We start from the raw sequence: 144,179 nt of genomic DNA, 5'->3' as shown, positions 1-144,179 counted from the left end.
TGCGCAACTCTGGCTCCCGTAGGGGAGCCAGAGTTGCGTATTCCTATACAGGAACTCTAGCCCGGGCAGTAGAGACCGGCGACCGTCGAGGTCAGAGAGGAACGAACTCACACACGCGCGTGGTCCGGGTGGAACCTAACGAGTAACTTCCTCTACCTCTTTACTCCCTCATATATATACAACCTAATGGTAGCGACACCTACCACAACATCCCCCTTTCTCAGAGAGATCGCTCGTGGATGAACAAATCAAAATGCACGACCTCACTACAAGTTCAGTTTCTTTGGAGCGACTGCCAGATCTCCTGCATCGAGGAGTGTGGTTCCACACATTCGCTGGTGCCTGACTTGCACCAGCTCTCGAACTTGCCCTTGGCTCTGCGGGAGTTTCCTACGCAAAAGGCTGCGGAGAGGGAGGTCTCTACACGGTCCACGGACTGTTGGCCGTCGACCGAGATTTTGTTCGCCCGGCCTCCGCCACTAACGACAGGGGCCAACGGCCGGCGCGGCGCACGAGCAATTGAGTCAAAAAAATGGCCCTGATTTCTCACCGACTCCCAAGCGGGAACAACGTTCGAATATTCCAAACTTATTTTGTGAACACCATATTTGCTCATGTTGTTGCGCGTTGGTAGTGCACTCGGGTTTCCAGCGTTTGCAAGTGCGTCCTTTGTGTGCAGATGAAATCGCTGGCCATGACATCATCTATACGGAACGCAAGTTTGTCTACTTCTTGTGCAGGAGTTGTGGTGACGTCAGAACACCGAGCTCTGAAGGGCTCTTATAGAAAGATAGTGGGTAGACCTCAAAGGTCTACCCACTATCTTTCAAGCTGCCTTGACGTCTACACACTATCCTTCAATCAGGGCCAATCGGAGCTCGGCGTTCTGACGTCGTCACAACCCCAGCAAAGGAAGCAGACGAACTTCCGATCCACGTTGGCTTTCCCGGCGTTAATCGCTTGTTCGTCGCATGAAATTTTGTTTCCGACGAATACGTAACGGTGTGTTGCGATCGACTTTTGCAGCGCGAATTTCGCTGTAATCTTTGCTACACCGAGTTCAGTTTGTAGATGCGAGCCTGTAATTAGTTGCGTCAGATTATAAGCACGAGTCACGGTTGTAGGTTGAAAAGAGCTTCTGACCGTATAGTGCTATTTTCAGCGCTTTACGTACGGCGCGCGGTTTGCTCGTTTTCACAATAAACGAACATGTGCGTGCTGAGCTGTGACATATAATCTTCTCTGCTCTCAAAGCCTAGCGGTTCGACGACGGAGCCGTAGAGTGCACGGTCGCCAATTTGGAGCGCGAGGATCTGGCAGCACAGAGCATCAAAGAGTCATTTCTCGGAGAACCTGGACGTCAGCGCACAGCTTTTTTCATCGGCGAGGACCCGAAACACACTTGTTCGCTCGGAAGAAGTGTGTTTCGGCGTCTCGCCGCAGCGGGGCGCCAGTCACGTGACTCTCTTCTCATCCGTTGTCTGCCGCTTCACCTTTCCATTTCGGCGGCCGCTTCACGTGGCGATCTTCCAGGCTTTGTCAGTATATAGGAGGCTATGGCTGTGAAGATCGCATGCTTAGCAGTGTAATCTTCAAAGTCCAGCATTTTAGAAACAGTTTCTGGCCGGTGCGATCCTCAGCGTTCGTGCGTATAGGGGCGCTTGGCCCACTTTTCGAACCAACGAAAAATCCTAGCAGTCTGGGCTGTGATTTTGTAAACGTAGAAACGGTGTATAAACATCCTTCAGCATTTACTCACCGGTGCTAATAACGCGTAAAAAACGGAATACACCACATTTAGCTCTTATCACAACACTAACAATGGTTTTCTTTCGGCTTTTTTGTAACTTATTATTATTTCACATGTATTGTTTGCGTGCAACTTGAGCTAGCGTCCGAGGTGAGGGGCATTTCTGTAGAAGTAAAGAGTGCGCGTGTACAGCCTTGAGCAATGTTCAAAGCTATTTGACTGTACGGCCGCCTATTGGGGAGGAGATCGAACAGTCACGCCTCTGGCGGCACGCTTCAGCTGCGGGGACAACAAACCAAATTTTCTGGTTTGTTTTTGATCAGCGATATGGATGGTGACGATTCGAATGGCCACACCTCGTGTAAACAAAGCACTGGTAAGAGTGAAGCGCTCGTGTCCAGTCCGTGCATGGCGAGGTTCAATTTCTTTGTTATTCTGTGTTAGTAAACACCGGGCTGTGGGGACAACTTTAGGGACAACAAGCTCGATAAGGCTCCCCCAATTGGCGACGCGCGCGACCCGAAAGCGTCGCTGTGGTTGGCCTTCCACGATTGGCCGAACGCTGACTATGACGTCAGAAAAGGATTTACCATCGACGGAAATAAGAGGAATGAAAGAACATTAATTTTGACGGTGTTGACGGTGTTCCTTTGAGAGCGCAATGATATCAAGCTTCCACCATGCTATTTACAAACACCATCAAACTCGTTGTTTGCAAGGTTATGACGTCACAAGGGGGAACCATAGGAGGGCGCCACTAAAACATCTTACGCTAATAGGGGGTATTCACTGGACGCCATATTTGAGGGCGATATTTAAGGCACATGCTTAGAACGAGCTTACATTAATAGGTTGCTAAGACCGGCAATCTTAATGATGTGGAATGCACGTTGCAAAAGAACTGTGGAAGCTCGTCGTCAGCACGCGCTCGGCAACCACGCACACAGATATGGCCGCAAGTTCGATCTCCTGCCTGGCTATGAAGCATTGGCTTCATAGTCAGGGAAAGTTGCGGTACATCTGTGACAATCAGATGGTGCACAGCACGCTCCCTATATCTTGGCACCGGGCGCGGGTGAGATCGGTTTTTCCGGATAACTGCAAGATTCTCTTGCGGTAAAGGAAATGGGACTGAATGACACCCCCCCCCCCCCCCCTCTCGCCTAAAATAATCAAAGCATGTGCATTAGAATTGTAATGTCATCATAATGAGATCGAGCGTAGACACAAACTGGACACGAGCGCAGCGTGAACGTTCGGTTAGAAGTCATGTCCAGTCAACGCGTCGAAAGACGCTCAATGTCTGGCTCGGGCCGTATTAGTGAGTTGGCACGATTCGAGTGCGATGACCGTTGAACACGAGTGTGATGAGCGAAGAAGACGGCGGCTAGTAAGCTAAGCTCATATTTCAACCCGAAGAATATACTAATATCGCTTTGGTGGGACATATAGTAAGTAATATAATACATAAACCGCTCGTCAAAATGACTTCCCGATTGCTACTAACATCTGAATTGAAATACGAGTATCAGCTGCTGAGTGGGGCGCCGGCGGGTAAACATGCTCCTTGGCTCAAGCAACGCTTGCTTAATTTTCGTAACTTTTCTGCAGCCTGCGGTGTTGACCGAGCAGACGACTGGAGCTGTTTCTTAAACGCGGATACGCACAAAAGCTCGATTTCGCGGACAGACGCGTCGCATGGTCGAGGCATGCGAGTTAACTGAAAATTACTCTCGGTGGAACAATTCTGTAGTCATCGCCGCTTTCCTTGGATGATCAAAACTGATTAGAGTCTATTACCGTCTCTTCGGGGCCCATAGTTTCGGTTTTGAACGAAATCTCCGAAAGTTTGACATGAAAAGAACAAAAAGCATCGGGAAAACAAAACTATGCTCTGCAAGTTTATGTACACCGGCTACACTCCAAGCGTCTCAGTTCAAATACTTATAAAATTGGGCATTAAACAAAAGAAAATCTGTTAAACTGAATGCGCCACCTGCTCAGGCGGCCCGGCCGAGCCGACGCGACCTGGACTCAGCTGCCATGTTTGTTTGGTGGTGGCGCCCCCTATAGGTCGCTGGAGTCGCTAATTGCTGATGGCTTCGACGGAGGTATAATATAAATATTGGAGGCGCGATAGATCATAATGCCGTGACGGCTTCTAACTTTGCGAGACGCGTCCCCCGCCTTTTGAAAGCTGATAATTTCCTTCATTAATCATATGCAGCAAGCAGGTTTTCCTAAATCAAGTAATTGCGAGATCAGCCCAACTCCTTCAGTGTGGCCCAGAGGCTTTTTCGGCGAAAAGCAGCCAAGATGAATAGCCAACGCACCGACCGGCGTGGGTGGTTCAAACTTGAAGCTAATCAAACACAACCAAACTCAAGGAAGGCAGCTATTGAACATTCCCATTCACTTGACTGCAACATTGGTGTTCCCCCCAGTCTGTCATCCTCAGTTCACTGTTCTACATCCTTATAAAGAAACCACTTATCAGCTACCAAGTAGGCGTCACTTCGAATGTGATTCAAGACAGACAAGAAATCAAAACGTTTTTCCCTGATTCCTCCCCATCCAAGAAATCGAAAGCACGCGACCGTGTGTTGTGAAGTATACGGGCTTTCAAACACGTGATGGAAGGAAACAATCTACTGAGGCTTCACCACACTAATGAACACTCAGGCAAACTTAATGAATATTTGAACCTTCGTCAAATTACATTGTTCGCCACCTCGCCGACAACACGTGTCCGCGAAAGCCACCAGAGACGCGGAGGGGCGCGGAGCGACCTGGTCCGGCTGGTTCCCGGTTTTTCCGCTTGGTGGCGTCCGTTTTGCTGGAGTCGCGAATAGACCATTCCATTTAGCGCTCTCTGGGCGGCACCATTTTGTTCGACAGCTGCGCCATCTCCATACATCCGGGAAATTCAGCAGGTTCGGCGGGGTAAAACGAGAGAGACGGCACGCGCCCGACTCCGCTAGCAGACGACAAAACGGGAGGTTGCCATTCTCCATCTTTGGGCTGTATCGGCGGGCTGTACGGAACATCGAACTCTCGCTCGTGGCTGCCGTTGTGAAGTGGTTCGCGTTCTTAGAATAGTTATGACTACTTCAAAATCAGCCTAGAGCTCTCTGTTGTTCTACTTCGGTAAATGATCAACTGATATATCTTTTTTTCCGTTACTTAAATAGCAGTTCAGTCAGCCGGCAGTACTACCCTCAACTACTGCGTGTATTGGCAGGAGAGCACGTTTTTATTTATTATTTCAGACATCCACTCATGGTCGCTAAAGGCCTACAGAAGTACGAACTTTGTATAGTAAAAACGGTACAGCCACCGGATTCACTTTTCGCCGGAGAGACCAACCAGTCTGACACAGTTTTCCCTATTTTTTTTTTTTATTTGCACGCAGATAGCAGCGCAATTAGACTCTGTCAGTCTTTTTTATCTAGCATAGTAATACACGATAACTGGCATACCAAAATCTGCGCATTTGCGCTTGAAATTCCCAAAATGATGCGATTTTAAACAGAGTTTGTACGCCAGCCAGATGCTAGGTACTGCCCACACGGCGGAGCAGACCACAAGCGGAGGAGAGGGGGAGGGCATTTTTTTTTCTCTTTTTACCAACGAGGTAGAGGGGCTTAGAGTGATAAACCGGAAGTTCGAAAGTGGCACCCCCCCCGGTTGCCGCCGTGTTTTACGCAAATGTGACCACTCGTCACGTGACCTTCCAAGAGCCCTGACGTCGCAGATAAGATGGCAGCGCCCAGAGCTGGCGGATGCGGGTTTTTTCGGTGCGCGGCAGCCGTGATGTGCAGCTGCTTTTCGACGATTTCGGGCTTTTTCGTGCTCGCTGACGCAAGTATAATGTGAAAATATGAAGGAATGAGACTTTATACCCTTTTTGCGCAAGATCGCTCTGGATCATCTGGATATTAACACCTGTGAGACAGCATCAGCCGTATCGCCGTAGCTGTGCTCGGATTCGGGATCTGTCCGAGGATCGATAGAACTTTGAGTGGTTTTCGAATAAAATTTTCGCATTCTCTTAGCTTTGTTTGAACGTTGGAATGTATGAGAATCGACGCGAAAGGTATACGTCGCGTTAGGGCCTAGGAGAAGTTGTTTGAGGCCTGCGTCATTGAATAACCATAGCAACTTTTAGCGAGGAAGCTGCTGCGATCTTTAACCCTTTCTGCTAATCGACGATTCTACATTCGATCGCTTTTCTTCCTTTTTTGGTGAGTGCGAAGGGCACACTTATTTTCAGCTACGAGGATGACGTTTTATTGAGTGTGGGGATGAATAAATCGTTGCAGGCACCTGCTTCAAAAACTATTCGACTTGCATAGATTAACTGCACCTTTTTCTCTTTCGTAGGATTTATTGCAGCAATACTTTTTTTCGTCAAGAGTGCATTGTATTAGTCCGTCAATTATTTACTTGTTCTAATTACCTGGATAAGATGATTTATATTTGTGTTCATCCCTTGCCTGAAGAGCAGTCTTGTTGAAAAATGTTGACCATTCCTTTCGGTATCTTCAACAGACTTTTTTTTTTTTAAAGTGTGGGTTGCCATTACTTCGTACTATTGTAACCTGGAAAAGGGCAACCGCCACAGCCCCCTCGAGCCAATCAGAGAGACAGAGTGAAGGTGTGTGACAAATCTGTGCAGACGAGCACTCTGAATGACATGTCATGTGCCCCTCTCCAACGTGCATATTGGCTCACCGAGCCAATATGCACGTTGCTGTTTGCCAAATTGTGATGAAACAAATTACAGTAGCTACTACTCCAATTACCCCAGGCTTTCATACTTTGGTCATTTGTTCGAAAAGAATGTTATGTCCGCCATCACTGTGAACTCGGCTCAGCGCTTATTTGACTCTAATGCTGCATTAGCATTCGACGTGAACTGGGGCCCATTTGTGTGCTTTACGCCGAAAAAAAAAATGGTAACAGTTGTGTTGCTTGATGGGGTTCTGCAATGGGGCTATTGTGTCATACGTATAGGAAGTGTCCTGCTATATAACAATGCATCAACACATACAATTAAAGTATATGCTCAGAGGCGTGTTGTTTTTGCAATTAACAAGTTACAGCAGTGTGCTTTAATGTTATTATCATGTGTGTAGTTTTAAGTATCCTCTCTGCAGTGCTTACGAAGGCCCCTGGAGGGAATAAACTAATAAATAACATTTTCACATCACTGGAGTTGGTTTTCGGATGTGCCACATGATCAGGAGAAGTCGAATGAGTATAGCCCAATGCAACAAGTCTGCCAGTCTGGTATGTCCCATTAATTAATATCGAAGGGTCAGAGATGCGAGTGTCCTCAAAAGGACCTGCGCGTGCGGTGAACACAATTCTTGGTGTATAAACTCTCAAGGCGTAAAGGCAAGCGGAAATAGGTTTATCTGGTTAGCGTATCAAATATGCTTATTTCCACTGGATTACATAATTATTGATTCTTAGTTAATGGTTCTAGAACGAGTTCTTTCTGCGACAGTCTCCTGTCAGGCGTTCAGTCGTAATACCTGTGGACCTTGTTGTGGGATGACGCTCCTGGCATGTCGGTGTTCAGTTCGGTCGAGTAGCAACTTTGACCGACTGATACCGTCTTGTAATCATACGTCATGTGCGCCCAGTGACATCTGATGCACTGAAGCTGCAGGGCTGGCTTCTAATCCGCAAAATTTTCCTGGTAGTTTTCTGCATCAATGCAGCAAGCTCGGGCATATGTATTGGTTATGTGGCTGTGCCTTTTGCTGTACCGTTGACTTGATAGCTGGGAACAATGTTTGTTTGCTATTCAAGCCATTTCACTTCCATTTCGTAATGAAGATTTATTCTGCATCCCACGACCACTGCAACTTGTGCGAGTCTTGTGTGGCAAAGTGAAGTCTCGTGATGCTTGCAGTCCACTTTTGAGAGGAACCAACCATTCTATTTCTTAAGGTCACTGAGCGGCATCCTCCATCAAAGTTGGAAATTGTGTGCTTCGTGGCGTGGACACGGATAATTAGTGTCAGCAAATTATTAGGTATTGTCCTTGGACTACAACCGACACCAGATCAACTCTCCTTGCATTGCCGCTCACCTGCTTTGTCTTGCTTACCTCCCGTCCAGATGAAGTAGATCACGAGCTTCGGGGTAATGTCGGCACCAGGGGCAAAGACCGCCGAAAATAATCCTCAATCTTCCCCGACGCTCGTCGAGACGTGGTCGAGGGTCGTTCGGCACGAACCCTTGCAGGCCAATTCATTGGTACGGGCACCTCCAGTAGACATGGTCGGCCTCATGCAGTGGTAGCAGAGTGGTTTTCGGTCGGCCGTTCGCGGTACCTCCGTTTTCCTCGGTGTACTTTGTTCAGCGCGGACCTACACTGGTTCTCCCCGATGTCGGGAATGCTTCGGCGTTGGGGTGTCTCGTTGAATTGGCATTGAATAGTAACAGGTAGCCGGTGGTGGTCGTCGTGACTTTGTGGCATAAGTCGCCCTCGGTTCGTCAGATGCCGCTTCGCTCGAAGAAGTCTCCAGTTGCAGTGCCTGTCGAACTTCTTCTGAAACAATCTCGGCGATCAAAATAAAAGCCATGCAACTGATGGCAGGAACTAGCTTCCTTATCTCCTCCTGGGGTGCTATGTTGCGCTTTTTGCACTCCCAGGAGACTTGGAAGAAGGAAGTGACGTCAACGACCAGAGCAAACGCAGATTGGATGTTGACAGAAGAAAACAAAATCAACATCCAATCTGCATTTGCTACATTGTTGACGTCACTTCCTTCTCCCTAGTCTCCTGGGAGTGCAAAAAGCGCAACATAGCCCCCTGGACACCGTTGTGGATGATGTCATGGATGCCTGGGGGGCTGGCGTCGAAGTTGCAGCTGGACGACTCAGTGTCGAGACGCTGAGGAATTGTTGATAGTGACAGGCTCGAGCCTGCAGTGTACTAGGGAGTTTTAGTAGACCGTGTTTCCCGCTCCGCTAGCCCTCCGCTACGAAGAAACCGCCACTGCGCTTGCGCGCCGATGGCCTTGGCTGTAGAGTTCCGGGTAGCGGACGGGCTTAGCGGAGCAGGAAACACGGTCTACTAAAACTCGCTACTATCTTGATCACAGTTAGCGGGAACGCCGGAGCGCGTGGCAGCGGGCACTATCAGAGCGCTCTACCGGACTTGCGCGCAACTGCTGCGCGTGCGCATCGCGCGTCCGGCGAGATTATATTCTCGTCGCGCGCATCACGCACGTCATCTGAGCGCTCGTCTGTCGTCTGCTACGCGCGTCGTCTGCTACGTGTATCGTCTGCTACGCCTGTCGTCTGCTACGTGTGTCGTCTGCTACGCCTGTCGTCTGCTACGCGCCTCGCCTGTTACGTGTGCTGTCTGCTACGTGTGTTGTCCGCTACGTATGTTGTCTGCTACGGCTGTTGTCTACCATGCGAATGCTACTGGTGATAGGAAAAACTTTGGCATACCCGAAAGGTGGTGAACCCTAAAACAAAAGCTCCTTCAATGTGCTCATCTGCTTTCCTGGTTTAGTTTCAGTATTTGTTAAAGCAAATAAACATTGTGAGTTTTTTTCTTCTCGCGTCAGTCTGCGCCAGCTTCGCCGACCCCGCTTCCTGTGAAGTCTAGAGCTATCTCGGGCGCGGTGATCATAGACTAATTGTCGGCCAACGCGTCTGCATCATTAATTAACGTGGTCCTGACTTTGATAACTGCATTTATAGCTTGTGGTTCTTGTCTTCCTTATTGTTATTGCCTTTTGGCCTGTGATAGATGTGTGTTGGTGACCGTGGGGTGCAGACGTCTAAGATTTCTGCCCATAAGATTTGCTGCAGCCAATTACTGTAACGACGACGTTGTGTCAGTAGTGTCGGGTAAGAAATGTGCAAACTTTATTGCTGAAGTAAAATTGAATGGCTGCTACCTGCAGTCAAAGGAAAATCAAGTCAACTAAAACAGGCTCAGTAACGGGTCATATCCCCGTTTAGCTCGACTACAGCCGCCATCCTTGGCGTCAGCGAGTCGTTAAGACTGGACACGAAAGACGCGCGTCTCCTTTCAAACGTTCCCAATCTGCTTGGACTGCGTCCCACAGCTGGTCTTTTGTGGCGGAATAAATAGGAGTCCGCACCATGGCCGCCTTCATTCGGCCCCACACGTTCTCAATGATGTTGAGGCCCGCGCCCTTCGGAACCCATAACAACTCCTCTATGCCGCACTGCCTCAAGTGGTCCTTCACGGTGCGCGCAGTGTGGATGGGCGCGAGATCTTGATGAAAAAGGAAGTTCCCGTCGGGGAAGAGACCACTCCGAACGAAGGGTATAAGGACGGTGTCCACCACGTCGCAGTAACTGGTCGATGTCAGCCTTCCGACTATGTGGTGCAGAAGACCGAGGCCATGTTTTGGGATGGTACCCCAAACGTTCACGGACGTCCTGCCGCTGGAAGCAACGCGCTGCACGTAGGCAGGATCGTTCCTGCAGGAGCTCATCGACCCTAGTTGAGCGGTGTGATTTTTCAGTTAAGCTATCGAATTGTATACACAGAAATTACGCAGGTAAAGAGGAGAAAGGAACAAAGACTGTCACGACTACCCATATGAGCCAACGATAATAAAAAACAAATAAACAACGTAATTAGCTTTAACTAACAATGGATACATTACGAATAACATAGCAGAAAATTCAACTGTTAAGGGACCCCAGCCTTTTATCAAACGGAATTGCAGTAAATCACGAGTGTGGAGCGAGAACGTAAACGAACGACGAAATATTTCCGCAACGAAAACAATTATCAAGATCTACGTAGAATAGCTAAGCAGGCCTTACCGTGCGCCGCGGGGTCACCACACACGCACGCATTCGTCTTGCCTGGTGTAGAACGTCGATTCGTCTGAAAAGACGGCCCGGCCCCAGTCATCCGCCGTCCACGACGCATGTCCCATCGCAAAGCAGAGCCTCGCTTCCTTGTTTGAAGGAGATAGCAGGGGCTTCTGCGCTGCCATGGCGCTATGCAGGCCGGCGCTTGCCAACCTCCGACGAATTGTCACGTCCGAAACGTCCAATTCCAGCTCCTCTCGGATTTCCCTGGCCGAAAGAAAGCGGTCCTCGACGACAGCGGCAATAATGTAACGGTCCTCATCCTCGGTCGTCGCTCTTGGGGGAGTCCCTCGAGGTGCGTCGTGGATCCGGCCTACATAACGGAAAGCTTGAACGATCCTATTAACCGTCTTTAGAGGCTTTTTTACAAGGCCCCGATGGCCCGCTGCGAGTGCCCTTTTTGGGAGAGCTCGATGATCAATCCCCTGTCCGCCTCTGGAACTCTGGCTATGACAAGGTGCAGCAATCGTTCTGACAGCAATGCAAAGGCGCCTAAATTTATCAAGCACACCGCATGCGGGGGAGGGGGCCTCGAATATTTTTTTAATAAAGTATAAGAAACAAAAAAGGTGTGATACTGTATCATGAATCAAAATATTCGCATGCTTGTCGCATGCCCGTGGGCTGATAAGTTCATCTACACGCATTTTAACCCCTGCGCTTCCATGCGATATGCTTCGCGTAGAAGGCGACGCCCGTAGCAGACGACGCGCGAGCGCTCCGATGACGCGATCCGCGCGATGAGAGCATATTCCCTCAGCAGGCGCGATGCGCATGCGCTGGAACTTGCGCGCCGGGCCGTTAGGCTGCTCTGATAGTGGGGAATTGTAGTAGACCGTTTCCGCAGCCCGCTAAGCACCCGGATAGCGCTCCGTAATCCCCCACAAGACCTTGAACTATGCAGATAAGGCTGGGGGCGCGCCTGCGCAGCTGCGTCGTTTTCTTCAGGGATACCGTAGCGGAGGAGAAAAACGGTCTACTACAATTCCCTAGTACCCGCTGCCACGCGCTCCGGCGTTCCCGCTAACTGTGATCAAGGTAGTACATTCAATGTTGGAAGCCTCATTGATATTGCCGCGCGCGCAGCTGGCCAAGTAGGCAGCGCGCGCGTGGCCTAACGATTATCGCGCTTGCTTTCCACGCTGAAAGCCAGGGTTCGATTCCTGGCCGCGGAGGCGCATTTTTGTTGACACTGTAGTGTGATGTTCTGGTGAATTCGAGAACCGTCTTGGCTGATTCGAGGTTAGAATGTTCCACGCGCCGAACCTTCTACGCCGAACGATCCAGAAAGCCACGAAGGTACTGTCGTGAGCAAAAGTCTGGATAACACGGGAGCGCCGACCGAATTGCATCGCCGCGCTCCCTGACGGCGCAGCGCCTGGTGCCGAGACCCGCGCAATGCGCACGCGCGTCCTTTCCTATCTGCTGGCCCACTCGTTCGCTCGCTTGAACGCGATGCGCTCCTGAGCGATTAAATGGGCGCTAGGTGCCGCCCCGGGAACCAAGATTCCGAGAGCCTCGCTCACCGCTCGGGACGAGCTCGCGTGCTCCGCGGCACGCGCCGTTCGCGCATATCTTTCCCGCGACTCGGCGACGCGTTAAAAACTGTCGCTTCCCTCCATTCGTTATTTTTAAGCTTCCCCCTATATTTGCCCCGGCTACAATGCAAACAGCTGCTGCTCGATTTATTATACACACGTTGTAAAGGGTCAAGAAGTCAAGGAAACAACGAGAAAAAAAAACATGGTACTGGCCACAAATTGTCAGCATGGTTGTTCGCGAAGGGACCTTAAAATGTTCAGTTTGACATCAGCTGTATGACTTGTACCGGAAGTCATAAAATAAAGCGGCTGTGCAACGACTTCCGGACAATGGCCAAATAATTATAGGAGTTGTTCGACACTTCTAAAGTAAAGAACAGAAAAGCGATTTAGTCTGTATGCCCTAATTATAATTTTATAATTTTAAACAATAGCAAAGATTCAAGTTTCCGGCACCCCTCAACTCTCCGAATGACGTGCTCAGTGACGTCGACGTGAGGATCCACCGGTTTCCGTGCGCTCTCCCTCAAGGCCAGGGGCGCCGGAACAGGGGGTGCAGGGGGAGCGACGGCTCCCCCTTAATTACAAATGAGGTAGCACGGCTCCCCCAATCTACCTCGGTCAAAGTTTTTTTTTTTTTTTTTGCGCTTATTGATTTTGGTTTTTACAGAGCATTTGGCGCCTGTTGTTTTGTGGCTGCCTCTCCGTTTTCGTTCGGTCAGATTTTCGAGCTATCGCCACAAAAGCCGATCATTTGGGGCCTAGCCCCAAGGATAAGCCCCCGGCGTAAACCTGGCCGTGGAGAAAAAGACCCTGGAAAAATAGCGATTTTGACGTTCGCCGTCTTCAGCAGATAAATTGCTGTAAATGACCCTCGTAGGAAGAATTCGTCAAGCTGGCCTCCCGTCCAAGTACGCGGTCTTCGGGGTCTTCAAAAAGCTGGAAGCCGTTTCACTGTCAAAAGAAGTCTTCGGGAGCTTGAATTAACTTAAAATGCCCTTCCAATTCACTGAGTGACCTTCAGACTGTGAATGACCCTCAGACTGTACATAGATAAAAAAAAAAATAGACACCACTCGACCTGGCCGCCTGCAACAAGTGCGCGACCTTCAGAAGCTTCAAAAATCTCAATGCCTAGGGGAAGCGCCAAGATAATTTGTGAAGACCGCGTACCGCGTCTTCTGTTTGTTTTGCCTCCAAAGAGTTTTCGGGAGCCAGTCTAGCGCCCTTGGGGGCTTCTAGCGTTAGCCGCACTATTCCTGTGAGTGACTTTCTTAACTAGCCGGAAGCATCTCTCGACCTGCCAACCCCCTCTCTCCTGGAAGTGGGGACATTCAACTACTTCAAAAAGGTCCAGTGCCGCGGTGTCGGCGAATGGAAGAGCTGAGACTAGGAAGCAGGAAGAAGGCGACTCGCTTTCCTTTGGCCGGTAGATGATTCTTCGGAAGCTTGGGGATAAGCGGAAAGGTCTGTGGCGACGGGGGATTACTGGATCCTGACAAGGTCAGGCAGCCTTGCTTGGCTTAGACGGGGTCGACGCCAGCAGGCGACGTCCTTTTGTTGGCTGGTGCGGTGGAGGGAGATGGGACGGAGCAGAGGAAAAAAATACTGCTGCTGGAGAGTCTGTCCTCTCTGTCCATGACGCGACTGTGGAGAAGTAAACATATAGAGCTTCGCCTGTCTCGAATATTTCTGGAGTCTTTTTCAACTATTTAATCCCCTGCCCGAGCTGAACTCTCGCCTCCATATGGCCTCAATTTTTCAAAGTTTTTGAGCAAAGCCCTTATGGTCAACAAGCTCCTCGTTCTGCGACGATCCACGAGCAGCAGTCTCAGCGTTCTCGACACCCCTACTGGTAAGCCCTCAGTTTTATTGTTTGATGTATTTATATTATTAGCAATTTTCTTGATTTTCCCTACAATTTCTGGATGCAAAGCAGCAGTACTGGTCACAACGTCAGCTTTTTACACCACAATATCAATCATTACTCTAATTTTATAAGAACTAGAGTCCCCATGCACAAGATGATGATGATGATAATAATAATAATAATAATACTTTATTTTCCATTTAAAAAAAAATGGCGGAGGCCGAGAAAAAAAGCCGTGTTTAAACGGCTTGACGAGCCCTCGGCCTCCTCGAAAGTTCGCCACGATGCCCTGAGAATGGATTTTTTTGAGCTGGTCGATACTCTGACGGCGGAAATTCAAAGGAGATTCATGCAGCCTGGACTCGACGAGCTTGTTCGTCTAGAAGAAATTGTGACTGATGCCGCCAAGAGAAAGCCTCCCTCTGCCGCAGTCTTGGAAGAGGAACTGGGGCTCCGCACTTCTGATTTCGACGTCTCCCGGCTTGCTGCACAATTGATAATGCTGCCGTCACTTGGAAGCAGCAAGTGCGACACCATCCAAGATGTTCATGCATTGCTGAAGGATCAAGCTCCAAACGTGGAACTAATTTTTGAGGAAGTTTTCAAACTTGTGCTTCTCGTTCTCACGGTCCCCGCGTCGTCGGCATCATCCGAACGATCCTTCAGTGCCCTGCGACGTATGAAAACTTGCTTTCGAAGCACAATGTCACAGGAAATAAGGTTGACTCATATACTCTTATTGCACGTGCACGGCGCGCTGACGACCACTTTGAGCTTAGATTCCGTAATTCAAACCTTTGTCGCACGAACCGCGGAAAGGAAGGCCACGTTTGGCACAGCATGACTGTGAAATGTAAAAATGCCTAAGTCTGTTTGTGCGAATTTTGACCAGTTCTAACATCACTCAGGAGGGTATATTTAAACTCTATATTTATTACGAGTTATTGTTATTAGCACCGAGAAGTTTCAGTGGCTCCTTTTGGCGGTCTGCCAGTGAGTCAAGGAGACAATATTTCAGCCGAGTCAACTTGCGAACAGTTGGGTATCGGCTGCTGATAACTGGGAAGATCTTTTTTGCTTTATTTTTCGATAGCGTGATTGTGTTTTGATTCGTGCGATCATAATCTCACGAGAAAAATCTCTGTTCTCCCCATGACGTCACGGTGGAAACTGTAGCGACGCTTCTGTTCGTTTTTACGGCCAATATCGTTCGTTTATTTTTCTTTGTTTATAAAGTATGCACAACATATCTAAATTATGTTTATAATTGCGTTGACATCATTTTCTCGCTGACAATGTAAAGGCACATTACTCTTGCAATGTTACTTTAGGTCTACGATGCTGCGCATGTTGTAATTTTTCCTGGAGCACGTTTACAACATTTGCTTGTTCGTTTCTCTCAGCTGACGGTATCTCACGCGGAATCTTTTTTTATGTGTCATAATATCCTATTGTATGTCTGGAGTTTCGAATAGTGAAAATCTGTGGTACCGCTGACCAACCTTCCTTTTTTCTATCTACATATATACCGGGACACGTGGGCTGGCTTGTGTGTACGTGTGTAGCTTTTATAACTTTGGTGTCGCTTCCAAGGCTGCCTCAGCGACAGGGCTACCGTGTCACCGATTTATAGATTTCTCAATGTTACCTCTGTTACGTTTAACTCGACCACTAGTTCTTCCTGAAATTCCTTTCCTAGATTTTCTAAGCAACTGGCACTGCTTTGAATTAGAGTTAATTTGCGCCATCAATACGCATATATCTTTCATATATCGCATTTATTGCCCTATTCCTTCTAATTACAGTCTCCTCTTTGGTATTTGGTTTCTCCATAATTACGTTAATCATTTATGAACACAGGAGAAACGTCATCGTGTCAAATAATGCATGTACATAAACAGTCAGTGTGGTCAAATAGAATATCGGTAACAAAAACTTGAGAAAACGTCACACAAAGGATACATTTTTGGTTCTAGCTTTTTAATTATCTGTCACAGTTAGTGCGCTCACTTGTAGCGTGTTTATATCATGGTCTTATGACGGTGTGTCAACTGTGTTTATTTATTCATGTAATTATATGCACGACCCCTGTATAGTGCCTGAATGAGCCCTCAAAGAAAATAAATGATGATGATGATGATGTTTATGGTAATATTTTTTTTTTTTGCTCCCCCAGGGAAAAAATAGTTCCGACGCCACTGCTCAAGGCTGTTTACTTTTTCTCCCTCTAATGCTCTTCGTGAGGCATTGAGCTGCATCGATCCCCGCGTCACCGTCACGGCGCGTTTCCCATGGCCGCCGCGCATGGCTGCAGAGGGGGAAATATTTCCATTTCTGCTTTGCGATTACACAACAGAATTGCAACATTTTGCAGAAAGGTGATGCTTTTTCGATTATTTCTGACGCTATCAACAATATAAAAATTACAAGTCACCCAAACTGAAGCAGCGCCTCTTTTTCCTTCCGTTTTCTTTCTTGTTTTTTTCTTGGGAGGGGGATTGAATAAATATTTCTTTCTTATTTGGCGTTTTCTTTTTGCTTGTCATTCACCACTTTACCGTGCGTGCATGATCACTCGGAAGGAAGCCCAAGGCTGCCCCGAGTACGCGAATACAAGTTCTGCAATTCATTGCGGCTGCATCAACATAACCGACAGTTTTTAACGCGTCGCCGAGTCGCGGGAAAGATATGCGCGAACGGCGCGTGCCGCCGAGCACGCGAGCTCGTCCAGGGCGGTGAGCGAGGCTTTCGGAATCTTGGTTCCCGGGGTGGCACCTAGCGCCCATTTAGTCGCTCAAGAGCGCATCGCGTTGAAGCGAGCGAACGAGTGGGCCAGCAGATAAGAAAGGACGCGCGTGCGCATTGTGCGGGTCTCGGCACCAGGCGCCCCGCCGTCAGGGAGCGCGGCGATGCAATTCGGTCGGCGCTCCCGTGTTATCCAGACTTTTGCTCACGACAGTACATAAGGGATTCCGCAAGGCGAGCGGAGTCAGTTTCGCCCCAGCGTTCGACTATGCTGCTACGCCGACTTCGACGCCCGCGACGCTCTGTTCGTATCTTTTGTACCCTTTTATTTTTGGCACAAGTTCGCCACATTGAACGTTTATTTCTTTCTGTTTATTTATTGTTTTTGGTCACCACCCGTGACAATATGAACCCTTCGACTGTTGGCGTGGGGTTGCGGACAGGGCTGCCGAAGGTGTCGTCCCTCACATGAGGGACATGGTATTCTTAGCCTCTTGTCTTCTGTAGCATCAGGGTTGGCATGGGTGCTCCATCAGAAGCAAAACATCCTCCCCGAAGGTGGTGACGCTCTCATCGGGGCCGTGTCCTGGACAGAATCAGGAATTCGGCTCTCTTTTGTCAATTTTGGCTGATGAACTTGCACTTCAGCTCGATCTTGCAAACTTCCCACGACGTTAAGGAGGATTCGTGGTTCTCAAACCAGTGCCTCGCAGTTTCTTCCACGAGAAGTATAGGTTCTGCAGGAGCTGGTTGTCCATCTACCCACTGTGGTGGGCGACACGGTCATATTGTTCAATCCAGCCCTCGACGTCTTATGCACCTTGCGTGAAAAGGCATCAGAGTGCGAGGTTCGACGGGCATGCAAACGGTGGTGGGAGCGGACGTGGTTTGCTGCTACACGTTTGTCATTGTTGGCTTAGTCAGCTTCGGTTTTTCTGGCAAAAGACCTTATTCCGGTGGTTCTTGCTGGTAGCAGCGACTGGCTTAGATTTCTAGTTCTTCGTGGTGTATTTCCGAGTTTTGTCCTTGTGGTACTCGCTCGTCTTGCGGTTTTTCTGCCAGGCTCAAGATAGGGCTTGGTTCAAGGCTCGCCGGGGGTTTAAGCCTCGGGATAATGTGCCACCCGTGTCTTGTTATCGGGCAACTCGGCTGAGGAGCCGCCAGGGTCCACACAGAGTGAAGGGCTATGGGTAAAGTGCGCAGCACCTCCGCCAGAACATACAATGACAGCTGAGCATGGCCTGGAACTTTCCAGAATGGAAAATATTGATAGAAAGTAGGACTGGAGCAAGCATCCGTGACAATATAACAAAACAGACAGAAAAGAGTCTATCCTGACTGTTACAAGACATGTCGCTAGATGGCGCCACCCTCCTGTGTATTTTGGCGCCATCCACCTCCGGGCCAAAGGCAGAGGCATATCAGACGCGGGGCGCGAAGTACGCACCACAATGTAACTCGTCATTAAGCATTCAATAAACAGTTCTTAAAGGTTAAACGTGTCCGCAACCAACGACATTGAAACATGGTGTCAGAAGTGGTAGAAGTCAACGCGCTCGTCCACTAGTGCAGCCACTGAAGACGACATGGAAAGGATCCCGCCGCCGCCGAAGTTCGAGAACGACAGCAACGCTGACGAACAATGGCGCACCTTCAAGCAAGCCCTCACGCTCTACATGAAAGCTACGGATGTCAGTGGAACATCCTCCGAAAGGCAAGTTGCTCTCCTTTTGACAATCGGTGGACAAAGCCTACTGGACATCTATAATACGCTAAACTTTGGAAGCGCAACGCAAGAAAGACCTCACCCCGAGTATGATTTTGAGCACGTGGTGAGGCTTATGGATGCACACTTCTTACCGAAGCAAAACGAAGTATACTCCCGCTACATCTTTCGCACTCGAGTACAACTCCCCGACGAGAGGTTCGACACGTTTTTAACCGATCTCAAATTGAAGACTCGGGACTGCAACTTCGGACCTGAAAGGGAGAAGATGATTCGAGACCAGATTGTCTGCGGAGTGAATGACGAGAAAGCGCGAGCGGACATTCTAAGACTTGATGAACCGTCGCTTGAAAAGGTTGTCAAGGTATGTCTAGCGCATGAGTCAACGAAGCTGCAACTTAAAGTCTTCAAGGAAGGCAGACCAGCAACTGAGGAAGTTCATGCAGTGAAAGACAGACGCCGTCGTCTACCACCTGTTGACCGAGCAAAAGATAAAAAGACAAGTTCGAATCAAGCAGTACAGCATTGTAAGTACCGTAGGAGCCATCATGCACGTGCTAGAAATGCTTGTCCAGCATGGAACAAAACATGCAACAAATGCAAAAAACAGAACCATTTTGCAGTTGTGTGTAAAAACAGCAAGACTGTTGCCAGTTTGGAGCCAGAAGACGACACAGATGAAATACTGATGGTGCAAAGCGGCAAACCAAGTCCACTGTTTGCGACTTTAAATCTGAACCAAAAAGGAATAAGGTTCCAGGTTGACAGCGGGGCTGCTGTAAATGTCATCACTAAGAGAAATGTGTCGCCTGATCAGATAATGCCGACGTCTACAACGCTGAGAATGTGGAATGGTACCAAGGTAGTGCCATACGGCAAGGCGAGGTTGAATGTAACCACTGCTAATGGACACAAGCACATTGTTGACTTTGTCGTGGTGCGTGATGACCTCAGACCCCTTATCGGACGAAAGACAGCCGAGCAGATGGGACTGATCACAGTGAATTACAGTCTGGTTGCCAGCATCAGTGCTGCAGGTGCACAGGGTGCACTGGAACAGATCATGGAAAGACACTCCGACGTCTTCGGACAGTCTTTAGGCTCATTACCTGGACTTGTACACCTGGTGACTAAACCTGCTGCAAGCCCAAAGGCGGTGACAGGCTGTCGGGTGCCAGTGAGTGTTAAACCGCAGCTAGAAAAGACAATCAGAAACCTAGAACAAAGGGGAATCATCAAAAGTGTCACCGAACCAACCCCGTGGGTGAGCCGAATGGTTGTTGCCACGAAGAAAAATGGTGATATGAGAATCTGCATTGATCCTCAAGCTCTTAATGAAGTTTTGGAGCGAGAGCGACACTTCTTGCCAATCTTGGACGACATTCTGCCCGAAGTTGCTAAAGCCAAGGTCTTCTCGAAGCAGGACCTGCGTGACGGCTATTGGCAGTGCACTTTGGACGAAGAGTCAAGTGTACTCACCACCTTCCAGACACCAATGGGACGTTACCGCTGGCTACGCCTTCCATTTGGACTTGCTGTCAGTAGTGAAATTTTTCAAAAAAGACTGCAGTCAGCGCTGGATGGACTAGATGGTGTATTGTGTGTCGCAGACGACATCCTTGTGTTTGGAGTTGGAGAAGCTAAAAGTGAAGCTCGCCAAGATCATGACAAAAAGCTTGAAAGCCTACTACAAAGGTGTGAGAAGATTGGCGTGCGACTCAACAGAGACAAAACTGAGCTTCATTGTTCAAGTATGACTTTTCTAGGACACCTATTGACGAGAGAAGGACTGCGAGTCGACCCTGAAAAGGTCAGGGCCATTCAAGAGATGCCCCCACCTACGGACGTCAATGCTGTTCAGCGCTTTTGTGGGATGGTCAACTACCTTGCACGTTTTCTACCAAAGATCTCCCATGTTACAGAACCACTAAGAAAGTTGGTCATCAAGGATGCACCATGGGTATGGGAGAGGGAGCAAGTTGAAGCTTTTGAAGAAGCAAAAAACTTGGTAGTAAAGGCACCGGTGTTGGCATACTACAACCCACAGAAACCACTTGTGATACAGTGCGACGCCAGTGAGCGTGGTCTAGGAGCTGCACTTCTTCAGGAGGGACAGCCGATATCTTTTGCAAGCAGAGCTCTCACCCCAACTGAAGTACGTTACGCACAAATTGAAAAGGAAATGCTTGCAATAGTCTTCTCGTTGAACAAGTTTCACCAGTACACTTTTGGAAGACTCACTACTGTGATCACAGATCACAAGCCTCTGCAAGCCATCATGAAGAAGCAGCTGGATCAGGTCCCGAGAAGATTGCAGGGAATGATATTGCAGACCCAACGGTACAATATCGACATTCAATACCGACCAGGGAAAGAACTTCTTTTGGCCGACACAATGTCACGAGCATTTCTGCAGGACGGTGGCTGTGAGCAGCAACTGGAAGACATCAACATGATCAACCACTTACCTGTGCGAAAAGAAACTGCAGAACAGATCCGCAAGGCAACGTTGAAGGATGATAATTTGCAGAAACTGGTAATGGTGATCCTGGCAGGATGGCCGCAGGACAGGAACAACATTCCACCAGAAATCAGAATGTACTTCCCATTCCGAGATGAGCTCGTGGTGGAAGACGGTATAGTGTACAAAGGACAACGGCTGGTTGTACCAAAAGCACTACGTCGAGAGATGAAAGAAAAGCTGCACTCATCACACATGGGTGTTGAAAGCACTCTGCGACGTGCACGGGACAGCATCTTTTGGCCCAGCATGAATGCAGAGATAAAGGACCACATCTCAGCTTGTGAGATTTGCCAGAAGCATACACCAGCACAGCAGCGAGAGACACTAAAGCCTCACCCAGAACCCAACTTCCCCTGGGAGCGTGTTGGATGTGATATACTGGAGCACAAAGGCAAACACCTGCTAGTCACAGTGGACTATTACAGCAACTTCTGGGAGGTCGACCAACTCAACTCGCTAACATCAGCTCATGTAATACGAAGACTGAAAGCACACTTCGCAAGGCATGGCATCCCAAGAGTCCTTGTCACGGACAACGGCCCACAATTTGCCTGTGAAGCATTCCACAAGTTTTCAGTAGAATGGAACTTTGAGCACACAACGTCAAGCCCTGCATACCCAAGATCAAACGGCATGGCAGAGTTCGCAGTGAAGACCGTCAAAATGCTTTTGAAGAAGGCTGGCGACAGCAATAGTGACCCACAAATGGCGTTCCTGGATTATCGCAACACGCCGTTGCAACACATGAAGGCAAGCCCAGCTCAACTCCTCATGGGCCGACGTACACGAACGTCGCTGCCAACGACAACGAAGCTGTTGCAGCCACGGGTTGTCAATGCCAGTAAGCGATTACAAGAGAAGAAACGAAGAATGATTTTTTACCACGACAGACAAGCCAAAGACCTTCATCCGTTAAAGAAAGGACAGAAAGTAACATTTCGCCCAACCAAAGATGGGATGTGGACAAAAGCAACCGTGACTGAACAATGTGGTGATAGATCATACAAGGTGCAAGTTGGTGACAGCGTACTGCGGCGCAACAGAGTGCACATTAGAGGCATATCAGACGCGGGGCGCGAAGTACGCACCACAATGTAACTCGTCATTAAGCATTCAATAAACAGTTCTTAAAGGTTAAACGTGTCCGCAACCAACGACATTGAAACACTGACCACTAAAGAAGCTGCATTGCTTTAGTGGCATTCTGTCCGAATAAATCCTCTCCTTCGGGGTCTGGCGACTGCCGTCGACGAGCTGAACTGAAATCGATGTGAAACCACTTTTCTGGTAATGAGCCGCTGCAGACCGCCGTCACAAAGCGGCGTGAACGGGTGGACTGGGTAGGTAACACGCGCGATGAAATGTCCTTACAGCTTGCAATTCGCGTAACGAGTGTTGATGAAACTTTGGTGTCGACGAAACGTGCGACAGACCAGCGGAATCAATACCAACTGCAACAACTGTGCTCCGTGAAAGTGCACGTCTACGCCAGAACAATTTAGTAGGCAGCACAGCATCACCTAAAGCACGGCACAGGAACTACCAGCTGGAAGGCAGCTCTTCGGCGCGCCGCACACTTGTGCCCCATGAAAGTGCACGTCTACGCCGGAACAATTTGGGAAGCAGCACAGTATCATTTAGCACGGCGCGGGAACTACAAGCGGCAAGGCAGCTCTGCGGTGCACCGCACAACCAAAGTGAGCGTTCGGTCATTTGAACGAAGCGGCACCACGATTGCACACTGCCAAGCACGACTCACGCAATTTCCGTCGCTAAACTGTGTCTCCAAATATATTGCACACGCTTTACTGCAGATCTCGAAGGTTCCGATGGTCAAGAAGAGCACAAAAACGTCGCCTTAAAATTTATCCTAGCGGTGTCCAAACCAATCCCAGGTCCGAGCAACGTAAAGCCGATTGTCTCCTTCGTGGCAATATCCCCGTCGGTCACTAGCGAAGTACACACCGTTCCTCCATATTTTTACGTTATACATACGTCAGACACCACGCTAAACTCTGAAGTCGCTTTCGACCGGCCTCATACAACCTTATATGACGGCTTCCACCTCTAAAATCAACTCGCCGAAACGAACGACAACGAACAAAGCATTCGACAAGCTCCGGCCAATGCTCGGGCCCAGCTGGGGCCAGCCGCTGCATGGGCGCTGCCATCTTTCCTGTGACGTCACGTCTTTGGTTTGGTCATGTGACGAGTGGTCAAATTTACGTGCAATGGCAGCCGCCTTATGGGGGTCACTTTCGAGTGCAGACCGGAACCCCGGTTTATCGCTCTAAGCCCCTCTACCTCGTTGCTTTTTACTCCCTCTGCTATGACCCTAATGGAACGGTATAAGACCATTCCATTTAGCGCTGTCTGGGCGGCACCATTTTGTTCGACCGCAGCGCCCTCTCCACACTTCCGGAAAGTTCAGCGGGTTCGGCGGGGTAAAACGAGAGAGAGGGCACGCGCCCGACTCCGCTAGCAGACGACAAACCGGGAGGTTGCCGTTCTCCATCTTTGGGCTGTACCGGCGGGCTCTACCGAACATCGAACTCTCGCTCGTGGCTGCCGTTGTGAAGTGGTTCGCGTTCTTAGAATAGTTGTGGCTACTCCAAAATCAGCCTAGAGCTCTCTGTTGTTCTATTTTGTTAAATGATCAACTAGCATATTTTTTCCGTTACATAAATAGTAGTTGAGTCAGCCGGCAGTACTACCCTCAACTACTGCGTGTATTGCGGCAGGAGAGCACGTTTTATTTATTAGTTCAGACTTCCACTCATGGTCGCTAGAGGCCTACACCAGTACAAACTTTGTATAGTAAAAAAGGTACAGCAACCGGATTTACTTTTCGCCAAAGAGACCGGCCAATCTGACACAATTTTCCCTATTTTTTTTTTTTATTTGCACGCAGGTAACAGCGCAATTGGACCCTGTGGGTCTTTTTATCTAGCATAATATTACACGACAACTGGCATACCAAAATCTGCGCATCTGCGTTTGAAAGGTTTAAAATGACGCGATTTTAAACAGAGTTTGCACGCCAGCCGGACGCTAGCTACAGCCCACTCGGCGGAGCGGACGACATCCGGGGTGAGAGGGGGAGTGCATTTTTTTCTCTTTTACCCTCTCTGCTATGACCCTAATGGAACGGTCTGTACGCTCCCCTTAGTACCCTTTTCTCCTCCTTCTCAAGAGTTGCGCTCGAATAGACTACTTCCATAAAGTCCTGCATGCAACACGGCACGCGTTGCACTCCGGGAACTAGTTGGCCAGGGAGGAGAATGGCATGGTTTCGGTTTCGATCGACAGGTCGACTAGAGGTCACACACAGAGCGTGGACTATTAGCGGCCGTTATCTCATGCTTTCTGGTCTCGAGAGCGTCATTTGTGGTCTCTAAACTAACTTAAATGGCCATACCTTGAAGCTTTAGCACAAGCCCTAGACGCACAGCTTGTCTTAATGCATGTTTGTTGTATTTTTGTACTTGAGCCTTTCTGTTAGCGTTTCGAGGTATGTGGACGAGCCAGTGCTGGGAATTTCGGCGCTGGGAATTTCGGCGCTGCGAAGCTCGGGGATCTTCCTCGTGTGCGAATCAGCAAGCTGTAGCAACCAATAAGTATGCATACATCGAGCTCAAGCCTTTACATTAGTATTGTTAATCAGGAAGTTTGTTTCGTGCGTCCATAGACGAAATATAACTTTTTGCGATTACTGGTTTTCTTAATACGCCTGAGTACGCGAGCTAAAGCTCGGAGGCGCCATTTTCATCTCTTCTCATCTCTCATCTGTACTGCACACTTCTCATCTCTCATCTGTACTGCCCCGCAGCACTGCAGGAAGTGAAGTTTCCACCCGCTTGCATTCCACTATTATTCAACATCGCGTATGCGCATAAAGTTATCCCGCAACCATGGGCACATTCGCACATACACACCGTTTTAAGACAGCAAAAGTCGAGCACTTTTGTGAAGAATGCCGCACCGTTTGCCGGAAGTGGCGCCGGACGGGCATGAACCCCTATGGGTGCACCAAACGAACGAAATTATTCAAAGCGCATTTGACGGTTGCTAATGACTATAATATTTGTTATGTGTGTGCTTTCTTCCTGATTGAGTATGCCGAGATAATTTCGGACACACCGTTCAGGCACAGATCTTGGGCGTCAGGAAAAGCTCATCCAAAAAGGCTTACCGAGGAGTAGGGGACGCTTGTTAGGGCCTCCGTCGTGGCTAGCCGATCTCAGTGTTTGCGAAAGCTTTATCTTCTATCAGCATAAAATTTGAGTGTGAGATATGTGACGACACGAAGAAGACATCATAGTAACTTTTGTGCATTAGTGAGGTCGAATTTATTGCGTTTCCTTAAAAGTCCATGCGCCAACGTTGGGCTCAACTTTGATAATCCTGCGAAGATGCGGCTTGCTTTTGCCCAACGAAGTAACAAGAAGCGGACGTTTGGCAAACAAAATACGTGTAGGGCTCAAGGTGACCAAATTTCAGTTTTAGTCCACTGGTACTAGGCGGAATTACTGACATTGAGCTCAAAGATGCACTCGCGGGGTGAGGTGACTCAGCCACGTCTTACACGTTTGCATACGCTTGCACAATATCCGGTGCTTCGGGAACCGAGGAAAGTGTCCCGGTCTTCGTTCTCTATCGCTCAAGAATGAGTGTATTGTACATTCGTAAAAAGTCAGATAATCAACAGCCCAACCCTGTCGAAAACGCAATCAGCGCGTTCGGTCGCGGCGTGATAGAATGAGATGAACCTGCTCACTCGAAACCGAAACTGAGTTGCCAACTAGTTTCCAGAGTGCACTGCGTGATATTTCGCCGCGATGGGGCGCGTCGGTTTCGGAAGAAGTCTATTCGGTGTTACAGGGAGTTATAAACGGCTTTCTTTTTTTTCTGCTTATTTTTCTTTTGTCTTTCGTATTTCGCTTCGTCGAAGAAAAGGGGGTGAGGAGTAGACGTAAAATAACATAAAAGATAAAAACTGTATTGCTGTTATTGTTTTGTGTTTGTCGAAACAGTCATTTAAAACAAACAAAAAATATTCCGTGTTGATTTGTTTTCTTTGTTGTATTTTTTTACATGTAATCGCGAGAAAGAAACGACGGTTTTGTTGGGCCACTTATATTGAGGATTTTAAGCGGCAAAAACATAAAGCTCTTTTTTTTTATTTAGTCGGTATTTTACTTAGAGGTTTGAAGGCGACCTCCTAATTTTGTTGGTTTCAGAATCACACAAACGAAAGCTCGTGTGCCGCTCAGCTCGCCCCGAAGTGGCAACCAATGACGTAACGGGAGCCGGAGTGTTGTGCTGTCCGATGTCGCGATCCTGGCGGTCGGTCGTAGAAATGCTGGCAAAACAAAACAAAAAAGCACGAATGAAAGCGAGTGTCGCTATCGTCGCGGCGTCCCAACTCCCGGCTGCCGAGGCTTCCGTGTACTGGCGAACTGCAGTAGAACAGGCGCCGGCCACATCCACCGGCGCTGCTGGGAGACCTCCAGCATCGCAACCGGCAGCTGCATGGCACTTCTACGACGTCACCAGGCAGAGGTCGAGGGACCGCTTTTTGGGACACGACCGCGACTGCCCAGAGCCGACTGGCAAGATGGGCAAGGCGCCAAAACATTTGTGAATGGATAGTAATTGTTATGTACTTTGTGACGGACGGTACCTTGCGCCACCTAACCACGGCGCCAGACGGTCATGCTGTTTTTCGCGTTTTTGACTACAAACGCACTGTCAATGAGCCATGACGATCCAATAAAACAACAATATTTGCAGGAAAAACGCGAATAAGCCCAAAAAAACGCGACAAGCGACTGGAAAAATTTACCAGCGACTCGGTGAAAAAAGAAGCCGAAATCCGCTTATAATAAGCGGAACTGGCCACCCTAATCATAAAAATGATTTTTTTTTTTCTTTTTTTAAGCGCAGCTTTTAGGCGCTTGTTTTTGGGTTGAGCGGTATTCCCGTCGGCGTGATCGCGTTAAATTTAAAGGGAAAATTGACGTCACGTGACCTCAATGCCAATTCGATTCACCGCTAAATTTAGCGGGGAAAATGACGTCACATTACTTGTTGTCACGTAGCCCGTGAACAAATTCAGTTTCTCCGCTAGATTTAGCGGGAAAAATTGCCATTTCATGAGGAGGAAGGGGGAAGATGGGAGAAGAGGAGGATGAGTAGGGAGGAGGGGGAGTATGGAAGGAGGGGAGAGGAGGAGGAAAGGGGGAAAACGGGAACCCGTGAAGGAGAAAAGGAGAAGTGGCATACCCTCTCCTCCTCAAGAACTGCCCTCATTTCGCGTTAAAAATTTGTAAGCATCTTTCTTTTCTTTTTTTCAGATACGTCATTGGCTTGTTAATATTTATTGACAAAAAGGACTGGGCGTGCAGTTCGGCCGAAAAAAAATCGTGCATGCATTTATTCTACATCTTTTCCGAATTTGAAAGAGCGACAACCTACCGCTTCAGTGAGGAAGTAATGTGTGTTGTAGTAGCGCATTTTTACTATCCAGCCAGCTAGTCATTCCAACGCCAAGCAAGCCCGATGATTCCAGGCCCTGAACTAGCGCCACCAAAAAGCAAACAGTCGCGAGCCTTTTTTTTTTTTTTTTTCACGTCAGTTTTCTTGGGGGGTGGGGGGGGGGGGGGGGGGGGGCAAGGGGGTGCGTATAGAACCGCCGGATGAGAGTGTTGCGCAATGAGACTTTTGGAGGCCATGAGTTCTACAAGCCCGATCAGTTCTATAAAACATCCGTGTTAAAATCCCCTAGAAAAGACACGCATGCATCACGACTAGGCGTCCTTTGTAAAAGAATCCGTCAGTTCAACGACTCGAGTTTCCTGATGACAGGCCTGAGCGGCCTCACTGGACTGTCCTGGATCCAAATTACGTCGACATGCTTGTCCACCGGAGCCCAGCGTCCGTTCCCGAAGACCTGCACCGCGTCGCAATTCATGGGCACTTTCCGCAGCAACTCCAGCGTGAAGGGGTCCATGCGGAGTCCTTGCACGTCCACGTCTGCGTCGCAGACGGGGCATCGCCACGAGGGCCGAACAGTGGCTTCGTTCAGCCTCAAGTAGGCCAAGGCGTCAAAGCACTGTTTGTGCCGACAGTCGGCGCCGCGGCAGGGTGCGAAGAGCCTCGCCCTTTTTAGCGGACAGATCAGCGACACCGTATCGCACTCCACTGTGGCGTCTGGGTCCTCCTTGACATTCGCGACGGCGAACTGAGTCTTGGCGGCAGACACGTCATCGATGCCGCAGCCACTGTCAGCTATAGAAGCGAGCAGGCCGGGTTCTTGGGTCCTGTCTACCACGATGACTTCAAGGCGCAGGTCCTCGGGAATGGCATGGCTTATGATGATGAAGAAGTTGATGGCCGCCTTCACGTACCGGCTTACGTTGATGGTCTTGAGCGGTACGTCGAAGAACGTATCCGTGTTGACCGTCAGAGTTATCTTGAACGGCGTTGCGGGCTTGGCGGACGAGATGAAACGCAGGAGCACTCGTCTCCTGTCGCTGTCGCCGTCCAAGTCTCGCTGCTCAAGTTGGCAACTGAAGGACATGCTGCCGTAAACGGTCGCGACCCACCGTACCTCGCGGCTGCTTAAAACTTGGTAAAACGGCTTAAGAATCTGAGCGTCTTCATAATTCGTGTTGAGCATAGCCGAGCTGTACTGCTCCCTGTCGCTTCTAAACTGACTATGTGTTATCGCTGGAAAAATTTCGCGCGAGAACCAGGGGCGTGCCGGACTGACAAATTACCGGCCGGCACAAGATCCCTTCGCGGGCTTTTGAGGGAAAGTGGAATGATATACATCGTTTCACCTTCAGTTCAGGCGCAGCCGAGCTTATATGAACAATCGGACATCGTGAAAAGTACAGCATCATGGTGTTCATCACGTTTCTGTACGTGTTCTATCATCGCTGAAGAAATCATAAACAGAAAAGGACTAATGACTCGCGCTTTTCACACTGCTTGATTTGACCATTACCTCGTAGCGTCGGCTGCGTGAGTTAAGCTGAAACGAAGTATACTGCGTTTGAATTTTACAAACTGCATATAGCGCAGTGGGACACGAGAGAACTCGCCGATGAGGGTAAGAAGGAACGCGGTTTTCGTCGTGGAAATCCCAAAATAAAGGCGGACTAATTTTCTGTTATTTCCTCGCGAAAGCTTTTTTATACAATTGTGATCCACTCGGGGAAAAAACGGCTCCGACCGCGTCGTAGCTGAACACTCCTCACTCATTAGCTACGAGCAAGCGTTATGTTCCTGTCGGTTTAAGAATTGATAACCGTCAGCGAATATTCGAGTTTGCGTTCGCCGTACGTCATGCTTTGACATTTTCTTGCTCGTTCATTGTCTAGAAAGCAGACTCTGACCACCGCGCTTGTTGCGAATATGTGCTCACAGCGCTTTGAACATCATTCAACAAAATGATGAGTTGGGCCAGTTGGTTCATTTCATTTTTCATTACACACTAAACGCGCCAAAAATACGAGGACACAAAAGAAAGACTGTCGTCAACGCAAGGCGCTTTGTGTTGTCGTCAATCTTTATTTTGTGCCCCTGTCCTTTTGGCGCTTTTAGTTTGTAGTGAACATTATTCACCCAGTAGATCCTATGCAGATCGGTGGCCCGAACCAACAACACCTACAACGCGCCGAGAAAGTGAAGGAGACGAGAGCGCGTGGGGTCACCAGAACGCCGAGCTCTGATTGGAACGATTAGTGGGTAGACCCGAAGCTAGCAGCCTTTGTCTCCACCACGCGCATCATAGAACGCGGAACGCGGGCGTCCGGCTTTTGGCTCTCGCATTCGAACGCGTTCGACGACTGCAGTGGAGACAGACATCTAGCTTTAGATCTACCCACTAATCGTAATTGAGAGTTTGAATACATAAAACCTCAAAGTCAAAAGAAAAGAAAATCTAATTTTGTCTATTGAGAAATTATAGATAAGCCTTTTTTTTTTCCTCAAAATTAAAAAAAAAATCGTTTTGGGCTATTCTGGCGTTTATCACGACTGAAATATCGGTGAAATGTAAAGATATAATTGGCTTACCAATTCTTCACTTCATTCGGTCCAAATAAGCGCACAGTGACACAAAATATTGTTTAAAGGGATACTTCAACGAAATTTGAAATGTTCCCGTCGTGTTCAAAAATAGGTTGAATATGATCCACAATATCCGTAAATGACAATCGCACGTTTTTATTTTGATCCTGGTGACTGTATTTTTCGTTATAAACGGCCCACTCTGGCAAGCGCTCGGAGAAGGCCCAGCTTAGAGCACGTGACATCCAACGCAATCGTGACGTAGGTCGTCTCAAGACGAGCAAAGCTACGGCGAGGCTGACGTCGAGAGGATGGCCTAGTCGTTCCAGCCACCGAAGCGGCTGCTTTTGTACGAATTTTGAGTGACGGGTTAATCTTCTATAATCTTCTAGGGGGACAATAGCGACTTCTGCGACACACAAAAGGGATTCTCGGGAAGAGGGGAGTTCCTCCTTCCCCCCTTCTCTCGTCGTGGCCGGAGGCGAGACAACCTCCGTCACTAGCTGTCAAGGTTCCTAGACGAGCATTACAAACGAGGCGTTAGCGACATCCACCAGGTGCTCTTTGCTAATCGTTTAATTCATACTAAAATTCCTTTTCGAGACTTTTTTAACAAGATATTGGTATGTTCCATGTGATACTGCTCTTTTGAACACATATAGACCAAAAAATGAGCGCCGAAATTTCGTTGTAGTATCCCTTTAAAGGGCAACTCCGGTCCATACTTTCGATTTTGGGATTATGGCTGTTTATAGTGCAGTTAGCGCCCCTGAGTTGCAAGGTGTAATCTTTTCTCGTTATTGTGCGTAGTTTTAAAGATATCGACGTCTCAAAGTTCTGTATGGGGCGCGGCCGACAAAACCGAAACTAGCCGCTCGAGGTTCCGGCAACACTGGAAATCAGCCGCTATGTGGACGTGACGCCAAGATCGTTCTCGTTCAGCCAACCGGCGGACACTTCGAGCGACTTCCGTTTAGCTATTTGAGCGCCATCTCTTATCCGTTGGTATTCTATTAAGTTTTTCCGGTTTACGCCGGAAAGTTTATTTAATAGGATGAGATACATATTATTGTTGCTGATTACAGATTTCAAAAATTATCCTGGTAAGATGAAACAAATGTTTTGGTTAGCTAAAGTTTCGCCCTCATACTTTGCTCTCATTGGCCGGTTGTTTTTTGTATTTTGACCGTTGAGAACAGTTGCGCGTCGGCTGCCGCGCTCGCGGATGCGTCGGCTGCTCGACGGCGCCTGTGCCAACGGTGCGGTGGTGGTTTTCGTTTGCGGCAGCGGGCAGTGGCGTTGACCTATTGGTTATCGGTCTATTTCTTCTACCAAAACACGGAGGAAACGAAACCTTGTCTATTGCTCGACTCAGTGGTGCTCTAATTCCAGTGGCAACATCTCTGCCAAGTTCTTTGGGTTCCCGGTCGAGTGACGAAAGGTAAAGACGGGCTGCTATACTTTTGGTTATACAGTTTCGGATTGCCGAAAACTTGCTGGTGCATGTTTCTTTATGGTAGAGTTATTGTAGAAGGTCACAAGGGACAGCGCATGTATCTTAAAATGAGCGGTGCGGGCGGTATCGGTGTTAGAGCACCGCAGCTCGTGCGTGGAGCAGCTCGCTGCAGAAGGAACCTGCTAGAGACCGTGGTGATCGAATCACTGTCGCTAACTACCGCAAAGTTAAATGTGTTATTGCAGGTCTGTGAATACTTGAATAGTAGTTTCGTGTAGATTTTGTTACTTTGTTGTGCCGTGCAGTAAACGTTTTTTTTTTTTTTTTTTTTTTTTTTTTTTCTTTCTGTATAAAGAGCGTGCCTAATAAAAAGAGAACTTGCAAAAGAAGTTTGGACTTGTGCTCAGACTGGCGATGTGCGCCCATCTTAAGCCGCTAAACAGCAGCGGCTGGGCGTACTTTGCATTCATTGAGTGACCATTTTATGAGAACTGGCTGTCACTGAACATGCACTGTTGCCAAGCTGATATCAATCGAGCGACGCAAAGTCAAGTGCAATCGTTTCGGAGCGTCGGACATTCGCAAAAAAAACGTAAACACATTGTATTGTAGAAGAACGAGACGGCGGCAATGGGAGCAGTTCCCTCTTCTCTCAATATCAGCGACAATAGGATGCAAATTCGTTCGGAGTTCGGAGGCTGCTCCGAACTCCGAACGAACTCGCATCCTTTTGTCGCCGAGGGTGAGAGAGAGGGAGAGGAGGGACCACACTTCTCACACCCTCTCCCATAACCAAGCGGTTGCCATGACGACGGCGCGCGTATTGTTTTGTCTATTTTTTATTACTTTTGGAGAAACCCAACGCCCGTTAGGGGAGATTTGGCGCTGCACAAGCGTCGCTGCGGTCGCCGCGCCCTGATTGGGTGAGGCGTACCGTGACGTCAGGCCGATGACTCCGCTCCCCGACCTCGCATCGGCTCGCTTCCCAGCACCGGTTTCTTGGTTTGGCGTTGTGTGCCGCGAGCTCTTCGAGGAGCTGGACTACGTTTACCCGGTGTACAAGACGTTGAGCTAGGCCGATATTGACGTGCTTCCGTACATTTTATAAGCCTGCTTGTGTTTTTTACCTTGAAAATTGGGTTACAAATCCCGAAAGCTATCGGCGGAGGCAATTCCTCCGATGAACCTCCCCGCCCGTTCACACGACACAAGGCAATTTAGCGAAGGATCGGTGGAGCGTTGGCGCAAGTGTTTCAGACGCTGGAATTCTGTTCCTCGCATGTTCATGATTTAGGAGAATATTACATTCCGCTTTGCAGGCATTTGAAATTGCATTCATATCAAGAGCTTTTGGGTGGTCGGCAAATTAGCTCGGGATTCCGACTTTGCGCTGCCCTCTGCATACGCAGGTTTGCAGATGTTTTAAAGGCCCTGTGTCTGATTATCTTTGAAGTGCTCATGGAATAGGGCTGTTTTACATAAATGTAGCTTCTTCGCAAATTAATTATATAGTTTATACACGTATGCAGGCATATTTCATAGAAGATGCAGAATTACTGGAAATTAATTTGTATGCAAAAACGGCCGAATTGCCCGCAGTTGCCTGTATGATATGTATTGGACTGCCCAAAATATGCACAGCAAATGTGTCGTAATTTGGAATGTTTATACTTTTTCCTGACACTTTTATTCCAGCTTTGGTTATTCGGAAAATACACCGTTTAGTTTGAATTGTCATTTCCAATTAAAAGAGACACTGCCGCAGATCTCCAAAAGCTTCCTCAGCCTCCAAACTTCCTACAGCTGTACTCTCTGACAACAGAGGAAAGCAGGAGTAAAAGCAAGCATTCGAACTCCGGTCCAGTGGTAGTTGCAGCACTAGTAGCACAAAATGTGGAACCCGTGAAGGGCGACATTCTGCGTGAGAAAAGGTTCTGGTATTTTAGCTTCAGGACGATTCGATTTAAGTAAAATCTCAATTTTAGAGCTTAACGGACTAATAACGAGCTAGACACCTTCGCTTACGTTTGTTATACATTACTTGAGGGTTGATATAAACAAGTCCACAGATATCACCCGTGTAGTCCACTGAAATACTATCCGAATCCAGCAAAGGTCAAATGCGAGCAATGTATGCAATAAATGTTCCTTGTTTTTTTACTTTGCGCCTGCACTTGGGCTGTCTTACCTGCGATTCTCTCCCCATGGCCCAGACCGTATTTAGCATGTTGCCCGAGCAGCATGCAGCTTTTCTGCTTCGGCGATCTTGTTTAAAAACTTAGATACAAAAAAAAATAGTAAACATAACCTGCCAATCAGCAGCATTTATTGTGCGAGATGTAAATCTATAGTGATGCTCCTGCAATTGTGGCCATATTTCTTTATTTTCATATACCAGCTCCGATTCATGCGTTGCCTGCCCTGTCAACCATGCTTAAAATGTTGGTTGAAGTTTCGCCTGAAGCTGCAGGCCATACCTCAATAAAGGCACATAAACAAAAAATTACACTTCCTTCGAAAAACACGCCAAAAAAAAAATTAAATAGGAACGAGCGCGCCGACTGCTAGCGCCGTCACAGCCTCCACAGGGCGAGCGGGGCGAGCCAAGGAAAAATTCTCTCCTCGCCGTGACGTCACCCCGGTTCGCCGTAAGGGGGCGCCACGCAAACTTCTCAGGGCTAATAGGAAGAGTCCGCCGGTTGGTTCAGCGAGTACGCACTCCAAGCGGCACCTACCTCTGTTGCGCTAGCCGTCTAAAGATAAAATGTAAGCTGATTTTGTTTTAATTCTGTATACCTGGTAGTTATCCAGCATATGTAGCAAGAGTTAGTGCGTATACCCAAAAGCTAGCGACTGGAAAACCCTTCAACTCGTTCGGTGGCGTACTCGGCGGCCGCCGTCGCGCGTGCGCTATGCCGTGCCGTACTCGTTGCTTGTATACCTAAAAGCTAGCGACTAGAAAACGAGTGAACTAGTTCGGTGCCGTACTCGGCAGCTGTCGGCGTGCGTGCGGTCTCCCGCACTCGTCGCTAGGCCTAAATTGTCATCGGGGCTCCGTGGATAAAGCGGCGTTGCTCTACGCCGCGCTGCCAGTGACGTACAGTGCTGGCGCTTTCGCGCGGCGGGTCAGTCCCAGACAGGAAGCTTTGAGGCTCTCCACGGCGCGTTCCGCGACAACCGAACAGACGTGTGTCAAGCTGTAGACGTCTGTTTTTTCGTTATTTTTTCCTCAGGCGCGTAAAAGCCGAATTTGTAAGCTACGACACTAATTCACCACATAAGTTCGACCAGGTAGTGAATCTTCGTACAAATAAAAAAAAAAAAAAAAAAAACTTGCAGCACTAAAAAAAAATTTCTTTGGGCAGTCATTTTTTTCTCAAAGCTAGCAAAAGTTTTTGTGGGTGATAAAGGAAAACAGAGAACGTTAGCAAGGTGAGAACAATTTCTTTCCCTTCCGCATTCCCACCCTCACCCACAACAATTTTTTTTTATTAGAATACATAGGATTTTAAGTTTTCCTTCGTAACTTTTAACTAAGGCAAGTGTTTTTTTGTTGTTTTTTTTTGCATTTTTAAATATTATATTTACCTCCAGCCGAACTCGGGCAAACTAGAAAGTTGTAACTTACAAATCCGAACTTTCGCGATTTCTTTAAAGTCCCTTGTGGTATTCACAAGCGCAATGTTAATTAATACTGCTGCGTAGCGGGTTGGAAAGATTGGAAGGCGATTGTTTATATCGCATGAGCTTCACGCGCCGGCTGTTCGCTAGTAGTCGTTGCGGACCTGAATAAACAAGCAGTAACGCAAAGCAGAACATTGTTTTCGTTTTCATTACAAACTTCAGTGTTTGGAGCTAGTTAGTGGTTGTACTCTACATGCCCACCATTCCCCATTCAACAGACATTCAATGGAGCGTGAATGCTCAATCTTCAACACTGCACTTGACAATGACTGTTTTATTCATTGATCAGGATACTTTTATCATGTTTACCTTTTCTGTACATGTACGATGGGCAAAGAGCGACGGCACGGCAGGGACACTGACAGGGTATTTATGCTTGCCGAGGTTTTTAGTTGTACGTGACATATGAGAGCTCAACTACCCAGAACAGAATTTGCGGCTCGAAATTCGGTTTCTTTCCGCCCGAAAACCGCCGATCAAGAACTGGCCGGTTCGAGTCTCGCTCACTCTCTTTTCCGCGGTCACGGGCCGTTTTCTAAGGTATCGATGCGACCACCAAATTTAATCAAAGTCGTGGGTCACTGAAGGCACACACTCAATATTAAAAATAGAAAAAAATATGAAATCCATTTTTTGTGGCTTCTAAAAAGCTGTAAATACGTTGATTGAAAAAAAAAGTTCCACAGACAACCGGAAGCATTCTGTGCGTTCGTCGTTTCGCGTATCGTGGGACTCGCGGGGACGGCGATGGCAGCGGACGATGGGCGTGGGACCTCTATTTCAGAACTGTCGTTCGCGGTACCGGCGAATTCTGTTTACCGTTAAAAGAGAAATTTGGGACTGATCAAAAGAATTGGTATTCATCCCGTACGACACGCCCGGCCACCAAGCCGATTTGCACGAAGACGTCGCCGAGCCGTCGCTCCCTTCTCGTGGCTGAAGACAACGCTCGCGCAAACGTCAAGCACGACGTGTCTACTTCGAGTTGAATATGCACGCGTACGATTTCTTTACTAGGTGCGAATGCCCCCAAAGCGGGGTGCTTCCCGACTTCGACCCGGGAGTGCTTTTGCTAGAGAAAAATCGACAGCAAACTTTCCAACTTACAGTTTACCGGCTGAATTATTACTAAGGAAAGAGAGCCACCAGAAAAGAGATGCTCCAGTAGCTCAGTGGGAAGGACGTCCGCTTCGCACGCGGTAGGACCGAATTCGATCCCCCGTGAAACTTTTTTTTTTTTTTCAAACATTTTCCGATATTTACATATTTTTTTCTTTTTTTTACAATCATCACTGAAGAAAAACAAAAAAATAACAAACAAATGTTGTGGACGATACTTCGCAGAATTGAATGGTATGGGATTCCCGTTTTGACACGTGCGAACTCAATGTAATCACTTTCCACAAAATGCAAGGAGCATATAAATCAGGTAGCGTCCGCTTTTCGAGGTGCCCGTAAATGTTCTACAGGAATTGCGGCCAGCCATTGGTCCCGATCCCGTTGATCTTTCGGAAACTCTGTCGCACAATGCCACTTTTTTTCGGATGCAGGACATGTGAGCCAGCTCTTCACGCAACATGTTGGGTGTATTCTTTTCGGAGCCGATTATGGAAATTCACCACGGGCACTCACTACTCATCTCCAATTCCTCAATGTACAAAACAACTCATCTTGGAGTACAGAACAACGAACGGAACAAACATAACTGCAAAATAATCGCACGGCGAGCAGTTCCCGCACGCCGCATCGCACGCCGCATGTCGTGTCGTCTGCTACCGGAGAGGAGAAAAAAAAAAAACGCACGGTCGGGTGTAGCCACGTGACTTCCGCCACTCACTCTCTTCTCTCCACTTCTCCGACCTCCGTCGGGTTTCGGTTTCGGTTTTGAGCAGTTGCGTCTTTTGGCTTTATTAAAAAAATACGCTACTCTGTTGCAAAATATTAATTGGGTAGTCCTCCGACACCATAATAAAGCGCCTGGCAAAAAATAAAAAAAAATTTTGGAGGGTGTCAGTGTCCCTTTAAGCCTCGACCCCTTCGCTGACAAGCCACAGGCAACCAACACCCGTAAGCTTCGTTCGTAACTCTCCGGCGAAAAATGATCGGAGCAGAGCTTCGATCTGGGGGTCGACGTCCAAGGCTTTCCAAAGTCCACTCGTCGAACAGCGTTCACCCACACCTTCTCCAATTTCCGATCCGTTGGAAACTTGTGAAAAAGCACCTCCGGGTTGCGCAGCGGCTTGTTTGAGCAGCCCACAGCGCTTTAAGTTCTACTCGGCATCTTTCGAGGAACAGCTGGGCAGTCTTGGGCGCACCGAGTTGCTCGCTAAAACGAGTCTAGGAGTCCTCACAAGCAAATAAACAAAAGGCTATACCGAAGCTACACGGGCTACAGTTAAAAGCAACGGCTAAACACACAATTACAAGCCGAAGTAGCGGTGATAGCGGCACAAAGAAGCGCGCGCGACGGCTGCGCTAGCTGCGCCGTGCGCCCGTCCGGAACGGAGGAAAAAAGGAGAACGATGTTGACATCACGGCCCAATGTTGCTTTAGCGATCGGCAACCCGCTGGCCGCCCGCTAAGGAGCAGCGGCTCGCGGCGGGTCGCGTTTTTATTATCGGCATTAGTTGAGAATGCGGCGTCCCACGGACGTGAAATTTTGGCTGGGGTCGTATTTTGTGTCACCAAAGCGATACCAGTAATTTAATTCATTTTGAGTTTTGGCCGGAGTTGCCCTTTAAAGGGACACTGACAGGGTATTTATGCTCGCCAAGATTTTTATTTGTACACGACATATAAGAGCCAAACTACTTAGAAAACAATTTGCGGCTCGATCTACGGTTTAGAACAGGGGTGACCAAGCTGCGGCTCGCGAACTGCATGCGGCTCTTCGCGTGTTAAAGTCCGGCTCGCGGCTCGCGGCTCCCTCCCCTCCCTCCCTCCCCCCCCCCCCCCCCCCCCTTCCCGCACTTCCCCAAAAAGAGAAATGGAACGGGTTTGAAATCCAAAGATAGGTTGCGATTTGGTAGTCTCGTGCTACTGCTACCTTACGTACAGTTGGACTGTTTTTGACTCGGATAGGTTGAAAATGGTTCGAGTTTCGTATATTGTTCTAGACAAATGTTGCCCGGTTTTAGGCCGGGTCAGCCTGGCCACCCCTGGTTTAGAGTCTAGACATAACCACCAAAGATAATCAAAAGTAGCGGGTCATCGAAGGCACACGCACAATATTCAAAATAGAAAAGAAATTTGATATCCATTTGTTGTGGCTTTTAAAATACTCCAAATACCTTGATTTGGGAGAAGAAAAAAAAAGCAACGCATTCACGTGCCTTCTGCTAACTCTCTCCTCCTCTGCAGGTCTTCTTCCTCCCCAGTCCAGTTTCGGTTTCGAGCAGTTGCATTTTTTTACTTCATTAAAAATAGACGTGACGCTGTAGCAAAAAATTGATTGGGTAGTCTTCTGACACCATGATAAATCACCTGGCGAAAAATAACAAATAAAATTTGACGGTGTCAGTGTCCCTTTAAAGGGATACTACTACAACGAAATTTTGGCGCTCATTAAAGGAGCAGCATCACAACGAACATACCAATATCTTGTAAAAAAAAGTCACGAAAAGGAATTTTAAAACGAATTAAACGATCAGCAAAGATCACCTGGCGGATGTCGCTAACGCCTCGCTTGTAATGCCCGTCTAGGAACCTTGACAGCTAGTGACGGAGGTTGTCTCGTCTCCGGCCACGACGAGAGAAGAGGGGGAGGAACTTCCCTTTTCCCGAGAATGCCTTTTGTGTGTCGCAGAAGTCGCCATTGTCCCCCTACAAGATTATAGATTAACCCGTCACCCAAATTCGTATAAAAGCAGCCGCTTCGGTGGCTGGAACGACTAGGCCATCCTCTCGACGTCAGCCTCGCCGTAGCTTTGCTCGTCTTGAGACGACCTACGTCACGATTGCGTTGGATGTCACGTGCTCTCCGCTGGGCCTTCTCCGAGTGCTTGCCAGAGTGGGCCGTTTATAACGAAAAATACAGCCACCAGGCTCGAAATACAAACATGCGATTGTCAATTACGGATATTGTGGATCATATTCAACCTATTTTTGAACACGACGGGAATATCTCAAATTTTGTTGAAGTATCCCTTTAAGTGTACATGCAAAGTGAGAGAAAGCAGTTTTCGATTTTTCGTGATTTACGCTTCAACCACCTTGAGACATTTCTGTAGTGAATCCTAGCACGATACGTTAACCCGATTTATGCGGACCGTTTGAAGTGGGACCGAAGCTTTAGTGTCCACGCTGTATTTTGGAGTTGACTGATCGGGAGGACTCCAACGCATGAAATGTTCTCCTCTAAACATACTCAGCTGGCCTTTGAGAAGCGTCATCCGTTCTTTTGCCGTACACACACAAAAAAAAAAATAATAATAATAATAAAAAAAGCGGAGAATTATTATGGTTAATCACCCTGCCGTAACCCATATATTGTGGCGTGCGGCGATAGCATTCCCGCCCGCTGTGATTACCTATTTATAGGCCTAGACTGTCGGCCTTTAACCGAAAAACATCCGCCGGTGGTAAAAATATCAAATTGGACAAAACGGAGTTAACAGATTTCTGGGAATCTTTGATCGGAGAGGACAAACACATGTAGGGTGACGTGCACCTTCCTGTTAGCGAAATGCGGGACGTCCGTGGCCGGCGGTGGCGGGGTGGGGAGGGGGGGGGGGGGGGGGGGCGGGGGGGGGGGGGGGTAGAGGAAATTTATAAACACGTACACAACGAGCCGAGGCTCTGCTAACGTATTTATTATCCTGTACTGCTTATAGACCTGCTAATTGTATTGCAGCAATTAAACTCAAATAATTTCCACTACCAGTGATATTTTTAATGCCAAACATGTAATAAATGCGTCAAAGTTTAGGACATAAAAATTTACTGTATCATAACTCACTGCGTCAAATGTAAATAAACAGTAAATGTTTTTCGGGTCATTGTTCCCAGTCAACGCTTGCTTTTACCAACATGGTCCTACAGAATTTTTTTCCCCATTATGTTCTTTTCCGATCGTTGTGAGTGTGGCTGTTTTTACTAAAAACAAATCCACAACAACCCTTCCACATTGACATAGCAATAAGAAAATAATTATAATATTTTGTATTTAAACTTTTGGAGAGATATTTTTCTTACAATATTTTCCACCAAAAGGAGAGAGACACAACGGTGCCTGCGCGTCGGTTCTCCTGCAAGAACCACGGTCGATCCCCGCAATGCTTGGATAGGAAATGGCATACCACTGCAATTCACATGATTACCAGTGACCTCGACGCTTCCCTCTGCCCCGTTGATCCGCAGTACCATGAGTTGCAGAGTAACTTTTACGACAGCGTGAAATGCGGGACATTTTGAAGATTTCGAAATTTCTCGCGGGACGCAGGACACGAGCTCTCAATGCGGGACGGTCCCGCGAATCGCGGGACGCGTGGTCACCCTAAACACATGACCACAAACACTGGTGCAGACTAGAGCCACTAAATGAGCTACGCTTAGAGTATCGGCACTCCGTTCCCCGATATTGTTGTGGGCGCCGCCATTTTGGCTCGTATGCAGAGCAGACGCAACTGCCGATCGTCATGATTCAAAAGTGCGACGTCCTCGGCATTCGGTTCGGTGTTAGAAAGGTTATGTAACATTGCTTTGCTCTGCCGCGAACTGTTTGAACATTTGTGGAGGGCGGAAAACATACCTCGGCAAATTCATTCATGAACTCGCTCATTCACCTTCATTCACATTCACGGCGTGAATCTGAATGGCCTTGAATGAATTCTTGAAATTGAAAAAAAATCATGATGTGATGGTGAATGACTTCGTGAATTTGAATTAATTCATGATGTGATGGTGAATGACTTCGTGAATTTGAATGAATTCGTGATGTGATGGTGAATGAGGTCATGATGTGATGGTGAATGACTTCGTGAATTTGAATGAATTCGTGATGTGGTGTTGAATGAAGTCGTGATGTGATGGTGAATGACTTCGTGAATTTGAATGAACTCATGATGAGTTGTGATTGTGAAGGACTTCGTGAAGTGAAGGATTCATTGTGATGTGAATGACTCAATGAATTCGTGACCTGATGGTGAATGGCTGGTGAACACGATGAGTTTGTGATGTGAGTGGCTCGTGAACTTGATAAGTTTGTGATGGGAAGTACTTAATTCTCGACGTGATATTGAGTACGGTTATGAATTCAGAATAGGCGGAAAGCATGTTACGCAGGTGCTTGCTTGCGTGCTGGTTGTTTTCATCCTTCACTGCAAATGACAGGGACCCATTTGACTTTAGCGGTTTGGGCATCAGCTTCGCTGCGTAGCCGTGCGCGCCTCAGCGCGGTGGCCCTTTGCCGAGTCAGGCCCTGGTTTTAAGTGGCTGACACAAAAAGGCGCTACAGTCCTATACGTGGCTTGCACATGACGTCATTTCTGATGCCCTCCAGAGAAAAGGAGAAGAAGGAGCTCCCCTCTTATCAGGGTCCTCCTTTGTGCCTCCCGGATTTGCAGAGACGCCGCTATTCTCCTCCCTGAAGATTATAGAAGATTAACCTGTCATTCCAAATTCTTACAAAAGCAGCTTCCCGCTCCTCCTTTTACTTGGTGTTCAAAAGTATGCGATGTGACGTCAGTGCCAGGAGCCTATTCCGCAAGAACTGCGAACTCGTGAAGGGCTACCAGCCGTGGAGTCGAATTTAGTAAGGATGAACCTTCGTGAGTCATGCGGAATTCATGATGTGATGGTGAATTCCGGTGAATTCGTGTTGACCGTGATGGTGAATAACTTCGTGAAGTGATGGTGAATTCAGATGACTTCGTGAAGTGATGGTGAATTCGGATTAATTCATGATGTGATGGTGAATTCCAATGAATTCGGGGTGATGGTGAATGACTTCGTGAATTGGTGATGTGATGGTGAATGATTCCGTGAACTTGGAGGCGGCGGTGATGTGATGGGGATGAATTCTTGGCGCGGTTGAACAACATGATGTGAAGGGGATGAATTCTCGGCAGGGTTTGAAAGCCGTGATGTGAAGGGGATGAAGTTTTGGCGCGGTTGAACGCCGCGATGTGAAGGGCTCAGAATTTGGGAGGTCGGAGTACCTTGTGACGTGAATGCGAATGAATTCGGAGACGTGATTTTGTTCGTGATGTGATGGTGAATGAAGGGGCTCTAAAATGCCGACCTATGGCGGAAAAGTGCTTCCTGTGATTTCAGATAAAGCTTCAGATAACTGGCAACCATGATTTTAAGACACAATATGGCCAAGTGACGTTACTCTGAAGCGTAGCTTATTTAGTGGCACTAGTGCAGACACCGCCTGCAAAACCAACGCGGCGATGTTAGCCAAAGCTGGACGCGCCGGTGCGATGGTGACGCTGAAAGCGGGAAGCGGTCGCGAACCCGTGGTTCAAGCTCAGGCCCATGATTATAAATTTTTTTTCACAAGCGTAGCGGAGCGAAACGGAGGGTGTCCACGCGTAGCGTGGTCTGTTTGAAAGCCCAGCTTGAAACTCTAGAAGAGGCGCCTTCGAGCTCTTACTCTGTCGTCGGTTAGCAGACGATATTTGGGAAATCGAGTCAGCTGGTGCTGGATGCAGACACTGCATTCGTGTACAGTATACATATATCCAGGAGACTGTTTGTTGCCATGGTCAGTGCTGCGATTGGCCCGAGTCACTTAGGAGCACGTTTTGGAGCAGCAAGGATACCTTTTTGAGCAGACACACACTTTATTTCCATTCCTACCGGCTAACTAAATGATGTTGACTACTTTGCCTTCCGACTAACATGCAACCTTTTATTAGCATCCATTGCACGGCAGGTTTGATTCCCTCAAAAAGATAACTAGCTATCTTGTTTCAGAAAGAAACCCCGGCCACAGCAACAAGACGCTGACTGACAAGAACTGTCTGAACTGCAGTGGATTGTTGCTTCAGGTATGGAGTCAATGGTAAACCAAACATTTTCTATGGAAGTGAGAACAGAACAATATTAAGCACCTGAATCAACATTTCATTAAGTTCTAAGGTCGCAATAAAACTGCAATTCTTAAAAAGAACAAAGATTTGTTGTTTGATTATAAACACTAGTGCCATTTCATATGTAGAACTTTGTGAGAACAAAAATCTGCTTGTGAACGATAAATAGGTTGAAAATAACCCCTGGAGAAGGGAAACAAGGGGGACAAAGGACAAAAACAAATCTTCAAACACTGCTAGGTGACTGGTGTGCGACCGAAAGAATTCGCCAGGTCCTGGTATCGAACCTGGGACCTCTCCCATTTCCAGTGAAGCACTCTACCAACTGAGCTAACCAAGAGTTAGACGTCAGTAGAGCAAACGGGTTCTATCAGCCACCTTTGCATTAACTGCATTATCATGACCTTAAAATGCAGGCCGGTTCAATCCTGTTGGTGTTATGACTGGTAGCAGCTGATAAAACCCATTTGCTCTACTGACGTCCAACTCTTGTTTAGCTCAGTTGGTAGAGCGCTTCACTGGAAATGGGAGAGGTCCTAGGTTCGATACCAGGACCTGGCGAATTCTTTCGGTCGCACACCAGTCACCTAGCAGTGTTTGGAGATTTGTGTTTGTCCTTTGCTCCCCTCGTTTCCCTTCTCCAGGGGTTATTTTCGTCATTCTTGTCCAGCTTGCTTGCACGTTTGCAGTATTTGCATTATCGTGATGAATATGTATCCTTACGATGCAGCCAAACTCTATTAAAGTTATTAAAGTTTCTACCCACTGCCCCAGCTCATTTAATTTTCTCCATTCACTGTGTCATCACACAGGTGAAACCTGCATAAAGTTGGTAGCTATACAAGAGCAGACATAAAAATAAACGTAAAGAACAGTCCCTATAAACATCCTCACAATACCCAATCCTCCCTATACCCATAGTTCTAGGATCACCCCAAAAAATTTCTAGAGGAAGCTTGTGCTTTCTGTAAGCTCACCATTTCACCATCTTCAGCTTTTATTTGCATATACGACTACTTGGGACCAACACCTGCTGTTATAAGATTCAAAACACTAACACACTGGCAGTTTTAAATAAAATGAGAACAAGCGCACCGCCTTTGCCCTGTAGCACAATTCACTAGGCTCAACAGGCCTAGAAACAAATATCTCTCAATACGGTAGTTTTTGGCTTTCCTGCCGATTTTTATAGCAGTGTTATTAGAAAATACCCGTGTTATAGAGGTATTGTCTTACAGCTGGAAGCCCGAGCTCGTAGCCTTATTGTTGGCAGTTGCTCCTATTGAGCAAGTGTTTGTGCAGCCGAGGCACTCCCCTTGAGCATAAAGATAGCACTTGTAGCCTAGAAGTGCTATTTTCATTCCATCCGATTTACATGAGAAAGGGCCGAGAACCAATTATTCGGACAAACTAATACTTCGTCAAAAAAAAAAAAAGCAGAATAGTGCAAAATGCGCAAGCACAATATACGAGCCAAGTTCCTTTTCTAGCGAAAATGAATCAACGTTATAAAGTTATTTATGGCGGATGTGGTGCTCAAGGCACAGGATGCTTGCGGGCAGTGTTTTAGAGTCACAAGCCGCATGTTCAAAACACCGGCCTACCCCCCCCCCCCCCCTCCCTTCTCTTGCCCAGTATCAAACTGCCCAGTAAAAACTTACTCCAGCATGCACAGGACTTTAAACAATTTAAGGAACTTAAAAAATAAATGGTGTAATACCTAGGACCAGCATTTCATTATTACCTTAAAACCCAGCACCAGAATAAAACTCTTCATACAAGGGATCAAAAATGTCATTTTATTTAACATTCATCTCATTTGAAAACAACTCCTTGATATCACAGGAATTTCTAGATGAAATGGTTGAAAAACTGGCACACCTGTTTCTCAAATACACAACTTGAAACATGAATGAGTGTGACTTGTGATGAGAGTGCTCAGATGCAGAGCATCAATAAAAACTTCTATTGACTGTTGCTTGCAGCTTTAGAGAAGACTCCTACATGGATCCTCTTCCAATACCTGTAAAAGCAAAACATTGAGTCTAAAATTGCTATTCGTTAAGAACAAAAAATTAGGACTCTTGTGAAACTGGAAAGAAAGAAAGAAATGCCTTTCTTACATGTTGCTTTTACACTTAATGTGCCATTCAAATTGTTTGCCACCCCATTTGTAATTAGTGTTATTCAATATTATATCCAAGCAAACAAATTTTGGCATGTTCAATTACCTTTTTCTTTTAATTGCACCATTTTTTTTTACAGCTAAAAAGAGTTTTACACAAAAGTGGCTTTTGTGGTTCAAAGTTTGTGCAGCCTCCTAAAGGTCTATTCACACGATGCATCTTGTTGGCGAATCTTGTGTCGCGAAACTAGATTTCGGGAAACAGATTCCCCGTCTGAATGTGACCGAAAAAGTGGCATGCCTCAGAAAAAAGTGGCGCGTGTTCCTCGCTACTGGAGCAATTTTTAGCTGAAACCTCAGCGAGGCCTGTCAATCAGCCGAAGGAGAAACGCGGATGCTGCCAAAGGCCGCTCGACTTCGCAATGACGTCTGACCTTTGAGGAGGAGTGAGCTTTTGGAGGAGTCAGATTTTTGGCCGATTCCGTATCAGAGCCAAAGCCGAAAGAAAACAAACCAACATGGCGAGCGACAAGTGGAGAAGCGGTGCGTGCGGGCGATGAGTCTCGGTCCTAATCGGTTGCACGTGTGTGAACGGCACTTTAGCAGTACGGGTTGGTGGCGCGGTGCAGATCCATGAGCAGTCATGACGAGTGCAAGCACCGCATATAAACATGATGGCTGGGGATAACTTTATTAGCAGTGCAAACATGTCCGAAATGCTTCGAGATCATCCACCTGCTCTTTGACGTTCGCGGTCTTTCCCGGGTTTGGCAGGACTAGTGAACCCAGTGAGCCGAATCTGACGAAGTTGATTGCGTGGTATTAATAAAACAAACTGTCTCTTCACACTGTGCGTACTTCATATCATTTTTGATGCAAAACGCTTGGTATTCCCGGTGCATATGACAAGGCTTGGCGGAATTCTCGTGAGTCAATACGTCACAGGCTTCACGTTCACACGTGAAACTTCATGTGTGAACATGCAGATTTCACGAAATCTCGGTTTCAGGAAACTGTGGCGCGTTGAAAAGATGCATCGTTTGAATAAGCCTTAAGTTTGTATGCTTAATCTACCCAGCCAATTACAATGAAGTAGCACGAATATGAGTATTAAAAATAGACTCTTTAAGCAAACACAAGCTTGAGCATCATTTTCAAGTACTTCAGTTATGTTTCAGGCGTGAGCCTTGAAACTAGGATTTCTGGAGTTAGATCACACCAAAAGCGAAATAGGAGTATGCCTCATATAATGTCCTTGAATGAGAAAATCAACCTGTTAGACCATGGTTTCTTTTATGCTGCTAAGTGTGTTCCGGCATCTCGCCGCAGCGGGGCGCCTGTCACCTGGCTCTCCTCTCATCCGCTGTCTACCTCTCTACCTTTTCACATTTGGCGATTGCGTCTCGTGGCGATGTGCCAGGATTTGTCAGCATAGAGGAGGCTTTGTCCCAGCTCACGTCTCCAGCAAATGTGGTCAGAACAAAACGAGCAAATCGTTTTGAGCTAATGGCGAGGCACATACACAACAAAATAATCGACGCGTGTAAAAATATAGGACTGCTTGTGCATAATTAATACACCGGGGATTTCGGAAGTCAATTCCAGATATTTCAATGTGATCAAATTTATATGACGGGCCGGCCCTTTTGTTGTGCCTGTGTTTGGCTCTTCATAGATTCCCAGAAAAACGGGATGACGTGGTAAATGCGGGTTTCCAAAACCTTATTTTGAAGAATTAAATACCACACAAATTAAAACAAATAAACTATTAATTTTTTTTGCTCAGGTGTCCCATTTAGGCAACTTTGTTTATTTTGACCAAAACCATATGAAATTAGAAAAAAAAAATTTACACTCAGGTGTAGATATTGAGTTTGGTAAACCCAAAGTAGGACTGGTGCGGGAGTCTTACACTTAATAAAGTAATACCAAGGTTAAAATTCACTCGCAGCATTATATGATAAGAATTAATTTTAATACAAGTACAGTGATAAATTCAGTGACTGGCCAGGCAAAGATTCTGGGTCTGTGAATAGCTTTTGCACAGGGTGTGGATAGCCACCTCCTCTCAGAGACAATCTTATTTTGTACGAATACAAGAAAGTGTTTTGCAAAGGTAAGGTCCAGTTTGTTGTATGCACATGTTTTCCTACTTCATATAAATATTTCATTGGAAACAAAAGAAATAGGCATGACAGCTTTACGACCGTCCTTATCTAAACACACCCTATAATAGAAATGCCGATGATGTCCTCACTGTTGAGTAATACATAGGAACAAAAACCCAACTCCCATGCAGTGGTGCTAGACCCCGACAAATAATGACAAAAGAATATTGTGCAAAGAAGCAGTCGGCAAATGCTGAGTACTGATCTACTGGAGGCCCTGCATTTATCCCAACAGATTTTGTTGACCTTCCACTCCTCATTGAAAAAGGAGGGACAATGGATGGTTTATTTTGAGGTTGATCAGAAACTCTAATGCACTACAAAGCATGACGCAATGGGCACCGTTGAGCGCACTTCTCACCAAGCACCGGTGCACTATGCAGAAGCAACATCCCGGACACTCGCTTTCGTGGTTGTTGCTTGTCCACAGCGTACCGGAGCTCAGCGAGAAGCACGCTCTACAGAGCTAACGTGCCGCGATCGACGCTCAGAAAAACATGAACATTTTAGTTTATCTCGAAGTGAATATCGAATAACTAGGATTCCGTGTATTCGGAGTTTATTTCTCAAGAAATTTGGTGGGGGTTTTTTAGAGTTCCTTTTTCGATAAAACCTCTGTCTTTATCGGAGTTTATTCTTGTTAAATTGCTGATTCTCAGGAATTCTGAGTTCATTTTACTGCGTTCCCAGTTTAAAAAAGAAAAAAAAATTGAGACCGGGTGTATGACTGGTTGTGTACTGAAGGAACCTCGACAGGCTGAGTTTTCACAAGAAACTGAAGTGGCGTCTTTTCAGGACCCCTCACCCTGGGCTCTTATGAAGTTTATTTGTATTTATTTCGTCGTTCTGACCTTGAAATTCCGAGTTTTTCTGGATAAGTTTGAATTTATGAAACATTTACCGGTGAGCGTTTTATAAATTCGCCCGAAAACACAAAACCCTACAAATAACAAATTAATCAGAACTACTATTCAGAAATCTGCACAGTCCTAAACGGTTGCTCATAGCACTGTTAAAGGACCCCAAAAAAGATTAGTTTTTTTTTTGTAAAAAATTGACGTTATCATTTCCTTCATTCATGCTCAATAAGCTTCAATGGGGATGTGATGACATCATTTTTGTTGCGTGCGCTCGTGCACACTGGCGGTTGTTCACTCGTGGAAAGATAGTGCACCACTTATTATAGACACTGAAATGTTTGGTTCAGCATCCCTTTAAAGGGGCCCTGCATTGACTTTTTGACTGGTTCTTAATTTGCACTGAACTTGAGCGTACTGATCGTAGTAACTTAATCCAACTTTTATTTTCTCAAATTTCGCTTTATTTTAAAAGTTATAGGCAAATTAAAATTACAAAAACAAGCAAAAAATAACCTCCTTCATGACGTCGTAGGTCCTGCCTTGAGCGGCCTTGAACTAGAGGAGGAGTAGTGAGCTCATCGAGCGCATACGGCTGCCGCACTCCGTGTCGACGGCTCGAGAGGGCGCCACTAAAGCACGTGTTGGATAAACTGTATGAAGCGGGCGGGCAGGGCAGCTCGTATCGCATTTGCAGCGCGACTAAACTCTAATTCGGCATAACATTTCATTGGCCACAGACGACAGCAAACACGGGGTAAAGATCAGTTCAGAACGGGAGCCACTTCGCGCTGACGCACCGCCAAATGGCCAAATCGCCAACAGGGCCCGCGCCGAAGGCCTTCGGAACGCTCGGAACCGGTTGGAATCTTGAGCCGGTATACGACCACAGCGCCGCCGCGTACATCCGGGACCTTTCTACTCTCCTCGTTTGTCGTAGCCTCATCCCACTAGCCTTTTCTAGTATGCGCCGTTTTTTTCCACCGCTTGGTGGCGGTATGTCGACGGGTCATTTCTCGTTTCCGTACTTTATAAACTGCATTTGTTTCTTTTCTGGTCTAAAATAGTGAACAAAAACTACCTTCATACATAATTGAAACGGTTCGCGACACTTCTATTTTGTATCTCGACTAACAAAAAGCTCTTGGCGGCTTTGACCAGTGACAAGCCCAGGACCAAAGACGTCACATTTTGCGCGCTTTTGGTACCGCGGGTCGCCCTCGTCGGTGGAGGAGGTTTCCGCGTCGTCCGGTTAAAATATGACGCACTGATATTTAGTTACTCTCTCCGTGCCCGCTGGCTTGCCCCAACCCCAAGAGACGTGGAAACCGCAAAAAAGGTAGACGCTAAAATATGATTGCAGGGCCCCTTTAAGGGAGGACACTACCCAAAAGGGACACCTTTTGAACCTTTGGCTTAACATAAATGAAATTTACAGTATATACTCGCAGGTGAGAGGCAGAATACAGTGCAAAGTTTCATATCTGTACGTGAATTGTGAAAAAAATTAGTGGTTTTTGTCAGAACCACACCGACATGGTTTAGGGTAAAACATTTATGCAATACCCAACATTTTTCTATTAGATATGCAGCAGAATGCCCAGTAGGTGCAGCTGTTAAAACAAAATTTTCAGAAAGCAACTTATTTTATGCTAACATCACGCTGAAAAATCAAATAAAATTTCTTGCCTATTATGCTGTCAACAAAATCTTAAGATCTTCTATAAAAGACATCTACAAGTAAAACAATCAATGCTACAGCTGCATTGCCCATTAAATTCCACTCAAGAAAAATTATGAGCGAGCCTTTCCTTTTATCCCGTTACGAAACGATAGTTCTCCCAAAGAGAAATTTATGCCAAAAAGCGGAATGAAGAAAACGTGTTCAAAGTGCTCAAACCTCTACCTTTTCTTTAGCGTCGGCGGACCGAAAATAATTTAAAATTAAAAAATAACCACAAGGTGATAACAAATGAAACTTTCCGAGAATACTCTTAGATGTTGGTCGATGTAAATATAACATTTTTAGAAATCAACTTTTTTGCAAAAGTTCTTTTTTTTTTTAAAGGGGAACTGAAGTCATTTTTGAAAAAGGTCGTTTTTGATCTTATATTGTTTAAATGTGTTAGTTCCCACATATGCCAAGTCCTATATTACAAAACCGCCTATTTGTCTCAGGGCAATAGAAAAACATGTAGACACGTTTTGCTCGGGGACTACATTGTGTGGACCAAATACAATATGGGCAGATTCCGAGTGATTTTATTATAACTGGTTCTGAAGAGAGTCTGATAGGTACACATTCGGATAAGACTCCTCTTTTTCTGCGCAAGCAAGCCATCACTGGACACTCGCCGACATGCGCCCCTCGTCGACCACTTCACTCGGAAGAAAATTCTTCCCAAAAAGGGTGTGATGCGATCTTTGAATGCACTTTTAACGAGGAAATAAGTTACACACTGTTGTCGTTTCAGGTTTGTTGCAATGCTTAGAGCGTCTAGACTAAGTTGTCAACACAAAAGGACAATCTCAGAATTGACTTCAGTGCCCCTTTAGAAGTATTTCCAACCCACATTCAAAGAATGATGCGAGAAAATTAGGACATCAATGCAGAATGTTCCGGATTACCCAGCAGACGGCGCGAGCCCGGTTTCTCGTCGTAAGCATCCGCCAGCGGTTGCGGCACACCCGTTCGCACTTAGATAGGCGAGGCGGCACTCCGCCCATCTGGACTCACCGCCCCTGCCTGCCAGGAGGCTCATTGGGGGCTCCCTGGGCCGCTGCACGTTGGGCTGCGTTCTGGGAAGGCGCGGCATCTGGACCCCCCGCTGCTCCTGCTCGGGCACGCCCAGGTCGGTGCCCCTGCCCAGGCCTGGGGTGCGGCCGGAAGGCGCCAGGAACTGCGCTGCCAGGCGGGGCTGCTGGGGTGGCCTCGAGGGGCGCCCGTCTGTGGGGAGTACGCGGCGAGGCGGTTTGAAGTTTGAAGGCTTCGCGTGCAGAACCGACAAAGGGCATCTGGCACACCCTGGCGAAGGACCGAAGGTGCATTTAGACCACCAGGGACCATTTCGACGTGCAGCCGAGATCTCGGCTCCGGCCTCTGAGCCACCGAGGCGAAGCAACCCACAAACAGAGGCAGACGGGTCGGGAGGTGGATCAGGACTACTGCAGGGAGTTTCTTTTCAAGGCGCTACAAAAGCGTTCTTATAAAGCTGCAAAAAATACACTAATGCGGCCCATGACGGTGTGTCATACGGCCAGGGGCATAATTGTCACAATAAGTGGGGTGAATTAACTAAAACTTATTGATTAACCTTTTATTAAAGATAAAGATGGTTCCGATCAGAAACTTTCTGAGAGTCACCGAAACCACGAAATAAGTAAATTTGAGAAAGACTTGTGGCACGCGAACTACTGTGGTAAGCTAAAGTTATTGCTCATGCAACGGATGCGAGGCCAGCGGCACAGAAATGCTCCTGCATGGTTTTTACGTCTCTTATCGTGAGTGTTTTTGCACGGCCAGCATTGCAGCCGTTGCTCGAGTGGCTAATTTAGTGCACCGCTGCTCTCTACACACACCCCTAAGGGTCCTAAAATTTACTTTCATTGGTTTTTAATGACGCTCAAGAAGTTTCTGATTAGAAGAATAACTCATTCATTCAGTACTCACAGCACCTTCCGGCATTATAGCACAAAAAAAAAACACATAAAATAAGCAAATGAACAGGTAATTATTTTTAAAATTTTGAAACCTCGCGAGATTAAAAGTATTTAGACGCACCTCGCGGCATGCACAGCACCCTTCAAACTTTGCGTCACTCAAACGCACTTCATCACACTCCGCGACATAGAAAAAACTAAACAATACACAAAACCCTATCCCCCCAAGCGCACCAAGGTGTGCAGCAGCTACAGTGCAACTCGCTTATAACAATACCACATATAACGATGTACCGCTTATAAAGAACAGTTTCTGGATTTGCTAGACTGGAAATGATCAGTTCCTAGTCCAGATACAACGATAATTGGTTATAAAGATTGAAATTTCGGGTTATCTCATCATCGTAGTAAGTGGGTTGCATCGTATACATAAGAATAATTATAATATACATTGTGAACTTTTGCCTGGGTTTTATAGTTTATGCAATCATATCAGTCAAATGAGCCCACCGTTTCTAAAACAATATAAAAGGCATCGTTTCATAAAACTAAGACTACAGTAGAAGGTAATTTGTTCCACTGGCACTCTGGTTATGGGAAAAATGAACTCCTAAAATTCGCAGTCTTGCACCTGTATTCACAAACTTTATGAATGTGATCCACACGTGCGGATAGCTATATGAGAGAAACAGGTAGGTTTCATGTGAGATGCCAGTCTGGGGGGAAATCTACAGTGGAAAAACTTTAAACGAAGCCTTGCTCTGCAGCATTCCATTGTATTCCATTTCAACATTTGTCTGGAGCGCATTGCACTAAGCACTCTATCTTTTAAAGATTTTCCTAAAGCATACCTAACAGTGGCGCAAAACTATTGATAGTACTATCGATAGTTGATTATCGAAAAACTATCGATTGCACAATCGATAGTGGACTATCGAAAAACTGTCAATAGTACTATTGATAGTACTATCGATAGTCGACGATCGATAGTTCTGCAGCATTATCGATAGTTTTTGAAAAACAATCGATAGTATCGATAGTCAATTTATTGAGAGATTTGCATCACTAATACCTAGCTGTTTGATTTTGAACTTTTTCTCATTTATTTTTTTATACACTAGTTGGGGGAGTTCCACAAAGTGCAGGTATATTCTAGTACAGGTATCCCGTTTGTTTTATACAGCAGTTCCCGCGTAACCTGTGGAAAGTTACGAGTGTTTCAAAGCAAGAAACACAAAGATTGTAAAGCTTTTGCTACGGTATAACCTACATGCCGATACCAGCTCAAGGAGGATGTGAGGCAAACACCTAAATATTTGTAATCTGAAACTGTTTTAAACGAGTGTTGTTGATATCGTAACAAGAACTGGCGGTTGTTTGTTTTCTAGAAAAAGTCATGCACACGATTTTATGTAGGTTCAACTTCATCCGCCATTTTTCGCTTTGTGTATTTATAGTGTAACAATGAAATTGTCACTATAATGTGTTACTTCTCTATATAATATGCAATCACTTGCAAACAGTCTCATGCATAAAGTGACAACCTCATTAATACATAAATCAAAAATAATAACGGTCCTAAAACCAACCCCTGTGGGACTCCGGGTGTTACTTGGGCAATTCTTGATTTACTTCCATTTACTACAACAAACTGACATCTTTCGTGCAAATATTAAAAAATCCAGGAGATACCTTGATAATTAATATCATAATGCAATAACTTTTCTAGCAACAACTTATCAAACGCTTTACTGAAGTCCAAGAAAATACAGTCGACAGTTTTAAGGTTATATCCATTGCCTCAGACAAATTGTGAGTAAACATGGTTAACTGCGTAACGCAAGACAACCCCCCCCCCCTCCCACAAGCCATGTTGTTTCGGATTCAACAATGAATGAGCATCCATATATTCAACGATAGACGTGTATAAGATATGTTCTAGAATTTTACAAGAAACAAAAGTCAATGAAAAAAAGCAACCGCATCTCCACGTGGTGAATGATGTTGATTTGGGCGAAGCTCTGGTGGTGCTTGTCTGCGTAGACAGACGCTGAGCCGCAGCATGCCGAGCCTTTCATTCGTTTTCATTCATGTCACGCTGCGGTCAAATGCTCAAATGCGTATATAACCACGTTCCATACCACACATTCTCTTTCTGACATGAATGAAAACGAACGAAAGGCTCAGCATGCTGCGGCTCACCGTCTACGCAGACAAGCACCACCAGAGCTTCACCCCAATCAACATCATTCACCACGTAAAAATTTTTTTTTTTTTTTTTTTTTCTACACGAGCACGGGAGCACGCGCTCTCGTGCTCGTGAGCACGAGCACCCAACGTCGGACAGACATACGGACATGGCTAGCCCCTAAGGAGCTTCGCCCCTAATACTACAGTAATTTAACATCTTGTTATAAGGCCCAGATTTCTTGACTGGTATGACAGAGGCCAACTTCCAATCATCTGGTAGAGAGCAATCATTCAGTGACTTTTCAAAAATAATTTTCAGGTATGAGGACACAGAACGAGCACAAGATTTTAGCAATACTGTCGGCAGGCAATCAGGAGCGCTCTAATACAACTGTTATCCCATTTATATTGAACAATATAATTTCCATCTATATGCCTGATGAAACCACAGAACTAAAGTAAGAGTTAAAACATCCCGCCTTTTGAGAAGCGTCAGTGATTACAACGTCATTTTTCACAAGAAACAAAATAGATGCATTATCTTGTTTTTTTGTTTTTTTTCTTTTTACATATTTCCAGAGTTTTTTAGGAGTCTCTGGTTTTAGAGTCCAACAAGTCAAAGAAGAAAGGTTTTGCGTACGCTATCTCAATGTTTTGCTCACTGGTTATCACTCTCAGTTTTCCGATATTTTCAGTTGATGGATTGTTTTTAAAAGTGCACTAGATTCCTCCTTTTCCTGTATCAACTTTCGTAGTTGTTTTGTAAACCATGGCTTACTTTTATTACACCTTTTGGTCAAAATCCACAAAGGGAAAAAAGATTCTGCAATTCCAAAACCTTTCTCTTAAAAAGTACCTAGAGTATAGTTAAAGGATAGGATTCTGCAAATGTTTCAAAAAGAACAAACTATGCATCCAGTGCAACACTGATTTCAGGAATGTTAGCTTTTTTGTAATAAAATATACGTCAACTTGCCCTATCACACATTTTCACATGCTTTAAATTCATTTCACAATGACAGCACTGTGATCACTTATTCCCGGCATTACTAAAGTAGACTTTACCAGATCTGGCTCGCTTCAAAAAGGAAAAGGTGAAGAACGTGGCCCCCTCTAGTGGGTTCTAGCACAGTTCGAGTCAGCGAGAACCAATTCACAAAATTTGCCATTACTGCAGTTAGCTAACTGCAGTAATGGCAACCCATGGACTAGTCCACGGGTCGCCCTAGAAGATAATTTTTACTGGTGCCAGTTTAGACAGGGCAGATTGAAATCACCTCCTATAGCAATCATACTATCACATTTAATTGTTTAGGCCATCACTGTGAATTTTGATAATAAAACAACAGAACTTGCAGGCAGCTGGTAAAAAAAACACACCGACAGGGTTTTACTATTGGGAAGTCTCAACTGGCACCATACTGCTTCGCACGAGCCCTCGTCGGCTTCAATTTTACTCGAAGAAATGCGCTGGTCTACATGGATAAACACACATCCACCACGACTATTTTTGTCTTTCCTGGATCAGGAAACACCTCACGATCTGTCACCACTTCAGCTAGCCACGATTCTGTGCCGACCATAACCGATGGTTTAACTGTATTCATGAGGCTAGAAAAATCATCAACCTCGCTTTTAATGCTATGACTATAAATTACAAGAAAAGTGACGGTGGTAGGCGAGTCACGGCATGGTCACTGGAACTCCACTAACTGGTTGATGTCGTCATCATAAAGGTACTTTAAGTCATTAAGATAAAAAGCAACGTTCCTAAGGTATCATCATTCCTATGACTCTAAAGAAAATCCCACAAATGATGTTTTTTGTTGCATTTCACTTCAGAGAAATATTCAGATATCCTGATGCCGGACCGTCTCCATTTCTTGCCGTTCCCTAGGACGGTCCATTTCTCTTTAAATGAAGTAAAGCTTGCAATTGGGGGTCGATTTCTGTCTGGCCAACTTTTCCCTATCTTATGAGCTCTCTCAATTGTTGTCGGTGTTGCGCCAAGCTTCGTTTCACACAGTTCCTGAACAAGCGATTCTGATACCAACCAAGATTCGCAAGTGTTTACATCCGTTATACCGTAAAATAAAAGATTACACTGCTGCAATTCTCGAGGTCATCAATCTTTGAAACGAGGGACTGCATGACATTTTGTTGGTTTCCGCAGCTCTTTTTTCACTCTGTCACAACTGCCTTTAAATTTGTAAGAGTTCCCTCCCGAGTTTCTAAGGATAAAGGTCGCGTCTTTAGGTCGTGTAGACTCTAGAGTGACGCGTTACTACTGTTACCACCTCGTAACGGTAGAATCGGGCAATGGACATTGTTCTGTTCATAGAAGTGGGTTGTGTTGAACAACATAGCTCTAAGTTTTTTGTTTTTTTTTTACTTATTGTAATGTTTTTAGACTAATTAGAGGGGTAAATTGCATTAAAAAGTCATTCTTGCCCCACGCCAAAAATTTTGCAGATTTTAGAAGTTTCTTAGATTCCTGTCGCGGTTTTTTTTTTATTTTTGAGTTGGCAACACTAGCCTTTAACCCTTTACTGCCGGTTGTCGCTAATTCGACACATACCAGCAGAACGCTCCCAGCGCCGCAGCGAAGTGTTGGCACGCCCAAATGCCGGTTGTCGCCTATTCGCCACAAACCCAGTTTTTCGCCACGGATGCGTAGCGCCATCTAGCGGCAGTGGTATAAAGTTATAACCAGATTCGTCCGCCGCTTTACGAAAGAAGCAGAACACGTGCTACGGACCTTATTTCTTCAATCTTTTCTGGAAAACAAAGGTGAGTTCAGGTCTAAAACAAATTGCTTTTCTTCGCTTACATCCTAGAGATTACCCACAGCATATTGTGAGTTCACGACACGTGTTTCTTTTTCTATGATGGCCGGTTACATGGTCTGTCGCGAATTCGTGACATTCGGCATTTGATCCAGTGATAGTGTCATGATACAATAAGCGGTGATTATTCATTTTACGAATTCTCTTCTTGTTTGATGGCAGATAATGAATCCTGGCGCCTTCTATGGACAGAAAATGCTTCGGACGCGCCTTCCACCTGAGGATAAAAGTGACGACAGTTGTCTTAGTGACAGTGATGAAGACGATCCAGACTACAACCCACCCACGCAAGGTGTTTCCCTAATGGCGTCAGAATCTATAGTAGCGACGAAGATGACGAGTGTGGCACAGTGGCTGCGCGGGCTGCGCGCATCACAACTAACAAACAATCTGTTAAGTGGACAAAAACCAACTGTCAAGAAGAGCACCAGATTCCATCGTGGAATGGTTCTTTGCCTCAAAGTGAGAGCGTTCGAACCCCGATTGAATATTTCAAGGAGTTCTTTGATGATGCGCTTTTCGAATACATCGTGGAGCAGAGCAACCTCTTTGCCATCCAGAAAAATCCTAACAAACCACTGGGTTTGACTCGTGCAGAGCTGGAGCAGTTCCTGGGCACAGTCACATTCATGTCCTTCTCCCCCGAACCCGCCTGTACTGGGCTGCTGAGAGCAGAATACCAACCATTGCTGACACAATGTCCCGTGACCGCTGGGAAGCAATTAAATCAAATTTACATTTCAGCAACAACGATGAGATGTCCTCACCCAATGACCTGCGAAAGGATTGTCTCTTCAAGGTTCGGCCACTCCTTGATTCTCTCCTCCCGAAGTTTGAAGCTATTCCAAAAAACCAAGCTCTGTGCGTGGACGAACAAATGGTGCCGTTTAAGGGCCGCTCAAGCCTCAAACAATATATTCCCAGCAAACCACACAAATGGGGTTGTAAGATATTTCTGCTCTGCGATTCGCAAGGAATCGAACACTCCTATGACATTTACACTGGGAAGATCGACGCTGTTCCTGGCGAACCAGACTTGGGTGCATCTGGTAACGTGGTTCTCAAGCTGTGCAAGTTGATTCAGCCTGGCCTGAATCATCATCTATATTGTGACAACTGGTTCACATCTCTCAAGCTTTTCACTGCCCTGGCCAAGAAGGATGTTCACTGCCTTGGAACTGCGCGTGCAAGCCGTCTTCAAGGCTGTCCTTTGCCAAGCGATGCGGATCTCAAAAAGAAAGGCCGAGGCACCTTCGAAGAATTTGAGACGGTCATTGATGGCCAAAAAATCATAATTGTCAGGTGGTATGACAACCGCGCCGTGACAACAGCAAGCACCTTTGCAGGTGTTCAGCCAGTGGCATCTGTTGACAGGTGGGAACGCACGCAAAAACGGATTGTACAAGTCGACTGCCCAAGCTCGGTGCGTACATATAACAAGCACATGGGTGGTGTGGACCAAAATGATGCCCTCATTGCCTTCTACAGAATACACATCAGGTCCAAGAAATTTTACCTCAAGATTTTTTTTCATTCCATCGACATGGTGATTGTCGTGCCGTGGCTGCTTTACAGGCGCGACTGCGACTCACTAGCCATTCCAGCCCAACGGCAACTCGACCTCCTGAAGTTCAAGTTTTATATTGCCATATGTCTGCTGAAGCAGGGCAAGGACACCACCCCAAAGCGAAGAGGACGGCCGTCAACATCACTGGAAACTCAGTTGGAGACGAAGAAGAAGAGAGGCCCGATGAAGCCCGTGCCAGTAGCGAGCATCCGCACGGACAACACAGCCCACTGGCCAGCTGTAGACAGCGTGCGCCAGAGGTGCAAGCGACCTGGATGCAAAGGCCAGACAGTTGTCATGTGCACGAAATGCCAAGTGCACCTCTGTCTGAACAAGAATGTCAAATGCTTTCTTGATTTTCACCAACCTTAGGACGCTGTAAGAGAAGTGTTGCAGTGTCTCTTGAAAACCAAACATTTTCCTATGCTTTTGAGGAGTTCTGGCACTCGAAATTACTCAAGAAATAAACTATTTACTTGCGACTACGGCATATAATATTTCCAGCTTAAGTGCCCATTGTCGCGAATTCGCGACATACCGAAAATTTCGCCCAAGAGTGTTTTTCTGCGCGAAACATGTATTGAATTCGATTACACGGACTAAACGAAGCCAAAATGTTTCGCAAGAATTTTTTCTGGGGCGCCCTTGATAATTCAGGCATTAAAGGGTTAAGCAGAAGTCTTTGCAAAATCTGTGCTTTTTTTGGCTGTCCGGCAACATCGGGAGCCGTGACACCCATTGGAAAGGTGATTTTACATTCCCTCAATTCAGAAGCAAGATGACCGAGTTTAGTTTCTCCTTACAAACACTTTGTTGGAGCAAAGCGGCATTTAAAAAGTTGGTTCTGGAGGTTTTTTATACGCTATCTTATACGAATATTGAACAGGGAATCGAAAATACTTTACTGGAAATTTCGTTGAAGCGGCATTCGCCACAGCAGGATTCGGCTGCAGCGCCGACTGAGGCCAACAAACAGAGACCGGCCCAACTCACCGGAGTCTACCAGAGCCGCTGGAGCGTTTGTCGGGCCGCCTTTCGGCCTGCACCCGGCGTCGCCGACCCTGTTGGGCTTGCCACAGGCAGGAGTCCGCATGGAATCCCCCAGGGCGGGAAAGTCCTCCTCTCCCATGGAGCACACTTGTCCACCCACCAAAGCTGCATTTGACGGAACAGCCAATCATAATTCGATACTTCTGGAGTATGATACAGTAAACTTTCGTTAATTCGACCTCGACGGGACCTTAAACTTTTGGTTGAATTATCCGAATGATCGAATTAAAAAGAGGTCAGAAAAACGGTCAAAATTAAACTTCCTTTTATTGTCCAAAGTACTCACGGATGGTCTGCTGTCGAAACGCATCTCCAAAAGCATGCTCCAAAGAGCAACAAAAATAAAAGTCACGTCACCAGAAAATCGCACACAACAAAGAGAAAAAAAAGGAAAAGACGAAAAAAGAAAGCTTTACAAGCCGACTTTGAGGCCGAGCAGCCAGACCATCGGCGACAGAGAAAAATAACAAAAAAAAAGGAAAAGAGAACCCGCGCTTTCCGGGTGCAAGATGGACCGCACACGATGCTACAGAAAAGCGCTTTGAGAGCGCGCACTGAGAAAGCTTTACGAGCAGACTTTGGCGCCAAGCAGCCAGACCGTCAAAAAAAAAAAAGTAAAAAGAAAACTTGAGTTTTCTGGCGCGCAAAGTGAACCGCACACGATGCTACCAAAAAAAAAGCGCTTTGAGAGCGCGCACGCTGTCTCCCTGCCCGACCACGTGCTATGTTCTCTGCGCTACTCCACGCCAGATTGGTTGCGCTGGCTTGTGTCATTCGCTACGGTCCATCTCAATGGCGTAAAAGAGCAGGCGCATATTTGCGCACGTTCGGCTTTGCAGCAAAGGGCCTGTGTTTCACCGTACGTTGGTGGTTTTTCTGCCGGGGTGCCGTGGAATGTGAGCCCGTGAGCATTCGCTCGGGACAAATTATCCGATGCAGAGTCTTCTTGAGTTCGATCTATCAAACTTTTCCTCCAATAGAAATGTATGGGCGCTCGCCAGGACTTTTGAACACAATCGATTTAAACGAAAAGTCGAATTAACCGAGGTCGAACTAACGAAAGTTTACTGTACTATATTCTCGGCAAAGCGTCACACCTGTTTATCTACTTTGCCAGAAAGCGTGAGATCCGGTCACTATGATTTACGGAAGAGAGACCTAAAAAGACAAGGGGCTCGTTCTATGGCACTAAAAAAGATAAGGTGGGCCTTGTCTTTACCCTGCCAAACTCATGTCAGAGAAGCAGCGAGTTGGTTACTATACACAAACTCATCTCTGTGACGTCACGGCGCGGTGGTGGCGCGTCGGTCGCACTTCCGGTCTAGGGCTGTGGGCAGAAGTCCCCATGCCAAACGTGTATTCCTGTGTTGTTTTGAAAGGAACCAGACAAAAACCTGTCTTCTTGTCAAAACGCCGCGACTGGGGCCGTACCAAAAGTGTCGAGAAAGGTTTGAAGGTCAGTTTTCACGTGCTCGGTACGTCCGAGAATCTGGATATGTGCCGTGAAAAGAGAAAAGCAGACGCCGTCGGACAACGATTGCTTGGGCGAGAAGCATTTTGGGTCGAATTCACGGATACTTGTGGTCATCAGATTTATTTGTTTTGTTTCAACATGAACGCCAGAAAACTGTCAAGTTGTGCGGACCACCTGTGGACTACGTTCAGTGTGTCTTCAAGTTCAAACGGCCACCTGATCGTTCGAACTGTCGTCTGCTCTTTCAAACGTTTCTGCTTGTCGTCTGCTCTCTTAGACGCGCCAATCCGTAGACCAAATGTTGGCCCGGTACTTGCAATAAGAAGTGAGTGCTGGCCTCAAAAGACTTAAATTTGAAGGTTGGTGAGCAGGCTCGATGTAAACAGTAGATACAAAGAGATGCTGGTCATTGTTACCAGTGACCAACACCGACTTGTTATGCCTAATTCAGTTGGTCCGATTCTGCTTGCGATTTTCAGTATCGTCGTCGACCATCTCAGCTACGGTTCACGCTTTTGAGCCCGAGCGGCGTCGAAACTGAAAATTTTGAGCGAAATCTCATCATGCGAATCATGCTTTAGCGTACAATCTGCGGCATCCATGCGGAATGAATCGCCACATGTCACATTATTCACGCGAAGGTTTGCGGTGTAACGAGCCTCGGTAATTTCGCTGACGCCGCTCGAGATAGTCAGACATCGCCAGGAAGACGTAGAACCAACAATTCGAACGCGAAAAAGGGCAGGGGGACTCACACCGACGCCGACAACATCGAATTTCAATGGTTTGTTTATGGGCGACGGCGAGCTTTTTGCCCACACCCCCATCGCGCATGCGCGGCGCCGGTGGCGTTTGCTAGGGGCGCTCCGGGCGCTAGCTCATCATAATCAGCTAGCTCATAATCATGAAGGTACCACCATAAAAAGACGATGCAACGAGATTATTACGAGAAATATGGCCCACGAAATTAAGTTAAGAGATGCCCATTCAATCTCTATAAAATTTATAGGGTATGACAAGGGGTATATCCCAAAATTCCCGGGATTTAGATGAACAGTGTTGCTAGATTACCACCACTTTTGGAGTTCTTTGTCTCTTTCCAACCACCAGATAGCCCACGTAAAATTGACGGAAAATGTAGTAAAACTAAGGACTGGGCCAACTTCACTGTGCAATAAAAAAACCTTGGAAAAAAAAAAATGCTCTTTTTAGATCATGTGATTTGCCAAACTTATCTCAGCAAGAGCAATGAAGGAAACATGACTGCACTTCCCAGTCTGCAATGTTCGCCTATCTCGCGCCGTGGCTAACTAACCCCATTTTCACCGATGTCACCATTGGCTAGGACACTACATCGACTAGAAATGGACCATCTTTCTGCATTTAAAAATAAAAAAGAAAATTGTGCCAAAAACAAGCGTGGGTCACCTTTTGAGGGCGGGGCATCTCTCGGTACATTACAATAATACCGTCGGAAGTTTATACGGCAACCCCGAACCTTTCCCCTCCTTTAGAAGTACCTTAAAATCTCTGGTTTAGCCATACTGCTTAGCACCTCACGCATTTTTCCCTTGACCTTGCCCACTGCAAGTGCATCTTTATTGTGGAGAACAAGAGGTTACAGGGCACTAAGTTGGTGAAATATCAGGGGTGGAGGTTCACTGCCAGGATATTTTAAGTCAAACAACCCACAAGTGGTGTGTGGGCTCGCACGCCAGTCTTGAGTGCGCCGCCTCATTAGAAATGTGGGCTTTGGACACACAAGGACCTCAGTGCAATAATGCTGGTTCATCACTGCAGCCCTAGGAGTGCCCTACCCACAAACAATCCCTTTCGTATCAAACAGGCCAATCAATGTGCTCTCGCATCTAGAAATGAAAGATGTAAAAAGCGATGTCTGCATGCAAAACAAAACAAGCTGATTGAAATTGTATATGGTGCAGCACTGCTTTTTCGACTGCTTGCGAGACTTTTGAAAAGAATAGAAGCATCTGAAGACCTCTAAATACTAAATAGTGAGAAATAAATAGAGCCACAGTAAAAACGGGAAGGTAAGAGAAGCCAACGACGCTTAGCATAGACTGAACAGAAACAACTGCACTCACTTGTCTTGTAGCTTCCAATATTACGTACAACAGCGGGCCCCTGAAAAGAGAGGTTAAAAGAGTTTCACCACCCACCAACATCCAATAACACCACAAAAGTCGACACTGGTGAGGCGCGAGGGCAGTAAACGGGAGCACTTGACAGCGCAAGGAACAACCATAATGTCCAGGGCAGGACAATCACTGTAAGCAGGTACATAGCGCGACTCCACCGTGACGCAAACCGTGTTTGTCGCACTAATGGATTTGTTGCATGAAAGCTTAAAGAGCAGGGAGCTAGTTTGTCCCAGGGAGCACCTGTACATTATAAAAACCACAAGAACAGAAGCAGGCTGGTTCCCACAATGATGTTCACCATAATGGTCGAGAGAATGTCATTATATTACTCAGCCACAGTATAAAGCGCAAAGCAGACTGCACAATGCAAACTGCAAGGTGAAAAGCCGCAACCCCCAACAATGCACAGGTTGCAATCAAGTCGCATGACGCTTAGTGTCCCCAGGTCTTGCTAAAAAGTCACAAATCTCTGTACTATTAAGCGAGTCTTTGTTAGGAGAGTTTTTGTTACGTGTACTGTTGCAACCAACCTCGCAGAAATTATTTTGCCTTTCTTGAAAAGCACAGGCATCCCGCAATTCGCAACTTGTTGTTTGCTCCAATGCAATCCTGACACGGAAGCTCCGTGAGGCATCCCGACAAAAATTATCAGTCTACCCCGGATGTTAGACGTGTTACGTCGGCCAGATGCAGAATGTAGCAATACCCAGCGGTGGTCTTGTCAGTCACAGGATCGAAAACAACTTTTGGAGCCCATTTGTATTGAAAAAAAAAAAAAAATTTCCCATTTTGAAACAGCTCTGAAGCAGCATGAAAATAATTCTTGCAGCAGTTCAGAGTGGTTTCCTAATGACGGTAGCGGCATGCGGTCGCCTAATCACTACTTCACGATATGCTTTCGCAGTCATACTGCACAGTTCATATAACCCCGCTACAACTGTTAAAAAAATGCCACAATAAATAGCATGCTTATCTCACAAAGCTGGTGAATTCTTATGAGAATATTATTTTCTGTTTGTTCCCGTTAGTACTAGTGAACAAAAGTGAGTAGGCTTCACGTAAGGCCGACATTAGGAAGTCTTCGCTGCAGTGAAGAAGCTGCCACCGGGCACGCACGCTGCCAGCTTCGTCTGCAAAAATGACGTAGTGCAGTGGTTCTCAAACGGAGTTCCGCAGACCCGCCGGGGTCCGCGAAGCCTTCACCTCAAATCTACCTGGTCAGGTCACGGGGTAAATTTCATTAAAAAGTGTGGCAGATACGCGAGACTGTTTAGGCGTGGCTGATGCCAGATGTTATCAGTTTGCTTTCTTTGTTCTCTTCCCTTCATCCTTTTGTGCTTATTTCTTCTTTTGCAGAGCAGTAGAATTTCCGTTGTAAGTCAGCCCCCTGTATGTGCGTTTTTTTGTCCTGGTCCTACGTCTTTAAGCACTGTTCCCACCAAAGAAGAGAGCAACACCAAGACCAAAGAAGCATTAAGACAGAGGGAGGGCGGGGGCAGGACGGGTTTTTAAGGGAAGATACAGTTGAGAATAAATAAAAGCCGCTGATCCGGGTCCTGTCCCTTGGTTGTGGCCAGTTTATCTTTATTAATTATTATCGTTACTTAAGAAATTCACATTAAACAACTGTCCCGTTAATTTTTTTTTTTTTTTTTTAATCTGCTTTAAGTTTGTTATGCTCATGCGGGAGCGGACAGGGGAACAGTTATTTTAGAGCGCAGCTGTTAGGCGCCCGCATCCGGGTTGAGTAACGTCAGCGTCGGTGTAACCACGTGTTGCATAGTGGGACGTTTCCCATAATGACGTAACGTGACGTCGCGAAGGTAAAATTGGGTCACGAGGGTACTCACATGACGACACGTGATGTCACGAGGGTAAAATTTTTCCGCTAAATTTGGTGGGAAAATGTTTCACTAAATTTAGCGGGGAATTTTTGTCACTAAATGAAGTGAAAAAATTTTCCGCCAAATTTAGCGGAAACATTTTCCGGCAAATTCAGTGAAAACTTTTTATGCAAAATATAGATGGAAAGTTTTGCCTTCGTGCCATCACGTGTAACGTCACGACGGTAAAATTTTCCCGCTACATTTGGTAGAATTTTTTGCTAAATTTAGCGGAAAAATTTACCAGAAATTTTTTCTTTAAATTTAGCTGGGAAACTGACGTTATGTGACCTCAACGCAAATTCAGTTTCCCCGCTAAACTTAGCAGGAAAGTTTTCGCTAAATTTAGCGGGAAAATTATTGCTTAATTTAGCAAATTTCCCAAAAATGGGAGGGGGAGAGGGTGAGGGGAGGGTATGGAGGGAAAGGAGGGGCATACCCTCCCCTCCTCCTCAAGAGCTGCACTTCGTAATTCGGCATTCCAGAGAATTGCAAACGTCTTTCATTTTTTTCAGTCTTTTATGTGTAATCCCCTCACCAAAATCTGTCTATAACAGAAGAGGAAGCCCTTTTCACAAGTTGCCTTATTTTATACCCTCCCCCCTTTCCCACCCCCTTCCCCCCAGCTGGCATGGAGTCCCCCATCACTTTGGCGGGCACCCAAGGGGTCCAAACACATCCATGCTTGAGAACCACTGGCGTAGCAGGGCGCGGCGAGCGTTGCTGAATAGTGGAAACAAAAACTTGGAGGATGCTTGAGCTTCGCCTTTAAGAGCGGAATGCGATAGCATTTTTGGGCCCCGTTCGCATCACCTTCCCATTCGCCTCTCACGCTCTTCCTGCCAGTGAGCAGGAAGTGTGGCGGACATGGCCGAGTCAGTAGCGCGTCTGGCTCGCAACCGAAGAGTCGTGGGTTTGAATCTCGCCCAAAATTCTTCGAATTTTTCATTAAGGCAAATGAATTGCTTTATAAAGTGAAATCATTTGAGACATGTGGCGACCTTTAATATGCATTACATGTCACGTTTTTTAATCACTTTCATTCCACGCGCGACGTCACGTGAGCGTTGTTGGTCGTTTGAAATTCCTGCGCGATGTCGTGTGGCTGCGACGTCGTGACCCTATCGACCAATTAAGGTTTTCGCGTCCGCGATTTTATCGTTCCGCAACCGGCGCCAGCTTTTCTGCAAGACTAGTTCCTTAACGCTATCGCGTTGATGTGGTACGAACTGCCTATTATCAATGAGATATCAGTGTGCGGTGCCAATCAAACTCCTACCCTATACTGGAGTCAAACCAGTGTTACCACTACTCAGACACACCAACCTTTCGCTGGCCAAACATTCGCAATGTCCAATTTCCTTTGCCTTCGGGCGGTGTTGAAGTCTGTCTTCCAGTGGCACAATATACAGACAGGAAAACCTACCAGTCATGCCTCTGGACTAAAAGTGATGCACTCTTCCCCTTTGCATTCCACCGACTCTTTCCAAGGCTCAAAAACGCCTTTGTAGTTGTCCTTGAAACAGCGAGGAAGCAGCTCATACCGGCCCCGTAATCTAAAACCCTGGGGCCGCAATAAACCCCGAGAACCTTCCAAGAGGCTCTGCTGTCGCCACACTCTTCTACGCTTTTCATAACTGTGATGTATCGTGAGTAAGACCCAGTAGCAGCCGTTAGTCACTCGACTCGTTCGTTTTAATCATGGCTCCCGACTGACCGAGACCCGTGCTCTTTCAAACCGCGCGCTCTCAGCACGCGGGGACCGCGCGCTTCCCAACATGTCCCGCCATCTGCTATAGCATAAGCAGATACATCACATCTTCCCCTCACTTGGCTGTGATCCCGTATCTTGTGGGCGGTCTTCGCTCCCGCGTTCCTGCCCGGATGGGCATGGCCACAGGTTCGGACAGTTCGTGGCCTTCTGCACTTATCGCGTCAGCTGGTACCTCTTCGGCCTGAACGTCCAAGCCCCAGGCTGCTGAGGGTGTATCACTCGACCGACGCGCAGCTAATAGCCTTGGTCGTATGTGGTCCATGTGCCGTCGAACTAGTCCGTCTTCTGTCTGGATTATCCATGACCGCGAACCCAGGCGCTCTGTGATGACCCCCGACATCCAAGTTCGTCCACTTGGGAACTTCAGAACCCATACGGATTGTCCAACCATAAACTGGCGTGGATTTTCGGTTGTCGCTTATACCTCGTCCTTGGGTACGCGTATCAGTCTCTCAAGTGGCGATGGCAACTCTCGTCCAAACATCATCCACGCTGGTGTCTTGCCTGTCGCCGTGTGCACTGTGGTATGTTGCTTGTAGAGGAACCGTGGTAGAAAACACTTCAATTCCTCCCTTTCTCTTTTAGCAAGTGCCTGCTTCAGCTGCTGCACCATCCGTTCCGCTTGACCGTTTGTTGCGGGGTGGTACGGCGCACTTGTGACCGGCAAAACTCCATTTAAGCGGTAAAATGTCTTTATCTCATTGGAAACAAAAGCCGACCCATTATCCAATACGACTTTTCGTGGTACACCAAACGTCGCAAAAAGTAACTCGCAGATAACGGATGCTGAGGTCATACTCGAAATAGCACGTACTTCAAGCCATTTAGTGAACGCATCCACAATGACCAGGAACACTTTTCCGTCCACCGGTCCCGCAAAGTCTACATGAAGGGTGTCCCACGGAGTCGACAGACTTTCCCATGTTGGGCTGCTTCCTTTGGGTATCACCTTCTGGTGTCGCTGACACGTGTCGCACTTGGCCACACAAGACTCAATCTCCTTGTCGATCCCCGGCCACCAGAGGTAACTTCGGGCGCAAGCCTTCATGGCGACCACTCCCCTGTGTCCTGCATGTACCAAGGCTAATGCCTCTGGTCTCATAGAGGTGGGAATTACGATGCGCGATCCCCAGATTAGGCAACCTCGGTGTATTGATAGTTCAGTGGACTTCATCTTGTAGGCTGTGAAACGCTCGCCAGCTAGCTTCTTGACCTCTCCACTCTTGACTGCTTGTAGAACTTCAGAAAGCGTGGGGTCCACAGCAGTCTGGTCTGCAAGGTCTTTAGCTGTCATGGGAGGCTTAGTCAGTGCTTCCAGCATAAGAACGTCCCCTGTTGGTCGCAGTTCATCTTCACTTTCTGTTAATGGTAGTCTGCTCAACGCGTCTGCGTTTTGGTTGTGCTTTCCTGCTCTGTAGACGAGTTCGTAGTCGTATGCAGCTAATTTGACACACCATCGTGTCATGCGCGGTGACAGAACCGCTGGCACTGGAGCTTTCGGACCCATAATCCCAAGCAAAGGCTGATGGTCGGTGGTTACTGTCACGTGACGTCCGGCAAGATATTGGTGGAAACGTTGCTTTATTCAAGTAACACTGAAAGGTAAGTGGGCTGGTATACCCGCATTGTAGAAAATTTTCTCATGTCTTTCTGAGTTTTCTTTTGACAAGCAGTTTTCATCTGCCCTGCACCAGTTGTGTTTCTACAGGTAAAAGAAAGGATTGTGGCTAGCCAATCTTTTCGGCAGTACCCAAGAAATTGTTCAAGATTTATCTATCTGTCTGTGCGTCGATGCTCGTGTTGTTTCCGAGACTTGGCCTAGGCTGGGCCTAGTGGTCCAAAGCTTGCTTCACAAGTGTCTGGCACGTTAAACTTTTGTTCGCTCAGCATGTGTACTATCGAATAAAGCAGACTACCTTCTCATTTTGCATGTTTTACGTCCTTTTGCCGCGAAACACTCGATTGCCCTCGCCAGGCAGTGCCGTGCTATGGGCATTTCTCACGAGCTGAAACATCAAAGTTGTTGCGCAACAAACGGTACATGCGAACTAGCCGATTGCGGGAAACTCTGATTTCACAATACCGATGTGCGTAAAAAGAAAAAATTCATCGCATGAACCATGCAAAGCAGTGCGACTGATACAAAAGTGTGACTTATATGCCAACTTTTCTGCAATAATGGCTCAATATAAGAAAGTGCAACTTATACAAGGGTGCGACTTATAGTCTGGAAGACACAGTACCGTAAAAACCCGCGTATAATACAAAGCATAATTTGAGGAACGCAAAAAAAAAAAAAAAAGTTTTATCCGCGTATAATCCAAAACGATTTAAGGACTGCGAAAATTTTACGCGTAAAATGCAACCCAGGTAGTCTTAAGAAAAACGTATATTTGCGTCGTAATCAAACCTTAATCACTGTCACCACTTCCATCGGACTCCTCCCTTGTCCGACGCCTCCTCCCAAAGGCAGTCGTCGTCAGTGCCGTCGAGCACATTTGAAATCCCACACTCCTTGAAAGAGCGAGCGACGGGCGTGAGCAGACGCAGTGAAAGCCCGCCAAAGTTCTCTCGTCTTCTCTTGCAGCAGCTCGATGTTTACGGCGAGGTGCTGTTCACGTTGCTCTTGTACAAAGTCGCCAAGACTTGCCTCGACGTCGGCGAACACGCCAGTCTTTGGGCCTCTAAGCTTCTCCTTGTTCCGTTGCATGCGAACAGAGCTTGTTTTATTCGTCTCCATCCGCGGATGCTGCTTTCATTTACGGCGAATCGTCGTCCGGCAGCATGGTTGCCAATGTCTTCCGCAACCAAAACTATAGACCTTTCCAGCGGCAGTCTCGAACGAAGCCATTTACAGCGCGCGTCCCTCATTTCGAGTGTACGCCAGTGTTGCCCGACTGCGCTGAGCTGTGGGTTTTCTAGTCAGTAAGCTATGGCAGCCTGCATATGCGCAGTTTCGGACGCTAGTGGTGGCTAAATAGCCGAGTTTTAATTTTTCTTTTGTGTTCAATGGTGATTCAAATTCCTCCTGGTTTTTAAAAAAAGCATTCTACTATTTTTGGGAACAAAAACAAAGAAACAAAAGCTGTTTCGGTGAGTCGGTGCATGACAGAACAAATGCAACTTGGATGTCTGTTTCATATTATGTTGATCTTTCTACTGCACCATACACTCAGCCGTGTCAATCTACGAAGGTCTTAACCATCAAAACTATTTGACCACACAGGATATCCAACTGCATGGATATTCCCAGCTCGCAGCATGAAATTCAATGAGTGTCATCAATCGAACAACATATATTGTACGTACCCCACGGTGCCACATTATCCAAAGGTCTCAAATAACACAGCATATCCAATATACAGTGTCGACGATAGTCACTTCACGACGATCGGACGGAATCCGGCGTGTTTTGGGGCACGTTTTAAAGAGAGCTGCCTTTTTGCACAGCTTGAAAGCAAATGAACGGACGTGTCTATTCTGTCCCCAATCCCTGTAACCGACCCTATCAGCTATCTTTCGTGAAACCCGGAACATAGCCAGGAAGGCTTTTTGGAGATTATCTTAACGAAAATAATCCTCCAAGAACGTTGAACTGCCTGCGCCGCGTGCTGCTTGTTGTTCGCTCTCTTCATTCGTTTCCTGCGAAGGCCGTTCAGGCAACAAGCCCTAGTATTCCCAGGTTCTCACAGTGAAAGATAACACACAAAGGGTAAGCATACTAAACAGGCAAATAAAGTAAAAACTTCCAAGAAAAGCCGGCAAACTCCGAATGCACAATGCAGGTGGGGAGTCACGCTGACCGGGTTCCCACAGCTCAGGCAGGTGGCAGAAATTTCTGGCTGATAGGGGTCGCTCGGTTCACAAAATGGCGGCGGCCAGAGAGCTCTCTTTGCAAAGGTGTATAGGGTGGTCCAAGTCACCGGGCTCGATCTAAAATGGACTGTAAAAATTGACGCCTGCACGTAGCAATCTAAACTTTTCGTCAAAGGTGTATTTCACAGGTCGGTTTTTTCTTGTAAAATTACAATGCGTAGTTCTCTTTCTGTTAAAAATAAGGCCTAAAAACTTGCCAGGGTCCGGCGGGCAGCAACGCAGACGACAGGGGTTCAGTAGCAGGGTGTGTTTGGCATTCGTATTGATAGATGGCACTACCTCCTTATCGCGACCGACGGCTCGCAACCACCGTGGTTAATAAAAATGAACATAATCTATTTTGAAATGTACCTTCGGTTAAAAAATAAATGCACACAATAAAAGCAAAACTTAAAGTAAAAAACGCGTCTGCATAACGGCGGCGCTTTTGCTGCCAACGGATTTCGTCTGCCTGTCGTCTGCACCTTCGGACACTGCTCCCGACGCCAACTATCAATACGAACGCAAACACACCCCCACTACTGAACCCCTGTCTGCGTCGTTGCCCGCCGTAGACCCTGGCAAGTTTTTTGTCCTTGTTTTTTACAGAAAGAGAACTACGCTTTGTAATTTTACAAGAAAAAACCGACCTGTGAATTACACCTTTGACGAAAAGTTTAGATTGGAGGCGTTGATTTTTACGGTCCAATTTAGATCGAGCCTGGTGACTTGGACCACCCTATACACAAACTCATCTCTGTTACGTCACGGCGCGGAGGTGGCGCGTCGGACGCGCTTCCGGTCCGGGGTTGTGGGCGGATGTGCCCATCTGAGACGTGTATTCCTGCGTTGTTTTGAAAGGAACCAGACAAAAACCTGTCTTCTTGTCAAAATGCTGCGACTAAGGCTGTACCAAAAGGGTCGAGAAAGGTTTGAAGGTCAGTTTGCATGCGCTCGGTTCGTCCGAGAACGAGGATATGTGCCGTGAAAAGGGAAAACCAGACGCCGTCGGACCACGATTGCTTGGGCGGGAAGCATTTTGGCTTGAATTCACGGATACTTCTGGCCATCAGATTCATTCATTTTGTTCCAAAATGAACGCCGGAAAACCGTCAAGTTGTACGGACCACCTGCGGACTACGTTCAGTGCATCTTCAAGTTCAAACGGTCGTCTGATCGTTCGAACTATCGTCTGCTCTTTCAAACGTTTCTGCTTGTCGTCTGCTCTTTTAGAAAACACCGGCCCGTAGACCAAACGTGGGCCCGGTACCTGCGATAAAAAGTAGGTGCAGGCCTCAAAAGACTTAAGTTTGAAGGTTGGGAAGTAGGCTGGACGTAAACAGTAGATACAAGGTGATGTTGATCATCGTTACCAGTTGCCATCACCGACTTGTTAAGCCTGATTCACTTGGTCCGATTTTTCTTGCGATTTTCATTATCGATGTCGACCATCTCAGCTACGGTTCACACTTTTTCAGTCCGAGCGACATCGCTACTGAAAATTGCGAGCGAAATCTCATCATGTGAATCAGGCTTTAGCGTACATTCTGCGGCGTCCACGCGGAATGAATCGCCGCATGTCAGATTGGTCATGCGAAGTTTTGCGGTGTAACGAGCCTCGTTAATTGCGCTGAGGCCGCTCAAGTAGTCAGACATCGTTAGGAGGACGTAGAATCAACAATTCGAACGTGAAAAAGAGCGCGGGGACTCACACCGACGCCGACAACATCCCATTCCAATGGTTTGTTTATGGGCGACGTCGAGCTTCTTGCCCACACCCCCATCGCGCATGCGCGGCGCCGGTGGCGTCCGCTAGGGGCGCTCCGGGCGCTCCGGTTTGTTTGTAAACATGAGTTGGTGTATACTTTTCTTTTGAAGGCAGCCAAGCATCGTTTTCGTGCCGACGCCATTGCATAGCCTGACCGTGGACGCATGGTGGCGCCTCGGACATTGTGATTTTATATTGACGACAGCTGTTTTGTTTGCCATATGCTTTGAAACCAAAACTAAGTCAAGCTGCGTTAGATCGCGCCTCAAAAAAGCTGAAAATTGTTGGGACCCGTGTATAATACGAACCGCAAATTTTACAAGACAAAATTTGAAAGAAAAAAAAAAAAGAAACTCGTATTATATGTGGGTTTTTACAGTACTCACAATATTTGCTCTCGTTTTAAAATGAGAAAGACTCCTACCGAAGTCTCTGTCAATTACTTCAAAACCGTAAAAAAATACCGATACTTGCCTTCTGCTCTCCATAGTAGTCTTCAACGCGCCTCGTTTCCCTGGGGAGAGGACTCGCGGCAGAGACGGGGGCAGACAGCTGGTCGACGCTGGGAGACGGGTGGTACTGCCTGTTCACCAGGCGTGACGGTTTCTGGAAGGGAAAAAGCATGCCAGGTTATAGACGCTTTACAGCAGCTGTGCATGGGCGCCGCCATAACTGACCTTCAGTTTTTGTTCCCTCTTATTCCGTTCGCTTCACTTCACCATTACCACAGCAGGACAGGTTATTGCCATTTTAGATGCTACTGTGTTCTTGTGCCCAGCATAGGCCCTTGTGAAGACCCGTCAACGCCCGCTTCAGTGGCTCGACATCTCGGTAAGACAAGAGAAGGGCGGCTATGGCGGCTCAATCTGGCGCGTGTGTAAAGCGTCTATTGATGCGAAAGCCTTATATGTCTCACCGTTCAGTCGACCTTTGAACTTGAGCGAAAACAGGTCGACGACACCTTACCAAAATGTTTACCTGACCCCTCAGGCGAATTGGAGGCAATGAAACAAAGAAAAATGACAAACCAAATTAAGAGGATGAATAAGCGAATTAAAAGTAATTCATGAGAAGAGTAATCAAAGCTAATTAAGAAGGACGACAAAGCTAATTTAGAGGAATTAAAGTGAATTTAAAAGAATTAAAGCGAAATAAGTGGGTGATTAAGCGAATTAAGCGGATGACCAAGCAAACTAAGCACACTAAGCTGACTAAGCAAACTAAGCTGACTAAGCAAACTAAGCTGACTACGCAGACTAAGCAAGCTAAGCTGACTAAGCAAACTAAGCTGACTAAGCAGGCTAAACTGACTAAGCAAACTAAGCTGACTAAGCAAACTAAGCTGACTAAGCAGGCTAAACTGACTAAGCAAACTAAGCTGACTAAGCAAACTAAGAAAACAGCTGACTAAGCAAACTAAGAAAACTAAGCAGACTAAGCAAACTAAGGAAACTAAGCAGACTAAGCAAACTAAGCAGACTAAGCAGACTAAGCAAACTAAAAAAACTAAGCAGACTAAGCAAACTAAGCAAACTAAGCAGACTACCGTAATATACCGAGTCATCGCCCATCCCCGAGCCATCGCCCACCCCATTTTTTGGGCCAATATCGATTTCCGAAAAAACACCGAGTCATCGCCCACCCCTTCAAATACCCCAGCGCGGACTCTGCGATCCGCGAACACTCATCCTACCCGAATGACGCGGCCGCGGACCTTACAGTTGGAGGACGTCCGTGACAAAGTAAAACGAAGGAGGGAAAGACACTTTTTTGTTTACGCATTTCCTCCGTGAGCGACCCCAAAGTGGTCGTGTATCCGTGCGAAAAGAAAACGATGGAGATAACAAAATAAGAGTTTGTTAATGTAACCGCGGAGTGTTAGGTCAAAGTCTGTCTCCGCCGAAGTAAGGTCACCGCGAACCCGCTCCTTCTTCCTGCCCGTCGTGACCGCGGTTGTGCAATATTTTAGGCAAAGCCAAAGCGTAAATAAAGCTTTGCTGGAACGTCCTACACAGACGTTTGCAGAGCGTCCCAACCGTGCATTGATAGCCCGCCGTGCACGGACGCACGTATGTACGCACCAAAAAAGAAAGTTGCGCAAGAGCTTGCAATTGACAAGACGCCCGACTTGGCCCGACGCCAAAGTATTTGCCAACGCGACCGCCGCCTTTCCCGCTTTCCCAGCATTGCTCTTGGTAGCTTCTTTGGACCGCTCGCTCGCTGGCTCGCTCGTTGCGCCTTGTCGGTTTTTCTATTTTCTTGTAGACTTTTCTTTCTTTTTTTTTACTAACTAGGAGAACATAATGGTGACATTCTTTCACGGAACAAACGTTCGCGCTATATGCAGATCGGCGGTGTTTCTAGCGCGTATGCAAGCAGCGGACTTCGCTATAGTAAAATATTCTTTCGTGAGCATTCTTTTCTTCAAAACAATGAAACTAAATAGAGTTTTGAGTTTGATGTATCTCTTGTGCATCAGCGCTAGATACACAGAGAAAAATAGGCGTTTTTTTTCGTTTTTTTTTAAGTGTTTGTGCTCACCCACCGAGACATGGCCCACCCCACTTTTTTAACGAATTTCAGGCGGTAGGGGGGTGGGCGATGACTCGGGATATTACGGTAAGCAAACTAAGCAAACTAAGCTGACTAAGCAAACTAAGAAAATTAAGCTGACTAAGCAAACTAAGAAAATTAAGCTGACTAAGCAAACTAAGAAAATTAAGCTGACTAAGCAAACTAAGAAAATTAAGCTGACTAAGCAAACTAAGAAAATTAAGATGACTCGGCGCATTGAGGGGGGTGACTCGGCGCATTGAGGGGGGTGACTCGGGGCATTGAGGGGGGTGACTCGGGGCATTGAGGGGGGTGACTCGGGGCATTGAGGGGGGTGACTCGGGGCATTGAGGGGGGTGACTCGGGGCATTGAGGGGGGTGACTCGGGGCATTGAGGGGAGTGACTCGGGCATTGAGGGGGGTGACTCGGGGCATTGAGGGGGGTGACTCGGGGCATTGAGGGGGGTGACTCGGGGCATTGAGGGGGGTGACTCGGGGCATTGAGGGGAGTGACTCGGGCATTGAGGGGGGTGACTCGGCGCATTGAGGGGGGTGACTCGGCGCATTGAGGGGGGTGACTCGGGGCATTGAGGGGGATGACTCGGGGCATTGAGGGGGATGACTCGGGGCATTGAGGGGGATGACTCGGGGCATTGAGGGGGATGACTCGGCGCATTGAGGGGGATGACTCGGCGCATTGAGGGGGATGACTCGGCGCATTGAGGGCATTGAGGGGGATGACTCGGGGCATTGAGGGGGGTGACTCGGGGCATTGAGGGGGATGACTCGGGGCATTGAGGGGGATGACTCGGGGCATTGAGGGGGATGACTCGGGGCATTGAGGGGGATGACTCGGGGCATTGAGGGGGATGACTCGGGGCATTGAGGGGGATGACTCGGGGCATTGAGGGGGATGACTCGGGGCATTGAGGGGGATGACTCGGGGCATTGAGGGGGATGACTCGGGGCATTGAGGGGGATGACTCGGGGCATTGAGGGGGATGACTCGGCGCATTGAGGGGGATGACTCGGGGCATTGAGGGGGATGACTCGGGGCATTGAGGGGGATGACTCGGGGCATTGAGGGGGATGACTCGGGGCATTGAGGGGGATGACTCGGGGCATTGAGGGGGATGACTCGGGGCATTGAGGGGGATGACTCGGGGCATTGAGGGGGATGACTCGGGGCATTGAGGGGGATGACTCGGGGCATTGAGGGGGATGACTCGGGGCATTGAGGGGGATGACTCGGGGCATTGAGGGGGATGACTCGGGGCATTGAGGGGGATGACTCGGGGCATTGAGGGGGATGACTCGGCGCATTGAGGGGGATGACTCGGCGCATTGAGGGGGATGACTCGGGGCATTGAGGGGGATGACTCGGGGCATTGAGGGGGATGACTCGGGGCATTGAGGGGGATGACTCGGGGCATTGAGGGGGATGACTCGGGGCATTGAGGGGGATGACTCGGGGCATTGAGGGGGATGACTCGGGGCATTGAGGGGGATGACTCGGGGCATTGAGGGGGATGACTCGGGGCATTGAGGGGGATGACTCGGGGCATTGAGGGGGATGACTCGGGGCATTGAGGGGGATGACTCGGGGCATTGAGGGGGATGACTCGGGGCATTGAGGGGGATGACTCGGGGCATTGAGGGGGATGACTCGGGGCATTGAGGGGGATGACTCGGGGCATTGAGGGGGATGACTCGGGGCATTGAGGGGGATGACTCGGGGCATTGAGGGGGATGACTCGGCGCATTGAGGGGGATGACTCGGCGCATTGAGGGGGATGACTCGGGGCATTGAGGGGGATGACTCGGGGCATTGAGGGGGATGACTCGGGGCATTGAGGGGGATGACTCGGGGCATTGAGGGGGATGACTCGGGGCATTGAGGGGGATGACTCGGGGCATTGAGGGGGATGACTCGGGGCATTGAGGGGGATGACTCGGGGCATTGAGGGGGATGACTCGGGGCATTGAGGGGGATGACTCGGGGCATTGAGGGGGATGACTCGGGGCATTGAGGGGGATGACTCGGGGCATTGAGGGGGATGACTCGGGGCATTGAGGGGGATGACTCGGGGCATTGAGGGGGATGACTCGGGGCATTGAGGGGGATGACTCGGGGCATTGAGGGGGATGACTCGGCGCATTGAGGGGGATGACTCGGCGCATTGAGGGGGATGACTCGGGGCATTGAGGGGGATGACTCGGGGCATTGAGGGGGATGACTCGGGGCATTGAGGGGGATGACTCGGGGCATTGAGGGGGATGACTCGGGGCATTGAGGGGGATGACTCGGGGCATTGAGGGGGATGACTCGGGGCATTGAGGGGGATGACTCGGGGCATTGAGGGGGATGACTCGGGGCATTGAGGGGGATGACTCGGGGCATTGAGGGGGATGACTCGGGGCATTGAGGGGGATGACTCGGGGCATTGAGGGGGATGACTCGGCGCATTGAGGGGGATGACTCGGCGCATTGAGGGGGATGACTCGGCGCATTGAGGGGGATGACTCGGCGCATTGAGGGGGATGACTCGGGGCATTGAGGGGGATGACTCGGGGCATTGAGGGGGATGACTCGGGGCATTGAGGGGGATGACTCGGGGCATTGAGGGGGATGACTCGGGGCATTGAGGGGGATGACTCGGGGCATTGAGGGGGATGACTCGGGGCATTGAGGGGGATGACTCGGGGCATTGAGGGGGATGACTCGGGGCATTGAGGGGGATGACTCGGGGCATTGAGGGGGATGACTCGGGGCATTGAGGGGGATGACTCGGGGCATTGAGGGGGATGACTCGGGGCATTGAGGGGGATGACTCGGGGCATTGAGGGGGATGACTCGGGGCATTGAGGGGGATGACTCGGGGCATTGAGGGGGATGACTCGGGGCATTGAGGGGGATGACTCGGGGCATTGAGGGGGATGACTCGGGGCATTGAGGGGGATGACTCGGGGCATTGAGAGGGATGACTCTGAGCATTGAGAGGAATGACTCTGAGCATTGAGGGGGATGACTCGGGGCATTGAGGGGGATGACTCGGCGCATTGAGGGGGATGACTCGGGGCATTGAGGGGGATGACTCGGGGCATTGAGGGGGATGACTCGGCGCATTGAGGGGGATGACTCGGCGCATTGAGGGGGATGACTCGGGGCATTGAGAGGGATGACTCTGAGCATTGAGAGGAATGACTCTGAGCATTGAGGGGGATGACTCGGGGCATTGAGGGGGATGACTCGGGGCATTGAGGGGGATGACTCGGGGCATTGAGGGGGATGACTCGGGGCATTGAGGGGGATGACTCGGCGCATTGAGGGGGATGACTCGGCGCATTGAGGGGGATGACTCGGCGCATTGAGGGGGATGACTCGGCGCATTGAGGGGGATGACTCGGCGCATTGAGGGGGATGACTTGGCGCATTGAGGGGGATGACTGGGAGCATTGAGGGGGATGACTCGGAGCATTGAGAGGGATGACTCGGAGCATTGAGAGGGATGACTCGGAGCATTGAGAGGGATGACTCGGAGCATTGAGAGGGATGACTCGGAGCATTGAGAGGGATGACTAGGAGCATTGAGAGGAATGACTCTGAGCATTGAGAGGGATGACTCGGAGCACTGAGAGGGATGACTCGGAGCACTGAGAGGGATGACTGCACGTTAAGAAGGATGACTGCGCATTAAGGATGACTGCGCATTAAGAGGGATGACTGCGCATTAAGAGGGATGACTGCACATTAAGAAGGATGACTCTGCACATTGAGAGGGATGACTCTGCACCTTGAGAGGGATGACTACAGATCGAGGGATGACTACAGATCTAGAGGGATGACTCAGCACATCAAGAGGGATAACTTCGTGGATTAAGCTGGCTAATTAAAGTGGATATGGGAAAAAAGAGAAGGTGAAACAAAGTAAATCATGTGTCTGTCTAATGCATCAGCACTTGGGCTTTGGCCTTCAAGGTGTCTTTAATGAATTGCTTTCCACAACTTGGGCTGCTGGTCCACCTTTTTAGGGGTCGTGTAACTATGTTTGAACTGGACGTCGAAGGGAATGTTTAGTTTTAATTTAACAACAAACATTCATAGATGATAATGTTACAAAAAAGGCAGTTGAAGACGAAAGAGGCAGTATTGCACAAGCAGGGGTGGAGCTCATGAAATATACTTGGGAGCAGCTACAGGAGCAGCTGAAACAGCTGTTTCGGAGTAGGTTGGGAGCAGCTAAAACTACATCTTGGAGCAGGCCAGAAGCAGCTCAGATCAATTCTCATTGCACTTGAGCGTGTGTCTTAGACAAGCACGGGAGCTATTTCAATTGCGCTTAGCAGCACAGATGAACATGAGTGGTTAGGAACATAGGTAAATGGGATAACAGCCTAACAGATGCGAAAACTTGAAACTTTGTGAGCCTTAATGACAAACAAAAAGCAAGCACCATATGTTTCTGAAGAGAGTGTCCTTATATTTTTCTGAGTGAATTTCAGCTGCTCAAAATGCAAACCAGCACTGCCTATCACACAACCCACACGTGCTCGACATAGTAATTATATGTGCGAACCACGTGACATGCGTAAGCAACGGGTGTGGCTGCTGCTGCCGGAGGAAATTTGTTGCCGGAGGAACAGGGCAACAAATTTCGAAGTTCTCCTATTGTGCAACTCAATATTGAAGCAGCAGACTACGACTAACGGAGTCATCATATTCAAAGTGATAAGATAAAGTACGACGAGCAGATCTACCGCTCGTGTGAGAGCTGCTGGCCGGCAAGGTTTTGAATCGGACTGCGTTTCAGTTCTATCAAATCACGATTTATCTTGAGGGAATGCGGTTCCAACTTCTAACGATGAATTACTATAAGGAATCTTTTGCTCATGTGTTTTCAACTGGCTGACGTCCGGATCCAGGGCCGCTGAGCCTCAGGCAATCTGACGCTTAACGACTGCCTCGCCTCGGCCGACTTGCTTAACCGCTTATGGTTGAAGAATAACAATCCAGTCACAGGTGGTGTAGCGCTTGGAATCTGACCCTCGAGTATTTTCGCGCACTTCCGACTCGGGATGCACAGGGAGAATAAACAGAACAAAGGATTGCAAGGCCGACCAAGCTAAACGCTCTCATTGTTGCCAATCAAGTACCGTAATATCCCGAGTCATCGCCCACCCCCCAACCGCCTGAAATTCTTTAAAAAAGTGGGGTGGGCCATGTCTCGGTGGGTGAGCACAAACACTTGAAAAAAAGCGGAAAAAATCGCCTATTTTTCTCTGCGTATCTAGCGCTGATGCACAAGAGATACATCAAACTCAAAACTCAATTTAGTTTCATTGTTTTATAGAAAAAAATGCTCACGAAAGAATATTTTACTATAGCGAAGTCCGATGCTTGCATACGCGCTAGAAACACCGCCGATCTGCATATAGCACGAACGTTTGTTCCGTGAAAGAATGTGACCATTATGTTCACCTGTTAGTAAAAAAAAGAAAAGTCTACAAGAAAATAGAAAAACCGACCAGGCGCAACGAGCGAGCGAGCGAGCGAGCAGACCAAAGAAGCGACCAAGAGCAATGCTGGGGAAGCGGGAAAGCCGGCGGTCGCGTTGGCAAATACTTTGGCGTCGGGCCAAGTCGGGCGCCTTGTCAATCGCAAGCTCTTGCGCAACTCCCTTGTTTGGTGCGTAGATACGTGCGTCCGTACACGGCGGGCTATTAATGCGCGGTTGGGACGCTCTGCAAACGTCTGTGTAGGACGTTCCAGCAAACCTTTATTTACGCTTTGGCTTTGCCTAAAATATTGCACAACCGCGGTCGCGACGGGCGGGAAGAAGGAGCGGGTTCGCGGCGACCTTACTTTCGGCGGAGACAGACTTTGACCTAACACTCCGCGGTTACGTTAACAAACTCTTATTTTGTTATCTCCATCGCTTTATTTTCGCACGGATACACGACCACTTTGGGGTCACTCACGGAGGAAATGCGTAAACAAAAAGAAGTGTCTTTCCCTCCTTCGTTTTACTTTGTCACGGACGTCCTCCAACTGTAAGGTCCGCGGCCGCGTCATTCGGGTAGGATGAGTGTTCGCGGATCGCAGAGTCCGCAATGGGGTAGGGGTGGGCGATGACTCTGTGTTTTTTCAGAAATCGATATTGGCCCAAAAAATGGGGTGGGCGATGGCTCGGGGGTGGGCGATGACTCGGGATATTACGGTAGATAGAAACCAAGACAAGATAAAAAATTTTTGGCGCACGTTTTGAGATTTTGTGCATAATGGCGCGAGGTATTGGCTGTGGCGCAGTTTCCGCAAAATGGCACAGGATGGCGCAGACAAATGCGTCTGGCGCAAAATGGCGCAAATGGTGCAGCCGTTCCACCCCGGACAAGGCCATTCTGCATCATTAAACTGTCCTATTTTGGTACATCCTCCCGTCCTGTCCCAAGCTCAATGCTGTTTGCCAGGACTTTCATCAACAATATCTTTACGGAAGTGCAGAGAGAGCTAAGTGCGACAGGATGTCAAGTAGCACCTCAACTCGAGGCGGTGGTCCGCGACATACTGGAAAGACACCTGCTTAATAATCTAAATGGTCCAAGCTCAATTCCCACCCGGTGCAAACACTCTTTTACTGCAATGGCCTCTTTCCCCCCATTCAAAGCCAAACACGGTCGAGCCTCGCGGCCACGCTTTTATGTGGGCTTCACTTTCGGGCTTCATGAAATGCTGAACACCTGGCCAAGGAAAGTTTCACACTATAAACTGTCGCGACAGCACAGTCAAACAGGTGAGAAGGACTATGCACACACAATTCTAATAAAGACACAGGCACGAGCTTGTACCTTTTTCAAATGCATCAACTGCACAGACATTGCATTGAGAGAATTCCCACCAAAGAGTTTTCCATAAAGGGAGCCTCTCTGTCACAGCAACAGTCTTTCCGACATTCAGGTGTACAGGCGATGGTGCAAAGACTGCTTCTCTCGTTCTCGGTCTCCTTCAAAGAATATAAAAATATTGTAGTCCCTCGCTACAATAGAATTGCTTTATTTGAACTATCACTTTATTCGAAGTTCAACGCAGTTCTGACCGAAATGTAGTATACGCTCTTGACCAAATTATCCTAAGTGCATCGACGGCCGGCGAGGCTTATTACTAGGGGCGTGCGAATATTCGAAACTTCGAATACTTCACGAATAATGCTTGCTCTCCGATTCAATTCACTTCACACTCTCGCTGTTGGAAGTATTCGAGTTTTTCAAGTACTTCGGAAACTATGAATAACGCGGAACTTGCCGATTAGTGTCAACTCACGGTCGAGTTCCTGGTCTTGTTTTTGCACAATATGGTTTTGAGGTTGGCAAACCCAAAAAGCTAACCCTAGTTCCTTTTTCTTTATATGATGCACTGGAAAGGTATTTGCGTTAGCGCGATCTGTTTTCTGCTTGCCATGATGTCTGGAGTCTGGAGTTGGCGAAGTGATTGTGACGCAAACGCTGCAATAGATTTGACAAAGCTTGCAACGGACGCCGCTTGGGCACGGGACGCCGCTTGATCGCCCTCTTACTTCACCAGCACGATCAACTTTTGTTGAAAGAAAGCCTCGTAATGAAAGCGCTTTTACTTTTCCATTTTTCAAATTTTAGCTTGAGAGAAAGACTAACAAAATGGCAAACGCCAAAACAAGGAAACATGCGACGATATGTGAAGTGGATTGGACCCACAGAGCTGTTAAAGGCACAGTGTGTCCATGGCAATGCAATTAGCCATCTTTTGTCAAGTGTTTTCCATTTTTTTTTTTTTTTTACTTTGTTTTTGGGTTGACAGCAAGGCAAAAGAATTTTGAGGACATTTTAAAAAAAAATGTGCGTTAGAAATGTGCAAATATGGTACGTTGTTCTGAAACATTCGGTATTTTGAAATTCATCTTGCCAAAATATTTTTACATTTAAAACCTAAAAAATTGAAAGGGGATTTTGGAAATTTTCGTAAATTTGATATTAGTTGATCAGACATTCTCAGTAACGAGATTTGGGTATAGTACACATAAAAAAAACTTTCAGCCTTTTCACTCTGGTGAAGAAGAAAGACCAGCGGAGATGTACTATGGTGGGACAACCTCAAGGACGACACCTTGGACGACGACTTCTTAGACGACGACTTCTTGGACGACACTTAGGGGACGACGTCTAGGACGACTCTTTGGACGACCTCAAGGACAACGCTTAAAGACATCTAGGATAACCTCAAGGATGACGTCTAGGATGACCTCAAGGACAACTTCTAGAATGACCTCGAAGACGATGCCTACGACGACATCTGGGACGACCTCAAGGACGACGTCTAGGACGACCTCAAGGACGACGTCTAGGACGACCTCAAGGACGACGTCTAGGACGACCTCAAGGACGTCTAGGACGACCTCAAGGACGACGTCTAGGACGACCTCAAGGACGACGTCTAGGACGACTTCAAGGACGCCGCCTAGGACGACGCCTAGAGAAATTCAGCCTTCCCACTCTGGTGAAAACCAGAGTAGAAAGGTTGGAAAGTTGCCGCCATCTAAAAGCAATGGCAAGAACTAGACAACTGGCAAGCCAGTTGTCTGGTTGCCGCCGTCGTTCACAGATGGCGGTAGCTGTCCAGTTTTGTGTTGAGATTTATTTGTCCACGGACACAAAACTGGAGAAACTAGCCCTTAACAGCTCCGCTGTAAAAAAAAAAATTAATATTGCACAATTAAGCTTCAGCTTTTGAATGGCTCATATAAAAGCGGTGCAAAGAGCCATGGAGGTAGGAAGCTTCTGGAAGCGACATGATGCTGCCGGAGGTGGAGCCACAAATGCGGAGGGATACGTCCTCAACGATGACCAAAACAGCTGTGGTTTTGGTCACTGGGGGGGGGGATGTCCCTCCACACTTCTGGATCCACCTCGGGTGACATCATGTCACCTCCAGACGCTTCCTGTTTCCATGCAACGAGCAGACAAAAGTGCAAGACAAAGAGAAGCCGACCCACCAAGTTCAGTTGGGACACCTCGAAAGGGAGGTCTGGATCGTTCTTGGGAGGCAAGTGCCTGTACTCGATGCTCCTGTCGACCTTGTAAGCCTTCAAAAGGGCGTTGGAGAGCTTGTACCTGCCGGCAGAAACATGAACAGTGACAAAAGGATCAGCACTAACTGCACCTCAAAAAATTTTGTGCAGTGTGGCACTCAGCTGAGCTCACATCAGAGCACTAGTTTAGCGTATGAATCGCGGGAACAACTTGCGTGTGTTACTACAGCTAAAAATTGATATCACGCATGCAGATCGCGGACAAAAACACGGGATCCGCTACGCGCCTTGGAACGGACACCGCAAATTGCAAACGCAGCCGATTCACATTTCATGACGCAATATACATGCGGGAACAACTAGCGTGTTAAGCGAGCCGATATCGCGCGCAGATCGTAAACAAAAACGTGGGAACCCTCTATGAACTCGTTTTTGGGACACACCAGTACCGCTGATTGTGCCGTTGATGCGCAATTCCAGTCGGACCTTGCTTGACGTCCAAAGGGAATCGGGGGTGGGCGTTGTTTTGGAATTTTTATGTTACAGATATTTAACCAGAAAAACGGGCTGGGCGATCTATTGGGGGAGGGCGCCCTTACGGGATTTTACGGTAGACACGTCGTTTTATGCTTAGACCGACAAATTGCACCAATCATTGGTAACACTTCCAATTTTAATGACCGTTTGACATTTCAACGTCGAAACTGCATATTTTTTGACGACCACTTCCATTTAAGGGGGGATACAGCCCCGAAATTCTATTTTTCTTTCGAAAAAATGCATTTTTAAAAAATATTATATTTGGGTTCACTATATTCTGAAGCATAGTTTCAGAAAGTTTCATTTATAAATATGCAATATTTAATTCGCAAAAAATTATTTTTGGCAAACTCGCAGCCGCGCGGGGCGACCCGCCGAGCGAGCAGAACAGCGAAATTCGGCATTTTCAAATTAGGCCTACTGCGCGCTCGTTCGACGCAGCCGAGGTATCCTACCCTCGTTGGAAGCGCCGTTTCTTCTAGTTTCTGCCCGTAGAAGCTTGCTACATTGGAGGCTATCTGTGGCCCGGCAGAACCCCGTACAAATAAGCAGAAAAGACGTGGAAACTGTGATACCAGCAATCCCATTGGTTGCGACCCGAAACGGGGCTCACGATTGGCCGCCTTCGGTGACATAGCTTCTTGTTCGCCTGATACACATGCTTTCGGCTGCTTCTTTCGCTTCTGATCGTATCGCTACTTCGCCGCTGTTTAGATTCGTTTTCCCTTTTTGTTCCCGGTAGCTTTGTTGCCGGTAGTTTTTCTGCTGAGGAATGCCTGCCTCCAAGGTTAGCACTCGCAGTAGCTTTGGCCGGCGTTCTCGATGGCGAAAACCCAGGGGTCGATCAGCGGCACTCCTCGCAAAGGACGGGGACCCGTCTCCGCCGGCACCATCGTCGCCGCCGCCGCCGTCACCATCACCATCTTCAAGCTCAAGTGGGGCTTTGCGGACATCCGAGCCTACAGCTTCATCTCCAAATGCACATCGGCTTCTTGTCTCCTCCGAATCGGATGTGCTGACCACGTTTGAGAAGAAGCTCAGCCTGCTGGATTTCGACGCGGGGACTACGGACGACCCGGAGCCGACAGACGCTCCCGTTGAAAAGCCGCTGGACGGCTATCAGCTCCTCAGTGTGTCAGCCGTGCAAACTCTTGTTGCGGCTTTGCTCTGCCCCAAGTGCCACGGAGAACTGCTGAGCTTGCGAGAAGAAGGAATTGGCGTCAACCTTCAGTTCGTTGTTAACTGCTCGACTTGCGGGGACATCGTCACGACACCGCATTCACCGTCAATTGGCAAGTCTCGACAGAACGAACTCGCGAAGCGTCTCGGCGTCGCAGGAAGAGACTGTGGTATCAGTTTTACGAAGCTCACGAATCTTTTCGGGGGCCTCAACGCTCCGCCCCTGATGCATGTCAAGTCGTACCAGAAGATCGCGGCGAAAGTGCACGATGCAGCGATGCAAGCGGCGAGTGACGCAATAAGGGACACTGCGCAAGCCGTGAGGGACGCGCAACCGACTGGGAACCCGAGCGCCGGCAGCGATCGTTTAGATGTCTGCATCAGCTACGATGGCACGTGGCATAAACGTGGCCATACATCACACTTCAGAGTTTGCGTTGCTATTGAACTGGAGACCGGCTTGGTGCTTGACTTTTCTGTCCAGAGCAAGTATTGCCACGGGTGCAAGTTGGGCCCCAAGGAAGACAACGAACACTTCGAGGAGTGGGCAGAAACCCACAAGGCAACTTGCCAGAAGAACTACGAGGGATCGTCCAATGCAATGGAGGTACAGGCGGCTGCAACCATCTTCAGCCGGTCTATTGAGCTACACAATATGCAGTATGTCACTGTTTTGTGCGACGGCGACAGCAAGGCCTTCACGCATGTGTCCAGCCTTGACCTGTACGACAAGGACATCCACAAGGAGCATTGCGTCAATCACGTAGCAAAGAGGATATATGCAGGTCTGGAGAAACTCAAGAAAACAAAAAAAGGACTGGGAGGAAAAGGGAAGCTCACCAACGTAGTGATGAAAAAGCTGACGAACTACTATGCTTGCGCTTTGAAGGACAATGCGCCTGATGTCGTGAAGATGCAGCGAACCATCTTTGCCAGCCTGTTCCACACGTACTCCACAGACGAGGAGCCCCGTCATATATAACCGCCACAAGGCCCTTAAAGCAGCAAGGAAGCCTTCGACACCACGGCCACACAGATCAGCATTCTCCAAAGACGTTGCAAGAGAGCTTGTTCCAGTGTACAACCGGCTGTTGCGAAAGGAGTTGCTCCTCCGATGCTCCCGCATGATGACACAAAATGCGAATGAGTCTTGTAACGCCCTTATTTGGAAGCGATGCCCCAAGACGGAGTTCACCTCCTTGCGAACTGTCGAGACAGCTGTCGCCCTAGCTGTCCTCGAGTTCAACCTTGGACCTAAAGGTTTCGAAAGGACGCTCCAGGAGATGGGCATCACCCCAGGAAGCCACCAGGAGAAGCATGCCCACAAGGCGACTCTGGGGAAGATCGTGAAGGCCAGAGTGAAGGCACAGGACTCATCAAAGCTCGCACACAAAAGACGGAAGCTGGAGGCTATTGCCAGGGAGCAACAGAGCCTGGAGGTCGAAGGTGCCACCTATGCCCCAGGCGGATTTAGAGAAACAAGCCGCAAGCTGCTGCCAGCAAGCAATGCGCCAATGAAGTTGAAGGTGCCACCAATGACTCAGTTGGATTTGAAGTTTCTGGCATCGTCCGAAAATAACAAAAAAACAGAAGTTGAAACTTCAATCGCATTTTTCTCAGTTTTACTTTTTGACAGGAATTCTTGTTTTAGGAAAGCTATCGTTTGACATTCAAAATAATGAGGGACATCATTCAAGGTTCTCTGGGACTGAAATTTTCTGGGGAACAAGATAGACTACTTCACAGTTAAAAAAATACACTCCTTCATGAAAAAAAAATAAATTAAAACATAAAAATTTTACAATTTTTTTTTTTTTTTTTAGTTTTGGGATGTTGCTATTTTCATCATAATTGAATATTTTGCAATATATTTTTTATCTAGATTGCACTGTGGGTATCGTTCTTCTCATTGAAGCAGGTAGTTTGCCACCACCTAATATTATTTTTCTTCTACGATAGACTTCCTAATGAAGTGTCTTTTTTCTGAAGTGCAAAAATCGTAGCATACTGTAAAGTTCCCCGATAATGCTAAAACATAGCAGATTATCCTTCCTCATAGTGCTGAAATAACCCTCAAAATTTAAACCAAATTGGGTAAAAGGTTCAAAAGTTGACCCTCCCAGGCCATATCCCCCCTTAATAGCATCCCCCATTTATGTGAATTCTTAGGAGAAAAAAAGGCACCTTATTGATTGGGCATTCTAATGTCGACGCTACTTGCTTTGATATGTTGCTGGCACAAAATTTGCTCATCCATCTTTATGCTGATTTGGATGCCGAAAGCTATCGCATCGAGGCCACCCCCACGTTGGTGTCACCACCTTGTTTCCTCAGTGTGACAGAACATCTAGGCAATCTGTCCCATAGAACGTCACCTTCGGAGCCGAACCAGGGATACCCGCAAGACTCCCACGGACCCTTTGTAACTTGAGCTAAAACGAAGACAAGAACAAATTTATACTCACGCCAGGCGCCTGCTTTCGCCAATAGCACAGTTCTTGTTGTCAATTTCGGCATGGAAGGCACACCTGAAAGATTTTGTTTTTTAAACAAGCAATAAGTGTCTAGGTTAATGCCTGTATGCCGGCAAAACAAAGGGAAAATGCAGAAACAACAGTGGTGGTGAGACTTTAGGGACATGAGACCAGGCAGAAATGGAAAGTAAATTTGTAATTATGATCAAACCCATGGGTCATTTGTGCAACCACTTTGAAGCAAAAATCAAATTTGAATAAAAAAATAGTCATCATTTTTGCTCATTACACCTTGGAGAAGAGCCTACGTTGTGTAAACTTTTGCCTAGCACGATTCTCATTAAATCTTTGTTTTACAACAACTAGGGGTGTATTTGGACCAGTTTATTTGGACTGTGTTGCATTGGGATAAGCTTTTCAGAGATTTAGCATTTAAAGGGACACTCCGATGATATTTGAGCTTCTGCCCTTTTTACGTTATTACCTCATTAGGGGTTTGGGTTACTTAAATATTTCCTGACCACGGGAAAAGTAGAAATTTTTAAAGGTCACTGCATCTGAGAAAGTAGTGCCATTGCCTTCTTGCCTGCTAGCCAGACACAAACAAATACCAACATACAAAGACAAAACCTATTATTGGCTGATCGATCTCGGTTGCCATGGCGATCGCCATTTTAGGCCTTTCAAATCTTCGAAGCTTCAAAAGGGTCGTTCCAACCAGTCGCACCAAGATCGCCATGGAGCATCATCGTACCGAAAGCGTTCCTCGGCCATTATAAACGTCTTTGGCACTGTGCATGCAATAAACTCGTCACTCATGCTCATTTCACCAGATCTCTTACAATCTTCTTGCATATTTCAAGACAGTAAAATTATTTTTCAATGCCTCAAAGCATTGACGTTGCATGTGATGGCGGCACAGAGAGGTACACCATCACATGCGGCGTCAATGCTCAGAGGCATCAAAAAACAATAATTCTGTTTTGAAAAACGCAAGAAGAGCAACATAATTGCAAGAGATCTGGAGAGATGAGCATGAGTGATAAGTTTATTCCATGCACAGTGCCAAAGACGCTTATAACGGCCGAGGAACGCTTCCAATACAACGATGCTCCATAGCGATCTCTGCGGACTGGTTGGAACGACCCTTTCAAAGCTCTGAAGATTTGAAAGGCTCAAAATGGTGATTGCCATGGCAACCGGACCCATTTTCACGGGGTGCCTGCCAAAGCTCGATGACGAACCAAAGGTAGAGTTAATTAGAATTCAGGACGACCTAGTGCATAAGCTATGTACAATCCTGTGCTAGTCGTTCCCGCTTGGAAGAACAAATGCCAAGTGTTGATTGTATACGTACAGGGTTCGCCGACCAATTTAAAAGAACAAAACATTGGGATTTTTCTTTTTTTGGCGACATTCGCGAGATGTTTGGGAGATGACAAATGCTTATTTGCACTTTTTAACCTCACCATTCACTTTTTTTTTTTTTTATCTATTAAAGGGATACTTCAACGAAATTTAAAATATTGTTGTCGTGTTCAAAAATAGGTTGAATATGATCCACAATATCCGTAAATGATAATCGCACGTTTGTATTTTGATCCTGGTGGCTGTATTTTTCGTTATAAACGGCCTACTCTGGCAAGCGCTCAGAGAACAGCCAGCGGAGAGCACGTGACATACAACACAATCGTGACATAGGTCGTCTTGGGACAAGCAAAGCTGCGGCAAGGCTGACGTCGACAGGATGGCCTAGTCGTTCCAGCCACCGGAGCGGCTGCTTTTGTATGAATTTTGAGTGACGAGTTAATCTTCTATAATCTTGTAGGGGGACAATAGCGACTTCTGTGACACACAAAAAGCATTCTCGGGAAGAGGGGAGTTCCTCCTGCCCCTCTTCTCTCGTCATGGCCAAAGGCGAGACACTCACCGTCACTAGCGTTCAAGGTTCCTAGACGGGCATTACAAACGAGGCGTTGGCGACATCCACCAGGTGCTCTTTGCTAATCGTTTAATTTGTTTTAAAATTCCTTTTTGAGACTTTTTTAACGATATATTGGTATGTTTGATGTGATACTGCTCCTTTGAACACATATAGACCAAAAAATGAGCGCCGAAATTTCGATGTAGTATCCCCCTAAGACAACGCAGTTAATTCTTCGTCACACCGCTGCACTGGACTCTAAACACATTTGGTCGCAGTCTCTTCGGTGCAGCGGACTGCGGCATAGTGGACAACAACCATCGCGTTCGTCAACGGCAACGCGAGGGGCTTTAGCGACAAGATGATGACGCGTGCACGCTGTCGGCACGGCACAGCCATAAACCTAACCCGCAGCCGACTGGCCGGCCACTTCGCTCCAACACTACGAACGTTCAGTTTTGCCTCCCGTGTCACGGAGCTAAAATGTTGTGCTCATTTTTGTAATCGAATTTTGCTTACAACTTCCAAAATAATGTTAATTTCCAGAAAAACATTTTTCTTCATGCTCCAACAATCTTTGTGGTATATGTTACGGTGCAAATATGCAAACCGGTTTAAAAATTTTTGGAAGGCCCCTTTAAGCTCGCACACAAGTTTTAGAAGAAGTTGGCTTTCTTATTCCATACATTTGCAAGGTATTAAAACTTAAAAAGCATCAAAGGAAAAAACAATCAAGCAACCTGCATGTCCTACCTACATCGACTACACCAACTGTATGCCGTAATATACGGAGTCTTTTCTGTCGCAATATACAGGGTGTTTTTTCTCAGGCTTTACAGATTTGTTTAAAGGGACACGCCGTCAAAAAGCGTGAAGATTGTGCCCGCAGTTTTCGATGTTGCACGAAAAGTTACCAGAGGCAAGAAACGTCACAACCCAAGCGCTGCAGTCTCCGAGTAGGGCTGCCGGGCCGTCCCGAAACAAAAGCGACGCGGGTGAGAGCGTCCTGGTGAGCGAGATCGTGTCCAACAGTTTTGAGTACGCCGTCGCGCTTCGGCTCGTCATATGCAACCGGACCCCGAGGCTGAGAGGCTCCAGGTCTGGTGCTGAGCGGCTCGGCTATATTCCGCTCACTTACAACGCAATAAAAGCCCGGGTTTCTTCTCGCAAGAAAACTGCGAGCAACTGCACGGAACCGCCTTCCGCCGCCGAGGCTGGCTGCCGTCATGTTCCCAGCTGTTCGCTCGCTCCCGCGGCGAGCGCCTTCCAATCATCCTCTCCGTTCCGAAATGCGACGCGACCTCCGTTTATGTGGGCCGAATGAATGCGCATTCGCCATCTCGATCCGCCTCCGTCTAGCGACTTCAATGCAATGCGCTTTCCTGACACATTAATGCCGTTTATGCGACCGCACTGAATGAGGCTCTAGAAGTATCTCAGGAATGTGGTGGGTGGCTCAGCCGACAACAGAACTCGAGAAACACGATCAGGGACGTGTCGAGTTGCATAAACCCTCAACCGCTCCCGTCGGTGGTGGCCCGGCACAATCGCCAGGGCCGTACCGCACGCCAAAGAGAATCCCGCTCAAGCGACAGCTCGTCCTAACTCCAAATGACAACCGGCAAGTACAAATGTCGGGTATCGGTATTTTTCTGTTGCCTACTAAGCTAGCTGGCGCAGCCGAGAGCGATGCAAAAGAACTTGAGCGAGCGGCGAAACACACCTCTGTATATAAAAAAAGAAATTCAATGTGTGCCTGATATCTCACAATGCTAAGGATTGTTACGTTGTTGTTGTTTTTTTTCGCCATTCTGTTCACAAGGTCTTTTTTGCTTTTAGTTTGACAGACAGTTAAAGCATTTTTTTTTTTATTTTCATCTTCTGTCGAACGTGGATCCAGAGCCTCTAATTGTTCCTTCTCACTGCTAGCGGCAATCATTCCTTTCAGATGGCTAAAACAGTCGACGTACGTCACTATGCGAAGCGTGAAGGTCGCACGAAGGCAACTTTTCCAGGGGGTAAAATAAAAGTTGTCTCGGCCAAAATTTAGAGGAGAAATCGGTGTATAATTGCGCACCAATTCGGGTTTGCCCTCTAAATGTGGTAGAGGACTTAAGTGTTCCACTCTTTCAAAACAATCCTTTTTTATGAAGTTTTTAAGAAGTTTTAGCTTAGGGCGAATTTCGTAAAAATGTTGGCTTTCACCGAGATGCAATCATGTGAATTTGAGCACGACGCACATCCTGCGAAACCACCCTACACACCCCGAGCCCCCGCAGCTCCAAAGTACGCCGGCACAAGTCGGAACCCTCCCATTGCCCTCGACCCCGGTGGCCGAACACTGGACTCACAGCGACTTGACCTCGTAGTCGAAGACGGCGCAGTTCAGGATGTCCTGGGCCTCCGCGTTGGAGATGGGCTCCCCTGCCACGCTCCGCAGCTTCAGCAGCAGCGTCTGCACGTTCCACACCGGGAAGTCCATCGGGATGCCTGCGACGGGACGCCGGAAAGGTTGGCTCCCAGACAAGAGCCTTCGCCACGCGCCGCAAACTTTAAAGATCTCGAGTTCAAACCTTGCGCCTACAGGTTTTTTACCGGTCGGCATTTGAGCGATGCGCGTTAGGGCCGTCATGTTGGCAGTTCTAGCGGCAAGGTGGGCTACAGATCCAGACGCATTAACCTCTTGCCTACTAAAAACGAGCGATACGTGTTTCGGTTTCGGCACTTGTTTAGCGCGCTCTCCGGCACGTGGCGGAACCGTCCCTGCTGCTCTATTTATCTCAAGTCGTTCGATTGTTCGTTTTGCTGTTTGACAGAGAGAAAATGCTCCATTTAGCCTAGAAAAAGAAAGCCGTCGCTAGTAAGCGTTCGCGATGAAACAACGCGGCTTTGGTGCAGAGGCTCGCTTTAGCCAAGAAGAGATAGGAAACCTTTTTGAAAGTGATTAACGCTCGGGCATGCGACGACGAATCCTTCGGCCTTTCCATTTTTCGCAGTCTGACGACAGTTTGATGGACTGTGACAGGAGTGATGAAAGCTACGCGAATCCTGCGAGCCTTCCGTCAACCTCAGCGTCTGCATGTCGGTGGGACTCGGACCAAAGTCCTAATTTAGAGGTAGATATCACACCTGGAGATCGACGAAATGTTTGTCTTATTTTGACGCCAATTACCCATTTAAAATCAAATTTTGCTGTACATTCCTCGAAAAAAAAAAAAAATGAGTCGGTAAGGGTGCTTTTTGCTTTTAGCGATGTGATTGGCCTAAACCATTTTGGAGCACCTTTCGGAGGAGCCAGAACAGTGTTGTGGAGCAGCAAATGTGGCCTTTGGAGCAACCAAAACAGTGATTTGGAGTAGCAAAAGTGGCTTTTGGAGCAGCCAAAACAGTGTTTCAGAGCAGCAAAAGTGGATTTTAGAGCAGGTATTCTAAGAAAAATTTAAATATTTGTTTAAGTGCTGCAGAAACAAAGGGCACTTTGTGTTGTGTTGTGTTCTGATGTGACGTGTTGTGACGAAACTCGTTGCTTCTGTTTCTACTGCTAAAACATCCCACAAGTGTTCAGTGCTGTAGGCATTGCCGGGCGATTCCGAAAAACCGCTTGCCACCATTTTGGTAGTTCCTGACGTGCCAGATTTTCGTCAAAAGTAAGCAAACAAAATACATTGAATCGCAAGCGTCCCGGCAGGTGCCTCTGTCGTGCAATCATGCACTCTAAAAAAAAAAGAGTATGAACTTACACCCATTTGTCTCATATAATGCACCCCAAAACTTCAGTTCGACGTACAGCACACTATAGTAGGACAGACGGCCCCAATTTTACGAGGGGCTTCATAATCTTGCAATATAACTTATTAAATAGCTAAATAACGTACCCCGGACCAAAGAAAGAAAACACCGAGATTTTGGAGTAAAGCCAAAAAAATCTCCGTATTTTTTTTTTTTTTTTTTAGTTTGTAACACGTACATTAGCAATTTTAATCAGTTGTACCACATGGCTATAAAGCCTCTTATGAAAGTTAATACATACCATCAGATCGACGTCGGTGCGCTGTACGTTGGACTGAGGTTTTGGGGTGTATTATATGGGAAAAAGGGTGTAATAATACACCTTTTTTCTGAGAGTGTGTTCGCATGCACGTGAGGGCAACTTCGGCAGGCTTGCAGTTGTGCGCGCTTTGTCAAACGAGCGGAGACAGCGGCTGTTCGATCAAAACCATGCCACTCCGCTCAGTCACCAACTGATTCCCAAAATTGTATGCAAAATGTAACTGTCGAGCATATGACAAAAAACAGTCCAGCGGCGCGTACTTACCAGGCCAGCAAACAAGGTAGTACAAGCTAAACACACACAAAAAAAGAACCTGAGCGCCTCGAGGCAAGACATCGCGAGCCACGGCCAAAATTTTCTAGGAGCGCTTTGTACAATGACTGAGCTCAAGACAAACAACCGTGCTGTGCAGGTTTAGCGTGCAGACATTGCCTTCTTTGCTTTAGCTCACTTCTCTCCACCAACTTTCTTTTGATGCAGATTTTTCACGTACAGGGGTACCTCTCGAAGGAAAGCCCACCAAGAGAAACCTAGGTAATCAATACTTCGACACAACAGTCTGAGTTAAAGAGGGATATTTTTAGTAATGTATGATTAAAACAAGAAAAGGAATGTTGATGAACATGCGGCGGTATTTAGTTTCTTTTTAGAAAGCGCTATATCTGCAGTGATATGGGGACGGCAAGACCCAACGTCGCACAACCACAGTGATTGGAAGGCAGGGACCAAATATTGTTTTCCCACGGCCGTTGCTTTCAGGAGCGAGTGCTTCAGCTCACAAAGTAACTCCTGCCGCAGCCCGTGCAAAAACGTGGTTTCGTCTCTCAGCACGATTGCATGGCTGGTACCCAGCATGCTAGCATCGGAGCGTCCGCACACACCCGCGTCTATTGTTGAAAATATTTAAAGAGGACGCGAGACAATTCCCACGGCACGATGAGAACGCGAGACGGCGGGAAAACCATGAAAGACCGGATGGACAATTGATGGAGGGTACTTCGTGTTGGGTGGCCGCTTGCGCCACGTAACCCACGCATTCTCAATTACTTTACTCAGTTTATGTAGTTTTGATTTTGAAAGAAAACCGAAATTGATTTTTTGGTGCAGGTTTGGCGCAGATTACCCATATTTTGGCAAAATGTAGCAGGATGTAGCAGAGTGAGCCCCTCGGTGCAGTTTGGCGCAATTGGCGCAGCAATCACATCACTGTGCTTTTCACAAGTGGATAAAATTGATTTATTAAGTGATTAAGTAATTAACTTATTGATGGATATTACATGGCATATTAATGCGCATTAATTGGCTGCTATCTACGCCCCATAACAGGAATTTTAGTTCCAACTGTGCGCAGCATAAAGTGCTGTGGGCACTTTACATACGGGCAGTCCTCTGATAGAGCCATCTTGTGCATTCTACTTAAAAACATAATGAAATGCAGTGGAAATTACACCAAATTAGAGTATTCTTTTAGGTCACCTGGCTACTAACTGCTAAAAGGAATTAAGCGACTACTTTGACAGTCATTCCTTCTCTGATCACTGCACTAAATGAATTGATTATTACGCAAAAGTAAAAATGTTTGTGGCCCCAATCTTTATACACAAAAAAAAAAAGAAGAAAAAACAAACACCTGGATGTGTGAAAATATAAGGGCACAGGCAAGCTGGTGAGTATTAACCATGTTGAATTGACCTGAGAGTGGGGTTGAGAAGAACCATCCAAAAGTGGAACAGACAGAAATTAGACGGGACAATGCCAATTGAGACATCGTTCTGTCTAATTTCTCTCTCTTCTACGTTTTGATGTTTCTTCTCTACCCCAGTCTCAGGTTAATTCAACATGGCTAGACGAGTGCCCTATGCCACGGGGATTTCATCCCTACCACATATATTTGCAAACACTATTCTATATGAGAAGTGACAACCAACAGACTTCTAGCTCAATTAACCAAGCACCAGGGAGCGTGCCAAGAATAGTTGCACGCACTAAACATGGTGGTGTCTGTAGCACCAACTGTCTTCAAAGCAAAAAACTAAAACAAATGGTACCTTGAATGTCTATTTGTCACTGCTTACTTCTGTTACTGATATTTTATACGGATAAGTTGACCTCATTTAGTGCGCGCGTATGTTTCCGACATCCTCCTCGGTGCTTGGCTTAGTTTGGTAAGAGGTCTCTTACCAGATATCTCTCGAAAGTAAATTGAAGACGTCAGGTACATGCCACACGTATCTGGCGTGCAAGTGCGTCCACTCCTAGCACACTTCATGCTCTTGTTTACCCGCAAAATACCCCTACCTGCTGTCGTTTCCTCCCAGACCAATCGGGGCGCCCGCTTGGCTGCCTTGTCATAGTGCATTCCCCGCTCGTTCTCTGCGCTAAATCTTTGACTGGCGTCCTTGCATTCCGACCCGACAAAGACGCACTTCGGTATACTTGCTTTCCCGCACAAGTCTGCAGAGAACAAGCTTCGAAACAGTACCGTGGTATACAAGCACAAGATCTGCGTCGACATTGGGTCATATTTTCAGCGCTTTTGGCAACAGCAGGGGCAGGGAGTGTTAGAGTTACAACAGGGGTTCTCCAGCTTTTTAAAACAATGGGAGCACATAATGTGGGACTGTCCTGGCTACTAGAACCTCCGACGGCAGCACCTCCCACAACACATTCTGACTTTCCTCGAGTGGAACACTCCAGGCAACGACGGCGGGCCCGAGACACACTGCTCTCCCTGTGGAGGTTTGCGTGTGCCGCAGTCATCAACCGTCGTATGTGATCTCCCCCTCCCCCTCCAACTCCAACTCCCCCTCCCCCCCCCCTCCCCCCCTTGAAACTGCTCCCCCCTTTAGGCCTAAGAGCCAGCCCTTTCTAAATAAAGAATTTTCATTCATTCAATCTCAAAGAATGATTACTATTCTCGGACAGGAGCCTCTAAACCCCAACTCGCAATTTTTCCAGTCATGCAAAGCCTAAAACTACAAAAACAAAAAATGTGTAAAAAAAAAAAAAATTGGCATTGCGGACAGACATTGAAAATGCAAATATATGGGAAAAAACGAGAGAAAACTGCATCAAAATGTGGGATCTCTCCACAGTATTTAGGCATTGCGACAGACATTGAAAGTGCAAATATATGGGAAGAAACGAGAGAAAACTGCATCAAAATGTGGGATCTCTCCACAGTATTTACTGTACATTGTCATCACCGGCACTGCTACAGTTTAAGCTCATTACAACAGACCTAATTACAACAGACATTTGGATATGCATACCGATTTGTGAAGTTCACTTAGTTTTTCTCTACATACCATTGACTCAACTTTATATCTGCATACAACATACTCCTCTTACAACAGCCGAAATCTTGGTCAAAATCAAAGTCTGCTATAACCAGCTTAGACTGTACTTGTGTCTTGTGCCTCGTGTCTGTGTAACTACGATAAAATTCCTTCGTGTTCTCATATACAGGGTGTTTACCGAAAGGTGAACAGATTCGATATTGCGAAAACTATGCATCGCACCAAAGAAAGGCTTGTGTCTCTCTGGTCTTATGCCAGAGGCCTACAAAATACACAGAAAGAATAAAATATGTAAAGGACAAACACAGACACACACAGTTCTTTTAGAAGAACTGCATGTGTCTGTTCGTCCTTTACAAGTTTTATTCTTTGTGTATTCTGTAGTTTTTCAACGCGCTCTGCTACGTGTACTCCAGGGGCCTATTTAGAAAAATTGTTAAAGTCCGTAAGAATTAAATTGTGAATTGTTTTTGCGTAATTCATTTTCTTAAATATTGAGTTTAAGGACTGATTTATAAACCATTGACTCAACTTCATATCTACATACAACATACTACTTTTACAACAGACCAAAATCTTGGTGAAAATCAAGGTCTGTTATAACAAGCCTAGACTGTATATCCAAATGTCTCTTGTAACCAAGTCTGTTGTAATGAGCTTAGACTGTACATGAGAATCGCGAGTGTTCCATAGTCACACGATCATAAAAGGTTGCAAGCTGTCGCAAGTGTGCGGACGAACCTTTAGGCACACAGTTTTGCGTCAATGGATGGATCAGATCTCATAAAAATGCCGTTTAAACTCCAAGAATACTCTACTCGGGGACTGGAACGACCTAGGAAATTTGGGTGTTCAAGGAAACCCTCGGGGGCCCTCTAGCACCCGGTTGGAAAACCCGTGACTCACAAGACTGCTCTTCCAGCCAGCGGAGGCACCCCTCAGCCTGGGCCATGTGATCCGGAGTGCAGAAGAAGGGCGGCAGGCTCTGGTCGTCGGGCGACAGGCGCAGGAAAGACAGCATCTCTTTCACTATCCCCTGGTAGTCCCGGCTGCCCTCCTTGAAGCCCGTGATGGGGATGCCGTGGGTGTCGTCACCTGCCATGGCACACGCCGGGAGTCAGTCTCCAAAAACAGACGGCAAACGGAGCGACCGAAAAGGCAGGAATGCCATCGCGACGCGCAAGTACAGACCCGCAGCCGTCGTTTTGCTGCGGGAGCCACAAAAGCCGAGGAGGGCACAAAGAAAAACTGTTGAGAGTTCGAGCGCGACCCATCCGACATTGACACTGCCTGGCGCCGAAGTGGCAACAATCTGCCAAAACCAATAAAATATTGAAGTACTCGCTTTTCAGACTTGAGAGTAGCTCACTCAAAACCCTGAAGCTCAGAAGACCTAGATGAGGAGATTACGACAAAATAATAATGCACTACGCAAATAGCCCACCGCAACTTTGCATTTAATTACGTTCTGTTCAGTCCTTTTTATGATTACGAGATTTACTTCACAAAAAAGTAGTGTTTGTAAGCACTGTACACACCATGCACAAGGGCATTGGAGCACAAATGGCGCTCATCTCACAGGATGCGACACTTGTGCAAGTCACTCTAGCTCCCCCATACGGTCCTTAGATCAGAATCATGCTCAGTAATGAGGGCATTCGAGAGCAAGTTATATTCACATTGATGGAGGATGCATCGGATCGCTTCTAACACTAAATGAATTATTCATAATTATCTATGCGGTACATGAAGAGGCAATTAGTGTTCTGTCCCAGAAAATGTGCACGAACATTGCGTGGCAGGAGCCTTTCCTTCAGCCTCCATTTAACATCCACATTGAAACCCAGTCGCTACGGTATCACCCCGAATGAATCTAATTACTAGGTAACTGAGGCCCACTCGTTAATCACCTCCCCATACCCCTGCTCCAGTATGAACCAAACATGACAAGCAAACACCTAGGCCTCAATAAGCACAGTAGTCTAGTTAGCTGGTAAACAAACTTCGCAAGTACTATTCTCATTTCAATCGCGCCTCTGCTAACCAGAAACAAGGTGCCGAGCCATGCTCCTTTACACGAGACCAATTTCTCGTACCATGAACAATGGACGGCGTTCTCGGCAAGTAAGGCCTCAAAGCAAGATGGTGATCTTTGCGACACTAAATTCGCATCCCGAAGCCAAAATAAAGTAAAGACGTCGCTGGTGACGTAAGCCACCCGTTGCAATGTATGGCGGCAAAGGCCGACAAAATCCGCTTTTGTGAGAAAAGGGTAAATGTATACAACCGCCGATTTTCTGCAGGCTCTGGTAATGTCTGGTAGGTATGCACGACGTGCGACATTAGTTTGTCTGAACACAGTCCCAGACGTTTCTTTCCCATACACTCAAAAGGCTAATAACAAGCATATTGGCTTAGTCGAACATTTGCTTGTCCGGCGTCATCCTGGATGGCAAAGTTCCGTGCTCGTGCTAATCTGCACAAGTGAAATGCCCCAGGGTAAATTCAGAATGTGCAAAAATAGTCTGCAGCTTTTTTTCAGAAAAGAGTATTCACTGCGTGTAACTCTTATACTATACGGTTTTGTTAAAAGCAGATTGGTCATTTTATTACAACAAATAACTATGCGTGGTTCGCACTTAAAAACATGCAACGGCAAAGTCGTTGGGCATCGGCGTCGCGTTCTCGCACAGTGGGGTGCGCGAACAAAAGCTTTTGGAACAATAGACACCTGACCAATTTGTTCCAAACGTCTGTTTCTGTTTTGGATCAGTAGCACATGTAAGCACGTCTCTCGGCACGAGCTCTTGACGTTGACGGTGCTACGAAGGCACTTTGTCATCTGCTATTTCTTCATATTTTTATGGTGCAGTGCAGTGGGCATCGGCTATTACGAAAACCCTGAGCATTAAGGGGGTTGTTAACCCCGTGGCATAGTTCAGTAGTTACGCCTCCACTCGCACGCAGCAGACCCAGGCTCGATATCTGCGAGCGGCGAGCAATCTTTTTCAAGGGTTTGGCAACCTCGACGATCGATGCCCTATTTCATCAACTACAACATCATAAAGAGACGTCATTTCCAAAGGTGGGAAGAGCCCATATATAACAGCTGTCGCTGTAAAAACTTGTGTGGAACCATTTTCTGATTAAGGCTTCAAGTTCCGTATTTGGTGCAATTTTCAGCTGGTTTTGTATGCGCGTGGTTTAGCCTTTTACGTGCGACACATGCTGTAAGTCTATACTCCTCAGGGAGCAAGCACAAAGCAAGTTTTTGGTGCACTTTACATCACACGGTCAATGATTCACAACACTGAAGGTCTCCCATCATAAAAACAAAGTACAGTGTGCTTCTTAGCAATCGTGAGTGCAACAGGGAAAGAATTACCAATGCGCACAATAAGAGGGAGAAAAAAGGGTACGCACTGTGGTCCTTGGCGAGGCTGGCAAAGCCCAGGGGAATAGGACCTGAAAGCACAAACACAAAATTCCTATTGCTCACTAGCCCTACAATGTGAGTAACCATACTTATCCGATTATTTCTCTCCATGGTGGTGCCCAAAACAATGCGTGCTTGTCAATTAAACTTCACCTCGTCGGCCAAAAAAGCCAAGCGGCAGCCGTTATCACAGGTTGAATGAAACTGCAGCCCACTTAAAAACGAAATGTTCAAGGTGTGGCGTGAATAGAAAAACAAAATGTTGGCAGGTGACTACATTCATTAAAAAGATGAGAATGGCACGGAGGAGCTTCAGTTGTCCCGCATCCAGAGTGAATTCTCTACCTTCGACAAAGCTTCGACATCCCATGCGCCTCGAGCACGCGGAAACGCGCATCCAAGTTCCAGTGGAAGGCGTGGAACGTGCACGGATGGCCCGGCATTCAAAGGACTCTCTCCGCTTTTCTGACTCTGTCGGCGACAATAAATTCCCAAAGAATAAAGATGCAACGAGGCTAATATTAAATATCTTTTATTATTAATTAATTAACAATCAGACAAAGTCTTCAATCATGAGAAGAAGACCGATCCAAGAACAATCCTACACAATGGGAATTAACAGCGACTTCTCCATTTCTGTGAAGAAACGAAGAAGAAACAAGTTGAACCCGGTCTTCTCTATGAAGACAGAGGTGCCAACGGCAGGTAAGGTTCAAGCTTAAAACGTGGGCTGGAGCGAAAGAACGACAAGAGCAAAAGTCCTTCCTCCCGTTCCTTTCGTCCTTTGCGCCCCAGCCCCAATTCGACCGCAAAGGAAGAGCTGTACACGTCATAGAAACAGTGAGTGGAATATTTAAAAAAAAATTTTTTTCAAACTTTAGAATGATGGATTTTGCAAACGTCAGATTGGTAAAATGGGCTCCATCTGCAGTCTGACCTGGTTATTGATTTTGACCAAGATTTTGGTCTGTTGTAAAAAGAGTATGTTGTATGCAGATATGAAGTTGAGCCAATGGTATGTGGAGGAAAATTAACTTCACAAATTTGTAATTTTATATCCAAATATCTGTAGTAATGAGCTTAGACTGTACTCGAAGCAGCTTCCTAACACATACCACTCTTGTTGCGACAATAATGGGTCTGGGCCAGGGTTCTCCCCACGGTGGGTGGCAGTGGCATTGCCGCCCACCGCTCCGACTGACCGCCCACCACTCGATTCTGCAACAGGATGACGATGCAATTTCGCCTATGCACATGGCTCTAGACCGTCGTACTCGGCAGGCCTGCACACCGCCACCTTATTGTGTGTTATCACATCGCCGACTGCCTCCACTCTTTCAAACAAGGAGAGCAGAGCCGCAGAGCGCTGCCGGCAGTGCGGGGAGGGTGAGGGGGTGCTTGGCCGAGAAACATAAAATAAAAAGACGTAAAGAACGCGCAGCAGTTCTCTTCGCAGGCGGTGAGTGGCAGAGAGCAGAAAGGCGAGACGACTTTTCTTTCACTGCTTAATTATTGCTCGTGCCGTGGCTTGTCTCATCTTCACCTCTTTGCTTGCTTCCCGACTTTCCATCTACATTTTTTTTTCCATGGCATTTTGCATTTTGCTTTATCACCACGGTAAGGCCTCCTCTCTCTACTCACAAACCCTGGCAGTTCGACGACGGAGTCATAGAGTGCCCGATCGCAAATTCGGAGCGTGAGGGTCTGGTAGCACAAAGCATCAGAGAGCCATTTCCCGGGGATCCTGGACGTCAGCGCACAGCTTTTGCAGCAGTGAGGACCCAAAACACACTTGTTTGCTCGGGAGAAGTCTGTTTCAGCATCTAGCAGCGGCGGGGCGCCAGTCACGTGGCTCTCCTCACATCCGTTGGCTGCCGCCCCACCTTTTCCATTTCACCGGCCACTTCTCGTGGTGATCTGCCAGGATTTGTCAGTGTATAGGAAGCTATGGCACCACTCACAGGGCCACAAAGTTAGAAAGCCTACGCAAAATGCGTTCTGTCAGCAAACAGATAATGCCGCACTGAAAACTACTACCCCTCACCGCCACCGCCACGCATGGTGGTTATATCCACCCCTAGAAAATTCCTGGGGAGAACCCTGGTTTGGGAGTAACTAGAAATTTGTTTAACGGATCTTCAAATCCTTTTGCTGGTATGGAAAACCCCAAACACTCTCGTAAACTGATTTAGTCTGGTCAGATACGAGTTAAAAACGCGACAGAATCCCTGCCTCCACACAAGCTCATTGCCTTTTGTCACAGCTTGGTCGGGCATGTTCACGAGAAACCTCGAAGCGTTACTGAAGGTAGAAAGCTAGCGCTGGAGGAGCAGCTCCTGGCAAGTTCTTACGGAGGGACGTGGGTTTTTGTGCCAAATATTTTCTAAATATTCTTCATTTTTTTTTTTTTTTTTTTCTAAATGGGTGTTTCTAAACTACAGCCATTTTGGCAAGTTTCTAAATTTGTGAATCAATATTAGTGCTATAATATCAATTTATAATATCCATGCAGGCTGAATTGGCATCGAAAGTTATGCCAAAAAAGCCTTCTTCTCAAAGCACAAATTTTGGTCTCCTTGCAGATTTGCAGGAAGGACAACTCAACAACTAAACCAATTTTTTATTTTATTTTTTTTATTTTGCAATATGTTGCTAATTATGCGAGGCATAATATATTGAGAGCAGAGTTCTTACTATAAGCCTATGAAATTTTTCATCTGAGCTATTGCAGGAATGAAACCCATGAAATGTACTTGGGAGCAGTCATGGAAGCAGCTGAAACAGCTGTTTTGGAGCAGGTTGGAAGCAGCTAAAACTACATTCTGGAGCAGGCTAGGAGCAGCCCAGATCAGTTTTCATTGCCCTTCAGCTTGTGTCTTAGACAAGCATGGGAGCTATTTCAATTGCGCTTCGCAGCACAGATGAACATGAGTGGTTAGGGAACCAGGCAGATAGGATAACGGTGTAACAGATGCGAAAAATTAGAGCTTTGTGAGCCTTAATGAGAACCAAAAAGCAAGTACCATATGTTTTTGAAGATAGTGTCCTTGATATTTTCCGAGTGACTTTTAGCTGTTCAAAATGCAAACCAGCACTGCTTATCGCACAACCCACATATGCTCGACATAGTAATTATACGTGCGAACCACGTGACGTGCGTAAGCAACGGACATGCAGTTACGCGGAGGAATAGGGCAACAAATTTTGAGTTTATCTTATTGTGCAACTCAATATCGAAGCAGCAGACTACGATTAACGGAGTTATCGTATCCAAAGTGATAAGCAGGAGGAAGGTTGAAGTACGCCGTGCAGACCTAGCGCTCGCGTGAGAGCTGCTGGCCGGCAAGGTTTCAGATCGGACCGCGTTTCAGTTCCATCAAATCACGATTTATCTTGCGGGAATGCAGTTCCAACTTCTAACGATAAAGTACTTAAAGGAATCTTCTGCTCATTTGTTTCCAACTGGCTGATGTCCGGATCCCGGGCCGCAGAGCCTCGGGCAATCCGACGCTTAACGACTCGACCTCACCTCGGCCAACTTGCTTAAACGCTTATGGATGAAGAATAACAATTCAGTCGCAGGTGGTGTAGCGCTTTGAATCCGACACCCGAGTTCTTTTACGCGCTTCCCACTCGTGATACACAGGGAGAATAAACAGAACAAAGAATTGCAAGGCCGACCAAGCCAAACGCGCTCAATGTTGCCAATCGAGTCAATATAAACCGAAACCAAGACAAAATAAATTTTTGGCGCACATTTTGCAATTTGGTGCATAACGGTATTGGCTGTGGCGCAGTTTCCGCAACATGGCGCAGAAAACTGCGTTTGGCATAAAATGGCGCAGCCGTTCCACCTCTGTATTGTTTTATTATTTAGTTACCACACATTGAACACTGACCTTCAATGTGTTGTAAAATTACGAATAGTGGTTCAATCTCAGAATTACTTTCATCATTGTATTCTTTGTACTTTGTAGTACTATCTAGCCATGCATTGCACATAATTTTTTGCTCAATATATGTTTTCCTATTATTCCTGAAAACAAAGGCGAGTTTTAATTATCTTCAGGACTGCACAGCTAGCTGAAAAACTGACCAGGTATTTGCGATCAGCAAGTAAAACTGAACAAGCTTGTGCACTTTTATCGAGTTCCATTGACTAATAAGAATGAAAGCCTCAAAACCAGTGTTCCCCTTAACTTGTACCTGACTACAGTACCAATATTTTTAAGGGTGCGTGCAGTGCAGCATTTTCCATCTGAAGAGGGAGTCAATCACTACTAATTGGAACCCTCACTAGAACATATATTAAACGAATGTAAAAAGCAAAGGGTTGTAGGGTAGCTTTATGATACAGATATTCAGCAATGGAACTTGGGTTATTTCCTCGAGCACTCCGCAAAAACGATGGCAGCATGCCTGGCAGAAGAAGTCGGTTTCGAAAAGCACAATGCAGAGGCAGAAACATGCGGACCATCATTTTTACCGATGTGCATCTAATGCCTTAGTTTGGACAATTAGTGCAGACATGGCAGGAGAAAAGTTTTGGTATTAGAAAGCCTCATCATGTATATATAGGCAGCAAATATACAGAATACCTACACTGATGTGCAACTAATGTATCAATTTAGGTTGTCAGTTTCAAATTAATTGATGCGCTTGAAATGCAGTGCCACTGTTGCGGCGACACCAAACTACCATATGTACGGGAGTTTACTGTGGTTCACCAGCGAGCTGGGACGGTCAAACGAAAGGGTGGCATACCCGAGTCTATAAACTGGTGGAAGGTGTTCGTGCAGCCCTGTTCGATGGAGTACTCGACGAGTCCAAGTTCGAGAGGAAAGTAAACTCCGTTTGCCTCGCAGAGGATGTTGAACGAGATGAGGTAGAAGTTGGACCGCTTGATGTCTAGGGAAAGAAAAAAACTAGAATAAGCATAACCGGACAGAACTAGCTGCAAGTCATCCCACAAAAACACTAGTAAACAAAATTTGGGGAGCTTCCAAAAGTCTGCAATGTTTAGGACCAACGCAGCTGAACAATGCAAAAACATACAATCAGGCAGAGACGTAAAAATTACTCAAAAGTTTTCACAAACAGCCTAGGAAACCCTAGAACCAAAGAAAACCACTCCCCATCAATTGAAACGGCTATCCCTGACCGCTCAATAAACAACAATGTGTTAAAGGCCGACTTACAGAATCGTAATCTGCCGAGCAGAAAATCAGTTCTCAGTTTCCTTCTCTCCGTTTACTCTCTCACTCTTCTCTCCTCTTCCCACCAGAACGGGTCTCTGAGCAGAAAGGAGGAGGGCCTTTCTCTTGCTCGGGTAGAAAGGAGGAATTGAAAAAGAGTTTCCTCCTTCCTGGTTACTCGTTGGCCTTTAACTGCAACTGGTGCTTTGAAGTCTGGGCAGATTTTGCACAAACGCATAAAATGTCACCGTTGCAAACGTTGGTCACTGTATGACCCAATTGTTCGTGCCACTTTAGACGAGTCTCGACAGGTTACAGACAAAGCGAACATCACACACTAAACGTCTTTAAGAGTGCAGGTTAGCAACCAAACTCCATTGGCCAAGGTGCCTGCCTACGGCAAACCCCAAGATTCCAACAATTTAGGACAAACCAATGCCCCCTCAAAGAACACCAATATTTGATGTCACTTTGAATCCTTTGAAAGCACATTGGGAAGAAATTTCCTGTTCGAGCCAAGAAATAACAAATGAAAAAATACCACATAAAAGGAAGGTTCCCAAGAAATCGCACAAAATCTGCTCACCGTTCAGGGAGCCCCGTTCTTCCACGTAACTGTGGACTTGGTTCACCAGGTCCTCCACCATCTGCTTTCGATCCTGCTCTTCCTTTAAAACCAGCTGAAATGCACAAGTCACACTTAGCGTCGCAGAGATGGAAGATGGCGAGGACACGGGGGAGCAACACCGTCATCCAACACAAGCAGCTGGGCATCATTAGCTTTTTGTCCTCAATGGGGCAGTCAGACTCCAGCAATTTTTCTGCACGCTTCATTTCTTTTTGCAATTATTACGCACACAGGGACGCGATTGGTCCGAGTCATTTCGGAGCAGCTTTTGGAGCAGCAAAAAGTACTCTTAGAGCATATGCACACACTTCATTTTCATTCATACCAGTGAAAATATAATGTTAAGAGTTATGTATTTATGTCTACTTTGCCTTCTTCCTTCTGTGCAACCTTTTGATGGCATCAACAGCATGGCAGGTTCAAATCTCTGGCTAGCAGTTTAACTGTGCGTAGAAGCACAAGGCACAGTAACAAGAAGCTGACTGATGAAGGGCAGTACAAACTGCTGTGCATGGTTATTTTAGAATTGAAATCAAACGTAAACCAAATAGCACCCAAATTGATGTCTTCTTTAAGTTCTAAAGGTTTTTTCATTTCATTTATTGGTACCCTCAGGGCCCGAAGGCATTACAGAGGGGGTGGGATTATTACGTACAACTTATTAGAACAATCAAATCACGAATCAAGTTCTAGTAGTATGGATACAGCATTTTTAAGATTAACAAGATAAACAATTGTGGCGAAGGGTGTGGGAAGGTGATTCCAGTCAGCAGACGTACGAGGTATGAATGATCTGTAGTAGATATTAGTGTAGAACTGTAGAATTTCGACTTTATGTATGTGATCATTGGGTTGTGAAAAAATATTTTCTGAAATAAACTCAATCGATAAAACTTTCGGCGTAAAGAAAGAGTTGGCAAAGATAGGCATTTTTTCATAGAGGTTATGCTTGATGTACGATGGTAATTAGAAAGAATGAAACGCACAGATCTATTCTGGACAGCTTCCAAGGCGCCGACGAGGCTCTCAGCGTTAGGATCCCAAACAGCAGAAGCATACTCAAGTTTTGGCCGGACTAGTGTTTTATAAAAAAGAAAGAGTTTCAAAGTCGAAGGAGTCTAGAAAAAATTATGTTTTAGATAGCCAAGCATGCAGTTGGCATTGGAAATGACGTAGTGAACATGAGAGGATAGATGTGATGTGAACGCCCAGATATTTGTAAGTGTCAACTTGCTCTAAAGTCATATTGTTAAGGATATAGGAAGGAGGATCGCTAACTCGCCGGGAAATTATCATGTGTTTACATTAATAACATTTAATGACATGTGCCAAGTGTCACACCAACTTGATATGGAATCGAGATCATTATGAAGAAGTAAGATGTTAGAGCTGTTAACAATTTCGCCGTGTACAACACAATCATCTGCAAATAAATAAATAGAAGAGTTGACATTCAATGGTAAGTCATTAAAGTAAATAAGAAAGAGAAGAGGGCCAAGCACAGATTCCTAGCTACTCCAAACGTTACTGAAACTTTGGACGAGTCGGTAATATCACAATTTACAAACTGAACGATTAGTCAGAAATGAGCGAATCCACAAAAGTACATGATGTTCAATGTAAAGTTTGTGAAGCTTAAGAAGTTTATGAGAGACCCTGTCAAACGCCTTGGAGAAGTCCAGAAAAACACTGTCAATTCATGAACCGCGATCTAGAACCTGATGGAAATCATTTGTTAGTCTTACAAATTGTGTCTCGCATGAAAATGATTTTCTAAAACCGTGTTGGTTAATGTTGAAGAATGAATTAGATTCAAGAAAATTAACCAGATTAGAATAAATTATATTTCCCTTCATTTTACAGCAAATACTTGTGAGTGAAGTGGTCTAATGTTAGAAATGGAATGTTCGTCTCCAGTCTTGTGTAGTGGAATCACCCTTCCAGTTTTCCAGTCGTCTGGAAGCTGACCTAGTGAAAGCGATTGCTCAAATAGTTTAGACAAAATGATTGATGTATATTCTTTCGTATTCTTTATAAACTTTAAATTAATATTGTGAACACCAGACGACGATGATTGTTTAGTTGACTCTATAATTTTTAAAATGCCATTGACATCAATGACAATTGGATTCATGGGAAAAAAGTCATATGAAGGATATGATGGACAAAAATGGATCAGTAACATTATTAAATACACTAGAAAACATGTTAATGAGAATAGTCGAACACAATGAATCGTGAATCATTTCACCGGACTCAGTGAAAGGGAATGCTCAACACTGGGATTCATTACACTCCAAAATTGTTTAGGATTATTGATTAACATAGATGGGAGGCACTCATTAAACAGTAATATTTAGTCTCCCCGACTGCTTTCTTGTATTCATTGGCTGCGAGAATATAACCAAATACCATATAGCTTCGCCAATACTGGAAACTCCTCTGAAAACCTATGGGAGCGGCAGCGAACGTGACAGTGGCGCCTCTAGCGGACTCTGAGTCTACGGAAGCAGACGACGCAATGGAAAAGTATAGGCTCCAGGACGTCTTCGAGCTTTGCGAGCCCCGTTTCGTCACTCCAACAACAGAAACAATTCATTACAATCAGTCCGCTTGCAAAGCGGAATCCACTGATCGCAACTTCAATGACAGTCAAATAACAAAGCGCGCAGAAACAAAGATAGAGCAGTTTATTTAGAGGTCTCAAACGCAACTCAGGGGGATCACACGCTTTTGAAGCGAATCTGGGAAGCGGAAAAATTGTGTTTAGCTACTCAAACTACATCGTAAGAGGTTACTGTTTATCCGTTACAAACTGCATTGTCGTAATTTCTTGCCTGAATAGGTGGTTTTTAAAACGTGCGCAAACAACATGTTAAAATTACCAGAGCAAGCGCGCCAGCCTCTGCAGCATAACAAAAACAAAAAAGTAACGAGAAAAATGACTTAGCAAACACAAACTTTGCAGAAAAGTTGGGGTCCCCATCAAAGACGAAAATAAAAATAAATGGGGAACAGTCGTGAACAACGGCGAACGAAACAAAAAAGTTAGCAAACAATACAAAGATACAAATCACCCAGCGAAGACCTCCTTTAACGACGAGGATCGCACGGGGCGTAGGTAGGAGCACTGAAAATTAGCAGGTGGTGCTCGCTGTCGGTGTTGAGTCCACAACAAAAGCGGAAGCAACACGACGAAACTATTAAAAAAAAAAGAGCTTCACTTTTTTTCTTTTTTTTTTTAGCTGCACGTTACTTGTTTGTTTATTTTCTTTTGCGGCGCCGTAAGGAACCAAGAAGCAAAACAGAGAAAAGGAATAACGTAGTCCAGCTTACACTGCCCGGTAAATAAAAGTCGCACGCTGCAATCTGCTTCGTGCTAGCAATGTGTAACCTTTTTTTGCTTTCTCATTTCTTTTCCCAGTGACTTTGGCAGGTTGTTTGTTTGCTCGCTTAACGAAGCAGTTCAAAAGTACATTCAAGTGTACCTTGTTGACGTACGTGTCCAGCAATTCTTGCACACTGTGCCTTTGTTCTGAGTGTCGATCAGCAGCCTTAAGTGTATTTTCAACTGAACTCTTGTTTGGTGAAATATATGAGTGAAATGTGTGTCGAAGGCACAACTGATGTTACAGGCTACGTGACAAGCTAAGTCTTAAGGTGGTGTCATTTTCGCATGCGAGTATTTCTTGTTCTTCAACAGAATGTATTTCGAGGTGTTCCATGTTTCTGATAGCAAGCATGATGACAGATCTGACTGGCTGCCCACCTGGCTACATAGGACTGGGTGTTCAGTAGTGCATCTGGCCTGTCGTCTGTGAAGTTCTCAGTGATCTCTGTGGAGTTGTCATAATCGTCTGTTGACACGTCAGTGTCGATTTTGAAGCCAGACTTGGATAGCTTTTGCAGTTTAATTTGAAGTAACTTAATTAATCATGTTTGGCCGGTCTTCGCGAAGCGGAAGGATTTTTCACCACATCACAAAAACTTGTTTTTGTAGTGGTAAACATCACATGGCATGCCTGCCATCTCCAAGCATGCGCTGATGTATGCCCGAAGGCGGCCGGTTGATCAGCCAATGATAGCCCATAGCAGGCGTGACCGCGTATGCTAAAATAAAATCCGAATAGAAATGTATAGCGAGCTTACACTTTTTAATATATTTATTAAGTATCAAAAAGTATGCATAAAGATTTCGGATCAGAAACTCAATCGAAGGCAAACATAGGAGGTCATCACAGACCCCCCCCCCATTAGTGAAAAAACAAAACAAAAACAATAACAACAAAGTTGCAGACGGCCCTCCAGATGTCCGGGCATAGAATAACAGACGAACCAGTGGCAGTAAGCGACAAAGCGAAGCAAAGGAAGTAAAAACCAAACCAAACAAGGCAAAGCAAAATACGCGAACGTCAACGTCAAGTAAACATAAGAAAGAAAAAAGCAAACAAAAAACATAAACGCAGGAGGAAGAAAGACCGCGGTGGCGTAGCGTCGCCTCAAACATAAAAAGAAAGTAGACTTTGAAAAATGGTAGGAGGTGCACGACCGTCCAACAAGTGCTTTTTTCGTTTTTTGTTGCGCCGCTTTTATTAGTTTTAGTAATAGCGTCAGATTTGCATGGGCACGATCGAGTTCTCACAGAGCATACTGACATCGCAGTAACATATGTGGTTCGAAATTGCCTTTTGCTTCTTCATTCGGAGACAATCGAGATTAACCAGCTCGACTATTTGACGAAAAAGTTTTAGGCAATACATTCATGAGAAATGTGAATTGCGACAACAAAGTGAATTGATCGATAAAAACAGTAAAGTTCAAACGTACCTATGTTCTGAAATTTTTTTTTATTGCCCTTTTCCATGATACACAGGCGAAAGTACATTCGCGTTTTGCCTGACTTACGTAAGTTCTGACAATGTGTTTTTTTCAGGAGAGCTCGAAAATTACACCCTACAAGCTGTAACATCTTTCCCACGCGAAGAAAATGTCCTTCACTCATGAGGTGGCACCGATTTTTTAACATTTAAAGCAGCGAATACCAGTGCAAATTTTTTTTCATTGGTTACCTCGGACGGAGATAGGCAAAACCAATGCATTGTGGAGAATTCGTCTGCAAGCGGAGACTCCGAGCTCGCCAGGGGCGCTTCAAAAACTTTTTGCCCGCACTCCGCGGGAGTTGCCAGTATTGGCTTAGATGGTATTTGTTATAACGTTGCCAGTATTCCTCCGAGTCAATGCGCTTTGCGTTTCTGAACAAACGTTTCTTTTTATTTGAGAGCCTTTGGAGTTGAGGAGTGAACCATGGAGACTGGGTCTTTGTTATAATGGAGCGTAATGGAATGTGCTCATTAAATAAAGAAATGGCTTTGTTCTTATATAAATCCCAATTGGTTTGAACGGAACAATCGCAAAACGCTGGCAAAATGTCCTCCCAAAAACAGCACAGACCTCTATTAATCACTGCGTAGTTGGCCCTTTTGTAATCCCGAATTTGTTTGATCTGTTTTGTATTACGGCACACGGGAGTTATAAAAGAAAAATTAAGCAATGAGTGATCACTAAGACCAGGAAGGTATAAAATATTAGAAATTAAATTGGGTGTATCAGTATCAGGTCGAGCACGGTCGCCGAAGAGTGTGTTGTTCTTGTTAGAAATCTTACAATTTGTGAAAGATTAAGGTCAGAACATAGATCTAAACACTTGTTACATTCGGTTGAGGGGTTTTTCGATGAAGAGCTTAAATCAGACCAGAAGATGCCGGGATAACTAAAGTCGCCCATAAGAAAAATGGGTTAAGTTTGGAAAGCGAACACGGACAAGGTTAATTTTGAGGTTGTAATAAAACTGCAGTTCTTAATTTAGAAAGAATACAAAGCTTTTGTCATTTGATTGGGGACATCAATAGTATCTTATAAGCAGAACTTCATAATAACAAAAATCAAACATATGGTTTCTTTAAAAGAAAAAAAAAAAAAGAAACTTCCACCAAACTTGTTAATTTATTTACCACCAAAGCCGGCGAATTGCCGGGCATCTTGTCAGGGGCCATATTGCCAAAGCTGGCGATTCGCCAGTCTGCATGAATTTCTGTTTTAAAGAGCCATTCATAGATGGCGTGCTATGTAGACTTGGGGTAGGGTAGTTGGATACATTGCTAACAGATAGCAAGGGTTGTTCTATTCACTGCGTTTGTCTGAGCTTGTTCTTTCGGGTGTCGTCTTTCCCACTCGATCGCTGCCTCCTTGGGAAAGATGGCAGCATCCAGAGTACGATGTGGCCTTTCTGACAATAAAATCAAAGATATCCTCTTCGACAGCGGCGACGACGGGACGTCTGGTGAGGATAGTGAGTTTTCGGACCCTTTTGTCGACGAAAGAAGCTATTCCAACAGCAGTTCCGAGTCCGAATCACGACAAGAGCGCACTGCTTGTGCGATGCCTAAGCGACCGGGGATGAAGTGCTTCGAGATCTTTCATACGAGGAAGGATCTGTGAGGGCCTATTAATTTAAACTCTTGAACGAAATGCTTAAGCATGTAAATAAACATGTTTTCTGAACCGAGTTTTACTGTAAAAGCTTATTATACAAGCAAAACAGTCACAGGGGAAACAAAACAAACAGTCACAGGGGAAAAACATGCGGTATGGAAGGCCCGGCAGCGTGCGATGCGTACAGTAGCGATTGGGTTAAGGTTAAATCCCAGGCTTGCATTTACTGCTCCAGTTAATTTAGTTTTAATCTTCTGTATTCACCCACTGTCCCATCAAACAGATAATGTGAGTTGACATAATTAATAGATTTATAGAGCAGTTTATAAAAGTTTTCTTACAATACTCAATCCTTAAAGGAGCTGTGCAACGATTTTAAGGTTGAAAGAATTGGCATCTTCTGCTTTTGATATTGTTCACCTTGTCACAAATGACAGAAAACACACCTCCTTTCATAGAAATGTTGCGATTCCGCGGCGGCAAGCGAGGCAAAACTTTGAATATTCCCTGACCTGCAGCCAGGAGCGGCGGCCATGAGAAGCATGCGGCGTGACGTCAATCGAGAATCTTGTAGAAAGATAGCAAGTTGTGCCAATACCTGCTCGATAAAAGGTAACTTTTCTATAAATCTTGTCATTCCAACATATATATAAGTGTGTCAAAAAGCTGGTATCATCGACAAAACTTTTATTATACAGAGTTTTAGTGGCACCATCCATCCTAGGTCCACAAAACCGTCAGCTCTCTCTGCTACCGCGAACAGCTGCCAGAAGCCAAAGGGGGAGGGGGACAGGGCCGGACGGGTATGGCCGGACCCAGATGAGACTTTCCTTTGTTCGCAGGGTGCCCGCCAGCATGGTCGCGCAGTCGCAAGCGGATGAGTTCTCGCTGCTCACTGATGGCTCTGAAGAGGGAACTTTTCCGGAACCCCGTGCTTACCCCATCAACGCCACTGCGCACGTGACCCGGAAGACGATGTACGAGTTGAGAGACGGCAAAAACCTGGATCTTTTTTTTTTTTTTAAATAAAAACTAGGGTATCCAGGCAAAACCTGCTTTCTGTAGTTCACTTCAGAAGTGTCAGGCATCAACTTCCACAATAATTCAAGCAAAGCCCTGGAATTCTTGCACAGCTCCTTTAATGAATCTTGAATGAGAAAAAGATAGTATTGTCAGAACATTGCAGTCTGCAATATATACTAGCCGGGTGATTTCAGATAAGATCGACCGAAGAGTGGCTGGTCAACATTTTTAAATCAACTGATGATTTTATATGGCATTGTCTAGTGTCTGGTATAAACAAATCCACACTTAGTTTTGACCAGAAAAAAAATTTGGGGACAGAATAAAAAATTTTAAGGCATGAAGAGGTGGACAGTTGCATTAACGCACACTGATGGAGGGGGCACATTTGAAAGCGAATAACTAAAAGGATAAAGTTAGAAAAATTCTAGCACTTTTTAAAAACAAACAATTGGTACAGCTTGCTTGTAATATAAAGTAATAATATTTATTGAAATTTTATTTATTTTTCTAAAAATTGCAAAACATGCCTGCTCGAATGACAAATGGCAAAATTTGGAGGCCTGTATCTTGTGAAATAATTTAATCATTATCATATAATTTGCAGGTAGAATTTTACTTATATATGGCTAATATTTAAAAAATGAATAAGGTATCTGAGTTATACAATATTCAGAATATATTTAGGCAAACATGGAAAAAAAATCAAACAATGAAAAATTCCAGTGCAAATAAAAGGAAAACACCACCTTCAATTGTTTTTTTAAATTTGGGTACCCTGTTATACTTTATTTCAACATTCATTTCTATTAAAAACACGTTGCATTTTTTATTGAGAAAGAAGACACAACTCCCAAAGTAGGGTTCTTTTTCAAAGCCTACAGTTAGCAGTGCCATATAAGAGAAGTGACTCTTGAGTTCCAGTTTCAAGAAAATAACACACATCTTTCATATATTTTTATTCAAATGAGGTCACTGACAACTAGAGATATTGGTCACACACTAGAAGTGAGAAGAAACTATGTACAGCATTTTAACATACAGTGTACAAAGAGGTATCATATTAGAGACCAGTGATTCGAGAAAAGATGATGCAGTGTGAAGTTTTACTTTCCAGTATAATTTATATTTAAAATAAAAGAAGCAACTTTACTTCCACACACAAAAATATAGAATACTAATATTGTTTAGGTTAGTTATGTATTTCCGGGGACAAACCATTTCAGGTGTGCGGTGCCACCGCGCCGGACTGTAAGAGCTTCGAAAGTCTGGGTGTACGAATGGAACGTGGCAAGCCGAGATATTTTATCCTGCGCGAGGATAATGTTTCGTGATTCTCATATGTGGATCAAATAAAGATTATAATCAATCACCTAGTAAAACAGTAGGTTAAATACCCTGCAAAGAAAACAGTGATAAATAACATAACCCTGCATTCAAAATTAGCAGTCCTTGGGGCATCAAATTCGGCAATTTACACTAAGGCTTAGGCCCAACTGTCCTTGCTATATATATGTCACAGGTTCCTTCTTTTGATGACTTGCACAGCCGCCACGCGTGCCAAGACTGAATGCCAGGAAAGACGCGCACCGTCAGCCACTCTTCTTTTTTTCTTCTTTTTTTTTGTTGCTGACGATACCGAACAAGCTCATTTTCCTCCAGATATGCGAGATGCACCCAGTTTCTCAAATAGAACGCTCACCATTGTCCTGGCCGTCTGAATCGCGTTTATTGAACGTTGTCTCAGGTTGTTCAGCATGACCTGGTGCTTCAGGAGTCCGCCAACTCCGTCGCATGTATTTTCCCATGTCCAGATGCAGAAAATAACCACTAAACTTGTGGGCAATCATTCTGTGCAAACTGGTGAAGCTGGTAGCGATTCTTCAAATGACTGGTGGCCCCGTCACTTATGTGCGTCACGTGCGAGTATACCGGAACGTTGTCTTCAACCCACTCGCTCATTTTTTCTAGAGCCAAGCATGTGAGAGTGACGTCGTCACAGAGGTGCTCACTGATGATAGCAACGTTGTTTGTAGATTTTCTTGTCACTACACATGTAAATATCGTAACTTTTTTTTCTTCAGTGATATGCTTTAACTTTGTCAGGAAGCACGATGGTCCAGTTTTCAGCAGTCAAAATGAAAGACAATGCTCCCGCGTTGCATGCAGCTGCTTTTCATTGTAGAGCGCTTTATCTTGCGTTTGTCCATATGGTTGTGAAGTATCCAATTTTCAAAAGTTACTTGAACAACTTTTAGCAAAATCTGAAAATACAATTTTTTTTTTTTTTTTTTTCACAAGGTCGTTGGATTTTCTTATTGTAAGCAGAATCTCTTCATCCTCGGGGATATGAAGTTCCTTGAGTGTAAGAGACTGGCCTTTTGGGCAGTGATCGCAATCTCCCCAAAGGCACAGACTTGTTAGTGGGTCGCACAGAAATGCTGAGTTCATTTCAGCAGTGTTGAATGTTGATCCTGTAATGTTCTCTACAGCGGCAATACAAACATAATAATTGGTGCAGCGCGCACAAACGCCACTTTCTGGTGTGGAATACATATGACCCAGCTAGGGCGCAAGGAATAAAGTTTTGTTAGCCCAACGCCGGAATCTGGATGCTTGTCTTTCAGGGGCGGAACTCATGAAATATACTTGGGAGCAGCCACGGGAGCAGCTGAAACAGCTGTTTTAGAGCAGCTAAAACTACATCCTGGAGCAGGTTAGAAGCAGCTCAGATCAGTTTTCATTGCACTTCAGCTGGTGTCTTAGACAAGCAAGGGAGCAATTTCAATTGTGCTTAGCAGCACAGATCAATATGAGTGGTTAGGAACCCAGCTAGATGGGATAACAGCCTAACAGATGCGAAAACTTGAAACTTTGTGAGCCTTAATGAGGACCAAAAAGCAAGCACCATATGTTTCTGAAGATAGTGTCCTTATATTTTTCTGAGTGGTATTTTTCTCAAAAGTATTTTTCTCAAAAAGCAAACCAGCACTGCCTATCACACAACCCACACATGCTCGACATAGTAGTTATATGTGCGAACCACGTGACATGCGTAAGCAATGGACATGCAGTTGTATGGAGGAACAGGACAACAAATTTTGAATTTAACCCAATATCAAAGCAGCAGACTATGATTAACGGAGTTATCATATTCGAAGCGATAAGCAGGAGCAAGTTTAAAGTACGGCGAGCAGATCGACCGCTCGCGGGAGAGCTGCTGGCCGGCAAGTTTTCGTATCGGACCGCGTTTCAGTTCTATAAAATCACGATTCATCTTGCGGGAATGCGGTTCCAACTTCTAACGATGAATTACTACTATACGAAATCTTTTGCTCGTGTGTTTTCAACTGGCTGACGCCTGGATCCGGGGCCGCTGAGCCTCAGGCAATCTGACGCCCAACGACTCGACCTCACCTCGGCCGACTTGCTTAACCGCTTATGATTGAAGAATAACAACCCAATCGCAGGTGGTGTAGCGCTTAAAATCTGACCCCCGAGTTTTTCCGCAATTCCGACTTGGGATACACAGGGAGAATAAACAGAACAAAGGACTGCAAGGCCGACCAAGTTAAACGCACTCTTTGCTGCCAATCGAGTCGATAGAAACCCGAAACCAAGACAAAATAAAATTTTTTTGCCACACGTTTTGCGATTTTGTGCATAATGGCGCGAGGTATTGGCTGTGGCGCAGTTTCCGCAAAATGGCGCACGATGGCACAGACAAATGCGTCTGGCGCAAATGGCGCTGCCGTTCCACCCCGGTCTTTGTATACACGAAAGGCCTCTCGGATTGAGTGTCAGGAAGCGCCTTGGAACAAACGTTTTCTACCCGTTGAGCATGACAGAGATCACGTCCTTCTGGTTGGGACCTTGGCATCAGCATCCATTTCTCCATCTTTATTTCCATCTCTTTCTCTATAAGAGAGAGAGATGGAGATAGAGGGTAAGAGAGAGGAGCATATAGTGCGGTAGGAAAATAAAGTAAACAAAGTTCCCATCACTAGTTCGTAATATGGTAGCTCTTTGTACCCCCACAGTAGTTTCCCCTCAATTGTAGCGTGTGAACGATTTCTATAGTTATCAATGCCCTTATCTGAATAAAAATATATAAAAGGTGTGTGTTAGTTTCAGGAAACTGGAACTCAGAGTCACTTCTTGTATAGGGCACTGCTAAATGTAGGCTTTGAAAAAGGACCCTACTTTGGGGAGTTGTTCCTTCGTTCTCAATAAAATAATCCAACATGTTTTCATAGAAATGAATGCTGAAATAGAGTATAACAGGGTAACCAAATTTAAAAAAAAAAAATCAAAGGTGGTGTTTCTTTTTAATTTGCATCGGAATTTTTCGTTGTTTGATTTTTTTTCTCATGTTTGCCTAAATACACCTTGACTATTGTATCCCTAGGTACCTTATTTATTTTTTAAATATAGCCATATAGAAGTAAAATACTATCTGCAAATTATCCTGCAAATATGCCAGTCTTACATTTAGAATAAAAACATACTCAAGCATTCCCTTTCTGCGTGATAGTGTTCTGTGGCTAGCAACAATCATTTCCTCGCGAAGATCACGATTACGACGCAATAGTTGACGGAAGTAGCAGGTGACTCTCATCGCTAGCTCTGGCAAAACAGCCGATACAATCTTTTTTCACATTGCCCCGCTCGCTGTCAAGAATGAGGGGGATCACTTCAACCAGCCAAATATGGCCGCCGATGCCTGTTTACTGACAGCCGTGCCTGTCGCCACGGGCGATAATGTCAGGCACAAAGAGGGACACCTACAGAGAGTAGAACCCCTAGATACTCGAGCCCCACCTAAATACAGTAGATCGTAAAGACTATCGCCATGTTAACCTAGGAAAGGTTAACATGGCGACAGTGTCTACGTGTTAGGTAAGGAAAAGCATGGTGTGGTATGAGCGGATCCTTACACAAGGTGCAAGGTGACCCTTGAGAACCTGTCTGCTGCCCTAGAGTACTTCTTGAAAGACGAGCTACATTGTTCGCAATGATTAAATTATTTCGTGAGATACAGGCCTCCAAAGTTTGCCATTTGTCGTTCAAGGAGGCATGTTTGGCAAGTTTTAAAAAAAAAAAATTTAAATAAATATAATTACTATATATTACGAGCAAGCTGTACCCTCTATCAGTGCGCGTTAATGCAACTGTTCACCTCTTCATGCCTTACGATTTTTCCTGACCCCAAATATTTTTTCTGGTCAAAACTAAGTTTGGATTTGTTTATACCAGACACTAGACAATAGCATATAAAAACATCAGTTGATTTAAAAATGTCGACCAGCCAACCTTTGGTCGATCTTATCTGAAATCACCCAGCCGCAGTTTTCTTCCAGAAACCATGCGCAATGTTCCGCTTTGGCGATCATTACACATAGGGCTTCACCCTTAGCATGTGGGTGCACTGCAAAAAAGCAAGACATGCAAAACTGCTTTGCCTACTACGACGCAGTTACCGCTTTACTGCAGTGTGCGGTGACGTGCGCACTCAACGATGCTAGCTATCCAGTCAGAACAGACAACAAGCATGAGAAATATTGTCGAACTTCCGAGTACTTTAAATGTTTGATACAGAAATCAAATCAAATACAAGGTTATTTAAGACGATAATTGAAATTTTCAGAAAATCGCACCAACCTACCGTAACAATTTATGATGTAGAAAACCCGAGACTGTAGTAAAAGCAGGGAGACTTGGTTGAAGAAGACAGGGGAAAAGAACGTCTCAAACTCAGCTATGCGTTTACTTCCTCAATGTCTTGTATATCCACAACCTAACCACCGACCTTGTGACGTCGGTGGTCAGGTTGCGGATATATAAAACATTAAGGAAATAAACGCAGTGGCCGAGTTTGAGGCGTTCTTTTCCCCTGTCTTTCTTCTTCGACCAAGTGTCCCTGCTTTTACCACAGTCTCGGGTTTTCTACATCATGATCAACATCCACCAGCTCGCATGCGCACTCACTGTTTTTTTGTTATATTTTCAGTATTAATAGAGTGAAAATAAGTTCTGGTGCAATGTTGGTGCAAATTCCCTAGATTTTGGAAAAATCTAAGGGATTAGTGAAACGAAGTAGCAGACTTCGTTTCACTAAGACACTTGGCTTCTTTGGGGTTTCCTGCCTGCCTAAAACAACTTCGTGTTCCGTTTAGTGTGCACATGTTTACGGCGGCAACGATGTGCCAGTGGAGTCGGAGAACCCCCCCTTTATGCAAGCGTATTCAGCTCTGTACGACTCGTGCTTATGTTTGGGCTTTTGCTGAAATGATGGGTTGACAGATGATTTTATGTGGTACTTGACAGTCTGTTGCAGATGAAGATGAAGATCTGGTACAGTCTTCTGCACTATGAAAGAACCACTGGGAGCGCATGGCCTAGGCGGCGGTGGGCAGGGGAACTGCACGGGGTTCAGGCAATTCGATTCTGCTTCGAGGGGACGACACTCATTCGTTCAGTTTAGCAGAAGGGCTCCCTTCGTCAGTGCCATGTCGAGACATATTATCACAAAGGCTCGAAACAAGCTCGTAATCTCCATTTTTTTTATCAGCTGTTTTTGGTGTAGAATGTCGAAACAGGCACTACGAAATAAACAAATACTAAAGTTATAACCGAGTCCGATATTCAAAAGATAAAATTCATTAAAGAGAGCATTCATTAGTTAGAAGAATGGCACGGATCTCGTGCTTTAAAATATGAGTCAGCAATTGCTGCATTAGAAAGACATAGCCGTGGCATGAGGCTGATGAACTGCTCTCCGCCTCAAAACCAAAACTGATAAGCGCTTTAGCTAAGCCCCGAGCGAGTCCTATCCTTAAATAGAATGGAATTGCCTGGAGCGCTCACAGCGCCCCCGCTGGTCACCATCTCGGTCACACACTCCCAGTGGGTCTTCTATATTGCAGCAGACTGTACATCTGTTGCTGTACATTCCCGAAAATGACAAAGGTAAAAAAATACAACTAATACTTAATCTTTATCGTGAAATTAGAAGATAATCGTGACACCAGTGCTCTACAGTTCGACATTAACACTATCATCGAGTGGTGTGATTTATGGTCAATGAGCCTTAACGCTAACAAATGTAAGTCTATGCGTGTATCTCGACAATCTTCTGACAATCGTAACTATTTTCTTGATCAGGTTTATATGGAGCCGGTGTTGTCTTATAAATACCTCGGCATGCACATAACATCTGACCTTTCATGGAAGAATCATATTCAGTATGTTTCCTCTAACGCTAACCGCATGTTAGGTTATGTTAAACAAAATTTTTCATTAGCTCCAGTTGCACCAAAGTTGACCCTTTATAAAACATTAATTCGTCCAAGGTTGGAATATGCAGCCTCTGTCTGGGATCCTGGACAAGTCACCCTCATCACTGCATTGGAAGCGATTCAAAACAGATCAGCTCGTTTCATCCTTTCTAACTACCACAACACTGCTAGCAAAACTGCCATGAAAGCTACTCTATCATTGCCGCCTTTAGCCTTGCGTCGTAGCATTTCTCGCCTTTCTTTATTCCATAAGATTTATTTCCACAATTCTATCCTGCGCGACAAATTAATATCCTGTCCTTTTTACGTTTCTTCTCGCAACGATCACAATCACAAGGTTGGTATTCCAATTTCTAACACAACAACATTTCATTCATCGTTTGTCCCTCGTACATCACGAGAATGGAACCACCTTCCCGGGACAATTGCCACCATCACGGACTCTGACCTTTTCAAAACTGCAATTACTAATCTTTTATTTGTTGAGTGTGTTTAACTTATTTCTAGGCTTGTTTTCCTTTTCTGTGTTTTTCTTTGCTTTCCCCCTCTGTAATGCCTCTGGCCTTGAGGAAAAATTAAATAAATAAATAAATAAAATCTCTTTGCTCCTGTTAAAAATGTTTACCGTAAAAGACATGGAAGCGCCCGCCCCACTTTAACTGAAAACTGGGTTAATCTAGACATGGGCGCTTGTCTGGTCAAATCTGTAATAACCAAGATGACGGCCAATGAAGAGATTTGAGGGCAGGGTGAACGGAATCAGAGAAAGCACATTTATTTTCACGTGACATCCCCATCATCGCCGCTGGTGGTCTTGTGGCCACCACAACAGGCTGAATATTCTTGGGCGATTCCAGTGCTTAGAGAGCGTGGGCGTTTAACATATAATTTGCAGAATTCACAAATATGGAAAATGTTAATAGTGGGCACTTGTACGAAGTGGGCGCTTCGTACAAGTGCCCACTACGGTAAAGCACAAAATCACTAGAATTAGAAGAGGTATAGTCTCAATATTAGAGTGACTATAATCATTAGATTCAGTGTTTTTCCTTGATGCTAAGCAACGCAGGGCCACACGGGTCAGGCAAACGCGAGGTTATGCAATGCTGCCTTTCTTTCAAATTTACGAAGTATGGTTTTGTCAAAGCACCGTACATTTGCATTCCAGCATCTATAAGGTGACTGAAATAACCAGGCTCTATCTAAAATGGGCCGTAAAAATCGGTGCCTGCACGTAGCAATTTAAACTTTTCGTCAAAGCTGTATTTCACAGTTTGGTTCCTTCTTGTAAAATAACGAAGTGTAGTTCCCTTTCTGTAGGAAATAGGGCCAAAAACTCGCCAGGGTCAACGGCAGACGGCGACGCAGACGAGTCGAGTGGCGGGGTGCATTTGGCGCACCTATCGATAGATGGCAACAGAGCAGCGTCGGAAGGCGCAGCCGACCAGCGAAAGAAAGCAGATGACACGCAGATGAAATCCGTCGGCAGCAAGAATGGCGTCGTAACTTTGTAACTTCAAATTTTGCTTTTATTGGCCGCATTTATTTTTAAACCAAAGGGTACACTTCAAAAAGGTAATGTTTATTTTAGTAGATCACGGTCTCGTCGCAAGCAGGCTCGATAGGGCTATAGCACCATCTATCAATGTATGTGCCAAACATGCCCCGCCGCTCGACTCAGACGTCTGCGTCACCGTCCACCAATGACCCTGGCAGGTATTTTGGCACTATTTTTCACAGCCAGGGAGCTATGTTTTCTAATTTTACAAGAAAAAACCGACCCATGAAATACACCTTTGACGAAAAATTTAGTTTGCTACGTGCAGGCACCGATTTTTACAGCCCATTTTAGATCAAGCCTCGTTACTTCAGTCATCCTATTCGCGACTCCAGCAAAACGGCCGCCACCAAGAGGGAAAACCGGGAACCAGCCGGACCAGGTCGCTCCGCGCCTCTGGTGGCTTTCGCGGACATGTGTTGTCGGCACGGTGGCTAACAATGTAATTTGACGAAGGTCCAAGAATTTCTTAAGTTTGCCTGAGTGTTCATTAGTGTGGTGAAGACTCAGTAGATTGTTTCCTTCCACCACCTGCTTGAAATTCGTTTGCTCTCCAACACACGGTCACGTGCTTTCGATTTCCTGGATGGGGAGGAATTACGGAAAAGCATTTTCATTTCTTGTCTGTCTCGAATCACATTCGAAGTGACGACTAGTTGGTAACTGATAAGTGGTTTCTTTATACGGATGTAGAACAGTGAAATGAGGACGACAGACGAGGTGTTTCACTGGAAGGAACACCAATGTGGCAGTCAAGTGAATGGGAAGGTTCGATAGCTGCTTTCCTTGAGTTTGGTTTGTTCGATTAGCTTCAAGTTTGAGCCACCCACGCCGGTTGGTGCGTTGGCTATTCATCTTGGCTGCTTGTTGCCAAAAAAGCCTCTGGAACACTGAAGGAGTTGGGCTGATTTCGCAATTATTTAATTCAAGAAAACCTGCTCGCTGCATATGATTAATGAAGGAAATTATCTGCTTTAAAAAGGTGAGGGACGCGTCTCGCAAAGTTAGAAGCCGTCACGGCACTATGATCTATCGCGCCTCCAATATTTATATTATAGCCCCGTCGAAGCCAGCAGCAATACACGTCCACTTTGCTCAGGTTGTCTGGCTACAAAAATACTCAATTTCTTCATTCAGGATTCGAAGTCAAGTTTAATGCAGAGAGGTTCTGCGTGAATCTCCGGTGAAGACTCTCTTCAGTTTGTCCGGATTCGTCTCCGTGCTACCGGCTAGAACCATTTGGCTAAGTTTAAGTAGTAGCTCTTTTTGCGTTACATTAGGGGAACAACTGCGTCGAGTTAGTTGAACAAGAAAGGATTTATATACAATATCTACATGATGGTTCCGTTTGCTTTTGGAGCGCCGTAGCTGTCATCGTCCCTTCTTTTTCGTCGTATATCTCCTTTTTTTCTTCTTCTATAGACGATAATTTTCAACAAACTCCCCTTGAAATGAGCGGATTCTCATTCTTGCAATTCCAGCGGGTATAATAACTGTATCGGACGGCGGAGCTCTCCCCCACCGGGCAGCACAATCCTGCATGCTCGAACCTTGCCGTCCTTTCCTGGGAAAGTCTCTTGAACTCTGCAGAATTTCCACATCTGCCGTGGGAGTCGGTCGTCTTTGAGAAGGACGATGTCATCGGTTTGTAAACCACTTGAACTGTTGGGTTTGGTGATGTGAGCTGACCTCAGTTCTAGCAAATATTCAGATCTCCATCTTCTCCAAAATTGCTCTATGATAGTGCATCGATATTTCCAACGTCGCGCTAAGTGTCCAGAACTTGCTTCATCTTTTGCTGGTAAGTGATGTGGGGGAAGGGTGGTCAGTTTACGTCCCAATAAAAAGTGTGCTGGAGATAGAGCCTCTGGTTTTTTAGGGTTGTTATAAATGCATGTCACTGGACGGGAGTTGACTACAGCTTCTACCTCAGTGAGGACCGTGGCCAGTTCTTCGAAATTCAAACTACTACGGCCCAGAACCTTGCGTAGTGAGACTTTGACCGACCTCACTAGTCTCTCCCAAAAACCGCCCCACCATGCGGCTCTTTCTACAATTGTTTTCCACCTAATCCTGTGATTTGCAAAGTAGGTCTGCGCTTTCTCTCCTTGTATTGCTTCTCTGCACAGTACCTGGGCTCCTTCCAAATCATCGGCGCCAGTTACCAGGTCGTCAACATACATGTGCTGTTTTAAAGTATTCGAGGTATCGGGAAATTCTTCGTTCATCAAGTCGAAATGGTGTCTCAACGTTGCTGCCAGGAGAAACGGACTTGATGTTGCCCCAAATGGAACTCTGGTCATTCTCCATGTTGTTATAGGCGGAAGGTGATGTCCTTACTGCGGAGTAGTTTCGTACCATAAAGAACGTAAGGCATCTCTGTCTTGCTCCGCCAACATCACCTGTAAAAAAGCCTTCTCGATGTCTGCTATTACGACGACATTGTGAGTATGAAACTCGATCAGCAGGTCTATTAATTCAGGATTTAAGTTCGTTCCACTGGATAAGGTGTCATTCAGTGAAAGTTCCCCTGCAGCGCTGGAGGACGCGTCGAACACCACCCGCAATTTTGTTGTCAGTCGTTCCTGTCGCACAACCGCTTGGTGTGGCATGTAATATACAGGATTTCCGCTTTTTTCATTACTTTGAACCTTTTCTGCAAACCCATTGCCAAAATATTCCCGCATTGCTGTGTCGTAGTCTCTCATGAACGCTTTGTTTTTCATGAGGCGTCCAGTCAGTGATCGGAGTCTTCGTTCTGCGTTCTCTTCGTTGTCTTTGAGCATCTCAACTTTATCATTCCAAGGGAGAAAAACTTGGTATCGTCCGTCTTCATATTTTACGCTCTTTTTAAAGTCTTCAAATTGAGCAATTTCGTTGGTTGACGTTTCTTGTTCCTTAATTCCGATATGCTCCAGTTCCCAGAACGATCGCAATTGTGTTGATATCTCAGTTGCGTCAGCTGTCGTAACCTTCATCACTCCAGTAATTGATGAGTAGATAGCAGTAGATGATCTTGAGGACATGGGCCCTTGTAGAGTTCAACCGAGGATGGTGCCGACGGCCATCAATCCTGTTTTCAGGCGTCTCACGCTTCCACTTACCACGTCCCAATAGTGGTCGGCTCCGATTAGTAGGCTGATTCCGTTTTCACATTCGTCGTTGTTGAGAGACGTATCAGCAAGCAGCATGTCTTCTGGTATGTCCAGCGTGACGTCTGGTGGTGTGTGAATGATGACAGCACATATCTGTGGGACTTCTAGGGCTTCAATTCGTACGTCCTTTCTGTTGTATTGGTTGCGCAGCCATAGCTCTACTCTTCGACACTTTCTTGAAGATGTTGCAGCGCCTTCTCCAAAGGTGAAGATCGTTAGGTCCTCTTCTCCTAAAACGTTCAGGTGAAGTTTCTCTGAGATGTCTCGTCTCACAAAGGTGCGTTGGCTTCCGCCATCAATGAGAAGCCGGACAAGCACACGGTTTTGTTCACCTTCTGCCCATGCTTTTGCCGTTTGTAGAAGGACTTGGCACGGCCCTCTGTTTTTGCTATTCGTTGCCTTTAGAGAGGACTGCAGCACTCTTTCGTTAGGGGCTTCCTCCTTACTTGCACTAGAATTTTCGTGCGGACCCTTGTTTCCTAGCACGTTGTAGCTTGGATAGCACATTGCCATGGCATGCCTTTTAGAACATTGTGCGCACTTTAGCCACCTTGCGCTTCTGCAATCCCTTGCACGGTGGTTTTGCTTCGTGCATCGAAAGCATCGATTGTTCCTTTTCAGCATTTCTTTTTTCTCTTCCAATGGCATTGGTATAGAACAGTTGGCAGCTAGGTGGTCATAGGATCCACAGAACAAGCATTGTTTCTCTTCTTTCTGAGTTCCTGTCGCAAACACAGCTGCCGAAGGTGGGTATTGTGTCTGTCGGTCTCTTCCTCCAGGAGTGGCTCTATCCAAATTGGAAGTTGGTTTTCTTTGATTTCTATGCTGAGTCCGCTCTCGGCTTTCAATTTCCGTTTTCAGGAAGTCCAAGAATCGTTTTAGCTCGTTGCCTTCGTTTGTTGATACTGCTGTTGTCTTTCGATGATATTCCAGTTCGAGATCTGATGGCACGGCTTTTCGCAGAACTGTTAGGAGGATTGTTCCGTATGTGGTTGAACATACACCAAGTGCCTCAAGACTACGAACTCCAGACTCAACTTCGTCGTATAATAACCTGAGCTTCTCGACGTCCTGAGAGTTGCTTATTGTTCTTACAGCCAGCAACCGTGCAAGATGTTCTTCTATGATGAGTTCTTTTTTCCCGAATCTTGCTTTCAGAATGTCCAGTGCAACTGCGCAATTTTCAGATGTTAGTTGAAAACCGTCAATTGCCGCAGCAGCTTTGCTTGTAAGGTAGCTCTTCAAGTATTTAAACTTGTCAATTGCCGAGAGAGACACATTTTTGTGGATCGTAGCGTCAAACTGGTCCCAGAAGCCTTGCCATGACCGAATATCTCCAGAAAATTTGGCGATTTCTAATTTCGGAAGCTTCGCTGTTGCGTGTGTCCGACTTGCATAGAGCTGTTGTTCCGATCTACCAACTTGTGTCGAGGTCTCCGACGTTCTGTTGATCATTCGCTCTTGCTCTCTGAGACTCTGAAGGATCTTTGTTTTCGTTGCGCTAATTCTTTCTGTGTAGCCTTCAGCGGTTTCAATCTCCTGTTCGAGCGTGTTGTCAGTGATGGCTCTCTCAATCTGGTCGTTAATTTCCTTCAGTGCAGCCTCTGATTGTTAAGATGTTAAGTTTTTCTTCCAGCTCACCGATGGGCTTTGGTTCCATGGATAGAAGAGTGACGGTTTCGGTTATAATTCTGGTAGCCGATGACCGAACCACTGCTCTTCTTCTTTTGAGTTGATCGATGGCTGCTGGCGTTAGAGGATCCATTTCCGTTGCGGTAAGTACCTTAGACGATCGTTAGACCTTACGATGGATGTTCAAAGTCTTTTCTTGTTTGACCTTGGCTCAGCTATTCCCGGGTTTAGGCACCATGATTTTGCGTTACATTAGGGGAACAACTGCGTCGAGTTAGTTGAACAAGAAAGGATTTATATACAATATTTACATGATGGTTCCGTTTGCTTTTGGAGCGCCGTAGCTGTCATCGTCCCTTCTTTTTCGTCGTATATCTCCTTTTTTTCTTCTTCTATAGACGATAATTTTCAACAGCTCTCTGTCTGCCAAATATACTTTTATTCAGCACTTCACATAATATCTAGTCAACTAAGCTCCTATTTCAACCCAAAGGATATACTAATATCGCTTTAGTGCGACATAGCACTTAATATAATACACAACCCGCTCGTCAAAATCACTTGTAGATTGCTACTAAAACCTGAATTGAAATACGAGTATCAGCTGCTTAGTGGGGCGCCAGCGGGTTAACATGCTCCTTGGCTCAAGAAGCGATTGCTTAATTTTCGTAATTTTCCTGAAGCCTGTGTTGTTGACCGAGCAGACGACTGGAGCTGTTTCTTAAACGCGGATACGCAGAAAAGCTCGATTTCGCGGACAGATAAGTCGCATGGTCGAGGCATGCGAGTTAGCTGAAAATTACTCTTGGTGGAACAATTCTGTACTCATCGCCGCTTTCCTTAGCTGATCAAAACTGATTAGAGTCTATCACCGTCTCTCCGGAGCACATAGTTTCGGTGTTGAACGAAACCTCCAAAACGAAAGTTTGACATGAAAAGAACAAAAATACCAGGAAAACAAAACTATGCTCTGCAAGTTTATGTGCACCGGCTACACTTACCCGTCTCAGTTCAAATACCTATGAAATTGGGCATTAAACAAAAGAAAATCTGTTAAATTGAATGCACCACCCGTTCAGGCGGCCCGGCCGAGCCGACGCTACCTGGACCCAGCCGCCATGTTTGTTTGGTGGTGGCGCCCCCTATAGGTCGGTGGAGTCGCGAATACATTTATAGGCCTATGTACAATAGCCCGTTACAGTTCTGAACATACCTCAACAATGTGTCATGCATCAAATATATCTGTTCATAAGACTGAAAACTGAGCATTGAATTAATTTATACCAACTAGCACATCAACATATTAACCCCTTAAAGGGACACTGACACCCCCCAAAATTTTTTTTTAATTTTTTGCCAGGCGCTTCATTATGGTGTCGGAGGACTACCCAATTAATATTTTGCAACAGAGTAGCGTATTTTTTTAATAAAACCAAAAGACGCAACTGCTCGAAACCGAAACCGAAACCCGACGGAGGTCGGAGAAGTGGAGAGAAGAGAGTGAGTGGCGGAAGTCACGTGGCTACACCCGACCGTGTTTTTTTTTTTGTTTTTTTCTCCTTCCCGGTAGCAGACGACATGCGGCGTATGGGAACTGCTCGCCGTGGGATTCTTTTGCAGTTATGTATGTTCCGCTCGTTGTTCTCTACTCCAAGATGAGTTGTTTTGTACATTGAGGAGTTGGAGATGAGTAGTGAGTGCCCGTGGTGAATTTTGATCGGCTCCGAAAAGAATACACCCAAGATGTTGCGTGAAGAGCTGGCTCACATGTCCCGCGTCCGAAACAGAAGTGGCATTGTGCGACAGAGTTTCCGAAAGATCAACGGGATCGGGACCAATGGCTGGCTGCAATTCCTGTAGACCATTTACGGGCACCTCGGAAAGCGGACGCTACCTGATTTATATGCTCCTTGCATTTTGTGGAAAGTGATTGATTACATTGAGTTCGCAGGTGTCAAAAAGGATATCCCATACCATCTAATTCAGCGACGTGTCGTCCACAGCATTTGTCTTTTTTTTTTTTTTTGTTTCTTCAGTAATAATTGTAAAAAAAAAAAAAAGAAATGTAAACATCAGAAAATATTTAGGAAAAAAAAAAATAAAAAAGAAGTTTCACGGGGGATCGAACCCGGCTCTACCGGGTGTGAAAGGGACGTCTTTCCCACTGAGCTACTGGGGCATATCGAAAGTGGGGTATTTTTTTCCTTAGTAATAATTTAGCCGATAAACTGCAAGTTGGAAAGTTTGCTGCCGAGTTTCCTCTAGCAAAAGCACTCCCGGGTCGAAGTCGGGATGCACCACGCATTGGCGACATTCTCACCTAGTAAAGAAATCGTACGCGTGCATATTCCACTCGAAGTAGACACGTCGCGCTTGACGTTTGCGCGAGCGATGTCTTCAGCCACAAGAAGGGAGCGACGGCTCGGCGACGTCTTCGTGCAAATCGGTTTGGTGGTCGGGCGTGTCGTACGGGATGAATACCAATTCTTTTGATCAGTCCCAAATTTCTCTTTTAAAAGTAGACAGAATTCGCCGGTACCGCGAACGACAGATCTGAAATAGAGGTCCCACGCCCGTCGTCCGCTGCCATCGCCGTCCCTGCGAGTCCCACGATACGCGAAACGACGCACGCACAGAATGCTTCCGGTTGTCTGTGGAACTTTTTTTTCAATCAACGTATTTGCAGCTTTTTAGAAGCCACAAAAAATGGGTTTTATATTTTTTTCTATTTTTAATATTGAGTGTGTGCTTTCAGTGACCCACGACTTTGATTAAATTTGGTGGTCGCATCGATACCTTAGAAAACGGCCCGTGACCGCGGAAAAGAGAGTGAGCGAGACTCGAACCGGCCAGTTCTTGATCGGCGGTTTTCGGGCGGAAAGAAACCGAATTTCGAGCCGCAAATTCTGTTCTGGGTAGTTGAGCTCTCATATGTCACGTACAACTAAAAACCTCGGCGAGCATAAATACCCTGTCAGTGTCCCTTTAAGTGCCTTGGACAAGCTGCGCTCGTTGGCCATTTTTGGGCTAAAAATGCCATGGACGAGCTCGGCTCGTCCAGCGGTTTCTTCGGTAGCCTTCAACTCCACGGACGAGCAAGGCTCGTCCGTGTAGTTTTGCGGCGCTGATCGTAGATGGCAGCACTCATATTAGTTGGCAAATATTTTTTTCACCTCCGCTGATTTTTTCGTAATAAACTTTTGAAATGATATGTGTAATACTAGAGAAATAAGTCAAAATAAAAAAAAAATATGGCACTTTTAGGGAAAAAAATGTGGCACTTAAGGGGTTAATAAAATATTTTCTACCTGTCTTGGGTACATAAAAACGAAAATAAGAACGACCTCAGTCCAGTGGAAAAATGAAAACAATTTGTCACTCGTGTTCCAATCAGGGGCGGATTTAGAGGGGGGGTCCGGATGTCCTGACCCCCCCCTTGATTTCTGCTTGTGTAAATTTTAAGGCGTAAAACGAAGGAGAGGGGGAGGGGGTCCCTAAACATATGGTACACTGACCGACACCTGACCGCCCCCCCTCAGGAAATTCCTGCATCCGCCCCTGGTTCCGATAATAGACACAAAGGCAACCCTCCAGCTTTGCAGCACTCTTCTCCGAAGGCAACAAGGCGTCATTTCTGCCGCTCTTTGGTTGTGTCTTACGTGCAGAGATATACTTGGCGTTTTGCTGCCCTGGCAGTCTTGCCTACGATAGCTAGGGTGACCAGACGTCCCGTTTTGGCCGGGACAGTCCCGTTTTTGAGGTCCGTTTTGGCCGTCCCGTCTTTTTGTGCAAATAAGGAATCATGTCCCGTTTTTGCAGGAGCGCATAATTTCGAAATTGGCACAAAGCGAGTTGAAGCAAGCGGAAACTATGCCAACATGTTACAAGTATATTTCACAAAAAAAAATGTGGGTACGTTAAAATATTTACCCAGTAAAATTGAGAGAACTGTTCTTGCTTACAAACACGTTTCTTTGTCAAGACTCGTGAATAGAAATATTTTTTTTTTTAGTTAACGTTCTGCATGCGTCACGTACGTATGTTAACGCTTTGAAATAGCAGTTCTTGCATTAAATTCCCTCCCTCCCTCCCTCCGGGCTGGGATGTCCCGTTTTCTACCTTGAGGAATATGGTCACCCTAACGATAGCAAAACTGCCAGAACGATTTTTGCAACAAATTTTGGCTGTGCCCAAGTAACAAGTCAGGGGCACAGTCTCAACACCTAAAAGAGCTGGTGGTTAACCTGGTATGTCAGGGACCAGTGTCCACCAGCGTGGTCATGACGGCACCGACGTTTCTCATGTGCAACAGACGTCACCTTGGTGACATAGGCATGAACCACGCTGAGTGTTCCTTGTATAGCGTTTCACATATTGCACCAAACAGTGTGCTTCTGGTGGCACGCAACTGATATAGTACACTATGCATAGCATTCTCCTAATAGTATGCTTTCTTGCCAGACAGTTCCCAAAGCTTCCCCATTTCATTCAAACAGCACAGAGGTAACCAGGCTGATTCGTGATCCTTATATTCACGACAAAAGGTCTTACAGCGAGGGCAAGCTTGTAACCGAACGAGAACGAGGCCTACGGCATGCGGAAGATAACGTCTTCGAATCTCACCGCTATGGGACGGCCATCAGACGTGAACTTGTTGTACAGGGAACCTCGGCCCCGCTCCCTGTAGTCCCGTGCCATGTTCTCGTACACAGCGCGTTCATCAGCCGTCATATTCTGAAACGAAGAATGAGTGCAGCATTCTGTCACGCTATTCCGTCTGTCTACTACTAGCTGCTCGTCGACCACGAGGAAACTTCACTTCGCGCTGTAAGCTTCGCAATACACTGTCGCACAAAAAAAAAAAAAAAAAACGGTTGGCTGAGACGACTTGAGTGTGCGCTCGGTTTCCTTGTCCGTTCGGACAACTTAAGTTTCATGGTGCCAGCAGCGTACCCCACGAGATGACGATGGCAGGGTGCCGTCTTGGAGGTGTCCCAGAACAAATGTCCCAGGACAAATGTCACGTTACGAAAACGTGACGGAGGAGCGAGCAACGCTTACCTCCCACACGAGGCCCGCCTCGACGCGAGCGTCTTCCATCGAGCACGGTTTGTTTTCTTGCTTGAGTGTGTTCTGAATTTCTCTCATGAGAAAGAAGAAGGGCCCTTTCTTCTTCGGTGCCATCGCGAGAGAATGTCAGAGACTGCGAAAGCAAACAGCCTAACAGTACAGAGAATGACAGACAGCGACGGCTGAGGACAGAGGTGACAGAGGTTTATCCACTAAAAAACACCGGACACCACACCAACCACACACCGGCGACTAGAGACAACTTCGGCGCGCACTTTATTGGATGAAATTTGGTGACGTCACGACCAATAGGAGCACGGAAACAGACGCGGTCTCCTCAACGCCCGGAGAAACATCGGAAACATCGTGCCTGACGAACCGTCGTCGAACGAAAGGTGAGTGGTTTGAGTTTTCCTGTGATGTGATCTCTATGTGTGTTCGTTCCACGCGTCCGAGCTGTTTCTTCGTTTCAGATCTATTTGGCGCCGCTGCCTACATTGTTTGAGCCTGCGTTCACAATAAAAAACAACCATCGCAGAAAGCTGAAAGCCCGCCGAAGAACGGCTGACTTGCGAGCTAAACCTATTTCAACAAAACCATTTGATCCGACAGAATAATGTGCTTCATCTTACATTTCATGTTAACAAAGAACTGCGCTGTCTGTCTTCGTCCCTGCATGTTTTATTCTTTCGTGTTTTTCAAATCTTTACCAACCCGCGTCCAATCGAATGCCCCGATCACAACAAATAGTTGGTCGTGCTCCGATGGCCCTTATCATCAGCCGGTAAGGCAGTTACGTTTTTCGTTTCTATATTTTGACCCAAGTAACGTCATATTCTCAAACTGTGAAATTCTATCACCACCTCTAGTTTCACATTCTGGTGCACCGTGCACTTGCAGCTTCCTGCACCCCTGCGAGGTTTCCTGCGATCGTACCCTGTATATGATGGATTTCTCGCCGCACGCGAGTGCTCTCGAAGGCGTGCTATACACTCTGTAACATAGGTTGTGTGCAGAAAAGGCACAGGCCCGAGCGCAAAAGCGCCCTTTTTGCACGAGCAGCCGTGCAAAACGAACATTCTGCGGAGCTACGCCCTCGCACCCGTGCCTCGGCTGCACACAACTTATTAATAACCGAGCCGTTCTCGTTTTTGTTTTGCATATTACTGTGAAAGAAGTGTCATGGTTGTTTTCTTCTCGAACAAAACTCACACGCTAGACAAAAGCAAACAGATAGGAGTCTGCACATTCACACCCTTTTATCCTTGTGCGACAGGTTATAGCTGGTCGCGATTCAACACCGTTTCTTTTGAAGCTGATGGTCACCACAAGGCGTGAAAGAGGTGACTTGCAGCTTTGCCAAGGCAGCAGCAAGACACTACAAGCCTTCGCATTAACTGGCTAGCCAGTGCCGCTCTGTTCTGAACAGCACTGCGTGCCATGCAGAGGGTTTGTGCAAGCTCGCTGGGTGGCGACGCTAGCCACGGTAAGTGCATCCTATGCAGCTTTCTTTTAGAGATATATGTGGCTTGCAGGCCATGTCGTGCATGTGCCACCCGAGGGACAGCAGTGCCAGTGACAAGGCTGTGCTGATGGTAATCACCACTGCACTGTGTTTTCATTCAATAACTACTGAAAAGGAACCAAGTACTTCCGAGAGATTCTCGGTTGTGCTTTGATGAACTCCAGCTCGCTTATGAACAGGTGGATGGCACAGCTGGCTTTTCCTAATAGACTTGATGTCTGTGTTAACAATGCAACGAGACTTCTTTTTAGTTTGGGGCGTTATTTCTGCTGCGGATGACTAGCGTTGCAATAGAGAAATATGCAAAATAGTGTAATGCTTGCATTAGTTACCTAAATTAATGGCGGGAATAACTGACCTACATTTCCACCGACTGCATTTCTCAGAGGAATAGCCTGGACTAGATAGCTCGCTGTACTACGTCCTTCCTCCTTAGCCTGTACAACTCGGCGTCTTCCCCTGATTGTCTTATGTTGCTGCTTCTGTGTTTGCCTAGGCACTCGGTTGAAATAGTGAAAGCTGTCTGCATCGCACATAACTGCCATGAAAGCCAGTGTGGATGTAGCTGGGGTAGCCCCCAATATGGCTTCTCTAGCTCGACACAAGTAATGTTCCTACCACTGTCGTGTATGATGCCAATCCAAGATTGAAATATACTTGTGCTTTTCATTGCCGTGACGTCACGCAGGCACATAGCCAGGATTTTGTTTTGGGGGCGGGAGGCGGCAGCGGCGGAGCGGGCCGGGCCGGGCTCCATGAACCCCCTCTAGTTACGTGCTTGTGTCACAGGATGACGGGCTCACGGTTCGAGCGGCTGTGTAGAAATGAACTATGCCGAGCATTTGTTTCGTGCTGCTGGGTGGGATTTGGGGCGACCTTCCAAAGCATTCTTTTGACACCATGAAACTGTTTGTGATCAGTTGTGAACAAAGTCTACAGCCCTAAGAGTGAACCTTTGCCTTCCCATGACGTCTCAATTTCAATGTTGCCAGTAGAGCTTTTCACTTTGAAAAACACAATGATGACCAAAATTGTAAATTCTGTGACTTTGCGAAAAAAAGCTATTTCGGTTACTATTTCAGCGATGTTTGTTGATGTGTTTAGCAAGTTTTTAGGCAAATCGGGGACAATGAAGAAAATGCTGGAGTGCACCTTTAAAACATGGATTGCACGTAGTACACAATGGAGAAGTTGCTCGCCAATCATTCTCTTAGAAGTGTGAGTTGAGCCCCTTCGAGGCAGTTTACTGCCGCAGCGTGCACTTTAATCTGCCCGAGAAGAGAAAACGAGATGAATGACGAGTAGGATATCTTTGTTCCAAGGCTTCTTGAGACAGGAAAGGCTAGGGAACCAGTATTGTTGGTTCTTACTACCCGGTACGAGACTCAAATCCGACATGCAAGGAAGTCGAAAGGCCTCTTCATGTGCCCTCTTTCTGCTTCCTTGTGCCTTGAGTTTTAGCTGTGTCTACAATTCACGCTCGCCTGCATGCCTACTCTTTTGGTCTCTTTTTTGTTCACTGTGTTACTGAAGTTTTCTGTCCTTGCTGTCCCAGAATTGCATTGTGGATGCACAGAAATACAAGGTGCTCGACGCCTGCGGCTCTTTAATATTGCTTCTCCCGGTACCACGACATGAAGGAGGTGGCCTCTCTCCCTTCAAAGCAGCTGCGATATACTACAAGCACTGGGTTACAACTGCAGCTAGCCCATGGGTACCGTTCTGCATCCTGCACGGGATGTAGTTCCGAGAGCCATGTGAAAAGGCAGGTGTGACCTTTTTAGGCACTGTCACTTTGTTTTGTGCATTTTCTGCCGTTTTTTTGGGGCAACTTCTTTTTAAGATTCAAATATTAGAAAACGGACTCAAGTGAGAGAGGGGGTTTTCTGAGAAGACTTGCTTCTTTGCTAAACCATTGGGACTGGTATTATATCTATAGAGTTCATGTACACCTTACGTTATGTACTTTTTCTTTAGTTTTATTTTACTCGGTACTTATACTTCAATGTTACACGATAGCCACTAAAAATGAAGAAAAAACAAAAAAAAAATGTTGACTTGTCGGTTTTTTGTTTTTGTTTTTTTTGCAATATTGTCACAAATAAACAGGCGAGAAAACAAAGAATAACTGGAAAAACTGAAACGTTTAATGGGGCGAACTTGTGCCCAAAACTAAAAGGGTACAAAAGATAATAACAGAGCGTCGTGGGCGTCGAAGTCGGCGTAACAGCTGAGTCGAACGCTGGGGCGAGACTGACTCCGCTCGCCCTGCGGAATCCCTTATGTACCCTTGTGGGTTTCTGGATCGTTCGGCGTAGAAGGTTCGGCGCGTAGAACATTCTAACCTCGAATCAGCAAGACGGTTCTCGAATTCACCAGAACATCAAATTACACTGTCAACAAAAATGTGTAGTCGCGACTAGGAATCGAACCCTTGCTTTCAGCGTGGAAGGGACGCGCGATAACCGTTACACCACGGTTCTTGGCCAGCTGCGCTCGCGGCAATATGTTGGACGAGTCAATGATGTGGTCGGTCATTCATGTTATTTTTCCTACACGCACGTCCAGCCTATGTTTACATAAAGCACCAATTGCCCCTTAGCAACGGAAATAATCTGTGCGACAGAGTAGGCGGCAGCATTGTGGACGGAAACTGGCCTGATTATATCTGCCATGTTTAGAAACTACATTTGATGTCAGGTTATGAATTCAGTGGCAAATTCCCCCCAAAAGAATCTACATCACTCTGCCAGCCAATCGCTGCCGTCAGTTGTCGTGACGTCACGTCCAGCAAAGAAACTACAAACTAGTATTCTTTTTTTTTTTTAATGGCAGGCCTCTGCTGTTGATGCCACTTAGCACGTCAACACTCAAGCAATTCTTCCGCTCTTGATCTCTCCGGTTTCGCCTTGCAAAGTCGTGACGGTGTCTGCTTTTGTTTGCGGTATTTCCCATGTGTCGACGTGAGAAGGCAGTGGTTGTATCGCCAAGGAAGTAGCAATCAATCTGTGGATTTGCTCCAGCGGCACAGTGTTACAAACAGGACTCTTTCACCAAAGGCAGTCTAACGACTCGCCCTACAGTTGCCAGCATCGTGCAGCCGTGAATGCGTAACTTGTCCGAACGCTTTTATGCTTTCGTCTGTGTACAGTGACAAAATGACTCGTTGAATGCGAAATGCCGTACAGCAAACTACAGTAGAGTCTCATTAATTCAAACTCCAGGAAGTCACATATTTTAGTTTGAATTATCAGAAATTCATCTAAATATGATACTAGACAGCGTTATGATTTGTTACATGGATAGCTACTCATACAAAGCAGATTTTTGCCAGTTTCCTCTACATAGGCCTAATTATAAGCAAGTACAGGCGTAACACATTAGTGAAAGAGCTGTGACATTGAGTTTATTCATCCGGCAAAAAATTTGTCGATTGTGGACTGTTTAGTCAGCAGATACGATCTCAAAATAAAATTTTCAATACCAGCCAACGCAAGTAGCTCTTTACGGGACTCTTCCTTTGCAGACAGAAACTTCCGGAGCTGAGCGATGTGCTCAAAGCTATGGCTGTGACAGTTGGTAGCAAGTCATCCCTTTCTTCATCGTCATCTTCACTCTCACTGCTGCACTTTGCTGGCGTTACTTCCTGTACTATGTCCTCTAATGAGTCATCACGACAAACAAACACATCATCGTCGAAACTAGCATATTCCGCCTGCCCGGCGTTCACATTATGTGCTTCAAGGCCAGAAAGCATGATGCCAGTGAGCTGGTCCTCATCCTCGATGTCGTCTTGGTCATCATTGCTAGTCTTGAAGCACATAATGTGAACGCTGTTTTCCGCTTATGTGTGCCTGCTTGAGCCCCGTTGAGTGTGCTTCTTTATGAGCACCGGTGCACTGCGGAGAAACAACAGTCATGAAAGCACGCTCCGCATGTTTGCTTCTCTGCGGTGCACCGGCGCTCGGAGAGAAGCATACTCAACAGGGCCGCGAGAACAAAAGTATGAATTAAAGGAGTCATGAAACGCTTTTCCAACTTTTTCCTGTTTAGCTTTCCTCTTCAACTCATAAATCGCGCATTCTACCAAACAGTTCAAGAAGATGGAAACGGGGCAGTCCCCTCTTGCTCGGACTCTCGTTTGAGTACCGGGACACAGCCATTGTCCCCCTAGAAGATTAGCCCGTCGCTCAAAATTCAGACAAAAGTTGCTTTCCCCACCTCAATTACACCGAAGCTGACAGTGCTGCGGAAGCTACGTGCTCGTTGTGCCAGCCACGTTTTTGCCACGTGATCACACTCTCTCGCGCATACCCACGCGCAGAGAATGAGGTCAGGTGATGAAAGGGAGGCCGCTGATTGTCCGGCAAGCACGTAGCTTCCACCACAATGTCAGCTTAGGGGTGAAGGGATTAAGTGAGACTGGAAGGAAGCGCCGAAAGACAAGGACAAAAGAAGTAGGTAACGACGACACGTGTCGTCGTTACCTACTTCTTTTGTCCCATTCTTTCGGCGCATCCTTCCAGTCATGAACAACCAACTAGCCCAACTTAACATTCGGATTAAGTGAGGTCCGGTGCCATGTGACGTGCGTTTGGACCTGGTGACGCGCTGGGGGGGGCTTTGCAACGCGCTACAGGGACCACGGATGTATCACAGTGAAAATGCAGAGAGCTTACGAAGGGAAGGAGTTACGAAATAGTTCCTTGTGTTTTTTTTTAATTTTCGTACCGAAAGCCAGGCTTTTGACTTTCTACCTTTTTTCTTTTGGCCCACTGAATGATGTGTTATTAGTAAAATCCCAATATAAATTGATTTATTCCAGTCAAAATTTGTTTCATGGGCCCTTTAAGCGAAAACGCCGTTTGAATTAAGTGGCTTATAAATACATTAAAAACATAACGGGACAACCAAAATTTTCAAGTCTGTTTGAATTAACCGGAAGTAAGAAATATCAGTTTGAATTATCACAGACCTATTGTATCAATTACTTTCTGCAGCAACTTTGCGCTTAAAATTGCAATAAAGTGATTTTTAGGCTCATGACGTCATCGTTCAATTTCGCTCTGAGAAGTAAAAACAAACGAAACGTGAGAATGATGTAGTCGTGCCTCTGACATAGTGGCTCATTGTTGGCTACTCGAACTCCGTGGCATTGACTGCGCTGATGATTGCGCCTCCCGCCGCATGCTAGAGTTGGCAGATTTCGACCACTTGGCTCACTTGTAGGTTTGCTGGCCAGTTTAATAAATATATAGACGGAATTAGATTGTAATATTTGACATGGGGTCTTCCTATATGATACTGAAAAGGGCTACATAGTTTTCTAAATATCGAAAATGAAGCGGAGTTGCCCTTTAACACACGCACTAATACACATTACTCCGAAACCTTCACAGAACCCCCAACGATCGACGATTTGGAAGAATACGAAACTACACCGACAACACCTTACACTTAAAACGAATAACCTAGTCTGTGAAATACATGTCCGCTACCCGGACAAAAAGTTCCGCCTCGTATGGACGCCTGGCCACCAAGGTGTGGAGGGTAATGAGACAGCCCATCGTCTCACCCTCGAAAACTCCCCGGGTCCTGCCTCGTCATGGCCAGCTATCTACTCGGTAGGCGCAACAAGGAACGCTCGCAGAGCCCTGCGGAAGTCGAGGTTAAAAGAACAATGTGAAGAGCGGACCATTTACCCTCGCCCTCCAAAGACCAGGTCTAGGCAACAATCCTCCCTCGTCAGGCAAGCAGGACCAACTCTCTTCCATCGCACTACATCTTCCACCACATCTACAAACGACCCGACTCCCCCACCTGCCCAAAATGCGGAGAATACCCTTCCATCCCTCATACCTACTGGTCTCGTAACCCACCTACCCTTCCCCCAACCCTCTCACACATCATTTCTTGGGAGGAATGGCTGGCTCTACCCATGGGCACCGACATACCCACCGCACTAGAAGCACTAATTAATCACTCCAGTCCCCTTGCGGAATCCATCCGCGAGACGTGCGCCGGACGGACCGTCCGGACCAGGACGTAGGCCCTTAAACAAAGTAAAGTTTTGCTTGCTTGCTTGCGGTGCAAAATAAGTGGATTCGGTGACACTTCAGTTACGACGAATAATGTATTCAAATAAGCTCACCTGTCGCGATGCCTTTACGCTGTTACAGATACAGTGCGCCGCCAATGACAAACGACTTGGCGGATGGGCAGGATGGCTGCAACGGCTGCTGGCGATAGCTGCCGGGACACGTGGGCAGTCGCAAAGGTGCAACGAGAAAGCGCGTGATCTGTACCGAGGGTTCCCGAAATTCCCTGCCGTCGTTGCGCTGTACGTTTTACAAGGGGTCTATTCTTCCGCTCTTGGCCTCTCCGGTTTTACCTTGCAAAGTCGTGACAGTGTCTGCTTTATTTTTTGCGGTATTTCCCGTGTGTCGACGTGTGCGGTATTTCTCGTGTGCCGAAATATTTTTTAAACTAACGTTCGCTCAAGTGAGAGTTTACTGTATACTCGACTACTGTGCGTTGCCCCAGAGCCATAAATGTAGAGAGTTTGGCCATTCGTTGGGAAGTATTCGCAACTCCAGCGCGCCGCTCGCCCTCCCTCGGACGAGCGGAGAACTAGAGGAACGGGGACGGCAGCAGCGCCGGCGGCGCGGAAAAGGCGGCAGGGGCTGTTGGCCTTGATGCGTGAAGCCGTTGTAACAAAAAAGTGAGCGTGTTAAAATAGGAATTCTTGTGCTCCACCTCGCAACAGCGTTGCACGAAGGACCGGGATGTCTAATTTTATTAGGGACTTTTCGTATATCGCATGCTGCGGATTGCTGGTCGTGTGCATAACCGCCAGCTCGATCTGCGCTCAACGTGACGGCAAACGCTCCCGCTCAAAATGTAGAGCTCTAGTGTTCGGTCTATGAAAAGTATATTCTCTGCCATAAGTAGGGAAAAACTGGTCGCGCAACGATATGTCGAGCAATACATGTCGGAAATGGGTGAACATGACGATTTATTCCAAGCACTTTTAGAAGATAGAATATGCATACTTGCTTTCAGGTAAGCCCAAAATAAATAAAGAAATGCCCGAAGCATTTTAAGCGCGTCTGTGTTAGCCAGCCGTTCGTGACGAGAGCTTGGAACGGGCAGTTTTTGGGGAGAGGGGCCACAACGTCGCAAATAACACTGTACAAAAAAAAAGTGTACGGTATATTAAAATATGCATGTTGGTAGAGAAATAAATAAAACCCCTAAACCCCTAAACACGCCGATTATGGTAATAGGCTATTTTAGCATAGCGTTACCGCAGGCTACCGTTGGCCACCATAAGCAAGGTAAGGCAACGCTCCTGACACGCGCTGAAAATTGTGCTTCAAATGTGCAGCGCGAGCCTCCGGTTGTAGTGCTACACCGCACGGTAGCCTGCGATAACAAACTTCCTATAGACCTTTTTCGCAAGGGCGCCACCATCTTGAATTGACGTCACTTCCAGTATGGGCGAAAACATTGTTTTGCCGTCGCCACGCCAATAGAAGGCATTTAGGACATAAGCGTAACCGTCACACATTCTAGTTTTGCCTCCCTCCTATTTTTTACTATTTGCAGGTTAAAACGTTCTGATATTTTTTCGTTGCCCATACCGGATATGCCTACTCGGCGGTCGGGGGCGAGAGTAAGCGGAAAACGTCTATAAATAACCACAGAGGAGTTTGATCACGTGTTGCAATACACTAAAACCGAGACGGTGAGCAGCGAGTTGCGAGCCTGTGACACGAAGGCATCAGTACTGTGAACGCTGCTCTTCTGAAGCTTGACGGTCACCGTGCGCGGCTCACTTTTTAGAGCACTAATGGCCATGGCAAGGAGCAAACACGATATCTTCATCAGCCTCAAAAGTATTCTGCCACAAACAGTGACGTGGCCAGTGCGTAAAATGCCCTCGCCCACCACAAAGCTTCGCAAGTCGAGGTTTTTGCCACTTTTAAATATCAGCATGCTCATTTTGCTAACGCGCATCAACATCTCCGTCACATGTAATATGATCCTGCCCTAACCACTTCGCGTTGTCAGACGAATAAATCATTTTTATTGCACTGACCAGCGTCAGTGAGCAGGCGCACGGGAAACCCTGGAGAATCTATCCCCGTCTCTTCCGCCATCTTGGAACTACTGCCCCGCCACCTATAGGGCGTTGGAGTTCCGAATAGGAGACAAATGAGGAGGCGCCATTGGCCGAAAGCGGACTGGGCGTGTTCCAGGGCGTCTTCAGAAATTTGAATGTGACCAACCAGAAGCCGGAAATAATACCCTGGCGGTGGTCGCGAGATACAAACCTCATAACTGCATTGGAGTAACTCTCAATGGCTGAAAGTATGGTACACGTGATGTCTCAATCACGTTAATCCAAAAAGATGGTGGAAGAGTGCGACTAGCGGAACGATCGACATAATCCTTACGCCAAGCACCCAGGGCCAGGAATCTGCCGTCCGAACGGTCACACTCTGTCCACGCAAAACAGAGTTGCGCGGCGCATTCGTTTCTTACTTCTTTCTGCATGATCATGATCAAAACAACACGTGCTCCCTATTTTCAACCACGAAGAGTTACTACCACTTCACTCTTACGCGCTTATTAAAACCATATACACCAACTCATGTTTACAAACAAACCGGAGCGCCCCTAGCGGACGTCACCGGCGCCGCGCATGCGCCGTGGATGGTGGGCAAGAAGCCCGCCGTCGCCCATAAACAAACCATTGAATTGCGTTGTTTTCGGCGTCGGTGGGAGTCCCCGTGCTCTTTTTCGCGTTGGAATTGTTGATTCTACGTTCTCCTAACAATGTCTGACTACTTGAGCGGCTTCAGCAAAACTATCGAGGCAAAACTTTGCGTCAACAATGTGACGTGCGCCGATTCATTTCGCGGGGACGCCGCAGACTGGGCGCTAAAGCCTGACTCCCACGATGAGATACTGCTCGCTATTTTCAGTCGCGACGTCGCTCGGACTGCAAAAGTGTGGACCGTAGCTGAGATGGTGGACATCGATACTGAAAACCGCAAGCAGAATCGGGCATTACAAGTCGGTGATGGCCACTGGTAACAATAATGATCAACATCTTCTTGTATCTGTTTGCACTTAGCCGACTTACCCCAACCAACCTTCAAAAGTGTTTTGAGGCCTGCACTTCGTTCTTATCGCAATTACCGGGTCAATGTTTGGTTTACGAGCCGCTGTCGTTTGAACGAACTGACGACAAAAAGCAGCCAAGTTTGAAAGAGCAGACGACTTGGAACGCGCGCGCAATGGAGTACGGGCAAGAAGCACCGCGTCCCGCGTCAACAAACCATTCGAATGTCACGTTGTCGGCGTCTGTGTGAGTCTGCATACTCTTTTTCGCGTTGGAGTTGTCG

At 46.4% G+C, this 144,179-nt stretch overlaps 2 protein-coding genes and 1 pseudogene across 2 annotated transcripts; 1 reads left to right on the top strand and 2 right to left on the bottom strand.

The window, feature by feature from the left end:
* The first annotated feature begins 18,378 nt into the window (after window positions 1-18,378).
* On the top strand, window positions 18,379-22,025 carry LOC120838383. Its single transcript, XM_040208284.3, has 4 exons — window positions 18,379-19,989; window positions 20,129-20,269; window positions 20,935-21,180; window positions 21,933-22,025. Exons 1-4 carry the CDS (start codon window positions 18,379-18,381, stop codon window positions 22,023-22,025), a joined length of 2,091 nt encoding a protein of 696 aa, XP_040064218.2.
* A 5,826-nt stretch (window positions 22,026-27,851) lies between these two features.
* Window positions 27,852-28,723, bottom strand: LOC115319615 (annotated as a pseudogene).
* Window positions 28,724-45,074: 16,351 nt separating this feature from the next.
* LOC8023227 (protein maelstrom homolog) lies at window positions 45,075-133,495 on the bottom strand. The gene is made up of 14 exons (XM_040208282.2): window positions 133,233-133,495; window positions 132,795-132,905; window positions 106,972-107,065; window positions 105,955-106,098; window positions 101,178-101,219; window positions 98,661-98,849; window positions 92,756-92,894; window positions 88,472-88,534; window positions 84,252-84,369; window positions 73,150-73,281; window positions 63,339-63,378; window positions 59,703-59,864; window positions 51,184-51,393; window positions 45,075-45,319 (listed from the first exon to the last, which is right to left on the bottom strand). The coding sequence occupies exons 1-14, from the start codon at window positions 133,353-133,355 to the stop codon at window positions 45,297-45,299; spliced, it is 1,590 nt and encodes a 529-aa protein (XP_040064216.1). The 5' UTR covers window positions 133,356-133,495; the 3' UTR covers window positions 45,075-45,296.
* Between the last annotated feature and the right edge of the window lie 10,684 nt (window positions 133,496-144,179).

Source organism: Ixodes scapularis, unplaced genomic scaffold, assembly GCF_016920785.2.
Source record: "Ixodes scapularis isolate PalLabHiFi unplaced genomic scaffold, ASM1692078v2 PGA_scaffold0__279_contigs__length_252992795, whole genome shotgun sequence".
Taxonomy (NCBI): Eukaryota; Metazoa; Arthropoda; class Arachnida; order Ixodida; family Ixodidae; genus Ixodes; species Ixodes scapularis.
The sequence above is the reverse complement of the archived record's forward strand: the minus strand, read 5'-3'. Positions and strand labels throughout refer to the sequence as shown.

Coding starts and splice junctions, on each gene's coding strand:
- LOC120838383 (XM_040208284.3), top strand. CDS start 18,379: ATGGAAAGGATCCCGCCGCCGCCGAAGTTCGAGAACGACAGCAACGCT. Junction 19,990..20,128: donor CTTTGGACGAAGAGTCAAGT/GTACTCACCACC, acceptor TGTGTGTCGCAG/ACGACATCCTTGTGTTTGGA. Junction 21,181..21,932: donor TGTACAAAGGACAACGGCTG/GTTGTACCAAAA, acceptor TTACCACGACAG/ACAAGCCAAAGACCTTCATC.
- LOC8023227 (XM_040208282.2), bottom strand. CDS start 133,355: ATGGCACCGAAGAAGAAAGGGCCCTTCTTCTTTCTCATGAGAGAAATT. Junction 63,379..73,149: donor ACTACTATGGAGAGCAGAAG/GCAAGTATCGGT, acceptor CTCTCTTTTCAG/GGGCCCGCTGTTGTACGTAA. Junction 59,865..63,338: donor TATTGGAAGCTACAAGACAA/GTGAGTGCAGTT, acceptor CGTCAAATGCAG/CTTTGGTGGGTGGACAAGTG.